Source organism: Simochromis diagramma, unplaced genomic scaffold (assembly GCF_900408965.1).
Source record: "Simochromis diagramma unplaced genomic scaffold, fSimDia1.1 OVJJ01000205.1, whole genome shotgun sequence".
Classification (NCBI taxonomy): Eukaryota; Metazoa; Chordata; class Actinopteri; order Cichliformes; family Cichlidae; genus Simochromis; species Simochromis diagramma.
Genome location: NW_024386782.1, coordinates 7,147,881 through 7,290,907, shown reverse-complemented (window position 1 = coordinate 7,290,907; position 143,027 = coordinate 7,147,881). Strand labels below are relative to the sequence as shown.

The 143,027-nt window shown below is 39.8% G+C and overlaps 10 protein-coding genes and 1 pseudogene across 19 annotated transcripts in view; 6 read left to right on the top strand and 5 right to left on the bottom strand.

The window, feature by feature from the left end:
• The window catches only part of wnt9a (wingless-type MMTV integration site family, member 9A), a 20,677-nt gene extending 15,297 nt beyond the window's left edge, over positions 1-5,380 (top strand). The window contains exon 4 of the mRNA XM_040019767.1: positions 1,274-5,380. Within this exon, the coding sequence (XP_039875701.1) occupies positions 1,274-1,780 (507 nt within the window). The 3' untranslated portion in view covers positions 1,781-5,380. The remainder of the gene's footprint in view (positions 1-1,273) is intronic.
• Positions 5,381-69,514: 64,134 nt separating this feature from the next.
• On the bottom strand, positions 69,515-76,350 carry snap47 (synaptosome associated protein 47). Of its 4 annotated transcripts, none has more exons than XM_040019670.1 (5): positions 76,239-76,350; positions 74,980-75,505; positions 74,347-74,855; positions 73,918-74,042; positions 69,515-71,068 (listed from the first exon to the last, which is right to left on the bottom strand). In XM_040019670.1, exons 2-5 carry the CDS (start codon positions 75,474-75,476, stop codon positions 70,922-70,924), a joined length of 1,278 nt encoding a protein of 425 aa, XP_039875604.1. In that variant the 5' UTR covers positions 75,477-75,505; positions 76,239-76,350; the 3' UTR covers positions 69,515-70,921. The 4 variants fall into 4 exon arrangements, with proteins under 4 accessions (XP_039875604.1, XP_039875596.1, XP_039875587.1 ...); XM_040019662.1 differs by lacking the exon at positions 76,239-76,350 and adding an exon at positions 75,837-75,951; XM_040019653.1 differs by lacking the exon at positions 76,239-76,350 and adding an exon at positions 75,638-75,874.
• On the top strand, positions 76,324-79,634 carry jmjd4 (jumonji domain containing 4). The gene is made up of 6 exons (XM_040019641.1): positions 76,324-76,605; positions 76,690-76,855; positions 76,941-77,066; positions 77,153-77,420; positions 78,861-79,007; positions 79,096-79,634. The coding sequence occupies exons 1-6, from the start codon at positions 76,353-76,355 to the stop codon at positions 79,429-79,431; spliced, it is 1,296 nt and encodes a 431-aa protein (XP_039875575.1). The 5' UTR covers positions 76,324-76,352; the 3' UTR covers positions 79,432-79,634.
• On the bottom strand, positions 79,424-83,444 carry iba57 (iron-sulfur cluster assembly factor IBA57). The gene is made up of 3 exons (XM_040019724.1): positions 82,905-83,444; positions 81,604-81,953; positions 79,424-80,326 (listed from the first exon to the last, which is right to left on the bottom strand). Exons 1-3 carry the CDS (start codon positions 83,264-83,266, stop codon positions 79,935-79,937), a joined length of 1,104 nt encoding a protein of 367 aa, XP_039875658.1. The 5' UTR covers positions 83,267-83,444; the 3' UTR covers positions 79,424-79,934.
• A 790-nt stretch (positions 83,445-84,234) lies between these two features.
• Positions 84,235-98,145, bottom strand: gjc2 (gap junction protein gamma 2). Of its 3 annotated transcripts, XM_040019703.1 has the most exons (3): positions 97,768-98,144; positions 89,029-89,158; positions 84,235-86,907 (listed from the first exon to the last, which is right to left on the bottom strand). In XM_040019703.1, exon 3 carries the CDS (start codon positions 86,876-86,878, stop codon positions 85,622-85,624), a length of 1,257 nt encoding a protein of 418 aa, XP_039875637.1. In that variant the 5' UTR covers positions 86,879-86,907; positions 89,029-89,158; positions 97,768-98,144; the 3' UTR covers positions 84,235-85,621. The 3 variants fall into 3 exon arrangements, with proteins under 3 accessions (XP_039875637.1, XP_039875645.1, XP_039875626.1); XM_040019711.1 differs by lacking the exon at positions 89,029-89,158 and having other exon boundaries at positions 97,768-98,145; XM_040019692.1 differs by lacking the exon at positions 97,768-98,144 and having other exon boundaries at positions 89,029-89,431.
• Positions 98,146-100,919: 2,774 nt separating this feature from the next.
• Positions 100,920-104,129, top strand: LOC120726200 (7-alpha-hydroxycholest-4-en-3-one 12-alpha-hydroxylase-like). Its single transcript, XM_040019611.1, has one exon. The coding sequence runs from the start codon at positions 101,176-101,178 to the stop codon at positions 102,739-102,741; it is 1,566 nt and encodes a 521-aa protein (XP_039875545.1). The 5' UTR covers positions 100,920-101,175; the 3' UTR covers positions 102,742-104,129.
• Positions 104,130-106,705: 2,576 nt separating this feature from the next.
• Positions 106,706-109,278, bottom strand: LOC120726208 (5-beta-cholestane-3-alpha,7-alpha-diol 12-alpha-hydroxylase-like). Its single transcript, XM_040019622.1, has 2 exons — positions 108,919-109,278; positions 106,706-108,809 (listed from the first exon to the last, which is right to left on the bottom strand). The coding sequence occupies exon 2, from the start codon at positions 108,704-108,706 to the stop codon at positions 107,141-107,143; it is 1,566 nt and encodes a 521-aa protein (XP_039875556.1). The 5' UTR covers positions 108,707-108,809; positions 108,919-109,278; the 3' UTR covers positions 106,706-107,140.
• A 1,446-nt stretch (positions 109,279-110,724) lies between these two features.
• Positions 110,725-115,214, top strand: LOC120726289 (annotated as a pseudogene).
• Positions 110,743-129,139, top strand: higd1a (HIG1 hypoxia inducible domain family, member 1A). 2 transcript variants are annotated; one of them, XM_040019741.1, is made up of 4 exons: positions 110,743-110,838; positions 127,342-127,416; positions 127,558-127,692; positions 127,824-129,139. In XM_040019741.1, the coding sequence occupies exons 2-4, from the start codon at positions 127,347-127,349 to the stop codon at positions 127,898-127,900; spliced, it is 282 nt and encodes a 93-aa protein (XP_039875675.1). In that variant the 5' UTR covers positions 110,743-110,838; positions 127,342-127,346; the 3' UTR covers positions 127,901-129,139. The 2 variants fall into 2 exon arrangements, with proteins under 2 accessions (XP_039875675.1, XP_039875666.1); XM_040019732.1 differs by lacking the exon at positions 110,743-110,838 and adding an exon at positions 126,783-126,896.
• Positions 115,817-117,644, bottom strand: LOC120726217 (5-beta-cholestane-3-alpha,7-alpha-diol 12-alpha-hydroxylase-like). The gene has a single exon (XM_040019633.1). The coding sequence runs from the start codon at positions 117,391-117,393 to the stop codon at positions 115,828-115,830; it is 1,566 nt and encodes a 521-aa protein (XP_039875567.1). The 5' UTR covers positions 117,394-117,644; the 3' UTR covers positions 115,817-115,827.
• A 3,128-nt stretch (positions 129,140-132,267) lies between the features above and the next one.
• On the top strand, positions 132,268-140,361 carry ccdc13 (coiled-coil domain containing 13). Of its 4 annotated transcripts, none has more exons than XR_005694290.1 (14): positions 132,268-132,749; positions 132,985-133,177; positions 134,253-134,401; positions 134,507-134,649; positions 134,738-134,821; positions 134,916-135,032; positions 135,146-135,250; positions 135,410-135,580; positions 136,510-136,686; positions 136,978-137,184; positions 137,297-137,406; positions 137,909-137,971; positions 138,391-138,483; positions 139,077-140,361. XR_005694290.1 is itself a non-coding variant. In XM_040019585.1 (14 exons), the coding sequence occupies exons 2-13, from the start codon at positions 132,990-132,992 to the stop codon at positions 139,156-139,158; spliced, it is 1,596 nt and encodes a 531-aa protein (XP_039875519.1). In that variant the 5' UTR covers positions 132,270-132,749; positions 132,985-132,989; the 3' UTR covers positions 139,159-139,178; positions 139,341-140,361. The 4 variants fall into 4 exon arrangements, 3 of the variants coding, with proteins under 3 accessions (XP_039875519.1, XP_039875510.1, XP_039875527.1); XM_040019585.1 differs by lacking the exon at positions 138,391-138,483 and having other exon boundaries at positions 132,270-132,749; positions 139,077-139,178; positions 139,341-140,361; XM_040019576.1 differs by lacking the exon at positions 138,391-138,483 and having other exon boundaries at positions 132,271-132,749.
• Positions 140,362-143,027: the final 2,666 nt, after the last annotated feature.

The window sequence follows — 143,027 nt, the reverse complement described above, 5'->3', positions numbered from 1 at the left end:
CTAATATGTCAAGCCAAAGCAAACTAATGGTCTGGAATATATTTCTTTTACTGTGCTTTGTGCCTGTTGTGGCCTTTTTCATTTTGGTTTCAAAATGAATTATAGCTAAAGCACACTTCCCAAATATTAACAGATATAAAACTCTCCCCCAAACGAATGCGAGCTCTTCCTTTTCAACTTGGCTCTCCTAAATCCAGTCTCCTTGGAGATTTTATTTGTGATAAAAGATTTACAACATTGTTTTGGCTCTTTCTTTGTTTTTTTCTTTTCGTAATTTGCACATGTAGCGAGGTGTATCGCATTCGCTCAGGATGAATTCCCACGCCGAAGACAAAATTGGAATGTGCGAGCCTCTGCATCCCCCCGACATTTTAAAGGCTGACCTATCAATTTTTCTTGACCTGCTGGTGTGATGAATATGCACTTCCTGCTCCCCGATCTCTCTCACAGTCTGAGAAAAGATTTGTAAATTGTTTCCAAACCCTGTATAAGACAATATGTTATTGTCATTGATTCTCGCGGACACACTCTGCTTTACACATTGTGGTGGATGCAGAAATGAACTCTGGCTGACTGCTAGGGGGTCAAGTGATATTAAAGTAACGTGTTGTGGTCTCTTTAGCTGATAATTCCTCTGTTTCACTTGCAATTATGTGCGATTTTGTGTAAGACAAAAAACGGTTTCTTCGATATTCTTTCTCTTCCCAAACGTTTGCGTGACTTTGCTCTGGGTTATGCCAAAATTACCGCACTATAGCGCTGAGTTGATCAACTCTGGGCTTAAAAAACACATTTTAGTAAAGTACCCAGTATAGGAGGAGGTATGAAGGGTTCCCATAGTTGACTGAATGGATTGTTTTGTGGCTTCTTCTTACCCATAACCTCCCCTCACTTATCATAATAACCACAACTGTTTAATCAAAATTTCATCTGTGGTTATTATAACAAAATCAATCCTCCCACAAACTATAATTCACTTTTTCTTTTATACAAGAAGCCTCAGATGCCATTGTTCTCCTTTAGTTCACAAGCAACAAGTGAAGTTTTTCCCCTTTAATTATGATATGAAAGAGAGCAATGAATGTAAAATATATGTCTATAACCTTCCCAAGCCGCCGTACTCCACCCAGTTCATCTAGTTGTGAGAATACTTTAATGAATTGGCTCTTTAAAGTTCTGTTTGCTAAACAAAAGCTTGTTAAATTGCATACCTTTCATTGTGTGCCTTCACTGGTTCTCAGTGGCTAACAGTATTGCTCTGTCTCTGGTCCAGGTAATCAAGGCTGGAGTGGAGACCACTTGCAAATGCCATGGCGTCTCTGGCTCCTGCACCGTCCAGACCTGTTGGAGGCAGCTCCAGCCCTTCCATGAGATCGGCAAGCAGCTGAAGCAGCGTTACGAGACCTCCGTCAAGGTCGGCAGCTCCACCAACGAGGCCACCGGGGAGGGAGAGATCTCCACGGGCCGCAACCAGCAGCAGCAACAGCAGCAGCAACAACAACAGCCCCTGCCCGGCCTGAACGATCAAATCCCCCGCACTATGGACTTGCTCCACATCGAGGACTCACCCAGTTTCTGTAGACCCACCAAATATTCACCGGGCACCGCAGCCCGCAAATGCTACAAGGACAAAAACTGTGATGCTATCTGTTGCGGGCGAGGCCACAACACTCAAAGCAGGGAGGTGACCAGGCCTTGCCAATGCCAGGTGCGCTGGTGCTGCTACGTTGAATGCAAGCAGTGCACACAGAGAGAGGAGGTCTACACCTGCAAGGGGTAAACGGGGCACCGTTCAGCCCTTTCAGTCAGAGGAAGGTGGTTGTGTTGAAGAGGAGCATTTTTTTTTCTCATGCAGAGTTTTGCTTTCGGTGTCGGAGCAGCGTTCTGCAAGCAAAAAAGGAGCGAGCCAAGAAGCAATAAGCACTTTGAGGGATTTCTGTGGGTTGGGTTTCAGAGGTCCTGCAGAATAAAAACTTTCTCAGACAACTGGGTCAACATCTCAAGCTCTTTATCACAGCGTTACCTTGAAGAGAGACGCTTTCACTTTCCTTTAAGAAAAACAAAAATCTTTGTCATCAATTCACAAGAAAACCGATTAACGCCCAGTTAATGAGGATACAACACAAGGACAGTTACACCAACAGACTGATTTCTGGGGCTTTGCCCAAAGAGGAATGGTGTGTGTGTGTGTGTGTGTTTGTCAATTTTTACGTGTGTACAGTATTTGTAAGCATGTGAACATGAGGTAGATAGCGAGGGGGGGAGCGGAAAAATTAAGTGACGACTTTTTATGGCGATTCAAAACCATATACGGAAACTGAAAAAAAAAGGAAAAAGACAGGGTGTAAGAATTACTCTACACGCACATATTTACACTCACACACATTGTGTGTTTGCATATATATGTACATAAGTTCAGTTATATTGTAATGATATTATATAAGCCACTTATCTAACTATGTTAAAACAAACCACTAACCACACAAATGTTTTGTTGTTTGTGTGCTCTTGCTCAGTTTTCTTTTTGATTCATGTTGACAAGGCCCTTTGGAAAGCAGCACGTTTGTGTCTGACATCTTTCTGTGGATAATTTATAGATCCTTTGGGACTACTCCTTCATGAGGAGGAACAAAAATATCTTTAATTTTTTTTGTAATATTGTAATATGAAGCTGTTAGTACATACATTAACAGAAGATAACTAAACCAGTCAGTTTAGGCTATTCTCGGCCAGTGTTCAGGGAATAACTTAAACCACTATATGTGTTTGACTAAACCAGAAAGAACATCCGAATCCAAGGTGGAGATGACAGCGGCCTTGTTATTACAGTCAAAAGCATAGCAACAGGTGATCTCTCGATCAGCAGAAGGCCCACGTGAGACTCGGATCAAAAAGTGTAGAGCTTTGTGAAGCTTAAATCTACTTTGAAGTTCTAAAGAAAACTGTGGAGAACTGGAGGAATTTAACTCCCTGCCATTTCGTATTCTTCCTTCCTCTTCTGCTTCCACAAATTTGATTGAGCCATATGAAATACATTGACACGCAGTGTGTACAGTGGAAGTTCAAACAGTATGGGGCGACTGACTTTTTGTTCAAGTGAAGATGAAAGCATAAGCCTCTTAGCTAATATAAAGATCTATTATAAAACTAATATTTGTGTAATTGTTCCGCAAATTTATGTCTACGTTTTACTAATCGGCTGTCTTCTTTCGGAAGTCAGTGAAGTTGTTTTTATAAGTTAACTTTACCTTTTCATCTTGTTGCTGAGCACCTTTTGACACAGTTAACACAACGCAGCATGCTGACCCCACCATACAAGAGTGACGGTTTGACACTGCAGGAAGTACTGCGTGGTATGAAATAATAAACTTCAGTCTGGTTTTTCCTTAGCCTATCATAAAGAAACAGAGGAAACTGCTACTTTTAACAAAATTAGCTCATCAGCACCTCTAAACTCACTGTTTGGCCTCCTATATCTTGTTTGTTTAATCCAGGAAGTTAAACCACGCCTCGTCTTTGTTACGCTTTTTTGTACATATTAAACAGACAGGATGTAACTTGTTAATCAGTGAACCTTAAAGGTACTGAAAGGTGGCTTTTGATACCTTAGGGCACATTTCAGTCTCGCTGTGTCCAAGTTTGCGGCGTTTATGCAAAGCTAACTAGCTGACTGATAACTTTAGTTTCTCTTCTCGTGACCTAGAAGAACATGCAAATTGTTTCCATTACAGTTTTATGAGAAATGCCTCTGTGCACACAAACAATGCAGACAAAATTTTGTCATATTCTCAGCACTTAGTGCTTAGAAACATTATATTTTATCAAATACAGGACCTTGTAGGCCATATTTTAGATTGGTGTGAATTAACTACTGAGTGAGGGACCCAGCTTTGTATTATAGCACCATTCACGCACTGAAGCCCAAAAGCCCTTTAAAGTATTTAAAGATCTGTATTTATGGATACAGTGCAGTGCAGAATCTTTTCTTCTTCTTGTTTTTTATTAAAAAATGTAAATAGCAAAGGTTTCTTCTCCTGTGGTATAGAGACAAAAGTGAGGCACATGTTCAACTCTCACAAGCATCTGAAACACAAATTGAAATTAAATAAATGAGTGAAGCATTTGCTGAAATGGCATACAGCTGCTGAAACGAGATGGTTACGGATTTCAATCATCAATGCTGCACAGTGCATTTTTAAAAAGGAGTTTCACAGTGATTTAAATCAAAGCTCCCTCTGATAAGAAGAGAACCGTGCATGGCTTATTTGTCTAAAGGAGATGAATTCCAAGCATTTTGATATGAGATGGCATGCCAAATAAAGACTGGTCAAAACATATACATAGAACTTTGCACGCTACATGGAAACCATAATAGCTATGCAGAGACGCAAAGCACAAATGCCTGCTCGCCACAGCTTCTGGTGTGTGTTTGCGCCACACACTCCGCCTCGGCCCAAACACGGTGATGTTCTCTACTATTGAACGGATTCAAAACAGACACGACAGGAAATGCAAACAGATTGCATTTTTGTTTGTTTATAGATTGTACATAGGCGTAGAAATTTATTCCAGAAAAGAGGAGCACGATGCAGCAGTCCGCTGGGTTTTTAGATGTCACAGTCATCCACGCTCTCAAATCCAAAACTCTGCACTGTTTAGTCATCAGTGGATCATGTACAAAATTCTATGTTGTAGAGAAAAGAAAGATAAATTATTTTTTAAATATATTATGAGCATGTGTTTAGTGTAAATAACTTCAAAGTCTAAATTGATTTTATATCCTGTATTTTTTACTCTGTTTTCTTTTTGGGTGTTTGTTCCTTTTGGGGTGGAGGCTTCGAGAAGCAGTGTATACTATCAACATATTTCATTTTATATCTCAAGATTGTTATCTAAGCACTAACAAATCCTAACAAAATTCAAATCAGCTCACTTTTAGTTGGTTTAATTCACTCGCGGTAATGCAGTTTCTGAAAGCATGCAAAGAAAATCACCGTTATCAAGAATATTTTATAGAACTTAATCTTGTATAATCAGCGGTTTTGTGAAAGGACTGATGATACGTATGGACTTGTTCACCTTTGGGTCACTTTACATGTACATGTACTTTTTGTTAGGATTTGTGCTGTGCTTGTAAAACAAAGATAAAATACACCAGCTATGTATTGTCCTTTGTGATAATATTACACCAACAAAGCTTTGTCCATGTTCACTTATTCATGTCTTATGGGAACTCTAAATTATTTTCCTCTACCTCATGTGTATAGCTTGTAGGTTTAAACAGATCACAAATGACTGGTAAGAATGTATTTAAGTTATTTAACATCTTTGTATAACAAAGGCGGAAAAAATCTGAAATAATAAATGGATTTTTAAATTATTTAATATGTACTTGCATTATTTGGTAGCATTGAAGTTTAATTAGTATATCATGCCTTGAATTTAAAGTTCTTCCATTACTGATGACACATATTTGCTGGATTCAGCCTCTGAAAATATGAAATTAATATGTTCATTCCCGGCTCCTTTCTTAGGTACACCTGTTCAACTGCTCATGAATGCAAATATGTAACCAGCCAATCACATGGCAGCAGCTCAATGCATTTAGGCATGTAACAAGTCAAGACAATGTGCTGAAGTTGAAACAAGGTGACATGGTGCCAGACCGGCTGGTCTGACTATTTCATAAACTGCTGATTAACTGGTATTTACCCACACAACCATCTCTAGGGTTTACAGAGAATGGCCCAAAATAGGCCTGGGTTCAAATCCATCATCTAGCAGTAGAGTTTGCACGTTCTCCCCTTGTCTGCGTGGGTTCTCTTCAGGTACCCCACTTCCTCCTGCAGTTCAAAGACATGCAGTTAGTGGGGTTAAGTTAATTGGTTATTCTAAATTGCCTACATGGTTGTCTGTCTCTCTGCGTTGGCTGTCCAGGGTGTACCCCACCTCTTGACTTATGGTAGCCGGGTCAGGCGACCTTGATAAGGATAAGCGGAAGCGAATGGATGGATGGATAATTCAAAATAGAGAAAACTTCTGGTAGTTGATCATGATCAGCAGTCCTCCAGAGGTCAAAGGAGAATGGCAGTAGAAAGCCAGTACTAACCCAAATAACCACTTATTACAGAACAGCATCTGTGAATGCATGTCAAAACATGTCGAACTTTGAAGCCTGTCTACAGCAGCAGAAGACCACACTGGGTGCTACTCTTGTAAGCTAGGGACAGGAAACTTAAGCTACAATTTGCACACAATCACCAACATTTAACAATAGAAGATTGAAAAAACATTGCTTGTTCTGATAAGCCTCAATTCCTTCTATGCCATTTAGATGGTAGTGTTAAGATATGGCATAAATAAAATGAACACATGGATCTATCCTGCCTTCTGTCTCCTTTCAGGCTGCTGATGGTGGTGTAATGGTATGGTGTATATTTTACACACACATTTAATATGGATCAAAATCTCTGCGCAATGTTTCTAGTACCTCACTGATGTTATGATGCAAAGAATTAAGGCAGTTCTCAATGCCTAGGAAGGTGAGTGCAATTTTTAATTTTAAATGTTCAGTTACATTTGAGTGGGTGGCTTTTCTTGGGCATTAAATTGTAGCAATTTCAATAAAGATTTCTTTAAATGAATGGTATTGGCTTAAATTTCCAAAAATGGAGAAAAAAGAGAAAAAAGAAATAAAGATTCAATAAATTGTTTGCTTTTTTTTGGTATAATTATTATCTGTGAGTAGTCAAAATCAAGCCGGTATTGAGAGCTTTTCCTCTGTTCTACAACAGCAAATAACATGTGAGACCCAGAAGGTCTCCATCTGGGAACTGTTGGGAAAATAAAATCCCTGAGACCAACCTTTTAAATAAGAAAAGTGATTTTGCTACGTAATAAGACGTCACGGTTGAGGTTAGGTGTTTTGGGGAATCTGATACAAACCTTGCTGGATCGTCACTGTTTCATGCTGTATCCCCCCGCTCCCACATTGCTATGACAATTTATATTGATTTAGTGTAAACTGATTATAAAAGCCTCTGACATATTACACTGTATATTACCGTAACACTGATGTTTTTACATCAACTCCAAACAATGTAACCATTAAAACTATTGAATGCAAGACATAAACATTTCTGTTTTGGATTTACCGTGTTCGGACATTTGCTATGAGCTGGGGAATCACCGTGTCGAACTCATATTATTTCAACAGGCTCTATCCCCCGAGCAGAGTGGAGATTTCAGAGTTTTCTCTTTCAACAATCTTTCAAATATGTGGAGGCCTCATCATGTAAGTCTTAAAGCTCAATTAATCCAAGAGGAAAGTGGTTCTGTGATCTTAGGCTAATAGAAGCTTCACATACAGTAGTGAAAACAAAACACAATTACGAGAGTATCTGCTCTAACACCTAAAACATCAGCGCAAAAGCCTTTGACATGTCTGACATGTGTACCTAAATTAGCTGTGTGGGAGCAGTACCTTCTTGGTGTTAGCAATTTGTCCCCTGGGTCCTAGCTGCTTTGCTTTGAGAAACTAGGAAGCTTTAATGTGCCCCGCTTGCTGGACTCCTCCAAACTTCCTGCCCTGTACCAGCCTCTAATATGAACTGCAACTCTGCGGTCTGCTGTAATAAAAAAAACGTTTTGACAGCTGTTAGCATGAAGGAAGAGGGTGCAACTAAAGCACAAGGTGGAAAAAAAGTAGAAAAGAGCGTCATTCTCCACCTCCTCCTGACAACCTACCATTCCCTCTGTCATCCTCCTAGCCTGCTCTGGTTGTGGCTGTCAAGCAGAAAGGCAGAGACTATTTTTGAACTGCTGAAAGTGGCAGATGAGTTGTTTTTCCAGCATCACCTCTCTGCACACGGTGCATTTATGCTGCCTTGAAGGGGCTTAACTAAAAGGTGTTGATTGTGGAGTGGTTTTAATGGATAAAGGAATAGGATAAATAAATACGAATGTCACAAATAAGTGATGTGTGATAATGCAAATTTTGGTATCGATCCAATACCAAATAAGTACAGGGCCAGTATTGCCAATAATCTATAAGGGCAACTTTTATAAGGGAGAGAACACTTCTCATCATCAGTTTGCAAATTCTACTTTCCACTTTCCATTTTACTTTCCACAATAATTAGTTAATGCAACAAAAAACACCTTTCAGCTCTTTATGTATTTTAAAACTGGGTTTTTAGAGACCTTAAATATAAATACGCCTGCCTCTAAAGTACTTTGGGTCAACCTCTGTTGTTTAAATGTGATATAGGCTATAATTAAAAACCACAAAAGGTTTCAGACATTTTTTATAGTGGATGTTTGAGGTATATTTTCTAATCCCTCCCCCCCTTAAAACAAATTCAGTGGGCTACATACTGAACTTCAGGATAGAAACAAAGTAACAATCCTATAGTGATGTATCAATCCAATACCAATAAGAGCGTTGACATCAATACTGTTGAGATTTGGACGTAAATAGTGACCCTTAGTCACAATATTAAGAGCCCGTTCTCCACAAAGTTGTATCCATATGCAACTAATTTGCAACACCAAGTACATTAATTTTTTTTTATTTTAAATTTTTTTTAATAGTTAATTTTAAGTTGACGTTAAAAATATTATTAAAGTGTTTGACCCTTAGACAAGGGTCAACTGCATTGGCTACAAAGTCATACTCTGAACAGTTTCATTGTACTTTAAAAGGTAAAGGCACTCGAAATCAGTGCATAAAGGAATATGAGATTTACTATAATTAGTTAATCTTCAAGCATTAGCTTTATAAACATCAAAACATTGCTTTAACATATGTGCTGAGCACTGTGAAAACACCTTAGCTCATAGCTCCGGTCTGAGCAACTCACAGATTTCTGTTTTTTTTTTTTTTTTAGTAAGTTGGGAAAAAGCGAGTTCCTCTCTGGAAAGTGTGATAGGGGTCTAAAGAGTATGTGCCTCTTGCCTTCTTCCTGCACCCTGCCCAATAGCATACCCTGTTTATAGCTGTTTTTGATTGTTGTTAAGTACCTGTCAGAGCTCCTTCTTGTTCCTCATGCTGGAAAAACATGTGAGCTCAGAATCTCTCAAAACATGTTTTTTTTTTAAAAAAAGCACCATAATATGGAAAAATACTCAGTACAATGTGTACTGAACATCTTGTGGTGTAGATCTGTTGTTTGTACAAGGATGATTTTAGTTGAATTGCTTGAAGAATTTCAGTTGAGACAAGTGAAAATGTTTAGAGAGGCTGTGTCCTTAAGCAAGGCAGCTTACATAAAGATTAACACTCCATATAAAATGAACCAAGTCTGATAAAAGATTTCAACTCACCCTTTACAATCAGCAGTACATTTAACAAACCTGTGCAACCACAGGTAAATTTTCTTCACTGGAAGCTGAGGTCAGTCATACAAAAGGTTTAAAAAAAAACCCACAGATCTGAGCTCTACAGTAAAAACTGTAGCCAAATTAGTTTTAAAATCAATCTAAACTATGAGGTTGTCAAGTCATGAAACTGTGGATTTGCTACCCGAGTAAGGGATGAGTTCTTGCCTGAAGTGGAGGAATTCAAATCCTGCACGAGAGTGCAGCACTGCTCTGTTGTGGTGAAGACGTGACCTTGAAGGTGAAGCTTTTATTTTACCCATGGATTTATGTTCCTACCTTCACCTGTGGCCGTAAGCTGCAGACACTGAAAGAGTAGGACTGTGGATACAAGCTGCAGAAATTAGTTTTCTCTGAGGGGTGTCTGGCCTAAACCTTGGAGACAGGGTGAGGATTTGGGATTAGGTATTCGGGAGGAACCAAAAGTAGTGCTCCTGCCTTTCCGCATCCAGGAGCCAGGTGAGATAGTTTGGGTATCTGGCTGTGAAGCTTCATTGTATGGTTTTTAGGGCAGGACCAACCGGAATAGACCCCGGACAGACATATCTCTCTGCTGGCCTGGGACCACCTCAGTATCCCCTCCGGAAGCAGCTGTGACTCAGATTCAGATAAACATAAAAAAAAAAACCCACTGAAAATGAACCGGCTGCACAAATGACTAAGCACCATCATGACCGCTGACATGTAATATATCTTTAATATGTCTTGTGATACTATTTGCTGTAAAAACTATCAGTGTTGTTTTTTTCACTGGAATGAATCACTCTGTACTGGAGGTCCCCATGCTTTTTTTTTTTCAAACCTGTGAGTAGGGGGAAAGCTCATAGACCATGACTGAGGCCTCTCCACAAACTGCGATGGATAATGATGATAACTGGCTCGGGAGGTTTTCAACACTTGCTCACAATCATAAAAATGTCAGCTTCACATGACTAAGCTCATTTGTCAAAAAACACTCCTTCTGTTATAACATGCTCCACTCCTACCTCTGCACAAATGAAGAATTTAATATGGCACATAAATTGTAAATAATAAAAAAAAAGAAAAAAAGAAAAAGTGAGCAGACCTGAGTTGACATTCACCTTCTGGAAAAAAGAGAATACTAAACAAACAAATAGTTCTATAAATAATAATGGAGCATATGTTTCTTACATTGGCAAACATACTTGAAGACCAGGGAAAGCCCCAGAGACCCCATAGCAGGGTTTCTAGGGGGATGGGATAAACATAGATTTGTTGAGATGCCTGTTTTTTTTTTGGGTTTTTTTTGGGGGGGGGGGGGGTTGGACATCTTTCCTGCTTGCAGTTGCACCAGGAGAATTGTATTGCTAGCCAGGAGAGGTGCAGGGTTAGAAACATTTTATTCTTGAGGAAATTCCTCCTATTACTCCATTATTCATCATAATCTCGGAGGAGATGGATGGGCTAACTGCTCTAACAGAGACTGTTTTCAGGAAAACAGTTCATCAAAGTAGATATCCTAGACAGGACAGTGTTCTGATGTATTACCAGTAGGATGTATGCGATGGATATATACTCCTCAGTCCATCAATTCACCTAGACAGTAAGTACTTTGGAGATCAGTGAATGGATATTCAATACCATAACTACATAACATTAAATGTCAGAATAGAACAGTCATTTACAATTGTGAAGGAGAAATTTCCTTTAACCAGGTCACCACCTGTTTTGTGCATCAGGGATGTATGAAATATTAACAACTGGGACAAATTCTGTTTAGTTTTTCCCCAAAAAATGTTGATGTTATATAAGCACATAAGGGAAAGTTGTACAACTGCAATTTGAAGAAGACCTGGAAGTTTCTATCAGCAGCTGCCCTGACCTTCGAAACACTCATTTGTGCATGTGTGTGTGGGGCGATGTTAGGGAAATTAGGTGTAGTTGCGGTGACTATGTGTGTGTTGGTGGATGGAGGGTTAAAATGGCAGGCCGATGAAAGCGTGGGGGTTTACAGAGATGGGCCATGAAGCTGCTGTCCAGCTCATGCTTCAATTGTGCAGTAAAGATTCCCCAGCTGTCCTAAGGATTAGCCTGTGCGCTTATGTGATTAGGATACATGGCACCGTGGCTAGACCAGGCGCCTCTGACCCGGAGAATGCAGAATGAGATGAGATGGGAGGAAAAAGGATGGACGGGTGATGCTGTGGAGGCCAAAAACATCCAACGTAAAACATGGGTTTGTTGCTACCTTTAGGTATTAAAGGCTTAGATATTGCACCATTGCAACACAACATGAACATGTGCTAAATTACCAGAAGGGTTGAGTGATGATGATAAAAACAAAGGTTTCCTGATAACCCAGTGCATAATGCTGATCCTGGATAACTGCAAAGTCAGCGGTTGGATTCTGATGACTTACATTGCATGCTGCCCCCATCTTTCTTCATTTTACTTGCTTACCTCCAAAACACAATCAGGCCTCCATCTTTTGGGTCATATGTACCTGTCGTCTTAAATAACCAGTAATAATAGTATTCCTGAAATGAGTTATGGAAAGGTTTCCACTTCAAAAGACAGAAAACAACCAACCCAGGAGGCATAGTGGTGATGGCAAAACAAACATGACTTAAGGTTTTAGCACTCAGTGTTTGCTTTCATTTTCAGTCTCATTCTTCCAGAAGTCTCTTCCTGTTAAAAGAGAGTTCTTGATTCCCACTGTTGCCAGGTGCTACCTCATAGGGGATCGACTGATTGTTGGGGGTTTCTCTGTGATATTGTAGGGCTTAAAGGATTTAAAGCACCTTGAGGTGACTGTTGTTGCGAATCGGTGCTTTATAAATAAGATTTAATTGAAGTGAACAGGCTGGTTGTACAGTTGAGATTGTATGTGTTATTTTTTTTCATTTAGAACAGCACTTCACACTTAATAGAACAAATATGACAATTTAACAAGGAAGCAGGACTTTATTTACTCATCTTGATGTTTCATTCACTTTGTGCTATAGAGTGTTGGCTTAATAATAATAATAATAATGGATTGGATTTATATAGCGCTTTTCAAGGCACCCAAAGCGCTTTACAATACCACTATTCATTCACTCTCACATTCATACACTGGTGGAGGCAAGCTACAGTTGTAGCCACAGCTGCCCTGGGGCAGACTGACAGAAGCGAGGCTGCCATATCGCGCCATCGGCCCCTCTGGCCAACACCAGTAGGCAAGTAGGGTAAAGTGTCTTGCCCAGGGACACAACGACCAGGACAGAGAGCCCAGGGATCGAACCGGCGACCTTCCGGTTACAGATGCGATTCCCAACCCCCTGAGCCACGATCACCCTATAATTGGCATCATTATCCACAGCTGCTGAATGGATTGAAACTTAATGTTTAGCTTTAGCTTTCTAGGATGTTTTTTTCTTATCAGGGATGGATTACAAAGTACGAGCGAGCTTCAGTTTCCTATTTATTTTTCTAGCTTCGTGCATCGTGCAGGGCTAGGGGCCAGGACTCTTCAAGATCATTTACAAGACCACTTTAATAAAGCAGACTAATTATGCTCATTAGTATTATATGGAGATGTTCTGTAATGAAAATTGCTATTGTATACTTTGAAATCATATTACTTCATTACAAAGTTAAAGAAAGAACTGTCAGAATCAGAGAATTAAGAACCATACAGTCACCTTGCTATAATGGATTGGACCCCCTTTTGGCTGCTGAACTGCCTTAATTCTTTAAGGCACAGATTCAACAAGGTGTTGGAAACATCCCTCAGAGATTTTGTTCCATAATTACATGATATCGGCACACAGTTGCTACTGATTTGTCAGCTGCACATCCATGATAAGACTCTCCTGTTCCACCACATCCTATTGGATTGAAATCAGATGACTGTGGAGGTCATGTGTAGGGATGGGTATCGTTTAGGTTTTATCCGATACTGGTGCCAAACCGGTACTTTTGAAACGGTACCGATGCTTAAACGGTGCTCGAACCGGTGCTTAAAGAATGAAGAACACAAACTTTGTCCAAAAACCTCTCATGTTTAGCTCTTTTTTGTAAAAAGATAACAATGTTAGCCTTTTCTGCAGCTATAGGGCATATATGGTATCACTCTTGGCTGGATGAAGTGCTTAAACAATGGAAAAAAACTCAAACTTTGTCCAAAAACCTGTTTAACTGTTTTCCACTTTTTCTTGGTCATTTTAGCCTTTTTGGCCAGGGTGAAGGGAGTATCTGCCAACAAACAAGAAGACAGCCGCATGTAACTGGTGTTGTTGATGGTGTTTGCTAGTTCACCTTACATGCATTAATTTAATAACGTGGTTAGCCTACTCAACGTAAATTACACTCGAACAACATTAAGCTACTCACGCAGAACGGCTGCTGCTGCCATCATCATCCGTCATCATTTCTGCTACACTGGCAGGGCTAGGGGCCAGGACTCTTCAGGTTCTTGGGGGATGTTGCTAACTCCGGGTCGATAACAGGCACCACACCCGCAGTAGATGTGCCGGTGTGAGGTCTCGCAGCAAGCTATCAAATACATTGCATTTCTTGGCTTTTAACAAAACGCTATACGTCGCCAGGTTCGTCGTCAGATTCAAGGTTTTACCTCCTTTGCACAGTATCACCTTAAAGCACTTGTTGCAGGCTGCTGAGTTTGCATCTTTTGCTGTGAAGTACAGCCAGACTTCTGACCGCTTCGCCTTGGGCATTTTTAATCTGTAGCTCTGCTCTAAAAGAACATACCTACCTGGGCCCGCCTACTATCCTTGCAAAGGTAAAATGATTGGCTAGAATCCAAAGTGTATGACATCTCAGGAAAAAAAAGCACCGAAAAAGCACCGAAATGTGCGCTGCTTTTTGGTCTGGTTACTACCGTTTATGTCAGAACAGGTGCCATAATGGTTTTGCGTGTGCTATAATTGCTTATTTATTAAAAAGCCTAACCAACCGCATGTATTCTGTGTCATTAGAGTAGGTCTTGGAGTATTTGCCTATGGGAAACACTGATGCAGACACAGGAAGACTCAGTGCTTCTCCTTTTGCATCATCTTACTAAAATGTGTTCCTGTTGGCTTCAGAGACCTCAGTATGACAGACATGTGGAATGACAAACAGTGTGACAGCATGGTGTATGTGAGTGGCTCTCCAGCCCAGAGTCCTACACAGCTGCACATTGCCCGCTTGACTGTACCAGACGCTGTGGCACGGGTTCAACAGTAACGCTGACCTCATGGGTCACAACCAGCGTAGCCTGCTAACAGGAGGCGGTGAAGCCGCTGCTATTGGATACAAATTAAGACAGAGTAGCACAAATAGGGTAAAAGCGCGAGGCATATGGAAAGGCCGATCATTCATTCAGTCATCGCCTCAACTGTTATGCCACAAACGACAAATTTGGTGTGGGAATATGAGCTAAGGAGATAGTAATCCCGTCTATAAATGCAAGATAGTTTGCTTTAGTTGGATTCCCACCCTTGCTGTTTTTGTGACAAGCATTTGCCAACTAAATTGAATCCCAAAGGATAGTGGGGTTTCGTTTAAGAGAGAGGCACTTGAGGATCTGTCACCACAATCTCAACAAGTGTGGTTGGCTGCTTCAATAGGAGCCTCTCATAAGGACAGAAGAAAGGAAAGACCACATTGGTGACGGGGGCGGGTCTTCATTTTGTGTGAATTTGGTCATTTGTTGGCTGAGGTCAGCTCCTTAAGATTAGTATTGGTGGTGCTGAAGGTGCGTGCATGTGTGTGTGTGTGTGTGTGTGTGTGTGTGTGTGTGTGTGTGTGTGTGTGTGTGTGTGATGAGGTTGGACTAAACTGTTAATCCACTGATTTAGCTGGAGTTAACATGCTGGCCGGGGTCCAACAGAGACTTAAGTCACAATTGGAGCGGGGCAGATATATTGAGAGGAGATGGTGGGAAAGTTGAAATACTGCTTTTCTTTGACAAAAAGAGGGAATTTGAAGAGGAAATTGAAGCAACAGTCTGCGGTAGGTTTCTTAAAAAGTCATTTACTATTTTTCTACACTAAACTTTGTAATTTGCTTTTAGTAATATTTTGATATTTCACAACAGAAATACAAAACAGCCAGCCCCATTTGGAAGTATATGTACATTTTTTAGGCAGACTTATTGAAAAGACAAATTGCAAAAACTTCACAATCAACGCCAAAAATCTTACACAAATGTTTTGCTTTATATCGCACTGACAGGCCAGTATTTCGTTGGCAATGCAAACATGAGACACATTGTCATCATGCATGAAAATAGTGATGAATAATTTCATTTTAAAGATAATGGAACAAGGGCTGCATTGTCAAATATATTGACCTGTAGAAAGATTCAGAGATTCTTGGAACATGTTAAAACAGGACAGTCAAAGCACAACCATTCAGGACAAAGAAACATTCCTGGTGTCAGTGATACTTGTGTTTTTTTTCACGTGTGTGTTTTCAATTATCTTAGCAGTCTTGTTGAGAGAGACAAGCAAGATTACCATGGAAAAAAAACACCCATCATACTAGACAGCTATTTCTGGAGCTGCTGTAGCTTCTCAGGAATGGTCCTCCACCTTGACTTATTGAATTATGGAGAAGCTGTCGACAGGTTGAGCAACTGTCTCCTTCTCTCTGTGTTTCCTTGCATACACTTTATTCAACACTGTGCTGCAGCTGTCAGTGTGTGCTCCATTACTTGGCTGCAGCTAGCAAGGGTAGAAGGTTGCACCTTGCAGTCTCAAATCACATTGACCCCAAGTCTTTATCGTTCACCCCTTTCCTCCTGACCAGCTGAATGACACAAGAAACATGCCCACGTATCTTTTTGTAATTTGGCACCTATGATATAATTCCAACACCAACATTTAATGCAGAAAGTAGCAGACTCTTTATGTAGGTAGTGGTTAGAAATATTTGTATGAATCTTGTTGGACGGCAGACCCGGGAACCAGTGGTGGATACTCATTTTAAAGTTTTAAACAATGTAGGAAATGTGCAAGAAATCCATGTAAGCAGAAGCCTCGGGCTGCTTTAAATCTTTTGACTAAGGGAGATCTCATGCACTTTCATTTGTGGGTCAGACCCCCACATGGATATCCACCTGCTGACACGAATAACAGATCGATTTAAAAAAGGTTTTTTCTGGTTGGCCAAAGACAAAAGTTTAATTTACTCCAGCCAGTTGATTTTTTTTTTCCAGACTGTTGTGTGACAAAAGCAAAGTTGTTTGTTTGCTCAAGCCATGTAACATGAACCTGAGGAGTTTGTCTAAATTACTGTTGAAAGATGAGGTCTTCGTCTTTAAAATTACATCAACGAAATATATTGTATTAAATTACACATTACTATGTTTTGAGTGAATGCAGTGGACAGTTTTACAGTGCAGCTAAAACGCAGTCTATCAAATCTTAGAAGATCTGATCTTATGGGTAAAAGCAGTTATAAGGAATAGTGCAGGAAAATATAGAGTACTGTGCAAAAGTCTTGCACCACCACTTATTACTTTATGTTTTGCTTCCAAGGAGCCAGGCTTTGTTGTAAGCAGTCTTGAGCAATAGTTCCCCAGGCATTTGGAAGGTCTTTGGACATTGGCTGTTACACTCATTTTTAGTCATGTTCTTTAAACTGACTATTTTCAAAGGAATTTCTTTTTGCTTTCTTTTTGCTTGTTAAACCACTTAACGCTGACCCATGAGTCATTCAAGCATAAAAAAGGCACCTAACTCAACACTGCAAAATCTCCAGTGTTAAATTGACACCAGAAAGTGTCTATGTGTGTCCACTCTTTTGAGTGTGAAATTAACTCTTTTGAGTGTGAAATTAACACTTTGACAGTGTTATATTTCCAACAGTAACCTAGTCAGTGTTAAAGATCAACAATGACTAACACTGAGCAGTGCTGATTTTCTATCACTGGAAAATAACTAAAAATGCTAGTAATGTTTCAGTGTTAGAAAAACAACACTGCTAATGTTAGTCATTGTTAATCTTTAACACTGACTAGGTTACTGTTAGAAATATAACACTGTCAAAAGTGTTAATTTCACACTCAAAAGAGTGGATACATATAGACACTTTCTAGTGTCAATTTAACACTGGAGATTTTGCAGTGAAGGGATGAACCAGCATTGTTTCTACACATAACTGACATCTTAGCAAAAAACTGTGAATTTTAAATTGTATCTTTAGCAGTGTTGGTCAAGTTACTTGAAAAAAGTAATTAATAACTAATTACTGATTACTAATTTTCAAAACTAATTAGTTACTTAGTTGCTTTTTAAAAACATAATACGCAACCTGAATAGGTAATAAAGCAATAGACCTTTCAGCCCAATTCTATTTTTTTTCATAATCCATCATATAAAATGTAATCAAGTGAAAAAGTCTCTTTTTTAAAATTGTTTTATGAGTTTTAATCTTTTAACTTTATGCACATTGCGTCAAGCAAAAATTGAATTATATGCAAGAGTCTTTGATTTGAAGAGATTTGTTTAACATTTAAACCTATTTTCTGCATATTCTGGCATATACAATTTAATATTTTTTTGTGTTTATACTCACTCAAATAGATGCAAGTAAAACAGCAGAAAATAGTAATCCCTTACATTACTTGTTACTTGAAAAAAGTAATCGGACTACAGTAACACGTTACTTGTAACTGCCCATGTCTGATCTTTAGTCAATTTGTTCTTGCACCAGCAAGCAGATTTTGAAAGAGCTATTAGCCAGAAATTTAACATTTCTCAACATGGTGTGCAGTGTGTGCTTAAAATATCTGTGGAAAGTGAAGGACAAAAGAGAAAGTAGTAACCTGGAAAACTGTCTGCAGGAGATGAACAGTTCTTTACAAAAAAAAGGGGGAAAGACCTCACACAGGACCTGAGAGGTATTTGTGACCTTTTAGTTGGTCCGTCTCCTGTTTGAGAAAATCTCATCAGAAATGATCTCAGTGGAAGGGCGGCTATCAAGAAGTCACTTTTAAAGAAGGGAAACCGGGAGAAAAGCCAGAGGAATGCCAAATTATGCAAGAACAGGACTTAAAATCAGTGCCATGATGAATAAATGTGTATTCACCCAAATGGTTTGGCAAGCAGTTGCTGGCAGTTGCTGTGTAATTGGTTGCAAAGAGATACACAGTGGTGTACCAAAACTTTCTGTGATTGCTTTGGTTGCTGGCAAATTGCTAGCTGGTGCCCAAACTTTGGTTCAAAGTTTCAGAGAACTTTCAATGTTCTCTGTTTCTCATTTGTGTTATATTTTTACAAGTTTCCCTACTGGTCAGTGGTAAGTTAGCAAGTCAGACAAGTCAGTGTCTACCATGCAAACTATGGGCGACTGTGGCAATATGCGAGCACAATATACAATCACAAGGAGGTTTTGGGTACAGAGCATTCTTTGCAACTGATTTCACTCAGCAACAGCCAGCAATTGCTCACAGGCCCATGTGATCAGGGTCTTATGTTTACATACATGGAGGAGGAAAATGCATGAGAACTCTACAACTTTTGAGATGTGCAGATGTAAGTTTTTCTTTCATTTTTACTGCCTCAAAAAACAACTGCTGCTAACACAACAATGACTCTTTGCAAGCATCTGCTAATACAGCATACTAACACCAAGCTAAGAGTGAAGAACCCGTAATAATTTTAAAGCTGAGTGTATGCAGACCCAAGCAAAGCAGCCAGAGTCTGATTCCAGGTAACAAAAACAGCAATCAGGCTGTTTCTATAGTAGAATCACTTTAGTGATTACTGTGACACACTCTTTGGACTGTTTTTTGCCAGCTTTGTGTTACTGCTTACACACTAAATTAAAGAGGCTGTTCGTCCTTTCCCTCTGTAGAACTGTACCCTAAGATATTCTTTAAATGGCAGCACATCGAAGGCTATGTAAAAAAAATGCAAAAGTAACGTAATGAGAAGTGCAACACATTTATTTCTCATGGGAGTGAAAAGTAACTTAGATAGTTTAATTAATTGCTTTTGTGAGTAATGATCCCAACTCTGGTTTTGCTGTCAGTGCCGCAGATGTTCATGCCAGTCACTCTTATTTTCTGTGCGGCGTTAGAGAGCCAACATTACACTATGCCAAGAACAAGCAAGTCTATATGTTGAGCTTTATCACTTTCTGTTAATCCCCTTGTACTGAACAACTATTATATTTACATTTATTTCATAGGAAAAAAGCAAACCATTTATTTTTTATTCATAATAATATAATTTTTAGAAAAATAGCACTGATACTGTCCTTTTGTATGTCAAGCCAATGTGGTCAAGCCAGTTTTCCCCATTAAAGGCACACATTTCCAAATGATAATTATAAGAGACCATTTCAGCTTTTGCTTGTTCTGTGGCCTCTTCTGGTCAGCTCGGTCAGGCTCACAGCTCATGTGATATTTCACCTCTCTTGTACTGGTTGTTTGTTTTGGGCCTGCTTTCCTACATAATGATGCAATGTAACCGGGTGAGTTTTTATTAATTTGACCAAATTCTTCTGTGTAGATCTGCATTCACCCTTTTGCTTTCATCATTAGTGATATCATCTATTTGTTATTTCCTCGAGCTGCCACACACACCCAAGCTATAGCAAGGTCGCCACTGTGTTTGACAGACTGGGTGGCACTTTGGGTAATGAGCTGTTCATTGCTTTTTCTCCACAGCTTCCTCTTTGTGTAATTTTAATAAAATGTGATTTTTAGTTTCATCAGCTCATAAAACATTTTTTCATTTTCTTTTTATTCTGGTTTTGAGACTTACCACAGGTATGCATCTTTTGAGGTACCATCGAACTCCCCAAAAAATATTTCTGCCTTATATTTGCCTTATTGATTATTTATTTGAATAAATAAACATTTTATTTGATACATTTCAGATGCGCTTTACTCGTCATGTTTGTGAGTCCAAGGAATCTTTTTTTTTTTGAGTGCATGACGTATTGATCTTGGAATTGACAAGAAGCCATGGACGCCTACATTATAAAGAGCGATCTTCACTTGCAAGTCATTTGATGGTTATACACTCCACTGCAACTCGTCATTTTTTAGCCTCGTGGTGGAAATAAAATGCAATGGTTTAATTGGCTGTTGTCTTATTCACTTGTACGATGACCTCTTTAAACTTTTCCTACTGACAACTCCACCTTACTCTAAAGGGCAACTTTCATGTCTCAGTCAGCTCTGAGACACATGAGCTCTGTTGTGCATGAGCCAAGGCTACGTCCAAGGCTATATTTCCCACAAAATTCTTTCAATAGTGGCACAAACCTTCTCAAATGAAAGCTGAGACTTGGAACTTTAATATAGTCGGATCAATTAGTATTCTGCTAGTTTAGTTCAGTGTGCATGTGTATATTTGTGTATTAGTGCATTCTCTCAGACGTTACAACTGCGATTCAGGGAAGTCCAGGGAAGTGAAACGGAGTCAGACATTTTTTTTTAAAAAGCTATTAAACTTTTCGCTGATGCTGCAAGCTTCGGGCACTCCACTTGTTCATGTGGCCAAAAAATACAATTAATTATAAAGCAGGTGTATTTTCTGTAAAGTGACCTATGACATTTGGGTAAAATGCTCATACAAGTCGCATAGAGTAATGTGTTGATTCCTGTAAAAGTGCACAGCTGTTCACTTGAGATCTTGCTGAGCTTTACGTTCTTCAGCAGTGTGCTGTTCTAAGTTTGTTTTCTTCCTTTTTTTTTATCTAACTCTGTATCCCCGCAGAGTTTTTATGCCTTTAAAACAAGAAGTTAAATATATTATATATTATATGTACATATGTGTGTGTGTGTAATCATATATATTATATATATATAGATCAGCTTTATAAAAGTAAACTTCACTTGCTTGGAACCGCTAATATGAATTATATGAGCAAAACCTGAATACCTGCTGAGTTTAGTGATATTTAAAAACTGGAGGTCATTAAAATATGAGTATGCAGTTCAGATTGTGATTGCTTTTAATTTGTAGCTCTCGGTTTTGCCTACAGGGAATAATGACATCACTGTGTGGATGGTGAAGAAGGTGGCTGGCGAGGACCAGACCCATGGATCGCTTCCAGAAACACTGTAACCTTCCAGTGAATCTGGATGGAGGTGTTCGGTTTCATTCAAACTGACGATCCTGCTGCCAAAAAGGCAAATTCACGTGAAGCGGATCTGCCACCTTCCTGGCTTTTCCCCTCAGAGCCCCGAACCACACGCTCTGTGATGAGTATCAGTTGGTTAAGCTGAGCATGCGGCCCTTTAATGAGCAGCGTGGTCCTGAGGGGCAGGTGGGAAAGGTGTGGCAATCAAATGCTGTCTTGTTAACTGGAAATATCCGGCAGTGGAGACCATTACAGATTAATGTGCAGCAGGTGTCTAGACTAGCAGGGAGAAGTCTACTCGATGAGTAATTGACAATGCAGGTGCATCTTGGGCCACTGCCAGCATGTGTGGCTGCTGTAATGTTTTTTAGCTGCATGACATCTCTGTTTAAGGGCTTGAGCTATTACATAAAATGCCTCTGAGCTATGATAAAAACACGGTGCCTGAGAAATGCCGGATTTGCTGTAAAACATCCCTCAACTCTTACGGGCTTTTGTTTCTTTTACATTGACAGCTATTAATGTAATTTCATATGTTCAGTTTTTGGCTTGTTTTACTGATATAAAATGACTTGGCAACCTTTCTGGAATAAAACCCTCCTGACTTTGTCCACTTAATCGTAAAAACCTGGTGGGTTTGGCTTCCTTTGTTGACTCAGAGATGCCTGAGGCCAAGAAATACAATCAAATGGTCTTGAAAAAGCCAGTCATGGTGGGCAATGCAGACAGGATAATGTAACTTGATATTTGGTGATATTGGGATAATGGTTTGATGTTACTCGCTGATACTAATGGTCTTACTGTTGTGGTAGTGTAACCTTACAAGGGGCAGGGTGGGGCTCATGTGTATGAGTAAATACTAGAAAAATACTTTTTGCAGCATGAATGCTTCTGCTTTACATTTAAAGTCCCACTGCTAACTTCTAACTGAGCATTTTTACCGCTTTCATAAATCCAAGCGCTATTATTGAACGCAAAAGTCCAATTTTCACTTTCTTACTGTAAGAGGGATGTATTTACAGTACACGGGGCTGAAAACGAATCTGTTTGGTTTTTTAAAGCAACTTTTCAATAGATCAACAAGTGAGCAATATCTGATCTGTGTTAAATTTACTGTTGCCGTAACAGCAATGCCAGTTTTATTCCCTGATCTGTGTGGCTGCTCCTGGCTCGAGGCCCTCGCTGGCTATCAGTCTCCGGGGCTAAGAGGATAATGTGTTAGCTGATATCTTAGCTCAGTGTGGTGCTGAAATGGGAAAAGGGGGAGTGTGGAGGCAGTAATGATGGACCACTTTGGTTTCTCCTGAGAACAAGGAATTCAGACCCAATCTCAGAGGGTCAGTTTATGCGCAGAACCCAGTGCGTTGGTTTCCTGAACAACAACTGTGTTTATTTCATATCTATGCAAATTTACTATTCAGGTGCAACAGAGCGTTACAAGAATTTTTCTTTTCTTTTACCATCATATCAAGAGATAAAAGTGCTTTTAAATTATGTTGGAAATTTAAAGCTATGTTTATTTGTGCAATCAGATAAAAAAAAAATGTAACCGAAACCATGTTTTTATGACTTAGATAAGCCACGAAACGTGACTTCAGCAAAGTGGCTGCATGGTGAAACAAGTGCAGAGGCCGTGCCAAGCGAGGGTCCTCTTTCTCTCCTCACACTGAGCCTCTCCAGTCATGGATCACAGCGCTGGAGAAGCAGCTAATAGGTCTCTCTAGCTGGGTCTGTGCTAAATACTCCCTCCACTAAAATTATTCCTCTGAGAATCAATGGGCCCATTCTTTTGTGAGCTGTAGTTTGCTTGATGGTCCCAACCTCAATGTGAAACATTAGACAGCAATGGGGAAAACATAAAACATAATACTTGTGTGACCAGCTTGTCATTGGCTGTGTTAAGAATTTTGCCCAAGATAGTAGGTTCAGTGAGGGAGAGAGCAGCGAGGCTAATAGGCTCTCCGCAGATCAAATCACAGCACTGATGCACAGAAAAGGAGGGGCTTTTGATGGGTATCACTGTAAATATTTTGGCTGCCTTTTTTTGCAGGAAGACAAACATGCAATATTTGATTGCAAAGTGATGCTGGGCTGGCTACCTGCTTGCTGGTCCGGCCTTTTGATGCAGATTTCCGTGCTTTAGACGCAAAAGTATCGAATCTAGCTTTTACCTTGAATGCCATGACCAGGCCAAAGTTTTAATTACCCTGGGAAATTTATTTTAATATCTACTGTACTTGATGTCAGGTTCTTGGTATAAAACACACCCTTTTGGGTAATTTTATAAGTTTGCCTTGTGGTCAAAGCAAGCACCTTGAGACCAGGGGTTAAAGATGAACCACAGTCTTCTTGTCTGCATCCTCGTTTTTGATCGAGCTCCACAAAAATGTCTAAAATCTAAGAAAGGGGCAGACGATTCAGTGGAAAAACAAACATCTCTATTTCAGCTCTTTATAATGCTGATCATGTTTTCTCTTGAAGGCCTTTTTAATCTTCCAGTAATTGTTCTTTCAGTCAACCGCAAGGATCACTGCTCTTCACCCAGAGAGCCTGGCCTAGCCCTGGACCGCAACATCTCCGCTGTCTCACCACAATAACCTGGTATTGGATACTTACCCACCCAGAACTCGCAACTGCCAGCATTTCTAGGGTCTTTGCTTCCCAAATCTATGATCACAAATCTGCTCTGACTTTCCCATTCGATGAAGGAAGCCTTTCTTTCTATTCAGAGGCTCGAAAAACACCAGATCAAATTCTACGCAAATGTCGTCAATCATTAAGTCTCACAACATCGAGTAATTTCTTCTTAAATAAGTAGAAATGCGTTATGACATAACTGGAAAATCTGCATTCACATTATCTCAGGAGAATGTAAAACTCGCGCGGAGTGGCACAGAACAAATTAAGCTGATTTATACTCAAGTGTTCACAGCAGACCAGCAGAGTAAAGTACCAAAATCAGCTTAATGTGACTAAGCCTAAATATTTATAAAATCAGTTGTAATGGGCTACTCCCCTGGCAGTACCATCCTCTCCTGAGTTACTGTGGAAAGTTGTGACTTTTGGCATCAAATGTGATCAGAGTGTACCCTCAAAAAAAGAAAAGAAAAGGTAGCTTTTAATGAAAAATATCAAATTAGTGATCCTAAAAGACCCCAAATACTTGCCATGGGCTTGGTTATAATTATAATATAAAGTTTGGATTCACCTCGTGTTCATGTTCCCCAGCCCATGCCAGACTTCTGCTCCGTTTGTCTATTTGGTTACTATTACTGAGCCTTTGTTTGTAATTCAATGGAAGCTGATATGTGTTGTAAGAGGAGCCTGTTGCTACAAGAGTCTCTGCAAAGGTCAAACATGGTGGTTTGTTTTTCTAGGTTCCCTTTGGGATTCAGAGTGAATAACTTTAAGACTTTTTACCTGTCGCCAATAAGGAGCAACAGCACCCCTGCCAGTCGGTCGTTTAGAAACAAACGTCTTTATGGGCCAGCAAGACTGAGTTAAGACAAGAGCTATAATTTTAAATGAAAAACACAGGAAGCTTAAAGAAGATGAATTTCCATTCTTCCTTAAGCTCACTGTGACAAACATCTCTGACTGTTTCAACAAATATTTTATCTTTAAACGTCACTTTGCCTTAATTTATTTATTTAAATGTTTTATTCTATATATTAACGTCCTGATTTTGGCAATTTTAAGAAGAGTGCAGGCTGCTAAGTTTAAATGAAATCAAACAAAAGTGTTATAGATTTCTCAAAGAGCAAAAAGGAGTTTTCTTGCACCAGATAACTGAACATTTGTCATTTGGTCCATTATATTCTGTAAGTGTTGCTGCATATGAGCTGCCCAAGGCAAGAGCACTCTGACCCTAACTAAGTTGGCTTCATGCTTCAAGAAACATCACCAAATGGAAACTTGATCTACATGGTGTGCTGGCACGGGCCCAAGAATGCATGCCTTTTCCTTATTTTGCTCGGCATTTAGATAAGCACGTGGTACCTGGGATATAACTTATTCGCCAGTCACGTCAGGCTGGAGCGTGGCGAGAAATACATGTGGAATGTTAAGTGCGGTGTATCAGAAAACATCAAAGAAGGCACAGAGCCCTGAGGAGCCTGTAAAATTAATGATCCAGACTGACTTCTGCGCAAAACAAAGAGAGGAGAGAAAAGACTACTGTATGTGGAAAGGTTGCAGTTCAAGTTCCTTTGTGTTTTATGGTCTGCTGAACCAAAATATTTCACCTATTTAAAAACGGGCAGGCTCTACATCCTGGATGTGGCAACAGCTTGGGAAGAGTCTGGGCAAGTTCCAAATAATAGAAAAGGCTTTGATTTTTTATTGGCTTACAAAGATAATAATTAAAGTGCATATTGCAAATCCATTTACTAGAATCATGCTCTTTTCCCTGCTTTTAACCCCATACACCTCTAAAGGTAGGTCAAAACATGTCCCTATTATTTTGAAACATTTCATAGTCTTTTGTTTTATAATATCAATCCATTAATTTGCTAATTTGCTAATCTAAAAAGTTGAGGAGGGTCTGGATTGGGGTATGTCCTGGAGAGGTTCGGATCAACGTGACTGATTTTGAGTGACTACACAGAGAAAACCGGTTCAGGTTCATTCAACTCCACACACATGGGTCACAAGCCCGGGGAAGTGACAGCACCAACTACTGTGACAGTGTGCTACCTGTGAAATTATTTCTGTTGCTAAAAACGAAGCTACATGAATTTGGAAAAACATCAAAATCCACCCAGCTGGCCAGATCTCTCTGATGGTGCCAGAGCAGTGAGTGCTTATGTCCGTGGCAGCAATCTCTGCCCACCAAGCAAGAGAGAAAAGCCAGAAAAGCTGCTTCCTAGGGGAGCTGTAGCGCCACTGGCGCCTGTATGAGAGTGATATAAATCCCAGCTGCTTTGAAAATAATTAGCGCAGGGATCAAGACCAGTAGAGCAGTCTCCCCGGCCTGGCGCTGAAGAGGAGACAGGTGCCACCAGTGGCCTAAGCCACTGGAGCTGGACCCTTGTTGTACAGAGCAGGTCCAGGCAGGGAGAAAGAATGCCAGACTCAATTAAACGAAAGAAAGAGCCTCACTGGTCAGGCAACTCTCTTTCCCCCTTTTGTGCTTCTGCATTACACATTTTGGGCCTGTGGTGGTGGTGGTGGTTGGGCTTCTGGGTGTGGGATTTGTATTGGTCCAAGGGGAGAGAAGAAGAACTGGATTTAAGAGGTGGGATTTTTGTATCCACCCTTATGACCCGACCATTGAAATGATCTCTGATCTGATGAAAGTTTTGCTTGTATTTGGCTAATATCTACAGACAAGTGCGATCCAAATAAGTCCAATACAAATAGATGGCGAGAAGATTAGACAAATGGAAAACTTTATATGCATTAGTGAGGTAGGTGACAATGAAACAAAGACCACACCAGTAAGTAATAAATATATGTTTCCTAACAAGGTTACAAAGGCAGAAGCTAAAAATAAAGGCCTCGTTTTGGGCAAAAGAGTGTGTTAGATCATCTAACACCGTCCACACCCCCCCCCCCTTGTTTAGAAATCATGAGGGGCTGCTTCCTTTTCAAAATAGACAATCCAAACACATACCCAGTTCATGCAGCTGTTGGGAAGGTGAGTAAAGGCATGAATTTGGCTACTAATTTTAACTACTGCAGCCATATTGTATACATAAATCCAGTGGAAATATTTAATGTAACTTTGAGTAAAAAACTAAAATAAGATCAACTAATAGCACATTTAATCAGTTATGCTACAGACATGAATGAAAATTACTTGAATGCTGTACTGACACGATACTTTTTAGAAGTCAAGGGCAGGATGGTGTTAAATACAGAGTGCTAGTTGCATAATAACACTTTTATATCACTACTGACTTAATAAATAAGTCATGACACTCGTGAATTCAAATTTTCCTACAGCTGAGATGTTTTGAAGGAGTCAGCACCTCAAAAGTAAGCTTACATGACCACGTCTTCACATTTGGTTCAGTCTTGTAACAGAGCTTTCCATGGAAACTCCTTTGGCCCCACTGCTTAGCAGTATCCTGAGAGACTGTCAATCACTCTCCACACAAACGGTCATTTTCCACTTTCAAGAATTGTGGGGAATCCTGGCCGTGGGCACCCACAGCACCGGAAGGAAAAACAGGATAAGAGATTGTTCCCACAACTAACTAAAGGCTCCCAGGTTGGAACTGGGGATCCCCTTCCCGGTCTGACTTGTGGTGTTCAGTGTTGGAAAACCTGACAATTGAGACGTTCCCACGTCATATTTCCTATTGTCTTTTACACAAGGGTCAGGAATGGTCTTTCCGTCCCATGTGGAGTGCTGTGGTTAGAAAGGATAACAGAGGGAGCAAGGAGACAGTTGTCCTTGAACTGGAGGAGTCCGGTCCAAACCCAGATTTTGGCAAATATCCACCCTGACACTTTATCACACTTTAGAATGACAGTATCATCTGCACTGACCTCCCGTGAAGAGAGCCAAGAACTAAAACAAATGTCGGAGACTAATTTTTGAATTTGTTGAACATTTGCTATTTATACTGGATAGGTAAAATTGTGACCGAATGCAATAAAATGTAACATTCCTAGGGGAAGAACTGGCATAATGTTATTGAAATTTAACAATTACTTATACTGACTTGCTTTAAACAGTCTAACATAGTGTCATTTCACCGAGTGGCATAAAGTTTTATCGCTCAGATATCTTGCATGTGTAACAAGACCTCCGCAGGCTTTATTTAGCCTGTTGAGGTGACATCAGTCACAGGGACGTGAAAGGCATTTCTCTGGCCCATGCCAACAGCCTCATACCTTTGCTGTTGTCGTGGTTGACTTTTACCTCCATTCACGCCTGTGTAGCTGACTCTAGGTAGCGCGATACATCTGTGTCATGATGGAAAAACTCGATTGATGAGGTTTGCATAAAACATTCTTTACCTCATGCACCAATATTTAGTCAGTGACTTCAGAACGATGACCACACGGTCAGGTCTGGGTCAAAGTCTATTATAACCCAGAAAAAAGGCTCTCACGCTCTCTTGCTAAGTGTCAAGTAAAATTATGACTAGCCTGGTTTATGCCAGAACAGCTCAGTTACAGATTGGCAGCACCTGGCATATCATTGTTTCGTGCATGTGCCAAACACACTTCTCTCATTAGTTGTTGAGGGACAGTAGTACATTTTGTTTATTGAAATAATGAGCTGGGATTTATTATTTCCTGTTGTAGAGGAAATGTGGACACTTATTAAAACACCTCACACTCTGGACACTTGTACGACAAAAAGAAGCCGGAAAAAAGCAATAAAGAGGGGAACCCAGAGAAGAATGGGGAAAGTAAGTGTGCCAGTCTTTTAGGAAGTTTAATCTGGAGGCAACACCCTGCATTGGTCAAAGGCTTTACCTAGGGTCATGAAGCAGACTTGATGACGTGCTCAGGTACTCCTCATGCTCAGCTGAAGCAGCAAGGCTTCCCTTTTCTTCCATGAGGCTCAGCCATAGCAAACGCAGTAAAACCGGGCAGATTTCATGAGCTGAGACTCAGAGATGACTAAGGGAGACAGATGTGCGTGCTTACAAAAGAAAATACAGGTATTGATTTTATTTTAAATGAATGCCAGTGTCCACATTTGTTTCCCTGTCTGCTGCTCTCAGCTCAAGAACAGTCATGGGAACATTTGAGCTTTAAACAAATAATTAACACCAAGGGAAAAAAATTGGATACATTTTTAGCAGACATCCCATTTCCAGTTTAAAAAATACTTCGGTGAAAGTTGCTCAGTGATTGTTTGCCCAATTGGTCTGTGACCACAATTTGTCAGGACAAATCATATGACTGAGATACTTCCTTTCAAAATAGTGTTTAAGGAACCACTGAAATGGGAAAATCAGCCCTTATTTTCAAATTAAAGGGCAAGCACAGTTACAGTCCACATTACAGAGATTCTTGATCAGTTTTAAACTTTCAAGTCGTTTTTATATCATCGCAACCGCAGATGTTTAATTTTTTTGGTTGTTTGAAGTACTCCAGGCTTAGCATAATGATTGAACATTGTATTTACTGGAAATGTTCCACACTTTTATAATGTGGGATATCTGCAGTAGCAGCCTTTTCACTGGCTTTCCATAGGAAAGAGGATGGCCGTTAACTTTGTGTGTGTACTGACATCAGCCACTGACCAAGGCTGTCAAATAGACATCAAAACATGCACTTAGGCATACTGCACACTCCCTTTTCCCACATCCCATCCCAGCGCCCTTTATGTTGTCCACACAATGGAAATCCAAGCACACAAGAAAGATTTTTTCCATGCAAATGTGAAATCCATACAGGAAAAAGAAAAATATGCAGTTGGAGATCCACCATGTGCCCAAAGAAAACAACACTCTGTAAAGTGCTTGTGCAGCCAGCCAGACAACCTCGTGCCTTTCAATTATGCAGCCAGCAGTATATCAACTTGACAAATACTGAAGGATGTGACCTCCTGATCCAGGCTGAACCCAACCTTACCTCAAAATCCTGGACAGGCAGGGCTGACGAACAACGCCGAAATGCTTCAAAAAGGAAAAGGGTAAATCATCAAAGCCACACGCAGTAGCTCCAAACAAAGAGCTTGTTTGCAAATTCTGATTTTTAACTTTAGTCAAAATGTGATGCAACAGCTGCTTGAGTGAATGAGTTGTCGGGAAGACCATCTGTAATTAAATTCAATCACAGGGTGGGCCAGTGTTTGGATTAGCTCCACTTGTATCAGTTTGTAGATAGTACGGACTTGTGTAGAATCTGCTGTCTTCAATTAATTTTGAAAACTCGATCATCTGATAATTTGCAGATGACACATAATCGTGTCATCATGGCACAGGGTCATTTTTTCAAAATTTTATGTCATCTGCCTTATTAAATCTTCTTGATGTTTTTCTTTTAACGTTTTAGGTAAACACATTTGGCAGTAGATAGCATCAGCAGTCCCCCGTGGGATGGGGACAGGCTGTGGGAAAGTATATAAAAGCACTCAAATGATGATCACCCTTCAGATGGGACTCTAATTGTCGCTGTCTGAACACCTCCTCCCAGTCTTAGAGACACTGTCGTCTGAAATTCGCTGACGCTGTTAATAATCGTCTGCTGATGTGCGCAGCAGTGCCTCAGCTCCAGACATTCGCTGCAGTTGGTAGGCTGACAAACCTGATTAGGGTGTCGGAGTGCTCCAAGTTCCTTGGTTGATGCAGTAACTACATGTTTCTCAGACAAAGTACTGTAGATGCAGACAGATAAATGCAGCTATGACGAACAAGTCAGAATGAAAAAGATAACTAAAGATTAGCTTGAAGATTTACTGTCACAAGAAAGTACACCCTCTGTTAACTGTAAGTCAGGATATAAAAAAAACGATCCAGTCCTTACCAGGTCTGAAAACTAGCTAAATACAGCTTGAGATGAAAAACAGTACATGACTGTCACACTGTGGCATTATTAAGAAACAGTGTATAAATTGCACGATCTGATATCGTCGTGTTGGTGTTGTTCCCAGATCATCATGAAAATGTTGTTCCAGGATCAACATAGCAAGTGACCAATCAGAATGTTGTGACATCATACTTTTGTGACTTCGGGAAAAACCGCCGTAAAACAAAAAAACTGTACTTAAGCTGCAAGAAACCACCTCTGTCCGCCGATCAGCGGACCCTAACCCTAACCCTTTAATAAACGGTAAGCAGAACTGATATTGTCCTTACAACAGTGGAATTTCATAAATGCACGAATGGCTTGGTGCGCAAAAGAATAACGTCACAACAATGTGATTGGTCACTTGCAATGTTGAACCTGGAACAACATTTTCATGATGATCTGGGAACAACACCAACACGACGATATCAGATCATCCGTATAAATTAGGTACACCATTCAGTATCATTAGGTAGCTTATAGAACCACTTTTATCATTTAACCTAATTTTAACTCAAAGTCTCTGACATTAAATTCTGGCCTACTCTTTTTTTTTTACAACGTTGCGTCAGTTCATGGATGGATGGATGGATCAGTTCATTTTTTAAGGTTCAACAACAGTATTTCTGTCAGACTGAGGTCTGGACATTAAGTGGGCCATTGCAGCACCTTGATTTTTTTTTTTTGCAAACCTGCAAATCTGCTTTATAGATGTGCTCACTCTGGCTAATGATCAATTAATCAAGTGCATGTGATTATCAACATCTGACTTCTACTTAACCTCCTCTTAATTCATATGGAAGCAGTAGAGGCACACTTAGTTTCTCATACATTGCCTCTGTATTTTAACTTCACTTTTTAAAAAAATACATAATGAATGTGTAAAATGTCATGTTTTGTATGTCATCTAAGTTCACATTTAGGTAATTTTTTAAGAATAGCTAAGCACCAGATGATTTTTATTATGTCCTAACATGCAAAACCTTAGACTTTAAAGAGACTGTACTTTGTCATTACTCTATATTGACCTTTATGAAGTTTAATATTAAATTGTTTACCTGTTTCTTCTCAAAATGTGAAACACTATCAGACATGGATTGTTCTCCCCAAAAATCAAAATATTAAATTATAAATCAAAATAAAAGTTGTATTTTAGGACCATATCAATCAGTTGCATATTATCTTATCTGGCTTAAAATTATGCACAATTCACAGACTCTTGTAATGAAGTGATATTCAGATAAAATGATTTTTGTGAATTTTAAATGAATAAATGAACAACGAACGGATTGGATACCTTTTATCCGTCCTTCAGCCTACTGAACTATCAAAATCCACGTATTATTCCTTTAACACCCAACAGCACTGTCTCTTTAAAAGTCCAGGCCCAACACAGCTGTTAAAACGTACTGCTTTGAGCAAAATCAGCATGCCAACATGCTCATGATTACAAAGTTCACATGGTGATGTTTGCCATCTTATTCCCGACATGGTAACGTGCCATCGTTTGCAGATTAACCCTTCAGACAAACTACAGCAGACTTTGATCAATGGTTCAAATTCATTTTGACTTGAGGCAACAGAAATTCAGTCCATGAGCAAAACACACGCATCAGTTCCCCTGTTGTCTATTTACTGCATCCAAGGGTTTGCAGATGTGGTTCATCACTGCACACAGAAGAATATAGAAAAAAGAAATCAACATGCAGGATTGGTAACATATTGTTCGGGGATCCATCCAAATCCCTCGAGAATGCTGAGAAAATTTTGGGAAAGGTAAGATTTTTAGAAAAGTGTAGGTGATCACAGGTCTTCCCTATACACTTGATTGGCACTGTCAGACATTTGGAACAACCTATTAGCACAGCTCAACCCTTTGAACATTTAAATATGTTACGCATGCTAAGCACGTGAAGCATAAAATTAGCACAGAGACCCAGGAGAAAGTCTCTCTCATTTTGTTTTAGAAAACTGGAATCTCCAGAATGCAAATCACACCAGACTCTTTTTCCCTGTGAAATAAACACATCAGAGTGGATCAAAACAGTTTAGCTTGAGTCAGTGTTAAATCAGTCTCACATTTTGGCACTCGTGTGCTCATGTACAATCAGGCAGATGGAGTAAGACATTTTGCACCTGCTGATGAAAATTGTACAGCATGTTTCATGAAGTTTAATAAGGCAAAACCACATATACAACATGTAGAGTCAGCAGGTCAGCATGTACTCAACCAGTCATATCAAAAGAGCAACTAGTGCTGCCATGTTTAGGTCCCTTAGAAGAGCTGTAAAGAAGAGAATAAGGGCCACTAAAAAAAGTATTTTTGGGCCATTACTTTTTGTGTTTGTCAGAGATCTGAATTCATTAATGTTAGGATTCTGAGTTTAAATCAGAAATGTGAGATCTTAACTCAGGGTTTGGACTTTTTCTCAGATTTCTGTTATATGTGCTTTTATTTATTTATTTATTTATTTATTTATCTCAGAATTTTAATTTTTTTTATCATTCTGAGAAAAAAAAGGCCCAAATCCTCTTCCATAGAGGTGAGCTGCCGCACATACTTATATGAAAGCGTCTATGAAAATGTGCCTGTAACTACATTATAAATGTGGCCTCTGATTCTGCCAGTACTGAGTGTCTGAGTGAAGCCATGAAAACAAGTAACATAAAAGTTTAAATTAATCCAAGTCTGCTGACATTCATTAAAATTCTCTCTTTAAAAGAATTAGTTCTTATAGAAAGAATAAGAATCATGAAAATATATATTTTTTTATCCTTTATGCCACACACAGGCCACACACGGGATATTTATAGTATAATATACATGTCCCAGTAAATATAGTGGATGTGAAATGTACCAGAATAATCCAGGGGAGGAAAATGAGCCACTTTCTCTACCAACAAACTGGAGAGATTTAGGAACGTGGCCTCAGACTTGGCACAAATATGGAAGAGAGTCACGAAGTTGAATGTGGGCAATAAACAACAAGTCACGCAAATGTACAATTCACATGCAACACAGTTGGTGATTCACTTAACCGTCTGGCTGAAATCTTATTCCGTTTGGCTTCGGTTACATATGCCATCATTTCTTATTACAGCAGAGAAGAGACAAACAACTGAAGCCGAATACAGGTTATCAATATAATACTCACAAATTACACCATGCAGGGAGAATCCAAGCAAACCACTTTCACTGCCAACTTAATTTGAGACAATGGAAACCTTTTGGTCTCCCCTCCCTTTTGAGCAGTCAGAACACTGCTCCCTCCTTACGTCAGCTCCGCTCCCCTATTAAAACAATATACGAAAGACTTTGTGAAATGCTACTAATGACTAAAGGAATTAATACTGAGCTGTGGCCATGTCTCAAAGGGTTATGCAGACTTCCCACACTATGAGAGACTGATACAGTGGGCCTCCATGACCACCAGCGTCGTCGGGACAAAAACGTTGACATCAGGACCTACATGTTTCCTCTTAATTGGATGCCTTTCATCACACAGTTACCAGCTTGCTTCTGCCAATGAGCTGGGAAGGGAAGGGCTTGAGAGAGATAACACAATTACATACGGTGGATGAAGGCAAGTGAAGTCAAACATGCTAGGGCAGCAAACGAGATACGCAGGCAGAGAGCCAGTCTCAAATCACTCTTTTCCTAAACACATTACGGCTTCTCCTCAGTGCCAACGTAATTTATCAAATGAAAATTATAAATATTTGTAGGCCGAGAAGACTTTTGATTCTGACTAATGTCATTTAGTTATAACGAGCAAATGAAAAGAGCTCTTGTTCTGCAGGAACGTGCATTAGAGATTTGTTTGATTTGCAGAAAAAATCATTTGTGGAGCATATTGTGTAATTTGTAAGAAGACGTATTTTAGAATAAGGAATGCCGGGCAATTCATAAACCTCTATACAACATGGTCCCCACTGGACAGGTGTTTTTACTCATTTTCGTTGATTGGAGCTGTGCTGAACACTGTGTGTGGCATCTGTGTGTGTGTGAGTGTGTGTCTTGAGGGGGGCAAGTTGTTAATTTCTTTGTCTGTCAGCACGATTATCCCAAACATACCAGGCTGAATTTCATGAAACTTGCTGGAGGGGTGATGCATGAGCAAAGGAAAATCCATTTATATTTTGATGCAGATCCTGGTCCCTAAAAATTGTGACATTGGCCTTGGCGGAGGGCTGTGCTCGCCAAGTGCACTTATAATTGCATCTGTTATGTTCGAATTGTGCTTCCCTGGGATAGACGTAAATGTCTCTGTGGAATTTATGCAGCAATGGATGGGAAAAAGCTCACAAAAAATCCCACATGCACACCTCCCAATTTTTTCCGGCAGGCCTGCATGTTGAGCAAGATTTTTAATTCAAGTCCTGTCACAACGCAGGCTTAAAAATAAATATGAAAACGAACATAAACATGTTGTAGCAGATGCTTTGCACACTTCGCACTAAATGCTTTAGTTGACTGTTTGTTCTTATGGGAAATTTGTCCATCGTCTGATCAAAGTTCAAATTGGAACTTTCTGAACTCAGAAAAGAACAGCCAGACATTACACAGCCTTAGAAAAGAACAGTATTGCCTGTATTAAATTACATTACTCAGTTATTTAGGGCCTTAGTCACTAGTTGGTTAGAGACTGGTTGGCGACCTCCAGGCAACCTCTAGTTGCTAGGGAAAAAATGTGCATATCTCCACCATCTGGCGAGTGGCTGTCAGAGGTTGCAAATTGAGGGTGCTGCACCGAAACTCCTTCAGTGCAAACTATAGTTGCCCAATAGTTTGCGCCGAAGGCCCAAACCTCTGTGCAGGCTCGGGTTACTCAATGCAAATTGGAAAAAGAAGAACATTCACGATCAAAGTAAAAGTTGTGCTTTACCACTGCCGGCAACACACTTCCAAAAGTGTAACTTTTACTTGGAATGTGAACTCTCTCCGCTCTAGCATTATTGATTGTACAGAGGAAGCGCAGCTGAAACAGAGGTAAGGTTTCAGGCACAAATTCGTTTACTTCCAAAGTCTTAAAACATAGAGAAAATCTGAAGCACATCTAGCAGTACTTTTTCAACTTGTAACATTCATTGGGTTTAGCACTCAAGCAATAATTTGGTTCTTTGTACTACATGTTGCTGCTGAATTACCAAAAACAAAAGAAAAAGCAGACCACAGGCTTCATTGAGAAATAAGGTGGAACACAGGGAAGGACATCTGAGTATTAGCCTGTGATATATTCTGGCCCCTCATACCAGAAGATTCATGTTGTGTTTATGATGGAGTTAGCAGGTTTCGATTCAAAGAAGCAACCTGAAACAAAGGAATACGGAGACTGACCTGACCTGGCTTTGCAGTGTGAAATCCCTCCCAGGTCACATGTGTTTCTGTTCATCCCCTTCACCTTGAGGTTTCAGAAGACGGCACAGATAGCACGCCATGGTGCACCAGACCTGCTAGAGGCCACCTTGCCAGTCCAGATGCGGTCTTTCATCTTTTTTTAGAAGCACAGTTCAGTAATGATTTCTGCACTGACATTCCTGCGTATGATCACAGCATGCTGTTGCTCGAGGACAGAATAGGCATGCGGACTATTATTCTAAATCTGGAGTATATTTCATGGAAATATTCTTTGCTTTTCAAAGTCTTTCACGCTATTGTTGACAGCTTCTCCACAGCAAGACACGTGACTTCTGGAGCTTCTTGATCTGCCTGCCATTTCAGACATGGATCTTGCAAAATGCTCATTGTCAGATTTATCACACTGGTGGAGTTGTGAAACATTCTGGATAAAACTCATAGGCTCATAGTTGACAGTAGACAGTCCACCACCCCATCGAGATCAAATGAGTGCCATTACGAACTGAATCGCCGCAAGTTTTTCTTGATAAGAGCAGCACTGTGAGGCTCTCCAGACCAGCTCAGCTGTCGCTGCACAGATAAATGGCTTCCTCTTTTGAAAGGTCCCACTCCTCATTTGGATAAGAAACATAATCAGCAAAACACTTTCAAAAATGATATCCTAATTAATGTTCACTTAAACTTTGAAGCAAGGCATTCTTGTTTGCACCCGAGTCAGTCTGGACATAATCCATGCGCTGATGACTCTGAAAAGCTGAAGCTTCATTGTTCATTAACAAAGGGATTTAATAATTCATTAGAGAGTGGAACTGTTATTTTGGCTTTGACAGAAATGACATAAAACAGAGCTTCTGCGATGAAAATGAAAAAAGAAAAAAAAAGTCTTTTATCTTCTCAAATGTTTCATGTCAGAAACACAAAGGAACATCACAGCTGCAGACTCACATTTTTTGAATAAAACAATCCTTTTTAGTTTAAATTTACATAACTTTAAGCCTCATAACAGACGGAGCATAACAGCAAGACATAATTTAGAGTGAAAACAGAACTTAATGACTATCAAAAGCAGATGGCAGTGAAATGTCTAAGAAGATGTCCAAATATAGACTCCTTCTACTCTTTCACTTAAAATAAATATTCATGGATAATGTACTATTTTTCTTTTAAATGCCTCATCACTTTACAAAACCATTTTTGTACCTTCTGTCTGATAATTCAGCAAGAATGAAGCAGAAGCGTCTCCCGTTAAAATCAGAAACTGCACTTTCCACTATCGCCCTATTGGGTCGGTTTCAGGGTTTCAATGTCCGAAACCTCTGGCTGGTGTAAAATTGAAAACACCTAACATGAGGTTCCCCGCTGTTTCCAATTACCCTCTACAGTTATCCAGAAGGACTGAAATACAGTACAGCATGTGGTTGTATTTAAACATGTGCTCTACTTGTCTGACTAGTTGTAAACACTTTGTCAGTGTGGAAAAAAATGTAGTACGTTTTGTATCTTAATAATTCAAATATAATAAAAATTGTCTAAAAAGTCTTGAGAGGTAAACAGTTATATGACAGTTCTCTTTAAACTATAAAGGTATTTTCAGTTTGGAAGAGAAAAAACATTTTTAGGCAAACTGGACTGCATTTTTTCAATAAAGTTCATGAAACTTTTGTACTTTGTCCAAGTTCACATGGGCATCTGTAGTGTAACCTCTGAAGGTTTCTTACGAGAAGACCTATAAGCTGTTCATTTTGAAAGAAAGCACCGTGTAAGATATACATTACTTCTTAATCACTTCCACTCTGACTGCAGTGACAGTGAGGTTTGCAAAACTAACACAAATAATTCAACATGTTATAAGATGATTCGATTGTTGCTGTCATAATTTCCTGCTTGCAAAATATATTGTGTGTGAACTTTCATGTGAATAAGTAAAACCAACCTAAAGTGACTCTGACTGTGGACTAATTTGTGTTTTATCAAATGCTGAAGAGCTCAAGGTGCTTATACACTGATATTTATGTACTAGTTTTCTACTCAAACATATACACGCACACACATTTGTTTAGTGCTTTTATTTATTTCTAAAATAACTCTCTAACATTGATACACACACTCACGCTCAAGTGGATACTTCAAGGGCCATTCAGATTTCATTTCAGTATTTCAGTATCCAAGGTCACTTCATCATACAGACGAGAGAAGCTGGGAGCTTACTCACTGATTTTCCTATTAGTGGACAACCTGTGCTACAGCCTGGGCCACAACTGCCCTCAGTTACTCCAGTTCATGCTGTCCCTCTGAAATGTCATGGTTTGCTTTGTTTGAGTCTGTCACATGTAGTAGCTGGAACGGGTATGCATATGAGAGAAAGGCAGGTAAAGGTAGTCTTTGACTTCACATCACAGGCCTCTACAGATTTTAGTTTATTTTAGGGGCGGCTGTGGCTCAGTAGGATGGAGGGTTGTCTATTACACACAAGGTCAGCGGTACAATCCCTGACTCCTCTGGTCTGCATGTTGAAGTATCCTTGGGCAAGATACTAAACCCGGAGTTGCGCTTGGAGCATTGGTGTGTGAATGTGTGGGGGAATGATGCTTGTGGTAAGAAAGTGCTTTAAGTATGTATGTATTTAATATTGAAAGTAAGTGTCCCTTCATCTCAGCAACAACAACACTACTCTGTGGAACTTGGATTGTTTTGGATGTGGAGAGTCGAATGTTTGCACGAGGATGTTAAATAATCAAAATTAATAAACTACATATTTATTTACTTCAGAACAAAACAATGGACAATAATAGAGTATCCACAGAAACTAGATAAAATAAATTTGAAAATTACAAAAAAAAGAGAAGAATTTGGTGATAAAGTCCTTGCCCACTGCAAGTGGCACATGTGATCTTCACTGAATTAAAAAAGCAGGACTGTGTTACCTTTTATGGCTATAATAAATAAATAAGAATTATTCTGAATTCTGAAAGCCACAATAAAAAACATAAAGACAAATGAGCGCAACAGGGTCCTCTTTAAAATGTATTGTGAGAAGAACTTCTTTTCTAAATGAGAAAAAGGCCTGTTTCCGCTGTCCTCTTTTAAATTTTGCTTTTGATCTGTATTGACGCTGTTGCACAGCATATCAGCCAGTCATAACAGGCTTTTGGAAAAGGGTGTAGACTTAACAGTAACAGATTAAATTTATGGACACAATGGTTTAAAACTGAGCCCACCCCTGACTGTCAAAACTAAATGAAACTTGAGCTCAGAAGAAAGGCTTGTAGAGTTCACAGAGTAACTGTGTCAGGAATGAACTTTGTTGGGTTGTTCGTTTTAAACGGAAAAAAAAGACATTCAATTTTTTCCCATGTGTGTAACATCTTTCATTAATGCTGAAATACTTTACCAGTTGGAATGTTTTTGAGATTTTTCCCTATTATGAAAATGCCAACAAAAAACAGCTCTGGATTCACTGCTTGTTGTCACTTCAAAGTGCTTGTAAATCTAAACTTTGAGAGAGTCACCTGCTGATGTACTTTGTTATCTGTTAGCTACAAGTCACTAGATTAACCTTTGGCATAGCTTCTCATGTGAATTTAATGACAATGAAGGTATTGTCTTTTTTTAAGTAGCTCTGTCATGATCACATTGTTGTGTTTCTTGTATGAATTGGACCAAAGAGTGATCACGCAGCCTGTGCTGTTTTCTCAGCTGTTCAGTCGAGTGTCCGCGGTCATTGTTGCGTCCTCGGCCTCCAGTCTCTGCATTGTTAGACAGGAAGATAAATGCGACTGCTATGGGCAGCATCATTATTAATGAAAAGTGACATCATCGCGTGGTCTGCTTAACGGCAATCAGGCCTCTTTCTCTGCAACGCTCAATGCAATCCAGATGTCCGTTTGATTAAAGTCTTAAACAAGATTGGAGAGGGTGAGAAAGAGGAGGCATAGCACAGGTCAACCCCTAGATTTTAAAACAAAGGGTTTTATAAATTTCTCCTAAAACAAAAACACGTGGATGGAAATAAATCCCTCCAACATTTCTCCCGCTTCTTAAATGACGGTCGTCACCTGGTTTCAAGCAAAAGCACTTGTTCATCTGCATGGAAATTCTTGCCTAATTGAATCCACAACTTACTGTGAGACATTGCATATTTCCTATTCTAATAGTTGTGGGAAAGTTTTTTTGTGTGTGTGTGTGTGTGTGTGTGAGGGGGGGGGGGGGGGGGGGGGGGGTGCTAATCCACCCCTGGAAGCTAATTGGATAGTGGACAGTCACTATTTGTTGCAATCAGTGTTTAAGCAGCACTAACAGTGTGGCTCTAGGGATGGCAATGTTGGTCTGTTGGTCTTTGGTTCCAGCCTATCGATAATTTGCCAAAAAATTGATGGTCCCCAGTGGATGATGCTGACAAACTTTTTTGGTCTCTGGACTTTTTCTCCAGCACTACCAGTGGACTGCAGCTAATCAAATGCACTTGCAGTAATATCAACTTTCTTGGTAGGATTTATATAACATTCAGATGCTCATCATTCCCAGACAATGAAGTTTCCTTGTGCCACGCCATGAGCACGTCAGTTCAAAACATTACTCTGTAGAGTTTTGCTTTCAAAGTCATAAAAAAGAACATTTTCACAGGATTCTATGGCATCCTCTAAAAAACTAAGTATGCTGTTTCCATAGGACTTAAGTGTAAATAGCAGCCAGAATTAAATTCACCTCATTAGTGTGAGTACCTCTATATAAGTAGATGTTTTTTGCTCTAAAACGAACATGGCAGCACAACTTGAGTATACAAAGTTGTATCTGAACACATGACTTCTGGAATAATTTCTTTTGGACCGATGAGACCAAAGTGGGGATGTTTGGTCAAATGCACAACATCATGCCTGACAAAAACCAAACACAGCACATCAGCACAAACACCTCATACCAACTGGCAAGGACAGTGGTGTTATGGGCTTGTTCAAAGCCACACAACCAGGGCACCTTACAGTCATTGAGTTGACTTTGAGCTCCTCTGTGTACCAAATTATTTTAGAGTCACATGTGAAGCCATTTCTCTGACAGCTAAAACTTTGATGAAATTGGGTCATGCAATGAGACAATGATCCCACATCACTGCAGTAGATCTACAACAGAATGGCTGAAAAAGAAAAGGTCAAGGTGTTACAACGGCCCAGTCAAAGTCCTAACCTCAACCTGACCAAAGAGAGTCGTGCATAAATAAAAGTCCACAAATGAACTACAGCAGGACTTCATGAAGGTCAAAAGTGTCTTTTTAATATAACTGTATCTTTTTCATTGAAGTAAATCCTGAAGGCATATTGTAGAGGCTGTAGACGAATGATATCCTCGACATTTAGACTGGTTAAAACTCATATTATGCAATTCTACCTTCCACTTTAAATTGCTAGAAAACTGTAATGCAGCTAACAAGTCAAAACCGATTGTATCTGTTGGTATTTTCTGACTACACCAATTTGAGAGTAGTAAAGGAACATAATTTTGATATAATCCACTTTGTCTTAAATAGTATTTCAACATGTTGTCTAAATCAGGAGTTAATGATGCCTTGAAAGCCTCAAAATGACAGATCCAGTCATCTGGGGGGCAAGAGACTGTCTAGCAAAGAGAGATTTAGGTAAACAAAACCAAAAAAACCCTCAAATAAAAACACACCTGTCACAGCCCAGAATGAATTAAGTCTACCTCGATTTTTCCCTTCTTTCCAACCACCATTTGACCTATGATGGCCACAAGAAGACGCGGGTGGTTTGGACTGACTGCAACCTGAACTGCCACATAAAATGACTCACCTGACGCTGGCTGGGCGTGACCATCATCAGCTCACATTTTCCTCCAGCAGTTCTTTTTGCCAGCAAAGCCGAAGTTGAAACTGAAGCACAAACCCACCCAGCGCTTTTCGGCCCACTTGTTTTCTTTAGTGTATATGTTGCTGATGCAGAATGGATAGAAGGATGAAAAATGAGAATCAGTGAGTCACTTTATTTGCTTTTTTTCGTCTAATGGCAGGCACGATGTTTATCATGTTACTATGGTTGCTCTGAGGGTATCCCAAGTTCTGTGATGTGCTGTTTTCCACCATGTTTCCATGTATAGGGGTCATTCAAAAGTCTAAATATCCCCAAGACATGTATTTATGTTTTATTTTGACTGCAGGTAGCAGACAAACATGCAGTCCCTTGGAAACTCCCGTTTCTGCGGCCAAATAATATACAGGGGTAGTTGTCGCTCACTGTCAGGACTGCAATGATGCTATCTGTTGGTGTAAACTTGACAGGTACTACACATTTTGGCTACAGATCCTGTGAGGGTGGAGGGCCACAAGGGACCTTAAGGCAGTTATGCAAGGAAAGGTGTTTAAGCAGGAGGTAAAAGATGACATCAAGGAAAAACAACAACTGAATGCAGACTGTGTGAGGACTGTTTGTCCATCAACTTATTTGGGTGTTTGTTTCACCAATGAATGTTGTTTATTGCTTTGGATGTTGGAAGTGGAAGCATTTTTTAAGACAATTACACCCACCACGTAAAAAATAATCTGTGAAAACATCATACCATTTTAAAAGTTGGTCTGCAGTTTTTAATCAGACATTAAATTTTGAATTTTGCCATTTATGGAAACTTAGATTAATTAAAAAGCAGAAAACTACCAGGGCTTTTATCCATTTTTTTTTTTTACACATTTCTTTTTACAGTGTACTACCTCTAGTTAGTATCTTTCTGAAGGTTTTATACAGCAGCAGCAGCAGCAACAGCATAATTACAACAAATACTTCTTTTTGACTAATACAATTCGAAATGAACTCATACTGAAGTATGAACTCACAGTACTTCTGTTAAATATTTGCAGTATGTCAACACTAGGATTGCTTAAACAGTAACTAATTTGACAACCTTACGGTACTCTGGTGGCCTGGGGTTAAGGCACACACCATGAACCACAACATCCTGTACAAGGCTTTTGTGGCATGTCTTTCCCCATGACTCTTTCCCATCATTTCCTGCGATCTGTCTAATGTACAATAGAAGCATAAAATAAATAGCCTGAAAATTGCCATGTACTTTGCCATGCAATAGGAAATAATATTAGATAATAATATCATCCTGACCCATGGATAGATGTTATAGCCGAAGCCTCTAATCAAGTAAAACTTACATATTTTTAAAGTGAAAATGATTGTAAATTTAGCATGATAAATATTTGAAGAGCAACACTGGTTTTCAAAAGACAAAACATAACTATGTCATTCAAAGCTGCAAAACACAACAAATATCTTTATCTCTGTTTAGACATCTTAAACTTATCTTATCAGGAGGGACTTCTGCTTTCCAAACACAGCCTCAATCTCTTTCCTCTCTAGTCCAAAGAGACATGCAAAGCAGCTCTCTAGTCTCAGGATGTCTGTACCCTGTTTGAAGTTTATCTAACTACCATATGTATTTGTTTTCCCCAGCAGAGTAAATGATGATTCTCTCTGTCCGCTTATCATCCAACGCTCCCATCTCCACCCACCCAAGTGCATGTTATTTATTATGAAATGACACCTCACTGTCCGGAGAGCCTCGCTGCAGTGGGCATGATTCACGGAGACACAGGATGAGACACAGGAAGACCATTAAAAAACCTATCAACATCATGATGCAGTCGGTGTACTAAGAGTAGGAAAAGAGGAAGCCAGCGAGAAGTCTTGAGTTCTTGTACTTTATTGATAGTCCAGATAATGGCGATATAATCCAACATTTATCCCTGACTCGACATGATTTTATTTTTAGTCATCTAAATCTTGTTTGACATCTCGGAATCTGCTCAGAGTCAGATTATACCACTGCGATCTAGGTTTAATTTTGAAACCTTATTGCCTGGAGGTAACTGTTGTTGTGATGTAGCTCTATATAAATAAACTGAATTGAATTGGTAACACTCTACTAACACGTAAAATGTCATTTATTTAAATGAAACAGTCATTTAAATAAATGATTTACATTTATTTACATCATTTATTTAAAATTTTGGCTTTAGTAACTCATCCAGTCAATGGGTTTTGGACTCTGATAGGGCCAATAGCATTCATAGTCTTTGTACACCAGCTTTGGCAAGATGATGAGTGAGTGTGATTGCTGTACGGGTCTCTTGTGGTGAAGAGAGAGCTGAGAGTGAAGCTGTTGGTTTCCTGGGTAATCCACATTACTGGCCTCTGTTACTGATGTGCGCTTTGGATATTGACTAAACTAATGAGACTGCAACTGCAGGAGATGGAAATGAACATCTCCACCTGTGCATATGAAGATAGGATGAAGAGCTCAGTCATTCAGTTCAGCTCCACATAAAAGGGAGGCAGCTGAGATGATTCAGGCATCTGACTGATGCTTCTTGGGCACCTCCTGGTGAGCTGTTTCTGGCATGTCGCAGCAGGAGGATGCCTCAAGGGCAGATGAATGAATGGTGATTTAGAAATGACTGGGTGTACACGTAGAAGAGTTGGAGGAGGTGGCTAGGAAAAGCAAGGTTTGGGCATCTCTGTTTAGACTGCTGCCCCCACCCACCCAGACCGGGGATGAATGGATGGATGGATAAGAAGGTATAGCCATGGCTATATGTGGAACAATCTTAAATATTACATGCAATGAAAATTTTTGGTTTAATTATAGACATACGTACAACAATTAATTGGTAAGCTTTGAAAGATAGATTCCCCTTCATGTACCTCACGATGGATTGGTCCACTGCCTACCATTCCCTAACTCCTCTACTTTGCAAACTATAAACAAAGAATGTGTGAGACACTGTTATTTACTTCTACTACTCAGTAAAATTAAACACATTTAACACAGATTATATCTTACTGGCTCCATTACCTCACTACTAAACTTTGTTCTGCAATGTGACTATGATAGGACTACTGGGCAGCTATAATTTCTGATGCATGTTTATGGAGGTCTGTGGACCATAAAATTATTATAATGATTTCATGTAATATTTCTGAAAAACTTTAATGAAAACAGCTATTAATGAAAATCGAAGGGAATGATATGCAGATATTAATTGAATTTTTGGAATTTTATTTTTAGCTTTGGCATGCTGGCTTCAATCTGGTTTAATGTTAAACATGAGCTAACTTTCTCCTTTTTCATATCTATCAAACAGACTTTGTACTGATACTAATCATCTCGCCTAACTCGTGGGATCTGAATCTCAATTTGAATAAAACAATTTTCCAAAGTGTCAAACAATTTCTTTAACAGCTTGTGTTCTGTGAAGGAAAAAATGACTTTCTGAGTAAAAGGCTGCAAATATTAACAGGAATCTGGTCTGTTTGAGTGCATTTAAAGACACGAATGATATATGTGGCATTACTAAAGCTATTGCAGACACACATGAACGGCCTTGGCAAATACATTGAAAATATACCGACAGTCGTAGATGTCTGAGCTCAAATGGCATGCATCAGTCTGAGCTGAAAAACATCCAGCATGCAATGTTTATGAAACTAAATCCTTAAGAGCCCAGAAATTTCAGCTCAGTGATAAATTTCCTTTTTGGATTTTTTCAGTCTTCAAATGCACTTAGATACACATTCAAGCTCCTTTGAAGACTGAAGGTGGACATATGGCTTTCCCTTTCCTCCCTTCAATTTACTGATACATACCAGGTGTTATACTTTGCAAGCTGAACTTCCCAAGATAAAGGTTTCTTTCCTAGTGGAAAAAAAACAAACTTATTGATGTGCTACTAATATTTATTGTATTATACTGTGGCAGAAATGAATTTGAGTTTCTTTGTCTGAGAGGCAAAGGATGCAAAGGACTTTGTTACGTCTCATGTGGTCCTCAGATGTTACTGTTATTACCACCGTGCTCAGGCAATTTATTATGGTGCCGTTTGTGGCCACAAAGAGACAAAAAGAAGCATGAATTTCCTGCATCCTGCAGAGGACAAAAGCTGCTATGAACTAAATGGAAAAAAAACAAACTCAAACAGCTTTTTGGAGGGAATTTTGGAAGGGCATCAATAATAAACAGACAAGAAGGAATGAGTGGCTTTGCATTATGCATAAAGGTCTCTTTTTTGTATATTCAGGTATACGGCTGTTTTACTGAACAATTTCAATAAGCTATTACTTTTTATATATATCAAATATGTATACTTAAGTTTGTTTACAAAAACTGATAATGTGATGTGCGATGAAGGTCATGTTTACACGATCAGACATGTAAGGCCTTGTATCGGCAAACACCAGCCCACTTTCACTCACCCCCAGAAATCCGTAATAACAAAGCTGAGTCCTCATCAGGCACAGATGAAGTCAATTAATACTTTGTTATGCTTTACTGAACACAAATGATTGTTTAGTCTGACTATAAAAACAACCTACTTACAACACACTTTTCCATCAGCGCAAGTAACAGAAAAAAAACACACTGGTTTATTTCGTGGAAACAAAGTACAAAAACACAAATTTAAACAGTTATACAAGTTGTATAAATAACTGAATGGCACAGACTAAAAAACACAAACACGAATGTGTTTGAGTACCTTCCGAGTCACCACACTGCTGCATTACTGACTGAAAATTTGAAAGTTGAGACACTGGGATGATAAGTGATTCTCTACCAGGTGTGCAAATCTGCACCATAAGCTCACTAAGTTTCTCTCAGCCCACTTGAGTGTAAATCCTCCGGAAAATTTCTGAGAGGAGACTTATAGTGAAATGAAAAGTCCTGTCCTGTCAGGAGGGACTGTAAGAACAATCCAGGTTTATGTTAACATTCCTGTCAAGTCTGTGTCACTCTTTTTTCATAATCACATTTAAAGTTTTAATCAGATTAATCATGTACAATACAAGCTTACCCCATGTGTGGTCTCCTACCCTACACCCCACCCCAACCCAAATCCTATTATCACCCATTTTGATTACAGGATAATACCTGTGGGATATTATATCATTATTGTTGCTAATATTATTAATATACAAGCGACTGTTGTTAGAGTCGCATGTTTTCCCTTTTAGAATACCTTTTCAGTAGTGAAAAAGCGGACATGTAGTGTTACTGTATGGTCGGTGTGTTATCATAGGGCGAAAGATGCTACCACTGAATCCTATTACTCAAAAGCTTTTGGCAGTTAAATGTCAACAAACCAAGTTGGAAGGCTTATATTGGATATACAGCAGCTGTTCCTTCTATTTTAATATCATGTGAAGAGTGCATTAAGTAGTTTTTGATTTAGCTGCTAAATGTAGAGAGCATTACATTCATTTGTAAACTCTGCTGCTGTAAAATTTTCCCTGTTAAGCCGTAACGCGCTTGGCTCGTGTTATTTTTATCTACAGTGTTCACAGTGCTGAATCAAACTCTTTCTAATTAGAGGGAAGTGAGGGCATCGAGAGGCAGGGAGGTCTGAGGAAACCCAGCCACCGAAGGTGTGAAAGATGAGGACAGATGTTGTGCTGTCTCTGATGGTGAGGTCACTTTGATGGCTTTGACCTCATACACACGAGTCAGTAGGACTCTTGCAGCCAACAGGTCATAAATATATGCCTGGGATCGAGAGGCAGACATTACCAACATAGCGCTGCATGACCTAATGATCTGGCAGGCTATAGATGGCGTAGTGTGTTGTTTTGGTGTGCCTATACTACCATTCATTCACAATGCAACATAGATTTACTGCCCTGGTGTAATAGAAGGTACAAGTGATTTTTTTAAAGGATGAATTTCAGCTTATTTTTTCTCCACTTGGAGCAGTTTTCATTTTCTGTGCTTGCTATAGATATCATGCCAAGTAGGATGTCCTCGACCTTGTACTTGTGTGATAGCAAAGGTAATTACAAATTGGCTAATAGAGCACTCATTATAGCCTCATTATAAAAATTAGTGCTGGTCTAAACATGACCCGTGTTTGATAAGGTACAAAGGGTCCTGATACAAAAAACAGTGATGCGTTGCCCACTGTTGGCAGGAATTCATAGTAACAGCACGGTCACCATTATACCACACATCCATCACCTAGCAATGTTAGGTTTTGGGGAGGTTTGCTTAGTATGAGCTTTGTTTTCTGCAGATTACAAGATTGTTTGGGGACCACAAATATGATGACATTCATAACTGTTCCCAAGCTCTTCCCTGTTGTTTTGCAAAATGACTGTATCACTGATCACATCCCCGTACAGATCAGGCAATTCCAGTTGCGAAGCCGCATGGAGGATTTATTAGAACCAGATGGGCTGTGCTCCCTTACAAGCTCAGCCGAGTCGAAAAACACTGGGCTGGCTTCTCCCAGGCCTGCTTTGGGGGAACGGAGAGCGACTGGTCCACCCATTTCCTTTCCTTGCCCTTCCCAGGCATGTCAGAGAGGAGCCAAGCCAAAAACATCAAACCTGCAGTGGCTTTTGGACAGGCTAGTACTCGAACAGTGTGGTAATTACGGATGGCAAGAGGGAAGGTGTGCGGTAGAGAGGAAGGGGGGGTGCCAGCCGGAATCATCCCATGCCAAAAGCTTTAAAAGTGCCACAAATGAACGAAAAAGAAAACAAACAAACAGATCACTAAAAAGCTCTGGCACTTTTTTTCCCCCTCTGACATTCTCTTGACACTGACAGCATAACCAGCTAAGGTTGGGTTTCTTTATACTCACTGATCATTTACAGTGACACAACATAAAGCCCATTGGGTCACTGAGGTTATGAGGATATAAGGGAGAGTGAAGAATCATGGTCAACACAAACAGATTCACTGTCTTGTATATAATATCGATGGAGCTTGTGCCCTTCCTTGAATATATATATCAGCTATCTCCTACCTACTCTTTGAAGGCCCTCAGTTATTACCAGCAATTTACACTTCTCTCTACAACTGATTCAATTCTGTTAAGCCACCTGTTCTTCATTGGTCGGACATACTTCTGGTACCCCTCCACATCGCATAGCTAAGGCAACCACTTTGCTCCCATGGACTAAACTTGGCTGGCAGAAGTACAGTTAACAGAGGTTTTTAAAAGGCTTCTCTTGCACTGTGCAGGAATTTAGAAATTGTACTTATTTTGGTAAAGCCACAGAACATGCTCACCTATCCATTACCAAAAATGGTAGGGCTCTGCACAGGCCTCTTGTTAACAGACTGCTATTTGCAATTTTGATTTAAGACTTTGGTCCAACTTGCCTTGAAATCAAGTCTCAAGTAAAATTTCAGGCATGTGCATGGACTTAAGTTTAACAAAAAAAAAAAGTTATGTTTCCAAACACAAGAATATTTGTATGTTGTAACAAATTTTTGCACCTTTCTAAATATAAGTTGAGATAAATGCATATCCAAAATCCCAATTGCATTCTGTGTTTGCATGAATCTGTGTCAGAACAGAATTTGTCTTAACAGTTGTACTTTAAATACAGAGCACATTCACACATTTGGGCAGTTATTGAAAGCATGAACATAAAAATGTTGAGTTACATTACAAGGATTTGGACTCAGCAGTGGGATATCAAGGCTCAGTTTTCCCATTCTCCCACCAGTTCCTTTTTGACATGTCTACATGAATCACGAACAATATTAGGTGTTGCAGAAGATGAATCTGCAGAATGATTCATTTGCTCCGATTTTGGGTGCAAAGCATCGGCAAACTTTATTTGCTCATTAAGGGCCTTGCTTATGATCCTTCACAGGGACCAGAAACGATTCAAACATATTTCCAAACAGGTGGAGAAACTTATGAGCATGGGTGGATTTCCTGAGGAGAAGCATAAAACAGAGGAGAAAACTGGAAAAGTTGCACAGCCCTATTAGGAGGATCTGGCGTTTTCTCTTGTTTGTAGTAAAGCAGTGGAATAATATAACATTACACAACTTTGTTTTGGGTGGCCTTCCATATCCCCCCAAGAAAATATAAACAGACGCTGTCCAGGGAATGCCCAAACATAATTCATTGCTTGAGGAGAAGATTTTCCTTACAGCTGCCATATTTTGCCATGACAAGTACATGTCTCAGAAGGATCATGTTAGAGAAACATGGCCAGAAGTAAAGTTGATTTACTCCATGAGCTGCTCAAAATGAGAGGGCCTTTTGTTGCTAAACATTGATTGAGGAAACAGGTAAGTATCAAGGCCAAACCCCAAAACCAAGGACAGGGGCATGTCTGCAGTGCAGCAGTAATGATGGACAACTTGAGAAAGCAAGGAAGAGGCTGATGTTAAAAATGACTAAAGACCTTGGAAGAACAAAACCGTTTATTATTTATCTCCCAAAGGTTTTGGTTTAGTATCAGTTTGCTTAGATTCATGTTTCTACTGAGACCTGTCGAGTCTGCAAGGCTCAGATGAGATCAGACGTGCAAGATTTACATGCTATTAAAACACACACGGGTGTACTACATTGCATTTCCCGGGAACAGCCAGAAGCCTAATAGGCAGTAAAACTGAACTATTAGGAGGGTATTTGCCTGTGATATGCCACTCAGTGAGAAGAACATCAGTCAGCCACTGGAAAGGACAAGCAAATAAATATTTATAAAAGTGTCAGGGCATTCAAAGGTTGCATGACTTACAAACGCCCCATTTATGGGCTCAGTTAATCATAGCTAGTAAATGAATAGTAGGAATCAATAGAAATTATAGGAAATATTCAGTATTTAATATTCAGAATAGGAAAATGATGAAACAAGTTGCGGTTTTGCAAGGGGCAGCTCTGTCGTCAGCATGAGGCAAGCAGCTGTCAGGTTTTCCTGGCTCATTCCTCCATTATTTGTATAGCGCTTCTGTGATTTGACAGTTTTTGCACATTAAAGTTGCTCTTTTTGAACGATCTATAAATTATGTATAATACAGAAAGAAAACAATAAGCAACAAGCAGGAATTTGGGCATTTAAATTCACTGATCTCAACAGAAGGAAGGAAAACAATTGCTCAAACTGAAAGCAGCAAGAATCAGTCGGCAGGTTTAACCCATGACAAAATTAAGAAGAAGTCACTTTGGAGCATTGGGTTTTGTTTAAAAGAGTGAGACCAATCACGCGCTTGTCATGGATGCAAAAAATAAACTCTAAATTGCAACCTCTCATTATAATAAACTAGCTCGAAGTCTATAGAGTTCTTTCCCATAGGGGTTTGGACACTAATGACTTGGCATTTCAAATAACTAAGCACATTTGCTGGTTTATTCTTGACAGTGTGATTAATGTAGGTAATGTGCACGTCAAAACTAGCATATTTTTCTATTTGAATGTGCTGTTGTACAGGTGTAAATATTTGCAAAAGACAAATAAACAGATTTCAACCTGCTGATGGATACTAAAGCGTCTCTCTTTATCCTGAAGGCTGATGCGAGCCCTCGTGTCAAAGCAGCAGCCAGACCCTTGATGTGGTCAGTCATTTCCTCTGAGCTAGCCTTGCAACAGCATATGGGTTTGCAGGAGTGTGGGAAAAAAGCGGTGTGAAAGAGAAGAGAGGAAGTGTGTATTTATCTCTGTTGGTGGGGCATGATTTTAGACTTTGATCTGACCAGCTCCTGGACTGCCTTGTAGGCAACAGGAGCCTGATGGTCACTGTGTCAGCCATGAGTGGTCGGGCACAATGTTTGGGCACCAGCTATTTAGACGAGACAGTCCCCACATCTGGTGGAATAGCAGCAGGTGGAGTCAAGATTTGTTGACTGTTGCTACACTGTAAATGATTGACAGGGCATGGCATAACTTTTATGTAAGAAGATTATTATTATGTTGTTCAGTGTCATGACAACTTCCCTTTATGCCCAAACCAAGTTTTATTTATTATTGATCATTCAACAGCAATCAAAGGATTTAAACAGCCTTAATGGCAAGACAGACTCTGTTCAGCACTAATGAATCGTGAAGTGAGTTTCATGGTGGAAGATTTACAGTAAAGGATATGATATCATGGGGTTTGGTCTCTTTTGTAGCTATCCATCTTCAATCCATCTCCAAATCTTAGTCACTGAGCAAACAACCCTTTATTTGCTCTTCTCATTCTGCTAGGAGTGGCTGATTAAATGATCCATTTTCCATTGTCTGGAAAATTGTATATTTAATTAACGCACAGGCTGCATGTCAACACTTCCCCCAGTGTACGGAGTGAGATAATACAGTTGCGTTTGCGTGTCATTGTGTCTTGAATCTGTAGACAACCCACACTTAAGTCTGCATTCAGAGTGCTTTTTACAAAATGGGGGTCCTTTGCCAGGAAAACCGTTTTCCCAGAATTTAGTTGCATCTCATGTTTGGTCATCCTCTCCTAATGCACGTATATCTACACTCAGGATTTCCACCTGCGGGTACACCCAGACCATCTCCAACTCCTTCTGTGCTCACATGGAGGAAGTTGGTCAGCAAGAGTGCAAGCGGCATATGGTAGTAAATGGTGGCCTGAGAGAAGATTAGCTGCTTCTGTGTATATCTGGTGCTGACAGTTCACACAGACCCCTTTTTTCCACTGCCCCTGGGCGTATCAACACACTATTTCCCTTCTCATAGGGCTATATCTCCTGGCCTCAGAGCTGACAGAAGACATTTTACATAGAAGGAGTGGGCATAGAAAGGACATGAGAGGACATGGAATATCAGAACAAAATCTAAATGTACTCAGAAACACATGCATTATATAAATGAATATTTATAATAAAACATGGCAGAAAGACAGTGCTTGTTTTGTGCTTGAGTTGTAATGACAGTGAGCAACAAGCAGTATTCAAACTTAATACAAACACATTAACAACGATGCTAAAAATATCACACATGAAGAAGAAGATAGGCTGGTAGAGGTATCTGCTGCAGCAAATAGCACTGGCTTTGGCATATCAGTTTGAGTAATAGTGTGAAGTGTTTGCATATAACAGGAATCCTGCTCACCAGCATGAACATGACTGAAATTCACTATAGTCAGCTGAGCCACATAGCTGTGAACGAGCCACTGATAGCAACAATGAAACAGCAGATGCAAATGCAAATGCAGTAAGATGATGTAAACATATTCATCCCTTTGCTCTCTTATCAGTGAAAATATTAGTAGGCTGCACATAAGAAAACTTTTAAATTGATGCCCCCCTGGGGTAAGATATATAAAAGGCCTATCATCATCTTCTCTGCTTCCTTAGTGATATGACGTGTAGACATTGGACTGATCATCACAACTGTATCCATGAAACCAGGCAACACCTTGTCGTGACCAAGTTGCAACCTTTAGTTAACAGTCAAGAAGTAGTGTCACAACCTGCAATTCCATTAATGGCCACTTGAATCTGGCTCACAAAGTAAGTCATAATGAGCCCAAATAGTGCTGCGAGTCCTAAAACCCAGAAATCTGTTACTATTTTTATCATTGCCATTTTGGGTCAACATCTGGGATAAGATCAGCTGCCCCTCCCTGAGTCTGGCTGTGCCGGAGGTTTCTTCCTGTTACCAGGGAGTTTTTCCTTCCCACTGTTGCCAAGTGCTTGCTCATAGAGGGTCAACTTAATGCTGGGGTTTTCCCTAGTCTTATTGTAGGGTCTGAATAAACACATAAGAAAAGTCTTTACAGATATGCAACAGTGCCAATTCTATGGAACTGTGTGTCTTTTTTGCTGCTGCTGATACTGTCTGCTAGACTTCACCTCTGCTAATTTCACTAACAACTGGACCTATATGTTTGTTGAGTAGGTGTGTTTTGGTGCATTTATTATGAATTTATTTGAAAAAAATGACTTGCTGTGGATTACAGAACATTTTACAGACCTTCCAAGAAGTTGTTCTACAGTTTTAGTGAGTGATATCTAGCATTTTATTACTTTTTAACTGCTATTTAGCAGGTATCTGTGATTAACTTTTGACTCAGTTCATTGATAGTTAACTGATAACAAGGCACCATTTCTGGCTTAGGGTTTTAAAAAAAACCCTAACAAGAGAGAGGACGAAATGCCAACAGTGAGGGGTTCAAAATGCAGAAACCAATGTCACGGTGACTAGGTCCATCTTTTATATCCAAGTCTATGGCCAGCTCATAAGTCAAAACATAAAATGGAAACTGACACTAAAGTATATGAAAGCAATGGTTTTATCTCAGTTAAATTACATGAAGTTCAAATCTGGGATAATGTGTCAATGCGTTTCAGCTAGCTGAAAGTTTTGAGCCCCCCCTGAAGCTACTACACGCATGCCTTTACTCACACCTCCTCAGGTCTGGACAACACAGGTCTTGGTGAAGTGTTGCTGCATGTTTTGCCAAAAAAGGTTGAGTAACAAGGGAGATGGGAGCTTCATGAAATCCAATAGACTGCTTTAAGTGATATCGCTTGAGGCAAAGACTTTTTAGCTAGCTAAACTATAAAGCTGACAGAACTGAGCCATATTATCTTGGTGGTAAATAGTGTTTGAACTTCTTGAAAAGGAGAAAAATGTGCAAAATAAAAAAGGCCTTTGTGGCTTTAAATTTGATCCATTTTTTTCAGTACTGTGATTATATTACTGTTTTTCATATCAGATAAGGGGAAAGCTTACATGTAGCCGTGAAGGTGGTGGAATCCACTGAATCTGATCTTTGGCAAAGTTGCCTGACATGTATTTACTGTGGTTATTCAAGGTCAAAATCACCCAAGCATCCGGTTTCTATATTTGAATATGTCCTAAAAAACACATCCGATGTCTTCACCCCTGACTGACTCCTCAGTGTGTACTTCAGGCACCCATTAGAGCACCCATCTGCCTCATTATTTTTATTAATGATGTTCCTTCCTTCCCTGTCACATCAAAGGTTTTAACTTGTGGTTCTAGCGATACTGGTGGTCATTAGGAAAGCTCAAAGTGTGGGATCCCATCTGGAGTGTCTCACACCAAACGCTGTCAGGCCAGCAAAGCTGCTCCAGCAAACTTTCAGCAGTTGTCTCAACCAGGTCCCATGTTGTGGACTACGGGGCTAAGAGAGACAGAAAGTCTGTGGATTGTAATTCTTCACGCAGATGGCTCACTGAGTGCACCAGAAAAAGTAGTCATATTATTTGGAAAAGTCTTTAAGGGGAAAATTAATGAATATTCAGCATGGATGTAGTGGACAGGAGCTGGCGAATAAAAAATTTATTACAATGAAATAAGGTTCTCATATCAACAGAAAAATAATTCCCAAAGTATGAAAAAAATGTACATCTCCTTCCAGCTTTTAATTATTTATCCATATCAAATTGCCAATCATTACGAAAAAATCCAATTGTTACTGATTAGCATAAATAAATGAGAAGTAAATATTAGCACTTGGAGCCTTGACAGTTATGCAGGCCTAAAAAAAACTTTCCATTTGTAGTCACGCACAGTAATGTCATCACTTAAAGGGAATTTAACCCTCCCGAGTATTAACAATGCCAGAAAGTTTCGCAGAGCAGGTTCAAGCACCTGACGTCACAAGCTGTGGTGGGAGTAGGGTCTTTCATATAGGCTGGCAAGGGTGTGGTTCTCTGAGCCCAGAGACCATTAAACTGTCACCACTCTATTTCTGTAGTGGGACTACAGAAGGGGTTCTCTCGTCCCCTGCAGCACTGGTAATGATGAGATTTGAGGCTGGGCAGCCACTTCGCCATGTGTGCAATTTAAACTCAAGATTGTATTTGCAGCTACTGTTGAGCTGTGGCAAGTGCGTGCATGCAAGGTGTTACGGGCACACTTTGCTTGCATGTTTCTTTTGCAGATGCATGTTCAACACTTTAAGAAAGTTGAATTATAGTTGTTCAAAAAGGGGCAATTAAAACAGATTGAATGTAATTGCCAGGTACTGTATGTGAGTATATCCACAGGCATCTCTGTTACACACTCTGCTAATCGGTGGCTATAGCAACCAATGTTTTTGTGTTAATCACTGTCAACTTACAGTTTACAATTTACTCAAATCAAGGGTTGCATTGCAAAGAGCAGTTTTGCTCGTTATACCTTCTTATTTTAAGACTGGGATGTTGTTCGTGAAGCCTTTAATTTTCTTACAGGAATGGAAATGTAACTTTAATTACACAAAAGGACACATATTGAAGCTATGACTTCATAAAAAAGAAACCTTGACTGAATGAAGAAAAGCACGAAACTGTAACCACTGAGAATATTTTACACCAATGGCAGTATAGTCTTCAATACAGGAACTTTTAATCATTTTGCTCCTCTAAGATGTTGAATTGGTTGCTTAAACATAAGCCCTGACCTTAAACACATGGCCTTTACCCTGTTAGTCCTTTGTCTGCTACATCAGCAAAATAGCACAAAGATACTGTAGCACCCCCTTGTGTTGTGACACAGCTAAAGGTTAAAAGGTCTAAAACAGTGGGGGGTTTTAACGTTATCAAATGTAATGTTCAAAATTAAACTAAATTACATTACTGCATTATCACTGCTGATAGGGGCAGGGAGGACATTAAACATTGTAACTCAAAGACTGAAAGAGACCACAAACATAATATGTAACCTCACGACTTGGTTATACTTTTTCAGCACATTTCGCTCTGGAGAATTTCACAAGCACTCAGTGACGAAGCTGGGCGGTATGAGGGCATCCCCTTGGCCTTTATGGCTTACGCACAGAGAAGAGTAGAATGGCTTGTGTTGGCTAATCCTCTAGCCAAACACAGCCAGACACTGAGTTGTTCTGGCATAATTAGAACCTGCTGTAGATGTCTGAAGTATTACCTCATTGCAAAGAACATGGCTTCCCCAGCTAACAGCCCCAGCTGGCTGGATCTGGATTCTGTTCCACTACTGATCAATGGGGAGCTCCCTACAATAACAGTTACCACTGGTGCTGTATATTGACCAAATCGAACAAGAGGAGAGGTATGGTGGGCAAGATTCGCTTCTCCGTCAAGCTCTTTGCTGAGGGGAGGCCAGTTTTCTATGTATGAAACTGGCTTTCATGCAGTTATAAGGGTCTTACCCCAAAGGTCATGCAGTACAAATGTTTCTTCACCACAGATATGGACTCTATCCAGAGCTGGGACTGGGCACTCCTCGTTTTTGATGGATGTTTTTCTAGTATCCCAGTGTTGTAAATGTGCTTACACTTTTATACTCACCAGGGGAGACTGTAAAGTGCAGAGTAAAGTCGGACTTTGCAGTGAAACAGTATTTTCTTCCATAACAGCTGATAAATGTTTGATGTATTAATAAAGGAATATTACAGAACTTATATCACATAAGACTATGTTCTGTTATCAATACACAAACACAATACTATTTATGGGTGCTTCCCAAGCTGCACACAGCTCTGCAGAGTCTCAGTCAAGCACTTTGGCTGAATTGTTCCTGTGTATTTTCACTGCAAATAGCAATACAAATACCAATCACATAGGCTGCTAGGGATTGATTTTGTACAAGTTACAAATGGGTGATAGACATATGCATGCCTGCAAGAGATTTATCTTCATTTCTTTCCCCAGTTTCATAATGATTTCACTGCTAGTCTGTCTGAAGCACATTTTAATAATTTTCATATCTCAGAGGAAATGTGTAATTACTGCCTGATATTTTCTCAGGGATATGAGTGTTTTTAATATTCGAGACGTGGTGTCATTGACATCAGGCACATATTTGTGGATGTGCTTTGCTGGTTGTGAGTCATGTCATGACTCGTCTGTGTGCGTTCCATAACCCCTGGTCCCGACAGAAAACCACATCACAAAGAAAATGGTGGTAATTGTTTTAGTGACGGGAAGAAAAATCACATTTGTCAGGAATTCTGAAGTGTGCAAGTCATATTAATCACCAGATATAGCCAGATATAGCCTAATGCATTGGTGGTGATGTCAGCTCAGGTCAGCTGCAGAAGGCATGGGTCCGATTTCTCAAATCTATCACTAAATGATTTATATCAGAGGTATATAAGTATGCCTTTGTGGGAAAAATTCAGGATTTGGCAGTGATTGTACACAACTAATGGGAGAATGAATAAATTTACATGCATCAGTTGGATGGAACATTAAGAGGACTCCCTTGGTGTTTTCTCCAAGCGGCAACTTCTAGGACTGAAAAATTAAGTCAATGGAAAAAGTCTTCACAGGCCCACGTTAAAATGCCAATTTGGCCTGAAACTAACATGGTATAAAGACTAGCTTACCAATTCATAATAAATATATGCATTTGTTTTTGTTTCTTTCTTTTCTTTAACAACTGAAATTTTTAAGATTTAGCAAGTCACAGGTGCTGCTAGACCTCACTAGCACTAGTCTCCATTGTGTTTTGCCATTGTAAACTCTTTTTAGTGTGGTTATTTGACAAATATTATGAGTTGCTGTGTGGTAGAGCAAATCCAAAGCATCTTTCCTGCTGTTTTGGTAAGTCTTATTCTAGTATTTCTTTATTTTGTTGGATGATATCTTTGTATAGATGCAACTAGCTAACCAAGCTTGCTAGTGTTAGTGGAATTGCTAAGGTAACCATTAGCACTAGCACTGTAACACCAACACTGTATCACAACACAGATATCTGCTAAGTTATTAGTTAGTGCTTAACCATCTTATCGTCTTCTTTCTATCTATCTATCTATCTATCTATCTATCTATCTATCTATCTAACAGTAAGCCTTCAAAATGGAGTGGGGCACAGAAACCAGTGGGCAACTTTATTGTGGCTATATCCATCTATACTGTCTGTGAATTTCTGTGGTATATTAAAATGTTTGAGTTGAACACTTAATGGTCACTTGGTTTAAAAATACATTACTCAAGTACATAGTTCAGACTGTAAATCCATTGGTGCACAAAAGCTCATGTGTAGCAATGAATTTAGCTTTATTTTAAAATGAACATGGTCCTTTACTATCGAAAACCCCTTGACAGAGGATGTCCATTTTGATTTATGGAGAGGAAATAGCTGCTTCCTCCTTGCGGGTGGGCCTGTAAAACGTCCCACCTCATTCTGGTATGGTGGCCTTGTGTAAGCAGCAGCATAAGCCCAAATCACAAGAGGTCACAGTCTCCAGGAGTGAGTCGCAAGCCTCGGATTACAGCTTAGTCACTGTAGAGAAAAATTCCCAGATGTAGCTTCACTTTGACAGGCGAAACAGAGCGAAGATACTTGATCAGCGGAAAGGAAGGGCTGTCCTTTGCATATGTTTAAAGGCCATAATGGAGTGAATCCCTCAATGATTGAGAAGGAAACAGAAAAGTCTGATTGAAGCAAGATAGTCTAAAATCATAGCATGCGTAGAAGTTACTTTAAATGATTTGGAAGACAAAAAGCTCTGGTATTCTGGTATTCTTTATAAAGGAGTAATGAGTGAAATGTCATATGAAGGTAATAATAAAACCAGACATGGTCTCATAGCTGAGTGCTCATTTACTGCTTCTCTGGTTCTCAATACCTTTTTCAGTAGACTATAAAAGTGCAGAATGAATTCACATAATCGATGGTGGTTACTACCTCCCCAAAGACTTCAAGGAGAATGTATCAAGCACAGGTGTGCACATGTAAAAACCATAACAAAATCACAGTATGTGACTTTATAAAATGATAACTTTATTTGACACCTGGAAAAAAAATTTAATATCACTGCTCAGTGGGCATATAAAACTAAAACAATCATCCTAGGAGGTTAATAGGGGTCTATAACCATGAATATTATTGCAAAGCAGTCCAAAACAGTTCAGATCTCATGAGTGCCTAAAACAAAGCAACTAATTTTCTTTTACATGGTCAGGTCTGGTTTGCTGCTTACGCAAAGCTGTGACATCTATGCTTGGTTGATTTCAGCATCACCTCAGCGAGATGTTCTCATGCCGTCATTGAAAAATATGTTTCTGTAGGACTGGAGACTGTTATGTCTCTAGCTGCTTCATAACACTGCAACTGAGCTAACAACCACAAAATTGACTTTCTCAGAGGTCCGTCATATCTCTCCGGAAAACAAATTGTGAGGACCAAACTAATAAACTCAAGCTCTTAAACACAGTGAAACGTTAGAACGCTATAAATCAAGTTAAGGATCTTGACAACAATGGGTGTGAACAAGTAAGGGACCAAGCAAAACTCTGGTCTGTCACTCATTGGAGTTTAAGAATGAATTAAAGTGCATTAAATGCAGTGTATCGTCTGTAATGCTTGCTATATAAAACTGAATGTAAGTTTCTGCTCATAAATATGGGAGTATATTGCTTTTAATACTTTTTTTAAAAAACAACAACAAAAAAACAATTAAACGATAATGATTGTGTGCTCACGGTAATTCTACGAGGCATTTTCCATTACTATACCAAAGGTTGTTCATTTTTCAATGGCCACAATCACTACAGAGCTGGATGAACTCCACTGTAAGAAAAAGCAAGCAAAGCATTTGGAATGATCTACCTTTAAAATTATAATTTAATTTGTTATTTGGTACTCAGCTAAATCCACCCTAAAGTCACAAAGGTAAATGCTTAATGAGGTAAGGAGAAGAAGCCAGATCTTAGTGCTTGATACCCATTAAAACTGTAATTGCTGGTGTGATGTCATTATTAAGCATGTCATTAATATTTAAATGAAGATGAGCATTTAAAAAAACGAATGCAGAAAACTGGGGAATCCTGTGTCTAAATACATTATCTTTCCCCTGTATATGTCAGCCAGTTGTTTTATGAAAAGGGAAAGACTCATTATACGTCTTCCTGTTTACACATGAAAGCAATTTTTAATGATTTACCCCTCTAATTTGGAGATTGAAGCTTACCACTAATGACAGAACACAGTTACATACGGATCTCACTGTAGTCCTGAAAACCACAGAGGATGGTGGAAAGTGACTCATTTTGTTACATATATAGACATAGTGATTCCACCTCTCTTTCACCAGAATGGAAGGAATGTCTTGATAGACCCATCCCACACACGCATCCATACAGAGTGAAAAACAGCCACAAAAGAAGGCCCTAAAATGATTCTGCAGACACTCTTATTACACTGTTATTAAATAATAATATCATACAACTACAATACCTTTAAACGTGTGAGTTCAAGCCTAAAAAAATCATTTTAGGATTTGCATAATGGCAAACCAGCAGACACCTAAACAATGCAGACAGAAAGAACATACCATAAAGGAAACATAATGTTGCTCACCAACAAATGCTGCTCAGTAATTGCATTTTCAGATGCAGAAAGTGGCGTGATAAAGTAAAGCAGTGACCCTCATAGTTATAACAGAAAGTTGGCAAGAATTGTTGAAGCTGTTAGAACACAGACAGGAAACTCTGGCTTCCAACTTGAGGTGGACTGACAGCAAATATGAAAAATGGTAGATGAACAAAGTGTATCAGTGCTGACAGCAGTAGTAGGGAATAAGGCACAAACAGGATTTCCTTCACAAAGCCACCCTGAAGCAACAATACTGGAATGCTAGATGGTAGTAGCAGCTAATATTGAATGCCTTTTTCTTAAGGGTATGTTGAGTATACGTAGCAAAGCAAGTCCTGAAATACTCAAGACCCAGTGTTTCAGAGATAAAGAATACATCAAAGAGCAAAGTAGATGATTGTACCATCATTGTCATTTTTGTCATCTTGGAACATTTAATGTCTGCTGGTATTAAATATTTTTAAATTCATTTGCAATTCAAGTATCTTGTGGTAAATTAATGGTTAAATAGTTGGTCCGTGGTTGTGATAAATGACAAATTATGCTGCGCCATGAGCCTGAAAAACTCACAACCAATTTGTTCCAGACAATCCTGCACATCAGCCTCAGTCTGGAATTGTTTTTTTGGATAAAGCCGGGCTCTTTCTCAGAAGAAAAGAACGCAAATATTCAATGCTTCTGACTTTCAAAACATTGGTCTACCACAGGTGCAAGTTTTCCATACCAATTAGCAAGTGCTCCACCCACAAATTTTCCATCAAAATAAACTGGGAACACATAAAAATTGCACATTAAAATGGGAGTGATTGTCTTTGATATTCAATGCTTTAATTGAAACCAGGCAGCTAAATTACAGAGCTCTGTTTTGACGGCTTCATGGTTTCCATCAGTAAAAGGGGATTCCTGAATGATATCCTGAGGAACACTAGATTTCCTTTTAGAGGAAAACCAAACAGGGTAGCACGTCATTGTTTTGCACTGGCTCCATGGTCAACTGGCATTATAGTTTTTCTTAACCTGTAATGGACACTGGGTCAAAGGTTCATAATGTTTCTGTCTGCCAGTCACACATGTTGTGCATAGGTTTAGTATCCACTTCACATATGGCATGGCTGGGTAAACATCTGTTAATCTTTGTTTCAGCTTCTCAATAGTTCACCAGACTATGGTCTCGCTGTGTGTACTCAATCTTCTCCAATTACATAGTTGCTGGCTGCTCCCTTGAGGTTACGTGGACAAAACGTTTGGGTATTGCGGAAGGAGTTTCCACAAAATAGGTGTTGTCCAAAAATTCCTTGCACTTATGGAAATAAACCCACAAAAAGAGGACACGTTATAGAGACTGAGAAAAGTAGAGAGAAGAAACTTGAAATTTGGTTGAATCAACTCGAGTTTGTTTTTTTGTTTTTTTCATTGGTAGCTTTTCTTTTGCAAATTCTGATGAAATCAAATAATTTATGAGGAAACCTCTTTCAGCAGACATTCAAGTAAAAACATACAGAAAATCAAATCTGTCTCTTAGTAGTTGAAGGACATGTGCACACAACAGAAGTTTCACTTCATTTCTAAATTAAACGCATTCTTAAACCAAAATGATTGCAATTATTCTTTCCATTGTGGTTGCGTTGACTTCATAAATCACAAGTCCTGGATGGTATTAGCCTGGCAGCTTCCTTTTGGAATTTTCAAAAGAAAATGTCACAATTATTCCAGTCTCAACTCGATGGTCCCCACCCTCATTACAGACCCAGTCTATTGTACTGGCACGGTTTAGTCAAACATCCTTCAAGCTTTGAGTTGATGTAAAGCTATCTGCGTTCACAAACTGTAGCATATGGACAGTAACTTCACAGGCCCCTCTGACAAGGCTGTTTTTACCATGTTGGCAGGAAGCCAGACCAGGCTGTCAGCCCTGGCTCCTTTTCCCAAGTTCCACCCAGACGCTGCATGCGCCGTCATCCTGCTGAAATGTAAACCCCAGATTCAGCTGTGTTTGTTATGGTTGCGCCGGCCCTTGGTGAACACACAACGCTGTCACAACGTACCTATAACAGCAGGGCAATATTTCAACAACAATCTATTTGGTCAGCTGCAATTACATCACTAGGTGGTCAAACGCATAAGTTAGCTGGAATGATAATTAGGATTATTACATGGGCACTCTTAGAGAGGGTCAAACACCAAGTTTTTATTTTCTAACACACCTCGACATTTAACGCAGCGCTTTAAGTCAAATGCTTTTAAGTATGTATTCACAGGGGCTCAACTTGACCCCAGTGGACTGTGTTCACAAGAGCACCATCATCATTGTTTTTGCTATTTAAAAGCATGTCTCCTGTACCCCATTGGTGCTTTTAATCATCCGACTATAGCATAAACAGTAGTTTAGCCTGAACACTAGTGTTGCTCTTGAGATCATTGGCCTGCTGCACTAATGGCTATTTACTTTGCAGAGAAAATGAGTAACCAACAAAGTCTATTTTTATCCCGAAATGACCCCCGAGTCAGACCCACTGAGGTGACGGGTGACACATCCGTAACTTTAATCAAACCATCGGGCCTGCAGGCTGCACGCTAGTGCAACAACCTTTGTGTGATTAATTTTCTTTTCCTCTTTCTGTCCTCTTATCGGTTCATGGGACCCAGAGTCACCATAGCATAGCAAATGCCAAGAGAAACTAATGTTGAAATATAAATCCATAGTATGTCTGCAACTAGCTGGGGGTCTGTGCAGTGTGGCATCAGTCGGGTGGGTAATTTATCGTGGGAGCTAAGTGTTTCCATTTGCAGTAAGAGCCACTAAAAACAGCCTCGCTGAAGATTTCTGGGGGGCCTGCTTGTAAAAGTTCTGATGCGGTATGAGCTGGCTTATGGCCTGACAACCTGTTTGGGGAGCTGTATAGATGGACTTTTAATGAATACATAATCCAGTCATCACAAAAAGGAGCCCTCAAACTTGCCAAAGCTGCAGGTCTGGATTGTTGTGTTCTCATACACCTTAAGCAGAAAAATGAAATGTATCTACAGATTTGGTTTTTCCAAAGAAAATAAACAAGACCTGCAATGAAATTTTTATTGCTACTACTACTACTACTATAAGTATTACTATTGCTATTATTACTGCTGTTACTAGGGCTATTATCATTTTTATGAAAAAAGCGTGGAAAAAATGTACTGACTTTAAAAATAAAACCATTTCTATGATGATATACTGTATAATAACAGAGTGTAACGTAAACATTTAAATGCATTCCATATACCTGGTGGACACTCCCCCAACACACACTCTTTCCAACACAACACCAACCAAATAAATTATGGTAAATTAATTTTTTTTATTCAATGAAAATTTCATGTTGTGATTGACTGGTAACGAGACCAGGACCAGGTTCTCCTCTTAGGCTCCAGCACCCCCTGCGACTCTGAAGCTGCTAAGAAAATGGATGGATCAATGGATGGAAAACTGACCATCAGCAACCCACTCCTGCCATCTACTGATTCCCATGAGTACACATTAAGGATCATTTTGCTAGAACAATATTTTCGTTTTTCACCATATTATCAGACCCTCTATTCGTGCGTGAATGAGAGAATGCAATCCTACATGAGCACAGGAATCATGATAGATAAGAATATGATCTGACGTGCAACTTCTGAGTAATGGCACACAGTGCTTTTAAACACTTTACATTTAATATAGCCCCCCCCCCCCCCCCCCCCCAAATTTGTGTTCTGTACAAAATACCGTCTAAAAAGTGCTGCAATATCTAATATCAAATTCTTGTTTACATTTTCATCTTATTCAGTTATAGTTCAGTAAGTAAGAAGAGCTTATTTATGAAGCAGTTTTCAAAGTCAAGCACTCACAATGAACTGTACAGAAAAAAAGAGTAAAATAAATAAGAAAATGATGCACCACACTAGCAAAATCAAGTTGAAAACTGTTGAAAACTGTTTCAGTCAATCAGTACATACATTTGTAGTCTGTTAGCTGCACATTGCACTCGATATAAACTGAGCCATTCTCAGGACTTGCGTGTATATCACTATAAGTAATATTATGCAAGTTATATAACATTCATATACAAGAAATGCAAACACCTTGGCAGATTTCAGGTAGATTGTAATGTGGGGTTTCTCTTGGAGTTCATTTGAGGCTGATACTACTGTATACAACCACAACCATGTTTAGTTTGGCCGGCTAGCTGTTAACTCTGTCTTGCAGAAATGGGAAAGGTTGGTGAAACAAAAGCCAGAAAACCAAAGTACCAAGGAAAGCATAATGATGTGCAATGGCATATGATATCATCATGCAGCTCAGCATTTGGGAAAGTACCGCATTACCAAAGCACATTTATGATTGTACTAAACTGAAAGAAAGAACATTTCCAAAGAGCAGCTTCATAAACATTGTGTATTTCTATTTTTAAAAATAAAACTCAAATTCAAATCTACAGGTTACCTCATCCCTGCAAAAAATGTTTGTATCTGACCTAAGCAAAAGAGGCAAGGTTATCAAACTGACACGCACAAACAAGAAGAGGATGTTTGGTGTCATCTCATTTTCTGTTTGAGACTACATACACACCGCCTAGTTGGACTCAAGCACCTTCCCTACAGGAATGTTTTCTCCCAGTTCTAACATTAACCAACAGGCCTTATTTCCTGAAACCAGAAACTCCCTCAGCAAAAGGAAACCCAGCAACACCTGCACTAGAAACAGGCTGTCCAGAACGTGAGTCAAAAATCAGGCCATTAGACTCAGACATGGTCTAATAGTGCAGTGGAAGTGAAATTTCTCTAATATTTTATTTATGTATAGTAGATCTGCTCCTCGTCAACAATTACTCATGAAAATAGATGTGTAATACTAAAACACATTTATATAAAAACACATTAATTTCAAACTATAATTGCTGCATCATTTACACATTGCCAAGCAACACAAAGAAAAGTGCTTCAACTTTAACATAAATATAAAACACTGAAGAGCTGGATGTTTTTTTCTGGGATGATGAATACACCCTTTTCTCTTGCAGTCACATGACTCCATATTTTGGAGTGCAGTGCAACCGACTTGTGCCCTTTGTAGCCCACAAACTTTGGCTGTTTTTTCTTCTTCCCTGCAGCAGTTGATTGATTGGCCATCAGTGCAGACACGCTCCTTGAATGAGAGCGCTCACCACAGAACTATCAAGTAAACAGACTTGGAAGTCAAGGCCAGCAAAATCTCTTGTGTCTTCATACCATCCATTGGGAAAGTAAAGCCGGATCTCATGTATCTGTGGTCAGACAAGACCGCCACCACTTCCTCGTATTGCAAGGTTGCTTGAAAACCACGCCAGTGTGTGTTCTATTTCCCCTAACCTTTTTTAAGGATTGGAATTCACATAACCATGTGGTATGCTTCTGGAGTTTGGGACTTTCAAAACTCTGTTTATCACAGAAATCAACCAAAAAATGACCCACAGTAAAAACATTCTCACTTGTGCAGAAGAAAGCATAACATCTCACTGAGGCCTTCCTTTTTTTGTTTAGTTTTGAGTGTCACATCTTGCCTGGTGGGCTCTGTTTAATAGAAGTGATAAGTTCATGCTAACCGGGACCAAACTGTTGAATGAGGCTGCCAGTCTTTCAAACCTCTTTATGAAAGACTTCTTCCTGATTCATAATTAATTACTCAGACACTTGCCAAATCAAATGTGGTCTCCTGTTGACATGAAGTAGTCCCCCCTTCTGGTAAAAGCAGTCCAGCTGGGGCGGTCAAACCAATGCCAACAGCCCCGGTGCCAACAGGATGTTATAATATTAGAGGGAATAAAGTGAGCGACTTCCTCACAACAGCATGCACAGCGACCGATACCATAATGAGCTGTTTTCAAGTCTTCTGTTACAGTTTGTCACATGTGAGCTGACTGTGAGGGGCGTTTCCCAATTACTTTCTGTTAAGACCTAAAGCCTGGTTAAAACTCATTTCACTGGCCCATTTCACAAGTCCCCACAAATAGTAATCCTATTTTTTCATCTAAAAAAGTCAGTCGTATCTCTTTCTTTAATGGTCATTTTCTCTCTAGACGCTATATAGGGGAACACTTTTTAGAAGAGATGCAAATTGTGATGAATATAGTTCATGTGTATCATGGAGCAAAACACCCTGAAAAACTACATTTTCAGACGTTTGCCATTTCCCATCATCAGTAGGCTCCAATGTGACATTTTAGCTAGAAAGAATGACATATACGTTGGTAAATTAGATATGATTAATGCGTTGGTGAAGTGATGTTTTTATAGCAGATTTAACATTACTTTGTTTGTCATTTATTTTTTATCACTGTTTTTCTATGGGAAAGAAAATCAGATTTTTTTAGCAGTTACAAAAAAATGGTGATTTCATTAGAGTATTTTTTTTTCTATAAATAGCAACAGCTGAGTGAGCATGTTATGGTCACAAAGCAAGATGAGAGATAAAGAAGTATTCACAAGCTCCAAAAAACACAATGGTTAGCGGATACAGTGTTGAGTAATAGTGTTGAATCATCCATCATTTCTTTACATTTTCCATGCAAGATTTTCTTAAGCAATAGTTCTCCAGGTTTTCTGAAGGTATTTCAATATTTTTCTTTGGACATTGGCTGCTTTTTCACTCATTTGTACTTAAAATTGTCCCCTTTTTTGTTTGTTATAGCACTTAATACTGACCTATGAATGATTCAAGCATAAAAAGCAGGGTTTTTATAGTTGTGTTTGCATATAACAGAAAACTTATTTATGAATCATTTCTAAAGTGTATATTTAGACTGTTTATAACTTGCAGCCTATTGAATAAACATTCCCTTAGTTCATTTGTTGTTGCTGAAATTTTTTTAATATCTTGCATGGTGTGCAGGGTATCCTTAAAAAATCTGAGGAAACTGGACAAGTGGAGTTAAAAAGAAGAAGTGACAAGACTAAAACCCATCTACAGTAGATGAACAGTATCTGAAAGTTAGGTCTTTAAGAAATAGCAAAAAATACGGGGGAGAGGTACAACAGCGCGTGTCTACAGCCATTTGTTAAACACGGTGGAGGTTCTGCCATGGTTTGGGACATTTTAACCAGTGGTGTTGTAGATCTTGTCAGAATTGATGGAATTGTGAAGGCAGGAAAGTACCATCATCAACCATGCTATGCCATCTGGAAAAATCTGATGGGCAACAGTTTAAAATTTTCAGCACAACAATGATCTCATACACTGCCAATGCAGTAAGAGATGTGGAGTTGTTGTTTAAAGACACACTACCACAGCTGCGACACCCTGTGAAGTAGTGAACGTGTACTTCAGAATGGGAATGATTTCTCTTTTTGTGCATAAACACAATGTGGTGATTAGTTTAAGAATGTTGAAATGATGGTGCAGAAAGCTCCATCTGGTCAGATGGAAAAACAGACAAATGTGGGAGAGTGGATTTGCACAAAAGGAAATGGCTTTTAATGGACAGATGCAAGGTTATCAATGGCTACATCCTAATGCAATTAAGAGGATGTATGTTGTATCACAAGACAACTGATCAGTTTTATTCTCAAAATGATCAACAATATATATATATATATATATATATATATATATATATATTTAAACATGGCCCTAATACTCCCCAGAGCTTGGACATCAACATCATTGAAGCAGTGTGAGATCGTCTTGAGAGTGAATGGAACAAAAGGCAGCCAGTCTTCAGTTCCTATTTCCCTAAAAAAAAAAAAAAGGGTAACCCAAGACATTTGCACAGCACTATAGCTAATGCTGTCACCCCGAGTTCAACTAACAAGCATGTTGGTGGTTGTGTGGTGGAGAAAAATGATAAAAATGAAACCAGACTCGTTAAACAGTGAACGGAATAATATACAGTACTACAGTACACATCTTAGTCTGGACAGTATACATTACACTTAGTTCAAGGGGGTGTTATTTGAGGTAATGAGTGTAACAAGAACATGCTGTAACAAGCTGCTTGTCAAAGTAATGTCACCCTGCACTGCTGACAAAAGTACTGAGGGTGAACCAAAACAAAAGACTCAAAGACGCTAAGAGGCCTGCAAAGGGAGACTGCAGTGTGTGATCGTATCATTGAAGCACACACCTTTGACAAGCACAATGACACAGATTATGGCAACTGTAAGCAGCAGTTTCAAAAGAGAACAAACAAACTACTTGTTTAACTTCAGTTTTATTTACATTATATGCTTTCCAGACCTTGAATGGTGAAAGGAATTCATTCATTGCTTATAATGGTAGTATAGTGCAGACGGTCTTCCCTTGTATTTAGAATGAGCGGTTTAGTTTCATTCGTTGTCACGGTAATTATCACAGGAAAAAGTAAACATTGATAAGATTTTTAAACTAGACATATATTTAAATTAACCTAGTGTCTAATTACACATTCACAGCGACAACAGACTGTTATAACATTACAGAATTACATTGTATGTATCATTTACAGATAATACAGGCTTAGAGGAGAATAGAGGTATATACAGTAGATGTGGATCGGTAGTGTTTTCTGTTTAAAGGTCCAAGAACTTGTTGCAAATTTACATTTTTTAGCAATATATTGATATTGATGGAAGATTTTCCCTCGATGTTATGCAAAGCAGCATTATTGGGACATGCAACACTAAAAGGGATACGTGATACACAGAACCTGAGAAAGACAGAGACGGTTATAAAAGGAAATAATGGCAGTCGATTATCAAAGAGAGACCCAACATGCAGCTTGTTTTAAATGAGTTACTGCAGAATGAATGTACAATATATTCTCTTTTCATTTCGGGATGTCTTGTTCTGTACTGCAGATGTGGAGGGTGTATACTGCTGCCTGTCTACCCTGAAATCATCTGCTTATTTTTCACCTGCCAACTTCACAGGGAGCGCACGACGTGCACTTGAGATTCCTGCCAGCTCCCACTCAGGTGACACGACTGATCAGTATGAATCACTGGGGCATTAAAATCGATGGGCTCCATCATTGGGTTCCCACTGGTAATATTTTAAATTGGGGTTAACTGGCTACATTTTTTTTCTGTCATGTGCCGATTAGGCTTATATACTAACACCTATTTGCCAGTATTCAGAGGACATCTGCCTTTCAAAATGTTGTGCAGCTGAGAGAATTAAAGCCAAACGCAAAGGCCACAGCTGAAAAATATGCATTCACAGGGAGAGCATTTACTCGTGCTATGGCCAATTAAATGTTTTGACCATTTCCAATGGAGAAGGGCAAATTTAAAATTGATAAGATGCAATTGAGCAAAAAGTTCAAGTTTTCTCATGTAGAAATGTGCACGGCCACATGTTATCTACTTTCTCTAAAACAAACAATTGTGTTCTTTTTAATACCAAAGTGAAAACTTTAAAGATGTCTTGTTTTAAGTGGCCATTGCTGTACTTCCCAAGAATTGGTGGCCATCAAATGCAACTAAATTAATTTTGAGACTACACACAAGTCCTTGTTGATGTGCGTTTTTCATGGTTCTCAAACTGCATGTGAACAGTAAGAAGGTGTACGGTGTTTTTCTCAGGACACTGAGCCTATGTGCATCTCCTTAAGCGTCAGGACTACAGGAGTCTTTTCATGCGACAGGTGTGCTTCTCTATGTGCATGGTGGCCCGGTCTGTGGAGCTCGTCAGGACATCCAGGGCTTCATCCTGGCGTTCCAGCTCAGTTTCAGCCTCCAAGGCAAGGTTCTTTAGCTGCATGAGCATCTGCACGCACACCCACACACCACAGCACAATAAAAAGACACAACGTTTTGTGTTAATAAGAAGTAAGGCACATTAAAACAACACCACAGTGGTGGACCAGGGTGAACCACATATGGAGAGACATAGACATTGGTCCTTTCTAACGCTTAAACCATCTGATTTAAGCGTTAGAAAGGCTTGCTGTTAATTGTGCGCTGATCAGAAAGGAACAATGGAATTCACCACAATAATAGCTGTTATTCATTTTGCAGATGAAACTTGATGATACACAGAGGGGGAAGTCTTGGCTTGATTCTTGGGATCGGTGATATCATACTGGGTTTTTTCCCTTACTTTCAGTGACTTTAAGGGATATCACAACTACATGACCATGATCCAGCCACTACATATGCTGTAGTTGATGGAACAGTTTTAATATATTGTGATGTGCCAAGCAAAGCCTAATAAACACTCACCTCAAACCCTACCACTGTGGTTACTTAACTGGTAGTGTTTTATGCTACATGATCTGCCTCACACACACACACACACACACACGCGCACACACGCACACACACACACGCACACACATGCACACGCACACACTCCACTGACATTATGTCATTATGTTCTCTGGCTGGTTTATGTGGACATTTCAGCTGAGCACAAAAACAGCTCGAGTTAGCAGTTTGAAAAACAGATAATATGTCAATACACACCAAGGAACAACGATATTCATTCACTCAGGTCTGTGACTTTACAATTTAAACTGAGAGGACATGACTGAATCACACCTTGCAGTTAACATTCACAAGAGCTTCGGTGTGTCATAGAAAAACAGTAAAAATGAACACTTCTTGCCGCTGTTTATATAATGGCTAGGGGACTTAAGTCATGTAGAAACCCTTCAAATCAAACATTTAGGCTAGAGCTAAAAGAAAAAATATATTAGCAAAAAAAAGTCTGAGTGTCTTGTGTATTCGGTGCGGTAACTTTGGGACTGTGCATTAGCAGCACACTCAATTTCATATTCTTACAGCATATTTTTAGCAAGTGGGAATTTCCAACCACAAACAATAATAAAACATACAAATGCTGACACCAAAAAGACTATTTGGCACGGCACTTAGGGCAGGACATGAAACTGAGTACAAGTTATCAGTACCGGTTGGCCCACAGTGATTCTAATCTTGACATGGATTACAGTAAGAGCAGGGTGTGTACAAAAGCATAGCATTAAGGCAAAACTGGCACGCTTTGAAATGTAACCCATTATCAGCCGCAGATAACATGGCATTTAAAGCACAATAGGCTAGCCAGTGATTGGCGTGGTGCTATTATTGCTATGGTGTGCTTGTTTCTTTTTTATATTATTATCCATCCATCAATCTTCTTCTGCTTATCATGAAGAAGGTTGGAGGCAGAGGAGGGGGCTGGAGCCTATCTGTCATGGGGTGAGAGGTCAGGTTGGCAGTTTACTGCAGAGCGAGACAACCGTTCACGCTCATATTCACCTCTACGTACATTTAAGAATCACCGATTGACTGAACATGCAGAGCAGTGGTTAGCACTGTTGCCTCACAGTAAGAAATTCCTGGGTTTCATTCCACTGGCTCGCTGGGGCCTTTCTGTGTGGAGGTTGCAGGTTTTCCCTGTGTATATTAGTTCTTGCCAGGAATGTTGTTAGGTCCTCAGAGATATTATTTTATATACTACTATAAGGCTGCAAGCAAATCTTAAATGGACTGGTTCTTATATAGTGTTGCTTTACTCTACTGGAGCACTCAAAGCGCTTCATTCACCCATTCAAACACATTCATATAAGCACTTTTTTCTATCCCTCTATCTATAAAACTCACACTCCAATAAATGCATCTGAGAGCAACTTAGGGTCTTGCCCAAAGATACTTTGGCAAAGTGACCAAACAGCCAACCTTTAGATTAGTAGATGACCTACTCTACCTCCTGAGCTACAGCATGAAGCTATTTGTTAACCCCAACACAGTATTTGTCTATGGTGTCACTGCTGCTGTTGACAAGACATTTGTATGTTGTTGCTTCAGTTTTTGATTTGAGGAGTTGAGGGCGGTAATGATGTTATGAAAAACTTTGAGTTAATATGTTTATGTGTTAATATGTAATGCAAAGCCTTCTTTGTCTGCTACATATTTCAATACTGGCACATTTGCACCATTATTAACTGTATTTGCTTAGTTTCTTCTCACTTGTAAATGTTAATATAGTTTTTTTCCTTTACATATAGTAGAGCCTTGTAGACTGAAGTCACTCATTAACTTTGATCATTTAAACATTATATGATAAAACAAAGAGCAACTTTCTGAAAGTTTTACATGAAAAATCCTAGTCTAAGCAACCTGTAATAGTGATTCACACACACACACACATTATAAAAAATAAAAAAATAAAACTTGCCCAAATCACGGGTCTGAATTTGCGTCACTGTGTAGGTCTTGCCACCACAGACCGTGTCTGTAACAGCATTCAGCGCTGTGAGGTTCTGAATGGAAAGACATTGTAGGTTCTGACCAAATAACTAACCGTGTTTCTTTTCCTCTCTTAAAACCAGGATGGACATTGGTTTGTGGTCTCACCAAATAACATTTTAAACATACAGGATGAAAAATAAAAAAAAATCATTATGGTGAATTGTGGTTTGGACTGGAAACATCAAAATATGTGTTGCTGAGACTCTGGGATTATTTACAATAGCAGCTACCCCTATTTGAATCAATCTGTTCCCGGAGCACACACGGCTTTTCATTTGTGTTACTTGTCTTGTGAATACAAATATGAAACATTTTAAGGCCACGGTAGTGTAGTCATAAATTTGGGAGTCCAGCTTTTCTCACCTGTTTGAGTTCCTGGGCCTCAGCCTGACTGACAGATGGCTGGAAGACATGCACCTGCAACTGGGACAGCTCTCCAGCGGGGACCTCCAGTGGGAGCTCTGTCTCTTGGCACGTCTGCAGTAAACCTGACTCCATGGGTGGAGATGGTGAAAAAGTGCAGAGTACATATGTTGTTTATGAGGAAACCAGACAGTAAACTCAGAGTACAGCAACTGAGGCAATCAGGGTGAAGTGACTCATCAAAATACATTTCTGTCAAGGAGACACCAATAACCATGATGAAATGTTTTTACATGTGGCTGCACACTTATAAATACACAGAGGTGGAAACGCAGACCTTTACTGCCACTTAGTGGTCAAATCTATACTAGGCATGGAAACCACTGTGGAATAAGAGTGTCTTTATTTATTTTTTGATGTGTTCCTTACCTTCAGTCCAGCTTTTCCCTTCTGTGTCACGTGGCGATGAAACTGGAGTTGTCTTAAAATCTGTGTATTCGCTTGTGAACTCTATCTTCTTTTTGTACTGCATCTCTAACACGGACAAAGCCTCTGGCATCTTGGCGGACAGGAGCCTGTAACATATGTCTGGCTTCCCGATGAAACGCTGCCTGACGGTAATCTCATAGGGGCTGTGCACCCTGATTTCATCAATTTCATTTCGCTCAAATCTGTGAAGGAGCTGGCAGTTTGTGTTTCGCACCTCCAGCGAGGACACTAGCACCGACAAACATCCTGGCTTCAAGTCCGATTCTCCACCTTTGGACAGCACTGCTGGGATGCTTGTGATTAACTTATTTCTGCTAGAGCCCCTGGCTGCTGAAGAAGAAGCAGCAGCTGCAGCTCTCGCAGCATCATCGGCCTTTGCATCCTGCTGGGTCTTCCAGGGGAGTTTACCAAAAGGCCACCAGGAAGGAGACTCCAGTTCTGACAGAAGTCTGTAATACAGAGGCAGGAGGAACTGATGTTAGTCATAAATTAGGCCTTGTTATAGTTAGCCAAGCAATATAAAAAAAGACATGTGCAAAACTTCAATAACTAAAAATATCTTAAGATAGTTACTTGTCAGCCACGCCCAAGTCAGAGTCAATCTTCTCCAGGCCCTGCATCATATTGTCAAACTGCTCTCCCTGATGGCCAAGGACTCTGCCAGTGTCCTCCAATCTTTTCTGGGCCCCTGCCACCAGGCTGATCAGCTCTCTTCCCTTCGAAGGCTGAGCCTCAGCCCGCTGGGCTTCTGAGCTGGGAGAGAGAAGCCGCTCTCTCCAGAAATGCTCTAACACATTATAAACCACCACCCTGTTGGGCTTAAGGGAACCAAACCAATGTTTCACGTTGCCTTCTTCAAGTACTGTGAGAGTGCTGAAGATGAAACTAGATGACTCCATCTTGATCTCCACGATCCTCGAGAGACGGAAGCTGGCAAGACTCTCCTTGCTCTGGTTGGAGACGAAGCACACCGTGGTTCTGGTGAGAGAGAGGGTTCCGTTTTCCCACCGTTTCTCACTGTTGATGTAATAGGAGCCTGGCCAGCTGTGGATGGGAACGTCCCGGCTCATTGTGATGGAAGGAGATAAGACAGATTCACCTGTCAGGGGGACAAATAGGTATCAGTTTAACAACACAACAACATACAAACAGGTACTGCTGCAGGTTAAGATGAAATTACATCAGAAGCACTTTGTACTGAGTGATCTACGAGTCGTGATGAAGAACATACTTTCTTTTGAGTGTAATCCAGACAGCAAGATGAGCTCAGTCGAGGCGTTCACACTGGCAGCTTCAGCTCTCTAGCCAGCTGACCGCATTACGCGTGCGTCATTATAATGTTATAACCCTTTTAACGTGTTTTATATCCTCTCGGTGCAATTAAACCCACACCACATTAATCGTCAACACCGGGCTGGGCATTACGTTACCTCGTAGTCCTCTCAGTAACTCGGCTGTTTGTTGCGGAAGTGACGTCACGCTCGAGCACGGCCGTATTTACCGTCCGACTTGGGGAAAAAAAAACTTGCTGTCAAAAAAAAGAAGCACTATTGCGAAAATGTCTGGCGAAAAATAATGACAGCGGCGGCGGTTTCGGCGCTTTCCAAGCGATACGAAAAACATAACGTTAATATAAATGTATTAAATATATATATGTATGTGTCGTGACAAAATATAAATAGCAACGGTTTTATATGTGCGTCGTTCAGGAGTCCCAACATGCGCTAATGTGTAGCGGCTTGTCATAGTGGAAAATTGCGTTTTTCTTAGCTTAGTATCTTTTTCTAGCTTAACCAGATTTTCAAATGTGGCAGAAACGTGAGAATACGTACGCGGTGTAATGGCGAGTTAATCTTCCAGTTAGCTTTTCCCCTCACAGTTCCCCCGCTGTCCAAACCCTGACAGCTGAGCTTGCTAAATAGCTAGCCGAGGGCTTGTTTACCATCATGGACAGGGAGGCGTACCGTAACTGCAGCAGCCTGGTCAAAATACCAAGGCAGTCATATGAACAGTTTTGGTCTTCGCATTTTGTAGATTACATTGACAAGGAGCTTAGCTATTCCAAGTTTTTCAAGAAATATCTGCTCCCCAATCACCCTTGTATGTTTTCAAGGAGATTCACAGAGGAGTGGAAGTGTAGGAAACAGTGGGTGACTGAGGATGGGAAACCTAATTTCCAGAAATTGCTGCAAGAGTTTGGTAAAACAAACATGCATTACTGTGTAAATGTCTGCAAAGATAATCTGTAATAATTCTTAATAACTGTTACTGTTTCAATCACAGATGAGACTCCAGTCCCTGTTGCAAACTGCAATGCGAAGGAGTATAATGCCAACCCCAAACAAGTCATGCCTTTTAAAGAATTTATACACTACTGGAGGGAATACATCTTGAATGGACACTCATCACCCAAAGGATGCCTCTATCTTAAAGACTGGCACATGTCAAGGTATCACAGTAATATTAATCCAAAGAAAAATGTTGACACCATTGTATGAAAAATGTGTAACTATCCTTTGTAAATTTCTCCACAGGGACTTTCCAGAACATAATGTTTACACCACACCAGTGTTATTTACTTCTGACTGGCTCAATGAATACTGGGACACCCTCGAAGTGGATGACTACCGATTTGTCTACATGGGACCTAAAGGGTCATGGTATGAAAACATTATTTCAAAAAAACAAAACATAAGCTTATATAAAATGTTTCATGATCTGACCCAGTGCACTTCCTTGTTACCAGGACACCATTCCACTCTGATGTGTTCCGTTCATACAGTTGGTCTGCAAACATCTGTGGCAGGAAGAAGTGGCTCCTGTATCCTCCAGGTCAGGAGGAGTTTTTACGAGACACTCACGGCAACCTCCCTTATGATGTTACGTCAGCTGAACTTCGAGACAGAGGCCTTTTTCCACACGCTGAAGAAGCCTGCCAACCTCTTGAAATCATTCAGGAGGCAGGAGAAATCATTTTTGTGCCTAGTGGTTGGCATCATCAAGTTTATAACCTGGTAAGAGCTGTAGAGGGATATCTACTGGTGATCTAGAGGAAAATGGTTTGCCAAGTATTATAAAAGACAAGTTGCATTTCTTACTATGAGAAGTGTTCTGTTAGACTGAATGTAAACACCAGCCACAATGTTAGGTACACGTGTTCAGCTGCTCGTTAACACAATTATCTAACTCAGTGCATTAAGGCATGTAGACATGGTCAAAATGACCTGCTGAAGTTCATATTGAGTATCAGAATTAGGGAAAAAGGCCATTTAAGTGGCTTTGAATGTGATTGTTTGTGCCATACCGGCTGGTCTTAGTATTTTAGAAACTTTTCCCAGCTTACAGAGAATGCTCTGAAAAACAGAAAATATCCAGTGAGCGACAGTTCTCGATGAGGTAGCAGCAATTCAATTAACCACTCGTTAGAAACAAGTTTTGCAAGAATAGCACTTCTGAACTTAAAACATGTCAGACAGGGCTACAGCAACAGAACACCATGCCTGACCACTCCTTTGAGCTAAGAACCCTCAAAGCGGCCCGTATGCGCAAAAGAAAACGTCACACACAACGCGCTCTGTTCAGACCCAGACCAAACAGTATTGTTTGACTGATGGCCCTTAATATAAAGACTTGTTTCAGACTTTACGTTTCCCAATTTTGCTTTAAGTTATGAAGTTATTTTGTTATTTGCATATGGCTTAATAATTATCCTTATTGCTGTTTTAGAGAGGAGCGGTGCTTCAAAGGATAGTTGCAGATTGCTGTCAGAATCTGCAGATTATACAGTACAAATAAAATGTTCACGTTTCTCCAACGTTGTCTTCCCAACAATTTCACTGGATGGCCAGGAAGCGTTCTCTGGCGCTGACAATTGGCGTCTGTCTTGTGTCAATGACGTAAAAGACGGATTTAATGCGACATGACCATTCAAACAGCAGTCGCTTTCTAAAACATCAGATATGTATTGGATTCAGTACCACATACGAAAATATTGGATTTGTGCTGTTCACACTGTCATACCATGATCGGATATGGGTCGCCAAGGGTCAAAAAAGTCAGATTTGATGCGCTTCCGCGTGCAGTGTGAACATAGCCTAATAGTCTTCAGTTCTAGTCGGAAAAACAAAGATGCCTACAAATCTAATGGACTGGATTACTTACTACTTACTAGATGACAAGAGCCCTAATAATGTTTTTTCAAATTAGGTTTTAAACAAAATTCATGTTTTGTTTAACATTACACACATGTACAGACACACTCGTGTTTCAATACAGCAGCTCTGGTTTATCTCCTCCAGTCAACATATCTTTCATAAATTTAAACCTTGTGTATATTTTTTGGTAGAAATATGGCTTTTTGCTGGAAATGATGACATCACAGTTACTCTAAGTTGTATAACACTGCGTTTTATTTATCACCAGTTTGACATATTAAAACATTCTGTTTCATACAGGAGGACACCATCTCTATTAATCATAACTGGCTAAATGGCTGCAACATTGACATCATGTGGCAGTTTCTTCAGACTGAACTGTCATCTGTTCAAAAAGAGATAAATGAGTGGAGAAACACGATGGACTCGTGGCATCAGCACTGCCAGGTACAATGCATGGAACTTTTCAGTCATGTCATTTAAATGTGCTTCTGCTCTGATCATAATAGCAATTGCTTGGTGCGTTTCATTTTAGGTAATTATGAAGGCTTGCTCCGGTATCAATTATGGAGAATTTGCCTCATTTTTGAAAATCATTGCCAACAACAGAATGGCTTTCCTTAACACTTGCTCCTCTGGGGATTCCTCCGATTACTCACGTCATCTCTCAGAGATTCTCACCACGTTGGGACCTTACCACGCGGCCTTTGACCTACAAAGAGTAGCTCATATAATCGAATGCCTCCTGTGCAATGAAGACTTTAAGCGACTCGATCACTCAACATTGACTCTGCAGCCAGAAACAATGTTACAGCAAATTCGTGACACCATACAGTCCACAAGAGGGCAGCATCTCCTTTATCAGGAGTAATGTGTTCGGCCTCTCACCATTGTTATCGACTGGAAATAGCTTGAATGAAAAGTGCCCGTTTGCAAAAGTGCAAAAAAAAAAAAAAAATAAAGCTACATCTGTTACTGCATCTTTGGGTTGAGTTGAACTGGAATCTCAAATATTGTTTGTGAATGTCTTGCATTTGTTTTTGCACTGACAGATTAAACACATTAAAAAATATCTGAGTTTTCTCTATTAAATATTTATTGAATAATCACCAACACTATTTGTGTCCAGTATGAACAGAGCTGTGATAAATCTATGATAGTGCATAGTTCAGTGGTAAATAATACTTAAGCAAAAAATCAAAAACACACAAACCTGGGCTTTATTGCAAAAAAAAAAAAAATACCCAAACATGGACCAGTGCCACACAGCTGTTAAGCAATGACAGTGTAACATACTGTACTTGAGGGTTATGTCCATGAGAAGTCTGTCAGATGTGATGCATGTCATTTTTAGGGAGCTTTAAAACATTCCCTTCAGTTACATTTCGCATCTTCAGGCCACCAGTCTGGCATGGAGGCTTCGAGTGTCACTGTAGTGTCGTCAGAAGATCTGAGCGTCAACACCTCTTTGGCGTGCGCCATGCGGATCAGACTTAGGCCCAGTTCTCCTGTCCCTGCTCTGTGCTTCCCAGCTGGCTTGCCTGACTGGGTTAACAGTGTCGTTCCTTCCTCGAGGTGTTCCACTGGAGATGACAAGCGTACTGGCATCAGGCGTTTTCGAATCACACCAGTGTGATGAGTCCTGGCTGTGAGTTCCTGGCCAATGTAACAGCCCTTGCTAAAGCTGATACCCTGCATGTAGACAAGATTGGACTCTAGTGGTAATGCAACCCCAGGAGGAAGGTCTTTGACTCCCTCAGGTAGACCTAGACAACAAAAACAGCAAAGGACACAAACATGCGTCATAAAATAAGAGTACTTTTTCAGACAAATAAATGCTTCTCAGAACCACCCCCTCCTCCTTTTGTCTGTGCTTGTCTGTCTCTTTGTTAGCAGTCTAGCATCCACAGCTTTCAAGATATCATGTTTAAATTTTGTGTGATGGTAGAGTCCAATGCCATCTCGAGCCGATTTTAACTTTGGTGAGAATACAGTAAAGGTCACACCAAAACTAAAAATCAGCAAAAACTTCATATTACCCACAATTTTTTATAGATCATTGTCAAACTTCGCAACAATATTCCAGGTCTTGGGGGACACTGAGGTTGGCTAAGCATTTGACCTCGACCTTCATTTCTCATAGCCCAAGGTCAAAGTTGACCTAGAAAAGAAATTGGAAATAAAAAAAAACCCATAGAGTATAAAATATCATATGAAAGTGCATGGAGAGAGCTGCACGATACTTTTTTTCAATACAACATCCTATGACCTCACAACAAAATCACACACTGCATGAATTTATCTTCGTCTCAGGATCTAGCTAGCGGGTTTTTTTTTCCTGGAGCCTATCCCAGCTACGGTAGGGCGAGAGGCAATAACTAAGTAAGTAAAATGTCTTTATATAGCGCTTCTTAAAACAGGAAGTTTTTTCAAAGTGCTTCACATGGGAACAAAAGCATATCAAACAAAACAATAAAAATGGTATAAAAAAAGGTATAAAAGCATATCAATCGATACAATAAACACTATAAATAGGGTATAATAGCATATCCAATAAAACAGTTTGCTACACGTGGCAGGTCTGTCGCAAGCCTAACACAGAGAGACACAACTATTAACACTCATGGGCAATTTAGAATGGCCAATTAAACTAAACCCACTAACTGCATGTCTTTGGACTGTGGGAGGAAGCTGGAGTACCCAGAGAGAACCCAGGCAAACACGGGGAGAACAAAACTCCACACAGAAAGGCCCTGGCCAGGTGGTGGAATTGAACTCAGGACGTTCTTGCTGTGAGGCCAATCACCATGCCACCGTGCTGCCCATACGGGTAAATCTTATTTTTGTCCTTATCTGGCTAAAGATAATAGAGCATATTGTATTAAAAGCAACCTGTCCTCCCACTGTTATAAAAACACCCCCCCCCCCCAAAAAAAAAAAAAAAAAAAAATTCAGAGTTTTAGTAAAGCCCTTGCCCTTCGGAATAAGTTGCTCTCTCTCTCCGGGTGTTCTTGTTTGTCTTTGTTCAAAGCTGGTGTCATACCTATGGCATAGCGATGTCTGTGATAGTCTTCAGTGTCTCCTTTCTGACAGGATGCAATGACTTTGAGAGGATCAACATCACTCTGTAGCACAAATCTCCAGCCCATTTGCTGAGTTCTGGGATCAGCCTCCCATGCCAGAGCTTTATCAGGCGAAGAAAGCTCAGGCTTACTGAACTCTTGACCTGGCTTGTTTTGCTGGGACAGCACAGCCCACACAGAGAGCTCTGAACAAGGGCTAATGTTGACTTTTCTGCGGAGGTTGTATACTTTCAAGTGTTTCAAGATGGAGTCCTTAATTGTGTTGTCACACTCCAGGAAAACACCGTATCCTCCTTCTGTTTCTTTTAATCTGAAAGCAAATATAACTGGATGAGTGACTCAGAAGAATGCAAAACAACATGAAAGCAAACACACGCAGATGTTTTCACTTATTTTGGTTGGGTGACCTTTGGTGGAACTTTGATGGAGCATCTGTGGTCACCCACTGTGTCTTACAGATAGGAGGGCTAATAATTCTCTCCTTATGAGAATGTAATTTTTAACAGGATTTGCTGTAACATCAAATACTGTCAAACAGAGCAAGGAGTTTTTAAAACACAGCTTCACAAAGTACTACAAAGACTAGTAAAAATGCTGTTTAGATATCAAGATGAGTTATGAGTAGTGAGAACTGCAACAACTGCAACTATTCAAAACTGGGGATATTTACCACCAGGTGTACAAGAATATCATCTTAAATAGTTTAAGGTATAGAAAACGTGGTTCACCCAACAATGTACATCAAAACTAAAAGAACATTGATCATGTGTCAGTCACTAAAAATTTGAGATGCTAATATTGCAAAATGTCTTTTTGCAGTTTATTAGAGAAGTTATATTCTATAATTTAGATGTACTCAAGTACAGCATACATGACAAACGCTTTTTAATATAGAATTTTAAAAATGGTTTCTACTTCAACAATCAACATTTTGCTTTTTAAAGTTTTATTAATATTATTTTTAGAAACAGTAAAAATAGGCAAGTGATAAAGAAGAGCTGTTGTTGTTCCTGTGCTGAATTTTACAGCTTATTAAATTAAGGGTTTTTCAGCCTGAGCTCGTTTTCTGTCATACATTTGGTTTTTTCCGGGGTTTAAAAAAAAATAGAAGGAAAAAAGAAAATAAGCTTATGTCGGCCAGTGTGACGCCTCGGGAAAAAACGCCTTTACGTAAGTAGCCTGTAAGCAGACATACCCTCTTGATAACGCGTTTACTGAATGCACTTTAAGCGTTTGAACAGTGCTCTAAGTTTGCTCTTACCTGTACAATATGATGTCATATAGTGTCCTTCCTTGTACGTTTAGCATGTGTGCGTATAAAGCTCTGTGTTCAGGCTCATCCAGCACCGCCATGTCATTGGTTATAATACCCTGGAGAAACGCGCTCGTGTCTTGTCCCTGAATTTTCAGCAGGCTCCTGTGCGGAAGGTAATAGCACACAAATTGCCCCGGGGAGTGTTTAGGATTACCCGTGTCCTGGCTGTACCTCCTGACACGGATCCCAGCTGGAGCTAACACACTTGAGAGAAGGGTTACACACAAACCTCCGGGTTTTTTCCTGGCGTAAACACCGAGCCCGGAGGCGGACGCCAGCACTCCCCGAGCAAAGCACAAAACCCCCATGATGTACAGTGGCACGGGAGTGTACTGAGTCGTAAAAAGACTGCCTACTCCACTAAAAACGACAGTGGACAGCTAAATACCAAGAATATCACAGCGTACTCTGCACAAACAGCTCCATTTTGAAATCCCACAATGCATTGCTCGATAGCACGTGTGTGTCAGTGAGCGGTATTTGTTCCCGTCGTCTTCTCGTGAGGTATGGGACGCTTATTGATAGAATAAAAGCTCTCCTACTATCCCTTTATAAATAGTTATCAGATTGTAAAACATAAAAACGACACACAGAACAGCAAAGCAGCAAAAATCAAAGTTATTAAAGTTGCTTGTTTGCGAATTTTTTGCATATTCCTCAGTAATGATATCATTTTCAAATTTTGCGTGATAGGTAGACAACAAGAACAGCTCGAGATGATTTAATTTTGTCGAACGTCTCACCAAATGTAAAAATAATCTGTAAAAACTTTGTATTACACACATTTTTTATTACAATCTTCAAACTTCACAATATACTAGGCCTTGAGGAACATGAGTACCTAGGTTGGCTAAACATATGACAGATAGCATATGAAAGGGCATGGAGAGAGCTGTACAACCCTCTGTAGAATGACACCATAACAGGCTGATACCAGTTTGTAATAAAAACATCAAAGGCCTTGGCCTTCAGGGGGAGTAACGCTCTGTGAATGTTCTTGTTTTAATACTATCGTGGTGCTGTGAATCTGTAAGTCAGCGGAGTAGCCAGCTCCCACATTGTGATGTTGATCTTTCATTAGCTGTGATTTTATAAGACAACAGATTAAATGTTTGAAATAATTAAATGTAGGGCAACTAATATTATTTGGGCAAATGGAATGAGAGATGGTCTGAAAATTTCCTATATGTACCTTAATAGATGCATATGCACAGCCTGTAGAGCTTAAGGTTTGGCATTGATTACATAAAAAGGAGAAATAGCCTTTATTTTATTTGAATGCAGTTTGCCCAGATTCATATGAGCACAAATAGAAATTAAACTATGTCAGTAAGTAAGTGAATTTACTTAAGTAAGAATATCTAAAAGCTAAACAAACAAACAAAAAAGGTATCTCTTCAGCTTAGGTTTAAAAGGGTTCAGAGCCGATGCTTGTCTGAGGTCACTTGGGAGAAATTCCAAAGTCCTGGTGCAATGACAGCAAAAGTATGACCCCATTTTAAGATAAGGCTCAACCAGCAGATGGTCAGAAGAGATTGAGAAGTACCTGCAGTAACATCCTAACTTTCTTCAATGCTCTAATTTTTAGTCAGACTTCAATAAAAAAAACAACTTTAAAGCGTTTGCACTTTTAGAAACACTTTCTTTATTAGCACAGTGAGACAAAAGCAGAGTGCTGCTGTAAAGACAGAAATCTGAGGTTTCAAACAAGTTTATCTTTGTTTCATAAATAAAATACTTGAACAGTCTTTTAAGGTTTGAGGCACTTTGTTGTATGAAAACAGCGAAGGCAGGATTAACCATTATTATGAAAGCAATTATAGAAACAGAAAAAAAGGTAATAATCTCATTTAACATGCCAAGACTTAGGAGCTTATTGAATAGCTAAGGACAGGATTTGTACTATAGCCTATGTCTATGCTGTATGTTCCCAGCTGCAAAGCATGCATCATCTGCTTCAGATTGCATAAAATCAGTATTTAGTCTATTTTCTATTTACTTACCTCTTTCTGTTCAAATGTGACACTGCAAGGCTTTGGGACACATTGATTGGCGATGACACTAAAAAGATTTAAAGCTTTCAGTGTCAAACAGTTACATGTATATAATTTTACATTTAATTTTCTTGAGGGGACACTCATCCATACTACATCCAGAAATACTTCTAATTTTAAACATGCATCTTTCTAATAATAATAACATTCATCATTCTTCAGAATGAGCCATTGTGCATGTGTACAGTGTCTTAGACTGCATTTTCAGGTTTAGATCCACTTGTGTCCTTTCAAAGTAAAGTTTCTTCAAATCAGTCATGGTAATTCGCTTGAAGCAGTCTGTTTATGCTTTGACATTTTAATTGGAAGTAGATGAATAAACTGAGCAAGCATTTGTTAGCCTATAACCAAAATCTATTGCAAGCACAATATGACACGCTACAGTAACAAAGAAGATTTATGATACTGGAGTTAATAATTCCTTCGTGTTTATTTTCTATTCCCCCCAAATTGTCTTCCTACTTTGTACTTCTTTAAAATAGTGAGACTGAAATTTCACTTGTTATCGTCCAAAGTTGTATCTCACACAAACACATACTCCACCTGGGTCACTTTGAAATTCTGGGGACTTGATAGTTTTCACTGTTATCTACTAAAGGAAATTTATCACTAGATCCAGACAGAAGTCTTCCCATTTTTTACAATGGATGCAGCCTTCTCTGTGGCTGACTTGGGTCTTGCTCCTTGTTTCTCTTGGACTGTATTAACTCGATTCTGCTCAGCCATAGTGCCTCCCGACACAGGACTACTGGTTCTGGAGGTTTGTTGGTTGTTTTTGGTTTGGTAGGTTTGAAAAGCCATATCAAGCTGCTCTTGTGCAACCCGTAGATGCCGGTGCAGACTTGCAAGATCAGAGGGGATATTCTCATCTGGGCTGGTGCACTGCTGCTCCTGGGCCACATTGGCCATATTCTGCTCATGTGTGATGAGGCTGTTGGGGATCCTGCTAGGCTTTTCTGTCTTCATCACAAGATTGTACCCTGGAGGGGACGCTGGGATGTTACGGGAGAATGGGTAGCCGTATGACATCCGCTGGCCACGGTTCCTCTTCATGCGAAGAGTATCCCGAAAAGTGCCAATCCCCAAGTGAAGCATCTCACAGACATTTAGCACGAGACAAAGACAGCTTACCACATACATAATTAGGAGGAAGATTGTTTTTTCTGTGGGCCTGGAGATGAAACAGTCCACTCTGTGAGGGCAGGGCACCCTGTTGCATACATACGAAGGATTAACTCGAAAACCATAAAGGAGGTACTGTCCAGCAAGGAAAGCAATTTCAAAAATAGCTCTTGACATGAGTTGGAGGACATAGATTCTCATCAGGCCTTCTTGCATTATTTTTCTGCGGCCATCGTATTTTGGTGGGTCTTTGCTAGTACTGCTTACTGGTTCAGGTTTGGCTTCCTGCACTTCCAGTGTATCCTCATAGATCATTGGCTCCGCATCATCATCTTCCTCCTCCTCTAAGACTTCCTGCAGATGGTGGCTCTCTCTCCATCTCAAGTGAGGAGGTGGCTTTTTGCGAAGTCTTTGTTGCTTCCTGCGCTCCTCCTCTGAACTTCGGGCAATCTTGTGGATGGCATAACCCATGTACATGACAGAGGGAGTGGAGATCATGATGATCTGGAAGACCCAGAAGCGAACATGCGAGAGGGGAGCGAATGCGTCATAGCATACGTTGTCACAGCCTGGTTGCTTGGTGTTGCAGGTGAACTTGGTCTGCTCGTCCGAGTAGATGGACTCACCTCCGACTGCTGTGAGCACAATGCGAAAGATGATGAGCACAGTCAGCCACACTTTCCCCACAAAGGTGGAGTGGTTGTGGATCTCTTCCAGGAGGCGAGTGAGAAAGCTCCAGCTCATGTTGCTCTAAGAAGCTTTTCAACTAGAATCTGTTAAAAAGAAAATAAGATAAGTAATAATTAAATGTAAGTAAGGAACTATTCAAGAGATGTTTTGGACTGATGATGTGAACATTTTACATTTTAGCAAACTGTCATTTAGAACTGTAATGAACTCGAGTCTTTGACTAATCAACCCATTGTATTCATTGTGTGGTGTTCTCTAACTAAAATGGTTTTAAGTGACAATTAAATTAATTTTTTTTTACTCTGTATAAAGATACAATTACCAAAAATATACAAAAATATTATTTAAAAAAACCCGCAGCTTTTTAGATCCCAGGAAGACGATGACAAAAAAACAAACCCAGAAGTAATTTACAGTCCCTGAACAGCAAAGCATCTGAGTTTCCTTAAACTTAAGACCAAATTATAGTCTTAAAATATTTTCTGTTAGTGAAGTTTTTGCTGAAAAGTGTGGTGTCATTTTTCAAGAGAAAGGCAATTATTGCAAATTAATTTTAATTTTATGATAAAGGTGTTTCACTGATTTTGTTGCTATCTCAGACTTAAACAGTCACTTTGCAAGCATACTTGCCGAAACATACAGTATGGACCTATGACCAGCTCACGTGGCTACTTCTTTTTGTAAAGGCTATTTCTCTTTTCAAGTGATTGCACAGCCACAAATAAACAAAGGCTTGTGTTGATGCATAGGGTAAAGTCATTAGGACACCCTGGAATAGTTTTTGACATGGTTGAAATAGTACAAAATAGCTCAGGGAAGATTAAAAGACAAAAAGAAAGCATTCCATCAGCCAAACAAACAAACGCGCCATCAATCATTTGATTAGACAGAAAAAAACCGATTGCTACAAGAAAAGAACTCGAGCCAGTTCGGAAACCAAAGAGCGCCTCTTCAGAAACATACTGCAAGCTTTGTTATAAAACTCCACGCCAATGATCCTACACAGAAATGAGATCTCACAGTGTCATACTCTTCTCATAGCCTGCATCACAACTGACTCAGTGTGGCAACTGTAATGGAGGGAAACAGCGTAGTACTTCTGTCCCTTCATTCATGGTTCACGGTGATCTCATGAATGCAACACTGCATTCCCTGGCGTGTGATGTGCCATCTCTGCTGCCATCTGAGAGAACAGGAGAGGCTTGTTGCTCTGCCACGAGGCCTCCCCTGCAGATCCAGCACTGCTGACGCTGGGGAGGGTTACGGCGTCATGGAGGCAGATGGCACCTATGGTGGGCAGTTCACTTCTGCCCCAGGATGGCATGACAGAAGGGCTGTTTCATGTAGGATGCAATGAATTTGCTGTGTAGCTTAACATCAACCTTATTCGTATAACAACTCCTATACATTTACACTCGCTGCTGATGTGTTTTGAAAACCGTTTTAGAAAATTTAATATAAGTTTTGTGCAGTTTTGTTTGTTTTGCAGAGCTGCAGCAATTTCAGCCCAACGTGCCCCTTGAGCTTTAAATGTCTGTGGAACCTGACAGATTTTCTCAGGATATTTTTTAGGATTAATATAAATTGGCCTACAGTAGTGGTAGAGTAACTATTCTTATTAATTACATGTAAAAATTAAGGTTGGATATTTAATTTAATTTAATTGAATTTAATGCTGTAATATTTTTCCAAATCATTAAAAAGAGGAAGAGCTGCCATGTTTTTTGTCAAATGTCCCAGAATCTGTTTATTGTGTAAATAACAGGGAGGTATTTAGTGAAGCAGTTAGAGGTAGTTATATAGGACATTACACAAAATATTTAAAATGTGTGGTTTATGCATCTTGACAATAATGTTTTACATAAAACCATATTATGAATGGGAACTCTGGCTAAATTAGAGTAGTATCGTAAAATATTTTTAGTGACGAGCTTCCTCTCGGATTGGGACATATTTTTTGCACTGTACAATATAAAACAACTGCTACACATTTTTCCATTTAGTTGCTTTGCATATGTCAGAGTGTTTGATATTTGAAAGACTGCTGCAGTAGCGTCAAAATGTCTTTCAGCAAGGTTTTTTTTTTCTGAAACACGTCCACGCAAACACATCCATGCTGCCACGATGCAAGACTGTAGTTGAAAAAATACTAAAATATCTAGTTGGTTTAGACTAGAGAAGAAAGTCGGCTAGAAACAACTCACCTGGAAAAGTTGCACATGTTTCCCCCATCCTGAAGGTCTCCTTTGCCCTTTCTAGATATCCCCTCCACAGTCTGATCCATGGAATACCACTTCCATCCTACTGTCCTGGCCTTCTCGGTCTTACTGATCACTTCCAGAATCACAAAAAAAATAAGAAAAATGACTAAACCTGTTGAACTGGAATTTCTTTTCATCCCGTTTTTCACTCTGTTAAGAAGTGAAGTCTCGCCGCTGTGAATGCCTCACATTCTAGCCTGTGTCTGGTTTCTATTACACCAGCCTCCTGCCCAAGAAGGAAGTATAAAAAAAACAGAGAGGCAGAGAAGAAAAAATCCTCCTCTGGCAACTGACCCTCATCCAAGGGTTCAGACTTGAGGATATGGTACTGCAGATTGAAACGAACACCCAGCTGAGGGAGGACGTTAATCTCAACACAGTCAACCTCCCCCCAGCGCTCGTGTGCAACATTTGTAACACAGATGATGGAAGTATCGCTCTCTCTCTCTTTCTCTACTTTTTCTCACTTTGTCATTGTCTTTATCGCGTTCTGTTTCCGACAACATACTGTAAGCACCTCAGCTTCTAGCACCTTTATATTTTAATGACTGATAAACACTTTTAGTTCTCTCAAAAGATCATTTAAGACATCACTACATTTTCCTCTATCCCACTCTTTCTGTCACATACAAGCATATCAACAAAAAATAAATGCAGACAGGCAACCTCTCTATTATCAATTACATAACAGTTTACAGTGGGTGACGGTCATGAAAAAACAACTTTGGGGAGGCCAGTAAGTGTAAGGACAGCAGTGTCACTGAGATATAAGCCACCTTGTCTCAATACAGATCCGCTAGAATGTAACCAGCAGGTATGCTCAGTTATATCAAGTGTCATAATATTTAGATCTTCTGTCCAGGCAGATGGCCAGATAGAAGCAGTGGACAGGTCGCAGTCTTTGCTGCGGCTACACGTCTTTTCCCAACTTGGTGTTTATACTTAAAGCTTTCACCTTGGTCTGTGAAGTGCAGCGGCATACATTGTTACTAAAGAGACGTAATGGCCTTTATTTTATCATGATAAAAAGACTTGTGCTATATGAACAGAAATCTCACACACATACACGTGCATTACATTAATTGCTTCAGAAATGAAACACCAAAATACAGATGATGAAGTGATTCGTGGAAGATTAGAAGTAGGAATTCTTCCATCAAGTTTTGGAAGAGATTTAAACTCGACTACTTTTAATAGAAGACAGATAAACTGGTTAGTGTCTGGCTTGCATTAATGAAATGTGCCTGGTCATTGTCACGTTGGCCATATTATTATAAAGTTACTTTCACCAGATCCCCAATAACTCTTTAATTATGATCTGTGTACAGCTATAAAGCAGAGAATAACGTTCAACAACATCAGCAAGTCCACCATCAATCAAATCACAGTTTCAACTCAGAAATGATGCAAAATTCTTGATCTCCAGTGTCTTTAAACATTGTTGCAATATTATGAGCGCAGGAAGCCAACAAAAATAAATGCCCAGATTAAAACAATAGCAGTAAAAAAGAAGTCTGCATTAAAATCTCATTCTTTTTGAGTCATTTGTGGTCTTAATAAATCTTTGAGTGCTAGCCATCTGGGCCTGTAGGAGCCTTCCTCCAGAGGCCTCGCCTTCAAGGCTCGCCTCTCCATTTGACTGAGGAGATGCGGTGTAGCAAGCACCACTGGTGCAGCAGTGAGGAAAAGAAGATAGGGGATGCTTCTGGAATGGCTTGAGCATTTGGCGTTTGGACATGTGCTTTCCCTAAGGGACCATTAAGCACGTGTTTTTAAGTTGTAACGCACTGCTCTCCCTCTAAAGTCCTTCCATCATCCAGAAGACGCAGATGGTCCAGTGAAGATAGCTAAGAAGTGAACATTTGTGTGACTTGAAATTGAAGTCAGTTAGAGTTTATGTTCCTCAACAGTTGTATAAATTGCTCACTGTTGATGTGAACTGCATTTATCACTCTGGTATCATAACATTCTGAGCGAAGGAAGCACTCAGAATATTAGAAGAGATTAATATGCAGATGTATTCAGTCAAGATATTAGAACCATTATCTACTAAAACACCTTATGTAATCAAAAATATATGCCTGAGTATTGCCTTTTTCATTTTATTTATAAATAACTGTTTGCAGGATTACTGGTTTTACAGCAGAAGATAAAGAAAAAATTGACATGATATGAAAATTGATAGTGGCAGTGACAAACAATAAAAACTCAGCTTTAAAGAGCGTGCATTTAAATGCATGAGATGCACAAAGTTACTGAATAAAAACAACCCATAGAGTCAACCCATTGGCTGTTTAGCTTTGAATACACAGTCATTGTGTCCTTGGACAAGTCAGACTGTTCTAGCTTTGGGAAACTGAAGTTCATGTTGATAAGTATTGATTGGACTGCCCTGAGCCAGGAAAATATTACAGTATTCCCCTGTAAGACATTGTTTGACTTTGCTGTTGTTACAAGGACTGGCCACATCTAACAGCCAAAAGAGGGTGTTTAATATTCATTAAGGTTATATTTATTGTTATATGTTAAACAGATCACTTAAAATAAAGAGAAAGACACTGGAATGTCTCATGAATTTACCAGATTAAAAAAAAAGGTTTTAAAAATACACTGAATTGAATACTCACTATATAAACCATTTCATAACCATTTTCATAGCCCGTGGTTCATGTATACTGTATACTTATACTTCATGCATCAGTATTCCAACCAAATAAATGTAAGTTTTGAGTCGCAGACGGTTACGTTTTAAGAGGTCACTGCAAGCTTTTAAGTTTTGTGGCATAGTGACTGCTGAATGATGCAGCATGGAGGAGCGAACATCTCAACAACTGTCCTTGGACGCCGCTGATGACATCACAACAGGTTTATCCGCATGTATTTACTGAACAAAGTTGATGCGAGTAGACTGGGGGCTGTGAAGGTCTGTGTTTATGTAACAGATCGAGCTCCACCATGTGACTTGGATGTGTCCCACCCTCTGGGAGAAAAGAGTGACACAAGACACCCGAGCAAAAACATGCAACTTGGCTCTTGGACTCCTCCTCTCTGATCCTCTTCTACCACTATCATTAAACTACTCTTACCAGGCTGTGAAGGGCTGTCCCACAGGCAGCCTGAGAGTGGTGGCAGTCCCATCGCATTTGTTCATTTTTCTCCCAGTTTCTCAGCTGAGCATCTCCTACCCCCGGGGTGAGTGCGTCCCGTGCCAGTTTCACTAAGGCTGGACTCCACTGAAGCGACTGCATGAAAAGCCTTGAGGAGGATGCCAACAACTTCCCTCAGACAGGGCTCTGCGTCCCCCACACATGAGCAAAGCAACTCATATTGAGTGTGCATTACATTACGCTGACAAAGGAAGTGAAAGTTCATATTTGTTTAGTTTCAATATTAAAGTGTTGACTTGGTTATTATTTTTGAATGTGTTAAATGAACAGAGAAAATAAAACATTAAGAGTCCAACATGCAGGTAAAAGCTCTCGTCTTCATGCACGTCCATATTCACTTAAAGATAAATATGACAAATAGCATGCAACACTGCAGCAAATCTGGCAGTCACAGGGATTTTAAAGAGCTCTATTACTAACAGAGATAATATATCCACACTCCCATTGATCTATAGGGGGAAGATTAAAATATTATTATTATGTAAACTTCAGAGCTATATCAGGCCAGCCTTCATTGCCAGTTAAAAATTAACTCATTAGTAGTTGTCTCATTAGGTAGTTTACAATATTGAACTATTCTCACCTGTAGAACTGACTGTATGGCTGTGGTGAATGTGACACAGATGAATTATGCAATGTTTTTAGTTAAATCTTCTCAGATATGTCATTTGATTTGAGTTTAAATAAAAATATTTGCATGGAACCAGTTGTCTAGTTAAATTTGAAAGTGAGTAACACATCTTAACACAGAGTAATCTTTATTAACCAAAAGAGCTATAGAGCCCTATAGAAGAAAACAAAGCAGCTGAAAAGATGCTGAAAAGTTTGGAAAGCAGAAGAAAATTTGCCGTCTTAAACAAGAAAAGAAATGAAATCGTAGGTTATCCAGTTCACAATCCCTCACAGTTCACAGGTTAGTATCCATAAAATGACCTTGACCTTGACCTTTATCTCAGGCACAGTTTGGATGAAAACACACTGGGTGATTACTGAGTGCAGGTTTCACAAAAATCTGGCCAGTGCCCTGGGAGGAGCAGAGATTCTTGTGAAATATGACCTTGAACTTAACCTTGATTTGTGTAACAACTGATTAGGTGATCATGTGTGTTTATTCTGACCGATACTGTTGAGGAAGTATTGACAGATACCTCCTCCATGGGCATGAGCTCATAGGTCTGTTTGTAAGCTATAACCTAATACAGAGTTTCAGTGTTAAATTCTGAAAGATAACCGAATTTTAGAGAAATTTTAAAAGTTTTCAAAATGTTATAAAAAAATGGTAGCAACATAAAAGCTTTGACTAATATTGTAAAATTCAATGTATAAACATAACGGCATTCACTGTGTAACTTGACCACCGTTATTCATATGATGACTTTCTGATTAGGTTTTCCATCAGAGCAATACAATCCAACTCACAACCAGCCATCAAAAAGAAAGAATTGAAACAACAGTGCTTTGCTTGCAGAGCTGTGAGGCCTTGATCTTTGACGTTATCTTGTCTTAAATGTCTATGTCAGGGAATGAGCTGGGGCAAGCTCAAAGGAGCAGCAGACCTAGTCAGGGTTCATTTGCACTATCAGGGGTATGTTAAGGCAGCTCCTTCCTTCTTCTGGGCATCTTAGTGCCGTTGCCTTTCTCTAACTGAGTGAACTCCAGACACTGATAGCAACGCTGCAGGACATCCTCAGATAACAGCAAGATACTTTTAAAAAAAACACTTTAATCTTCTAACGTTGTAAATTAATACAATCAGGACAGATCATAACTCAACCTATGATTACATTGTATAGTACTATAGTACTTAACAGATATAACAATTAAAGTCTTAATCTTGTGATAAGAAAAGTTAATCTACTCCGGAGAATATTAACCTTCAAGGTCACTGTGATTGTTACCAAGTAAATATGCAACTATTCATGCAGCTATTCATTATACCACTGAATGCATGTTAAGTGTACAGTAGTATTAATATTTTTTTAGATTTGAACAACTACATGTGTTAAATCTTGTTCATTTTATCCTTCTGGCATTGCCATTATTAGCCACTAGATGGCAAGCATGTACTCATTTAAAACACACCAAGTTTGACTCCTGCTGAACTCTTAACAGACATTTAAAAGGTGTTTGACTGTTGCACAACCTAAGGCAAACAGGTGACTGACCTATTTAGGCTTTGATTAGGTGGAATACTAGCAGCCCTGTTTCTCTAAGAACTTTGAAAGCGTGTGCAAACAATAAAAATAACCTGTTCCAGAGTTAACGACTAAATCTTTTACAGAGGGCTCTAGAAGAATATTTTAAGGCATTTAATGCATCAGATTATATACCAAGGAGTGCAGAACAGTTGAAATTGATGTTATTATTTTCTATCACAGTCTATTTTAACATGGCACAAAAACTTCAGACGGAAATCCCTGCAGAGACTGCAATCAACATTTAGATTTAGAGTAGAGCAAGTGAGGTTGTTAGGCATGACTGCGTGCTTTTTCAGGCTTTCACACATTGCTTTCCTGAGAAACTCCCCACATTTCTGCACTATTGTTTTTTTCTTGTTGTTCAGTTTTTCTGTTTAAGAAAAGTAGGAACTGCAATATAGCACAAAATATTGAAGTAACAGTACTGTGAAAAGGTTTTGAGTCATGTCTCATTTCTCTTTGGCTCTCCGAGGATTCGGACACATCTTTCACCCTCTCCCTCCCTTATCTTCCCTGCTGCTGCTTCTATGTCTTCGTCTAGTCTCGTCTAACTCTAACCCTCAAATAGTTTCTCAGTCTTTGTTGTCTAATACCTAAAGAATTGTGGATTTGATCAACTGGTCCCATAACAAAATTCACACCCTCCTGGGTTTGGGAGTGCCCGATTGTCCTGCGGGGACGGTTGCTGCTGGATACTCGATGGTCGGTTGCGTCGTGTGTCTGGCGACACTCTTGGTGGAGGACATTGAATGACATCTACCAATTCGGAACCACGATAACAGAGTTCTGGCTGATTGGAGCTGGCTCGGACTTGGCTTGTCTAAGAACAAGAAGCGGCTACAGCTGTTCAAAATCCCATAAAGCTGGCCGACATGATAGACGATAGGCAAGGCTGTGAGTAAGACTGTGTTAATGAACACAATATGGATAAGATCTTGGAGAAGAAGAACAGGAATTAAGGGAATTGAGAGAATTGGTGACCACACACACACACACACGCACGAAACATGTACAGTGATACTGATACTATCACCAACCCTCCCCCGAATCTAACGCCTCCTCCCATGCTTACCTCCCAAGGACAGCGTATCAGCTGGAGGCGCGATTGAAGATTGCAGCGGTCCCAGATCCAGCTGTACACACTGGAATATTCTCCCATGTTGCTTGTCTGTGTTTTATTTTGTTACGGTGTGTTGATATCTGTGCATTCCTAGATTATCCTTTTGTGTTACACATTTCAATGTTTTTTTTTCTCATGACCTGTCTCTCCAATGTGATGTGTGTGTATTGTATGTACGGTTGGTAAGGTCTGTCATCTCGATTGTGGGCAACTGCAGTTGACAAATAAAGGCTATCTCATCTCTCTCATCATCTTCATATTTTACTTCTAAGGAGCCAAACTTTCTGGGGTCATTAAAGCCATGTAACACTCACCAATGAAGCCTTCAAGCATAAAAAAATACCTGAAGCAGGGATGAACGGTGTTGTGTCTACACATAAACAGAAAATGTAAAGAGACTCCGTTTTAAATTGTATCTTTAGGCACTTTGTTATTAGTAGCCTCTTGCAAAACACATATTTTTATCCCATTTCTTTTGTTGAATATATCAAATATGAAAAAAGATAAGGTAATTCACCTGGTATAAAATAGTATTTTTCCATCAACAAGTGATTCCCAATGTGCAAACTTGTCACATCTCAGTACTTTTCATAGTGTGTTCCTAAAAATCAGAGGAAATTGGATGTATGGAGGACAAAAGAACAAGTGGCAGGCCTAGAAAACTACAGCAGATGAAGAGTATCTGAAAGTAATGTCTTTAAAAGCTCTGACACAGGACCTGAGAGATGCATCTAGCCCTGCAGTCGGTCCATCAGTTGTTCACTGACACCTCAAAAAGAAATGATCTTGGTGGAAGTGAGACCATTTCAGTATTGAAAATCAGTGTAAAGAAGAGGCCAGCAGAGAAGTACAACAGCAGTGTCTACAGTCATTGGTAAAATATAGTTCAGTCTTTGGTTCCATTTCAGCCAAAGTAAATATATTGCACCTTGAAGCGTGGTAACAGTGACATAGCGTGAATAAACGGTAGTGTATCAATTTCTTAACCACAGTATGATGTTACTTTGCCTTTTGACGACAAAAGGCATAACGGTATCTCACTGGCGTCACTATCACCGTAAAAGAGGCTACAGTGCATAATTTTTCCAAGACTATTATAGCACAACAGCAACAGTATCATCCTGAAGAACGGTAACTTACCATAACACGGTGTCACGGTATGACGCTGGCAACAGTGACGCAAATATGTTACCGTAAAGTGGAGACAAAACTACGGTGGTGTTGGGGATCTTGTAAAAAAAAAAAATGATGGAATTATGAGCCCAAAAAGATACCGTCAGATTTTGATCCACCATGTATGCAAGCATTTAACTGACAACAGCTTTATTTTTCAGCATCACAATGATCTCAAACACTACCAATCCAGTAAAGCATACGAGGACAGAAAAACACACAATGGAAAACTATCAGTCATGGACTGACCTCCCCAAAACATTATCAGTATTATTATTTAAGAAGTGTACAATCATCTTGCCAGAGGATAGAACAAAAAACAGCCAACACCCAAAGAAGAGCTTTTAAAATTCTTCAAGAAAACTGGAGAACTATCATGAAGGTTACCGCCCAATAGAAGCTTGAAGCCCTTCTCCTCACATACAAGATTTTGAATTATCAGGCCCCAACTTATCACCTGATCCTTCACAATAGGTGAAGGAACTAATTTTCTACAACGTCTTTTAACTTGAGAAGGCCAGCGGATGTTTTTTCTCTTGGTAATAATGTTACCTTGTTAATCTGATAACATTCACTCAATTGACTAATACTCAGAACAAAGGGACACAATGAACTCAGCAAAGACGTAAGAAGGAGAACTTGTTGTGCACAAGTTGAGAAGGTCACTTGAAGCATTTTCTAAAAAAAAACTGCAGAATCCCAGATCATCAGTTCAAACAATTATGCATAACTGCAAGTTATTCAGATGTGTCACCACTTTGCCAAAGTCTGGTTATCAGTAGTTATTATTCATCTTTGGCTCTCTTCCACAGCGTTTCTTTTTCCCCCCTCCTATTTAATGAAGCCAAAAAAGCTATAAAGTACAAAAAAGAAAAAAAGAATTGACTTATTCTGAGGGGATCAATGGGAGGCACTCACTGATTTCCCGTCCACCGACGCATAAATTAATTTTTAAGCTTTAAAACTAATGTTCAGCATAATCCACAGCACTACAGTCAAAGGACAATAAAAGACTTGCACCTACCTGTCCATGTGGGTAAAGAAGAAAGTGTGTTTAGAATTTATAGTAACGCACACTGGGCAGGCATCCAGAAGCATCCTTTCATTGCTAAAGCTCAGAAGAAGGATGAGCAAGACAATAGGGTCCTTTTTATCCAAAACCCCTCACCACCAAGTACAGGCAGGACACTCAGGAAAGCAGCATCCTGCCAAAGGCCCCATTGTTCCCGGCTCATGTGTCTCTATTGCCATGACCACCGACAGTTTATTTTGTTTCCAGGAACAGGCCTATTTAACTTACTGAGAGATTTATCAGTTAACATTAAACCTAAGAAATATTTGTAGGTGCATGAGTCAGATTACTTCCCCAAATTATAAACTGTTATCTGCTGGTTAAAACAGCAGATAACCAGTGTTAGTCAAGTTACTTCAAAAAAGTAATCAGTAACTAATTCGTGATTACTTCCCCCCAAAAGTAATCCTGTTACTTTAGTAAGTAATTAGTTACTTAGTTTCTTAGTTACTTTTTAAAAACATGATTTAGAACCTGAATAGGTAATAAAGCGATAGATCCTTCAGCCCGATTCTACTTTTTCTGCATAATCCTTCATATAAAATGTAATCAAATGAAAAAGTCTCTTTTTAAAACTTGTTTTATTAGTTTTAATATTTTAACTTTATGCATCAAGCAAAAATTAAATTATGTGCAACATTCTCTGACTGGAAGAAATTTGTTTAACATTTAAACCTATTTTCTGCACATTCCAGCACATAAAATAAAATAGTTTTTTTGTGTTTACACTCACTCTTTCAAATAGAAGTAAGTAAAACACAGCAGAAAATAAATAACATCAAAGACTCAGCGGTCCTGTTGCTCTATTTTTTATCTGTTGAGCAGGAGTTGAGTAAGGAGTGGGGCAGGCGGATGTTTGCCCTGGTGCAGGTGTGTCGCAGCCTTTATGTCAGTGGAAGAATCCACGAGTTTCTCTGTGAATTTCACATTCCCGTGGTGCTTGCTTGGAAGTTTAGGGGTTTTTTTTCGCTGTAAAAAGAAGTTATCTTCCCACGCACGATGGACGCTAATGTTTTTGTCACTTTTTACGGAATTAAACTCAAAGTAAGGTCAGTACTTCCACGCTTTAAACGCTGCACGCTCATACTCTCTCCGCACTCGATATATTATCCATTGTTGATCTGCACACAGCTGTTGTCACGAACGTCGCACTCGCTTACGTCATTGACATGAGACACTCTCGCAAAAAAATCACGGTTTTAGTAATGCAGTATCGCAGCGTGCTTACGGGAAAGTAACGGTAATCGAATTACCTTTTTTGCAATAGTAATCCCTTACTTTACTCATTACTTGAAAAAAGTAATCGGATTATCTCTGCAGATAACACTTATCACTTTGTGTTGTTTTAAGCTGAAGAAATTGTGATTAAGTATGTAAATGTCCTGAGCTTTAATAACAATAATACTTTGAAATATATATGTGCCTCATGTTAATTCCTCCTCAGTAGCTTTTCTTTTTGTCTTTTTTTCTGTCAGAAAGGTTAAACAAGAACTAAAACCTGGTGGCAGCTACTTACCTATTTCCCAACTAGCTGCCAGATCGGGTGGATTTAGATGTGCAATTCTCCCATTTATCTAGGCTTGGGACCAGCACTAGAAGTACATTAACCCTGAGGTTGGGTAAGAACTACCAAGCCACAGTTCATACAAATTAATGCAGATGTGAAACACAGGCAAAGGAATAATCGAATTATTGACTGGTGTGTGTGCCTGATTTTAATCTCAGAATTCTGAAAAGAAAAAAGGCATGGCCCGAATGAGCTGATATTTTATATTTTTATTTAGCTATCCTAAACTCTTCTGCAAAAAAAATAAGGCCATTTGGCAGGCCTAGTGTCAAAAACTGTTTTTTTCATGGTTGGCTGTGTGGCAGGCAGGAAAAAGGACCCAAAATGCAGGACTCTCAGAGACAGGACTTAAACTGAAAACGCAGCTTTATTGCTGGAAAAACTCCTCAAAATAAGACTCACAAGAACAGAACAAAAACTCTGAACAGAGGTGCTGGAATACTGGACCACGACAAACATACAGCATGGAGAAAGTACAACACGACAGAGAGTACAGGAAAACACAGGGCTTATATACACAGGGAAGTAATCAGGGAATGAAAAACAGGAGAGAGACACAGCTGGGAGAAATTAGGTTAACAAGACAAGGGAGAAGTAAAACTGAACACACTGACATGAGACATGAACTTTCAAAGTAAAACAGGAAACCAGAAACAATTCACAAAGATGCGGACTGAGAAACATGGACTTTACACAGAGGGACACACGAGCAGAGAAGACTAAGCACAGAACTAAACCTATACTAAACATGAGGGCAAGAGAACAAAGCTTAAATCAGAATAATTATAATAAATGTCAAGAGATTTATTCTAAAAGACACTTCTTCAGCTGAGAGTCTAAGAGTGAAGATACACACACGCTGCAGATTTTTCTTGCAAGGGTGGTCGCAGAGCGCTCACACGAACACGAGAGTGGGGGCCCTGTGATCAGCGCTCTGTTCTTGCACTTGTCTTTATTTAGACACAAGAAAAATAAAAACATTTGTTCAGTGGAATGTTGATACGTGAGCATGTGCGTATGTGATTGTGTGTGTGTGTGTGTGTGTGTGTGTGTGTGTGTGTGTGTGTGTGCGTGTGCGCGAGGTCAGAACTGGGGAAGATTCAGATAGAAAAATCAGAATATGTTTTATAAAGGACAATCAGTTCTACGCAAGGAAAAGGTCATCATGCAGTATTCTATCACATGTAAACTTATATCACTAAAAGCTTATACTGGCTACTCAGTACAATTTTCCATTGACAATAATCAACACAGGATAGCTAAAGAATCAGAACATAAATATAATGAACATAATCTAGAAAAACACCAAAATAAAAGAAACCGAAAAAGCTGGGTCAAAATTACCCAGAACCGTGACAGTTTTCTTCTTAGTTATAATTTACTTGAACACTGACTGACTGTTCCTAAACAATTCTGGTAAAAAAATAAACCAGAATCACGCATCTAGTGTCAACAGCATGCAATGCCATTGACCCCTCAAAACTTTATTTTTCTTACTTATGATTAACTAGAGTGATATTTGTTGCCAGTGTGCACTCATTGCTCCACAATCTCTTCATACCTGCTGTCATAGAGCTGTTAACATAAACAAAATATCACTGCAGGCTACAGTATGTTCTTTTGGATTTCGAAAGAGGGGAATCTCTAGGACAATTGGAAAATCGTGTCCTCAATTGATACTTAAGTACATTATTTTTTTTTTTAGTAAACAATTCCAAACAAATTCGCAGAAACCTATCCTGGGGGAGGAGCAAAGGTCTGCTCATTATAGCAGGCCTGAAACTTTCCTTCAGATGAATCTGTGCTGGTTAACTGAATCAGTCATGGAGCTGCTGCTGCCGATACTTCTTGGCTTTCTTGCTTGTCTGGTCGGAGGGCTGTACCTTCTCGGAGTGTTCAGACAGCGGCGACCAGGAGAACCCCCCCTCGATAAAGGGCTCATTCCTTGGTTGGGTCATGTCTTAGAGTTTCGCAGGAACACCTTGAAGTTCCTAGAGAGAATGGAGAAGAAGCACGGTGATATATTTACAGTACAGCTGGGAGGGTTTTATATTACATTTGTCCAGGACCCTTTTTCATTTGGGGGGTTCATTAAGGAGAGTCGGGACAAACTGGACGCTCGAAAGGTTGCTCTGCATCTGGCGCACAGAGTGTTTGGATATAAAGCTGTTGAAGGGTGGCACGGTATTCTCCGCATTACCAGCAACAAGCACCTGAAGGGGGAAAGTCTGCAAGAACTGACCCAGTCTTTTATGAGTAATTTGCAGAACATGATGTTGCACAACATTGGATCAGCTGCAGAGGACAGGACCTGGAAAGAAGATGGACTGTTCAGGTACAGCTACAATGTTGTTTTCAGAGCTGGATATTTGGCCTTGTTTGGCAATGTGCCACCCAAGTCAGAACAAAGTGAGGAGAAAGCCAAAGAGAAAGATAGAGCTGAATCAGAAGCTTTGTTTCAGGAGTTTCGTAAATATGACCAGCTCTTCCCCAGACTGGCGTATGGGGTCCTCCCACCGATGGAAAAGTTGGCTGCAGAGAGGTTGAAGGCATACTTCTGGGATGTTCTGTCAATACTGAAAATTAAAACCAAGGATAATATCAGTGGCTGGGTGTGGGACATACAGCAGGGTAAAGAGGAGATGGGCATCGATATGTCAATGATAAACAGATACATGTTTGTGCTTCTTTGGGCCTCTCAGAGCAACACAGGACCTTCTTCATTCTGGCTGCTGCTCTTCCTCATGAAACACCCAGAAGCCATGAAAGCAGTGAAGGAAGAGGTGGATAAAGTTCTGAAAGAATCTGGACAGGAGGTCCGGCCTGGTGGTCCTATGGTCTACCTGACCCGTGAAATGCTGTTGAAAACACCGATCCTGGACAGTGCTGTCGAAGAGAACCTCCGACTCACTGCTGCACCCCTCCTCACCAGGGCAGTGATAAAGGACATGACCTTCAAGATGGCTGATGGGCGAGAATATTTACTTCGCAAGGGTGACAGAATTGCAATCTTTCCTTTCAGTTCTGTCCACCATGACCCAGAGATCCATCCTGAGCCGCACTCATTCAAATATGACCGCTTCCTGAATCCAGACGGGACCAAGAAAACTGATTTTTACAAAGCAGGAAAGAAGGTAAAATATTACACCATGCCCTGGGGATCTGGGGTCTCCATGTGCCCTGGCCGTTTCTTTGCCACCAATGAGCTGAAACAGTTTGTTTTCCTCATGTTGGTCTATTTTGAACTTGAGCTGATGAATCCTGATGAGAAGATTCCTGAAACTGACCTCAGTCGATACGGATTTGGAACGATGCAACCTGTCAGAGATGTCCAGTTCAGATACAGACTCAGATATTAAGCCAATCAGATAAAAACAAAAGTCTTATCTTTAAACACCTTTTTTTGTATAATTCTTTGGATGATACATGGAGACTTATAAAATGAAGCATGGGAACACATGTATTGCAGATTTTCTGTTACATTTTCCATATCCATATTAAGTAGAATTTTTCTGAAAATCAGTGCCAGCCGTCCATCTCCTTCTATTTATCCAGTCCAGGATTGCAGTGGAATTGGAGCCTTTTCCAGCTGTTATAGGGCAAGAGGCTGGATACACAATGGAGAGAAAACAGATTTGTTTTTTTGTTGTTAAAATTTCAGATTTTTGAATTTTTTTTTGATTCTGCTTCTGCACACTTTGTTATTCTGTGAACAAGTCTTTAATTGGAATAAGTCTACATGTGTATTGCATTTGTACTGGTCTCATTACATATGTATATCTGTTCATCTAGTCTGGTTTGTTGAGGTTAGCAAAGAGTTTCATATGGAGTTCTCTTGTTTTCTTTGATTTGATTTGTTATATTTGTTATTTCTAGGGCTTTGTATCTTCTTCAGTTTTACCCATTGCCATGCAGAACTGCACACATCTGCAAACCACATGGTCTGTTTTGTCATTTGCATTATCTATAACTGAACTGACTCCTCCCAGGTGCCAGCTTCTTTATTTTGATAGTGCAGCAGTCAAAAGTATATAGAAAAGAGGGGAGTGATAACAGGGAAAGACACACAGCAAAGGGCCAACATTGAGCTGTATAGAATATGGTCACCTGCTCAGCCAGTGGGGTTTAATCTCGGAATTCAAAACAATAAAGTCATGACCCAAACCTTTTTTATCTCTTGTGCAGAAAATTACCCGAGTCGAACTTGTTTTCTTAATAGAATGAACTAGAACAACAGCTGATGTCAATGTCCAACCCACTTGTCCTCATTTTTCTGATACCTGCCGTCTGAGTTGTATGTTTTGAGAGAGGGGAGACAACCCCCCCCACCCCCACCCCCACCCCCCACCCCTCAAATTGCATACATATGCAATTACAAGGAGAGCATCACAAAACAAGTTAAAAAGGGTCACATATAACCAGGCTGAACAACAACAACCCAAATTCATCAAGAATCTAATATGGAATCGCGTCATACTGTATCACTGTCATCAGGTGGGGTCAATGCAAAGCAAACATAGCCTATGTTTCACCTGATGGGGTAAAATGTTGCTGTCGATCTGTGACTGTAGACATTAAAAAGTCCATAGGAAAGATGGTAGCTGATTAAACAAGTGCACACACGCATGCACATACAGTGACATTTTATACCTTCTCCAGAACACTGTATATACTATGGCCAAAAGTTTTGATCATGATGCTGATCCAGAATTCTTCCCTTTTTATATAAAAATAAAGTAATAAGAATTTAAAAAAAGCAATAAATATAAAATAATGTATTTATGATGATTCAATTTGTACAATATTTAAACCGTAGAGATACAATAATTTTTCTGCTGAAGAATCATCATTTTGTTCTATTTGAAATATAAATCTAATATAATCTGTATTTTCTTTAAAATACTGTGTGTGTGTGTGTGTGTGTGTGTGTGTGTGTGTGTGTGTGTGTGTGTGTGTTTGAATATCGTAATTATAATAAGAGCTACAAACCTCTGACACCCTTACCCAGTTAGCTAGCGGCTAATGACTACCACTACTTCTGTAGTTAATAAAAGGACAGGTAATGTTTTGTTGCTCTGTCGCTCAGTGCACATACAACAATGCTCATTTGTTTCAATTCATCAGTTGCCACAAGAGAACTTAACCACGTGTACATAACAAACGAATACTCCTGTGGGCTGTAGACTATAGTCAGTGTTGGGAAGGTTACTTTTAAAATGTATTACACGACAGATTATAGAATACATGCCCCAAAATGTATTCTATAATGTATTCTGAATACTTTGGATTACTTAATATATTATCATGCTGTTTACAACTACGTGAATGTACTATTGCTGTGATTTATTACTGTCACTGAAGGTCCGCGGCTCCGAACGTAGTAAAGGGACCTCTGGCTAATATGGTGGGTTCTGTGTCGGGCTCGTAGCCGAAAATTAGCTTTACTTTGTTGTCTGGGTCAACTTTGCTTGCGAGAGACAGTGAGAGGCTTTGAAAGGCTGCTCCAACAGAACTTATTGTTTTTGGAGGAAAACACGAACACGGTGTACAGTCGAGTCTTAATAGCTTACTTACAACTGGGCTCCTCAGGCACTCTTCTTGGCTGCAGTGGTTATTATTATATTTACATGCTTCCAGCTCCCGTTTTTGCTTGATGACAGCTTTTACTTTTACTTTTTCTCCCTCCCTCGCTCACAGACACATAACGTGTATGGCAGTCCATTCTCCCTGCAGCACGGACTACACTGCCTATGATGCTACATTCTTTAGAGCTATACCTGTAGCATTCTGCCTGTTAGCTTAGCACAACAACAACAAAAAGGCGCTCTCTCACCCAGGAAACACGCAGAGAGAGAGCGTTACCCTGTAACCATGGCAACCGTAACGCTGCCGCCTGGAACAACAGAACATAGCTGTCGAACAAAACCCAAACAGTCCTGACCCGCGACAATATGAAACAGGGAAGTACCGCCGTGTAATCCATTTATTTCAACAAAGTAACTGTATTCTAAATATCACCTTTTTAAACGGTAACTGTAACGGAATACAGTTATTCATATTTTGTATTTACACACACATTAAAAAAAAGGCTCAAGAAAAGGGCACCCATCAGGAAAGGGGCAGATGCTCAAGCCCCTGCCGGCCCCTCTGCACATGTCTGGTAGATAGTCGAGACAGTCTGCTGAAGTTCAAAAATGATTGACTGGCTTTGCATGTTTTTACATATTTGATAAAGATTTCATTTCACTTTCTTTTGCAGTGATGAATCTGTGTTATTAAAAATGTCTTAACTGTTTTCATTAGTGGTGAGATTGAACTTTCCTGATGAGAGCACCAAAGGGATCGAGAAAACACGTGAAAGCTAAAAATCGATATGGTGCAACATCGGGTCAAGGTCACGGAGTTCAGGGGGAATTGCACTGTCGGAGTGTTTTTGTTGGTTTTGCTAAATGAACTTTACAAAAGATGGTTCACAGCATCAGTCATAGACCAAAGAACACTAAAGGCAAAGGCAAACAAAAACATGTCTGGCTTACTCCAATTAGACACAGAAACTGTCATGTTTTGGCCTAAAAGAGCAGCACTGAGCTGAACCACAGAAGACAAACTCCTTGTTATTTTTTCTCCCCACGCTGTCCTAGAGATTATCTATGTGTGCGTGTTTTATGGTTGTAAAAAAAATCTGACCCTGATTTGCATTTGAAATCAGACTTGCCTTGTGTGAATGACCTTGAAATAATTTCTGTTCATGATTAATTTGTGTTTGAATGTCAAAATCCTTCTTATTATAACCTTCTAAGTTATTAATCAGGCAAATGCATTTATTCTTACTATTCATCTGCAACTTCAACAAAATTCACAAAAGCATTTTTGTAACTGAGATTTCATCACTAAAGTGGTGAGCCAGCCATTCTGTGAATGGAATTTTTTAACCTGTAAAGCATGAACAATAAAATAACTGCCAAAAGTTTCTAATTTTATTTTTATTTTTAAACTGGAGTATGTATTTAAACTCCTGACATTCATTTTAAAATAAATTAAATATAAAATCGTGTATATTAGTTTTCATTTGTATCATTCTTCTAAGATTCTGTGTTTTTGTACAATTTATTGTTTATTTTAAAAGCATTGGGAATGTGGGAATCTGCTGCCATCTATTGGATTTTGTTGTAGGGAACAAGTAAAAGAATCTATGTCACTGAGTTGACTGAAGTCAGCCTATAACTTTGTTTTGGTTTGTTTTGGTTTTTTGAGTTTTAAAAGAGGCTCACATAAAACTCCAAAATCTGACATTTAGAAAAAAATTTATTTTGGAAAAAACAAAAAGCAAAAACTTGTAATGTACATAGAAAATTGAACTAAAAATTGAAACTGACTACGATATACATGAATCGTCTCAATTTCTAAGTGCACATGTCACATCAATTACAGAAAAAAAGAGAACATTCACAATAATAATTAATAACCAATAATCATAATTGTTGTTATCTTAAACAATGCCCATCAATATCATTTCTAACTGGATTTAATCGGATTGCTGATCTGCAAATTACTTAAAGAAGAAGAGTTATGATCAGAATGTGTTCAATATACATATACATGTCTAGAATATCAGTGCATTTGCATATTGAATTGTTACAGTTGACCAACACGTCAAAAACTTTAGATTTAAATCTGCTTCCATAGTTTGGAAGTGCTCATCAAACCATCTTGATCCAAAGAAAAAGAAAATCACAGTTTTATTTTCATCTGACTGTCTTAATATCTGAGTCTGAATCTGAACTGGACATCTCTGACAGGTTGCATCGTTCCAAAACCGTATCGACTGAGGTCAATTTCAGGTATCTTCACATCCGGATTCATCAGCTCAAGTTCAAAATAGACCAACATGAGGAAAACAAACTGTTTCAGCTCATTGGTGGCAAAGAAACGGCCAGGGCACATGGAGACCCCAGATCCCCAGGGCATGGTGTAATATTTTACCTTCTTTCCTGCTTTGTAAAAATCAGTTTTCTTGGTCCCGTCTGGATTCAGGAAGCGGTCATATTTGAATGAGTGCGGCTCAGGATGGATCTCTGGGTCATGGTGGACAGAACTGAAAGGAAAGATTGAAATTCTGTCACCCTTGCGAAGTAAATATTCTCGCCCATCAGCCATCTTGAAGGTCATGTCCTTTATCACTGCCCTGGTGAGGAGGGGTGCAGCAGTGAGTCGGAGGGTCTCTTCAACAGCACTGTCCAGGATCGGTGTTTTCAACAGCATTTCACGGGTCAGGTTGACCATAGGACCACCAGGCCGGACCTCCTGTCCAGATTCTTTCAGAACTTTATCCACCTCTTCCTTCACTGCTTTCATGGCTTCTGGGTGTTTCATGAGGAAGAGCAGCAGCCAGAATGAAGAAGGCCCTGTGTTTCCCTGAGAGGCCCAAAGAAGCACAAACATGTATCTGTTTATCATTGACATATCGATGCCCATCTCCTCTTTACCCTGCTGTATGTCCCACACCCAGCCACTGATATTGTCCTTGGTTTTCATTTTCAGTATTGACAGAACATCCCAGAAGTATGCCTTCAACCTCTCTGCAGCCAACTTTTCCATCGGTGGGAGGACCCCATACGCCAGTCTGGGGAAGAGCTGGTCATATTTACGAAACTCCTGAAACAAAGCTTCTGATTCAGCTCTGTCTTTCTCTTTGGCTTTCTCCTCACTTTGTTCTGACTTGGGTGGCACATTGCCAAACAAGGCCAAATATCCAGCTCTGAAAACAACATTGTAGCTGTACCTGAACAGTCCATCTTCTTTCCAGGTCCTGTCCTCTGCAGCTGATCCAATGTTGTGCAACATCATGTTCTGCAAATTACTCATAAAAGACTGGGTCAGTTCTTGCAGACCTTCCCCCTTCAGATGCTTGTTGCTGGAATTGTGGAGAACAATGTGCTCCCCTTCAACAGCTTTGTATCCAAACACTCTGTGCACCAGATGCACTGCAAACTTTTGAAAGTCCAGTTTGTCCCGACTCTCCTTAATGAACCCCCCAAATGAAAAAGGGTCCTGGACAAATGTAATATAAAACCCTCCCAGCTGTACTGTAAATATATCACCGTGCTTCTTCTTCATTCTCTCTAGGAACTTCAAGGTGTTCCTGCGAAACTCTAAGACATGACCCAACCAAGGAATGAGCCCTTTATCGAGGGGGGGTTCTCCTGGTCGCCGCTGTCTGAACACTCCGAGAAGGTACAGCCCTCCGACCAGACAAGCAAGAAAGCCAAGAAGTATCGGCAGCAGCAGCTCCATGACTGATTCAGTTAACCAGCACAGATTCATCTGAAGGAAAGTTTCAGGCCTGCTATAATGAGCAGACCTTTGCTCCTCCCCTCTGACAAGCCCAACCGGTTTCAGCTTTCCTGGAACTGATAACTAAATGGTCCTGGAAAAAAAGCAAAGGTCTCCTGAATACAAGCAATAATTCACATTGTGTTCAATCAACAATGTACTTTCGCGGAAGAATAATTTTCATCTTAATTGCTTATAATTACCGTTATGCAATCCGATAATATTCAAACATCCTTAAAATCAAGATCAACAACCCGTAAATGGTCTTTGAAGTCAGTGCCAAATTTCTCTGGAACTGAGTTCTTCAATCAGTTAACATCTGGCATGCAGCAGAATTCCACTCTCATCAGTTTATTCCCCGACGAAAGATCGGCCGTATCGAGGCCAGCTGATTTTCATTACAGACTGAATGTTTCATAGCACCAAACAAAAAAAGAAAAGAAAAACTGCAGATTTCTCAAGGCAAGCAAAACATGCCAATACTCAGAAACTGTTTTGTCCAAAAGGGAAACTATTGAGCTGAAACATGTAGGAAGGACGCGTTTTACAGACTTTCCTGGAGATTATACATGTTCTAGTTTTATGGTTGCGATAACTAGAAAGAAAAAAAAAAAAAAAAAAAAGCTGACTTCGGCCTGCATTTGAAAGCTCGCATGCATTGTGGGACTGACCCTGAAACCCATTACCGATCATAAATGATTAGAGATTTGTCTTTGAACGTTAAACTCTATTAATTTAATTGCACGCTGATCTACTGAATTCAGTGGGAATGTGGCTCCATCTAGTGGACTTTTGTTTTAATGGCGAACAACAAAAAGAATCAGCATAATTGAGTGCTTGACTGTTTTTCAGCTTTTATTTTATTTTTTAAAAGAAAACAGCACAGGTGTTAATCTAAACATCAACACAAGTGACAATGTGGCTTAGAAGCAGGGTATGCTGCTATATCAACTGTATAATGTAGCATATATGAACTGTATGTGAACTACATTAATTGTCTGCCATTAAACACAACTGTGCACATTTCTGTGTTACACTGTTTAACCGAAATAAATTTTATTAAAATAATCAAAAGAATATTGATTATTTGCTTCCTTCCTACTTCCCCGCTGGTCTTATGTTCTGGACTGTCTCATCGTTGCAGGGCCTGAAGCTTGGGTTTTGTCTGCTCTATGGATCAGTGTGAGTTGCTCTCTGAGTATTCTGGCTAAACTCACCTCTGGGTAATCTGGTGATCTGTCCACTGTCTGAGTTTGCTCATGCTCCTCAGTACTGTCATGTGCTGTAACTTTTTATAGCTACATATTACACCCTACGACTGGGTATGAAAAAGCTTCTTTTTCCTGTTATTGCCAAATAACTGTTAGAACAGCTTTCCAGTCTGAGTGTACTCTGTAGTTTCTTTAAACTGATATAGTTGTTATTGTTTTGCAGCCAACCACTTCCTTCCTTACCCTATTTTTTTTTCCTATTGACTTATTGTTTTGGTTTAAACTGTAGCATACTTACCCTGTATTTCAATGTACTTAGCATTGTGCAAAAAGAAACTTTATGTACGAAGGTGTGCAAGTGTATGAGATTGTTCAAATTAGTTCTTGAAATTCTTTAACACTTCTTTTGGATTATAATAAAATATCTCCAGGATTAAATTGTCTGGCCCACTTATGTCCCACACCATGTAAAATGAGTTAGACATCCCTGACCTACAGCAATGACAGTATAGTAAACTGAAACAAAACCAGAGCACATTAACACATACAGAGAGTGCTCCAGCATATCCTTTGTAGACACACATTACTCTAGGTCACACTGGGTCGTGTTCCACATGTTGTGAAAATGCTAACAGGACCTCATCCACTTTCTCCACCTTCTTGAGCTTGTAGGTCCAAGGCTTTTGAAGATGTTGCCTGTATTTACTACATTCTCTTGGAACGTGAACACAGTACAGCGGTTGCTGACGTCAGGCATGCATACGAGGGAACTGTTATGTAGCACGCAGAATGTATCACGTAGATGCCGGCTTATTACTTCCTCCATAACTACAGGCTGCTGCTCGGAGGAGACGTAGATCTCCGCGGATAATTCTTTCACTGGTGCTTCCAGCTAACGACACCTTAAAGCAGGTAAGAGGGAGTTGTTGCTTTTCAGGGCCGTGCAGAGAGGTTTAAAGGGGCGGGTGCTTAAAGCTAAAAAGGGGCACATTGAGCCAGGCTGAATAACAACAACACACATTCATCAAGAATCTAATTTGGGCAACAAGGCAAAGCAAACGTAGCCGATGTTTTACCTGATGGGTACAATGTTGCTGTTGAGGGGTTGCTGTGGATAGTGCTGGAGGGCAGGGCTGTGTTGATCTGAGACTGTAGACATTAAAAAGTCCATAGGAGAGATGGTAGCTGATTAAACAAGTGTCATGAGATAATAACTAAATGCAAAGATTGGTGACAGCGCTTAGGCTCTGCCTGTGAATCACTCTTTGCTTCTCTTCTTCCTTCCATCCCATCTTTTCATATATCACTCTCCACTTGCTGTCTTTCTGAGAACAAGGCACAACTTGCTATTGCAATAAACTATAATTTAATTATCCACACCTAACAACTCCAGCACTTAATCTATAATAAAATGATGAGAGAAAAATGTTATAGCACTGCCTTTAGTAGCCTCACACAGCTCCTACTGTTTCCTCCTCATGTCCTTACCAGGCATGTCTGGACAATGTTATATCATGAGTAATAATTTAAAATAATCCATATACATAAAACACACACATGCACGCGCACACAGTGACATTTTAGACCTTCTTCAGAATACTGTATATACTATGGGCATCATGGTGCTGATCCAGAATCCTTACATTATTATTTATTACTAGAGCTACAATAATAAAGCAAAGAGGAGGGGGAAGTAATAAATATGAAATAATGTCATTATGATGATTCCATTTGTTTCACTATCCACTCTGTGCAGGGGCAAAGCTTATTACATGTTTAAACTGTAGAGATACAATCATTTTACTGCTGTAAAATCCAAATTTTGTCTTATTTAAAATATAAATCTAATATAATCTGCTTCTTAATGTATGTTCTTTAAAATACAGCGTGTGTTTTTAATATATTATAATTATAATAATTATTATGTGGACATGCATATTAGATCGTTTTTAGTGAAATATAATCCCTCCAGAAAGGCAGGAAAAGCCCGGAAACTTACTTTAAAACTAAATATGTTCCCTAAAACGGTGACAGAGCTACAGACCCATGACAGCCTTACACAGGTAGCCAGCAGCTATGACCAGCACTACTTGTGCAATTAATAAAAGGACAGGTAATGTTTGTCACGCTGTTGCAAACACAGCACGCTCGTTTGTTTCAGTTCGTCAGTTGCAACAAGACAGCTTACCAACGTGTACGTAATAAGCTAATACTCCTGTGTGCTACACACTACAGTGTGCGCTGTACACCTACTTACTGGTTTTGTCGCATCAGTCTGTGTCTCTGAGTTAACTTGTGTTTCTCCTACAGCTCCGGACCGCAAAAAATGCGCGTGCTCTTTGTGAGCTCGTTCCCGGCTCGTAACCAGCGCGTTCTGCCGTCAAGGGCGACCATTGGTTAAATGTGATCATGTGACTGATGCAAGCCAGATCCTTTTATTTAGCAAAACTGTGATTAATAGTTAAATATTATTGTTGAGGGGCACAGACAGGACTCCGCACGCACGCACACACACATTAAAATAATAATAATAATAATTTTTTTTTTAAAAAGTTGCCTCAACAAAAGGGCACTTTGGGAACCCATCAGGAAAGGGGCGGGTGCTCAAGCCCCTCTAGCCCCCCCCCCCTGCACTGTGCCTGTTGCTTTTCCACATTTTTCTCCTGCACCACACGGAAAGGCCTCGCAGCTGAATAAAAATTCTTCCCTTTCAAAATATATAATATTTAAATATAATACTACTTAAAAGTATCGCGTCATATCAGGCACAGTTGTTTAATGTTAGGTCTGTGAAAGATAGGTCTAGTCCGTGCCCTTCATCTGTCACCGCTGAAGTTTTCATGTCCTGTTACTAGCGACTCTCGGACCTCTTTCGTGGGAACGACTTTTAAAGCCTGATTTTGGAGATTTTTTTTGTGTGTGAGGCACAGCCTGATACTTCCTGGCATGTTTCTCTATGCGTTTTATTGGTTTCTATCAGCACTGAATTAGCTTGCATGCTGTACTGCTACACGGCCAACAAACGTTTGAACTCAGTCGACCTCGTTCTTGTTTCAGGCGAGATGTCTTTTTATGAGGAGAGTGAGTCCAAATTCTGGCGAAAGGCAAAGGAGAATCCATTTGTCCCAGTCGGTGAGTACATATTATGACAAGGACAAATAAAATATGTGCTCACTACCTATTCGGAACCATGATAACAGGGTTCTTGCTGATCGGAGCTGGCTTGGCCCTGACCTATCGGAGAAATAAGAGAGCGGAACCAGCTGTTCAAACCCCCCCCCAAGGCTGACCGCTGGAATTGAAGCGACGGGACGAGGCGCGACCTCTCACACCGAACGCAGCATGGTTAACACCTTGGAGACGCTTACAGCTGCCGTGAAGACTCAAACTAACACCATTGAGCGTATGATGGGATACATCAGAGAGGGGCCTGCTCACAATGACACCCTTGAGCGAAAGTTGGATCACATCGCAGAACGGCTCACTGCAGTTGTGGGGTCTCAAAATCAAAAGAATGACAACACCACAGAACAGAAGTTTGATACCATCATGGGGAGGCTCGCGGCTCTCCAACGGGAGATCGAGAGACCAGTGTCAGAGTGCTAAATTCGGAGCTGCTCGCATAAAGGAGAAATCAACAATATTCAACATATGGACACCACGGCGCCAGCTGCTCAGGCCCAAGGCTGGAGCCCACCAAAACAACTCCCTGATAACGACTGTGTGATGACTATTCTTCCCATCCCATGCAAGGCCACCTGGGTTGGCTGGCAGACTGTTTACTTAGCCTGATAGGGCGAAGGACACTGTCTCAGCTGGACTCTGGACACGCACACACATACACTTACACTGATAAGCACGCACTCATCCCCCTCCCTTTCCAAACGCCTTCGATGCTTGTTTCCTGCGGGGGAAGACGGCGGGTCTGCGTGCCGCGCTGAAATGGTAGCGCTGTGTAGGACGACTGCTGTGTTCCTTCGGATTACCCCCCACCCCCCTATCCACCACTGTGGCTAGTCACGTGCTCTAATGTTGTGACGTGGACATTAATGTGCTCTCTGTGCAGAGGAGTTTTTTTGTTTCCTGTTCTCATGCTGTCCTCCCATAGGTGCCCAGCGTGAGAAGAGGTCTCTTTTTTCCTCTTGTACTTTTCCCATTGTTGTGTAATTTTTCAGTGTTTTCTCTGCAACGCTGCCGATCTCCGACTGTATTCCCATGTGATGTCTTTGTTGTGTGTGTAAATCGGGGGGTCCTATTCCTCTGCGGGGCAACCTGCATATGGCCAATAAAGCATTCATTCAATTCAATTCAATTCAATTCAAAAGTTTAAGTTTTGGGGTTTATTGAGTGAGTTTTCAGAGGATTAGGGGGGTATGTTGCTGTCTTATTTTTGTTTTAGTGACTTTTGCTTTTTGCAGGGATGGCTGGATTTGTTGCTATTGTTGGCTACAGGCTGATGAAAATGAAAAGTCGTGGAGATACAAAAATGTCGGTGCCCCTGATTCACATGCGTGTAGCTGCCAAGGCTTTGTGGTGGGAGCAATGACTGTTGGTGAGTCATCTTTCAGTTCTTACTGCCAAACTGCAACCAGTTCTTTATTTGTGATTTGTGGTTTGAAACTGAAATCATAATACTATAAACACGGGTCATTTTACATGCTTCTTTTGTTTTGTTGTTGTTTTCAGGTGTCCTGTTCTCCATGTACAGAGATTACTTTGCACAGCCTATTGAACAAGAACAGAAAGCAACCCAACCCAAGTGAACATGGCCTCTTGGACTCATATTTTACAGTATGTCCCTTAGTATTGCCTCGTATTAAGGTGTGCACAAGATTTGTTTCACAGATGTCCTGACGAGAAGAAAATCTATATAGCCATTATGTTGAAACTGTGTGGAGAAAAAGGCTTTAATTCTGTAGCTTTTATGCAGTTTCATTGTAATGGTGAAGTTCTTTTATTTATTTTTTCACTTCAATTTAGCACTGGCTTCCGTGGAACAGCTATACACTGTGTAGCAGCCTTGTGTTTAAATAGTTGCCCTGTGAAGTTATTCTCTAAGCTAAGTTGTACACAAGTACAGGATGTCATTTGAGAGTTGTTGTTTTTTTAAGTGTTAAAGAAAAAAGGTTTTTTTGTGTATGGATTTTGGTACCTTGATGTGTTTTGACTGTTAAATGTTGTCTTTGTGCCATTATATTGTTATTGATCACCCATCTTCTGGGTTGTGTAGTACACCTACAGCAGCTAAAACCCTTACAGTTAACAGGAAAGGCTCAAAACACTGTAAAGTAATGAACTCAGCAGCATGAAAGAACAGACTCTACAGTGATCATAAAATTCTCCCCAAGTTTGAACCACAATATAACATTGCAGCTTTTTGTTGTTAGGGTCTTTTTTTAAGCTTCTCACTGATGACACACATTCTAACAGGTAATCTTCTAACCTTTTCCAATTCTACCAAATAAAACTTCTTTTCTTTGCTCAGTCATATGCTGTTTCTATTCACTTTCTTATCAGGAAATGGCTGCCAACATTTTAAGCTGGAAAAATGCTTTTTCACTGTGACTTTGGAACCAGTGTGTAAACAGGCATTTCAATAATAATTAATAACCAATAATCATAATTGTTGTTATCTTAAAAAATTCCCATCAATACCATTTCTAATGTGTTTAATCTGATTGCTGATCTGCAAATTACATATGAAGAGTTATGATCAGAATGTGTTCAATATACATATACATGTCTAGATTATCAGTGCAATTGCATATGGAATCGTTACAGTTGACCACCATGTCAAAAACTTTAGATTTAAATCTGCTTCCATAGTTTCTATAATGTGCTCATCAAACCATCTTGATCCAAAGAAAAAGAAAATCACAGTTTCATTTTCATCTGACTGTCTTAATATCTGAGTCTGAATCTGAACTGGACATCTCTGACAGGTTGCATCGTTCCAAATCCGTATCGACTGAGGTCAATTTCAGGTATTTTTGCATCCGGATTCTTCAGCTCAAACTCAAAATAGACCAACATGAGGAAAACAAACTGTTTCAGCTCATTGGTGGCAAAGAAACGGCCAGGGCACATGGAGACCCCAGATCCCCAGGGCATGGTGTAATATTTTACCTTCTTTCCTGCTTTGTAAAAATCAGTTTTCTTGGTCCCGTCTGGATTCAGGAAGCGGTCATATTTGAATGAGTGCGGCTCAGGATGGATCTCTGGGTCATGGTGGACAGAACTGAAAGGAAAGATTGCAATTCTGTCACCCTTGCGAAGTAAATATTCTCGCCCATCAGCCATCTTGAAGGTCATGTCCTTTATCACTGCCCTGGTGAGGAGGGGTGCAGCAGTGAGTCGGAGGGTCTCTTCAACAGCACTGTCCAGGATCGGTGTTTTCAACAGCATTTCACGGGTCAGGTTGACCATAGGACCACCAGGCCGGACCTCCTGTCCAGATTCTTTCAGAACTTTATCCACCTCTTCCTTCACTGCTTTCATGGCTTCTGGGTGTTTCATGAGGAAGAGCAGCAGCCAGAATGAAGAAGGCCCTGTGTTTCCCTGAGAGGCCCAAAGAAGCACAAACATGTATCTGTTTATCATTGACATATCGATGCCCGTCTCCTCTTTACCCTGCTGTATGTCCCACACCCAGCCACTGATATTGTCCTTGGTTTTAATTTTCAGTATTGACAGAACATCCCAGAAGTATGCCTTCAACCTCTCTGCAGCCAACTTTTCCATCGGTGGGAGGACCCCATACGCCAGTCTGGGGAAGAGCTGGTCATATTTACGAAACTCTTGAAACAAAGCTTCTGATTCAGCTCTATCTTTCTCTTTGGCTTTCTCCTCACTTTGTTCTGACTTGGGTGGCACATTGCCAAACAAGGCCAAATATCCAGCTCTGAAAACAACATTGTAGCTGTACCTGAACAGTCCATCTTCTTTCCAGGTCCTGTCCTCTGCAGCTGATCCAATGTTGTGCAACATCATGTTCTGCAAATTACTCATAAAAGATTGGGTCAGTTCTTGCAGACCTTCCCCCTTCAGATGCTTGTTGCTGGAATTGTGGAGAACAATGTGCTCCCCTTCAACAGCTTTGTATCCAAACACTCTGTGCACCAGATGCACTGCAAACTTTTGAAAGTCCAGTTTGTCCCGACTCTCCTTAATGAACCCCCCAAATGAAAAAGGGTCCTGGACAAATGTAATATAAAACCCTCCCAGCTGTACTGTAAATATATCACCGTGCTTCTTCTTCATTCTCTCTAGGAACTTCAAGGTGTTCCTGCGAAACTCTAAGACATGACCCAACCAAGGAATGAGCCCTTTATCGAGGGGGGGTTCTCCTGGTCGCCGCTGTCTGAACACTCCGAGAAGGTACAGCCCTCCGACCAGACAAGCAAGAAAGCCAAGAAGTATCGGCAGCAGCAGCTCCATGACTGATTCAGTTAACCAGCACAGATTCATCTGAAGGAAAGTTTCAGGTCTGCTATAATGAGCAGACCTTTGCTCCTCCCCTCTGACAAGCCCAACCGGTTTCAGCTTTCCTGGAACTGATAACTAAATGGTCCTGGAAAAAAAGCAAAGGTCTCCTGAATACAAGCAACAATTCACATTGTGTTCAATCAACAATGTACTTTCGCGGAAGAATAATTTTCATCTTAATTGCTTATAATTACAGTTATGCAATCCGATAATATTCAAACATCCTTAAAATCAAGATCAACAACCCGTAAATGGTCTTTGAAGTCAGTGCCAAATTTCTCTGGAACTGAGTTCTTCAATCAGTTTTAAATCAATTCCATTCTCATCCGTTTATTCCCCGACGAAAGACCAGCGAGGCCAGCTGATTTTCATTACAGACTGAATGTTTCATAGCACCAAACAAAGAAAGAAAAGAAAAACTGCAGATTTCTCAAGGCAAGCAAAACATGCCAATACTCAGAAACTGTTTTGTCCAAAAAGGAAACTATTGAGCTGAAACATGTAGGAAGGACGCTGTGAGATTATTCTGTTATCATATGTTATCTTATATCTGTAGTTAAAGTAGTTGAATTATGTTAACTGCTGTAGGTCATATAATATCCTTTAGTCTAGATCGTGTGCTGTGTATGTAGCTTATTTTCCATTATATTTTTGGGTTAAAAGAATGTGACCATTTTTGGATTTGTTAGACAGGTGTGCATTACCCTGTACCCTTGATCTGCTGTGAATGTGTTACACTGTTTCTTGACATTTCATACTGCTGAATCATGAAGAGAATGTTGTGTGCAGAGGACCTTGTGCCGATAATAGAACAGACAGACCACATTCCATACCCCCACCTTTACAGAGAGCAGAAAGACAGGAAGCCGAGGTCATAACTTAGGCGCCGTAACAGAGAAAGAATGTGAATGTTTAGGCTTTTACGACTAGGTGGGGGCCACTAGAGGCTATAAGAAGCTGAGTAACCCGTCACCATTTTGAGATTTGCTGTGACCCTCTTCATGCATGTCTCCCCATCATGATGGCTTATGCTCATAAGTGTTGAATTGTATGGAAATAAAAGAATTGTTGATTGAGCATTTATACACCGAGTATTGTCCTTCCTTAAGCCCAAAGATTAAAAGAATTGGGAGATTTCAACAACGCGTTTTACAGATTTTCCTGGAGATTATACATGTTCTAGTTTTATGGTTGCGATAACTAGAAAGAAAAAAGAAAAAAAGCTGACTTCGGCCTGCATTTGAAAGCTCGCATGCATTGTGTGACTGACCCTGAAACCCATTACCGATCATAAATGATTAGAGATTTGTCTTTGAACGTTAAACTCTATTAATTTAATTGCACGCTGATCTACTGAATTCAGTGGGAATGTTGCGCCATCTAGTGGACTTTTGTTTTAATGGCGAACAACAAAAAGAATCAGCATAATTGAGTGCTTGACTGTTTTTCAGCTTTTATTTTATTTTATTTTATTTTTTAAAAGAAAACAGCACAGGTGTTAATCTAAACATCAACACAAGTGACAATGTGGCTTAGAAGCAGGGTATGCTGCTATATCAACTGTATAATGTAGCATTAATGAACTGTATGTGAACTACATTAATTGTCTGCCATTAAACACAACTGTGCACATTTCTGTGTTACACTGTTTAACCGAAATAAATTTTATTAAAATAATCAAAAGAATAGAATATTATAGGGATGCTTAGCCTAATATGTGCAAATTTATGTGTACTTTGATAGTTTGTATATCACAAAGATATAAAAGTGATATAAGTGAATGATATCAGTTTCCCAGAGGTGCAGATAGTTACAGGTTAAATCTCAGCCACCGTCCCCAAATGGCTGAGGATAGCCTTAACAACACAAAACCTTTAAGTCTGGCAACCATCTGTTTTTTAAGGTCAATATAGAATCCTGATAGCTCAGCAGGGCAGTTTCTCAATACCAGATGAAAATCGGTTGAATGTATGTAAATTCCAATTCTTACATATGGTGAATTTTGGATGGAAATTTTAAATTCATTCATTAATCCTGGGGATGGCCATTGATAAAGCCCTTTTCAGAAGAAATTCCCAATTCGCTAAACTCTCAAAATTTGCAAAAAAAAAGAAAGGAAAAGAAAGAATTAATACTGAGCTTCCCTTGCAGTTTTCCACTTCATTATTAGGAAATATCGATTTTCAGCTGAGACACCCTGATGAATGCATATTTGGTGCTCTGATATGTGTGTAAAAAAGCACTCATGTGATATTGGTTGCAAAGGAGGAATAGTTGATATACTGGCCACAGGAAGTTAAATATGGGGCTGCCGAGCAGAAAGAAAAGAAATAGACCACAGAGAGATTCATGGATGTAGTGATAAAGGACATGGAGAGGGTTGGTGTGACAGAAGAGGGTAAGATCAAGGCAGATGATCCACGGTGGCCAACCCCAAAGGGATCACTAAAAGAAAAAGAAGAAGAAGAGAATTCTAAAAGTAGTTGGAGGTTTGTACCTTTGGGATTTCAAATCCATAAATAGGTCTTCCTCTGCACTATGCCATGAACTTAGTTTTGCCTAGCTTGTTTCCTACTTCCCTGCTGCTCTTATGTTCTGGACTGTCTCATCTTTGCAGGGCCGGAAGCTTGGGTTTTGTCTGCTCTATGGATCAGATATGTAGCCTCCGTGCTGCTCACCAGGCTACCCATTTCTAACCACTGGGAGGATTTCTTGATGTCACCCACTTCAGCTATTGAGTCTCACAGAGGTGGAGATATTCATTTGTTACAGGATCTGATAAGAAACCCTTAAGTTAAATTTTGCACAGGGTCCCCTTGTGGTTAAGAACGGCCTTAGCAACATGAGAAATTTAGTTCTGGCATTTGTCTCATTTATTAGAGCTATATAAACAATTATGTCACCCACTTCCACTACGTCCCAGTGATATATCCCAGAGACTTGGTTTTCCACTATATTTTTTATTCCTTCCCATCATCATCTGTCATCCCTCTGATGAACTCCTTATTTCATCCCCCATTGTGGATCCCACCCTTGCTAAACCTTACCCTATCTCTTTTTTATTGCAACAATGTATAGTCTTAGGGTGCTGTACTTTGCATTATGTCTTCATATCTGTTTTATCTATGTCCTCCTGTGGCTGGTAGGCCATATATGTAAGGCTGACTAAGCTCACTTCAGGAGATGTTTGTATCTAGCCGACGTCCTCAGTATCTCCATCGTGATTTTCACTGATTTGTGGTCTAGGAACTTGTAGCCATCTACTGTAGGAAGGCTTTCTGACAATCACCAGAGTTACTATATCTTTAGGACATCCTGATATCCTTGCAGTAGATCCTGGTGAGGTCGATTTGTGATTTGATGTCTTGTTTCCTCTTTGTGTAAAGCTTGGTGTCTGCTTCTAAATCTGTATCTGTATCGAGTCTTTGCAATGAGCTGGATCACGGGGTTCAGGTCTGTGCTAAACAGCATCAGTGACTTGTCCTGGTCACTGATAAGAGTTATAGTATAATAGTATATTAGTCATTAGTTCTTAAAATAAATCTTTTTTGAAATCATGAGAATCTTATGGGTTGTATAGCACAAAGGACTTCAGAAGGTATTAGACTAAAGCTCTAAAAGGAAATGGGAATAAATATGAACCATGTTTATTTAATTGTGCTGTCATAAGGTTGTCTGGAAGGCCGATTGCTGCTCTCCCCTTTTGTATCTCTACTTTAATCTCCTGTGTACACTCTGTTCTGGCATATAATTGGTGGTAACTGGACCATAATTGCATGAAGGAAATACCACAGGCTCATTAAGACTTGAAAGATTCTTTTGATGTTCATTCTCAAGAAAGCTGAACACAGCGCAGAAGCTTTTGGAGAGGCACGGCCAACTACTATTGTTAAGAAACAAACAATTTATTCCTCTGCTTCAGATAACGGGCTTGTTTGGGGTGTAATTTACAAAAAGTAAAGTGCAGTGAAATCTTTTACATCAGGAATATAGGCAACTATTTTTTGATACAACAACAAACCAATCATAGTATATAAATTGAGTTGATTCATCATAATAAGTAATTTTCTAATCAAATACTGTGATTTATTCTGGCACAGTGAAGCCTCCACAGTTCTCGTTCTCAGTGTATTGTTATTAGATGGAGAGGTTGGGTTCACAGAGTTCTTTTTCTTTCCTTTTTTTTGTTCCAGCAGCATCATGGAACAGCATATGCAGCACGTTGCACGTGACTTGAGGCCACAGTTACGTCATCCCCGAGATTAACACGAGAAGCAAAAGGATTCCCTTACACCTACTTCCGCGACCGGTTAAATAGAGATTAGTTCACACCATACAGCTCTCTCGCTTCGTTAAAACTGCAACCCAATAACCCACATTAAAAAACAACAGGCAGAGAGCTATTTTGCATCATGTGTCCCCATTTTTACTTTTTATTCAAAGGCGTTTTACCGATCTCACGTTGCATTTAGGACACCTCGGAAACAAAACGTTTCCTTACAGCAATTCAGTGAATTAGTGTCAGGCGTGGCTCTTTTGTAGCCCCACCTCCTCACATGACCAGGAGAACAAATCGAGTGGGAGGGGTCATCATGATGCGCAGATGTCTATCATTGGCTATCCGATTGTTAAGTGATGACGTGACGAATCCTACTTCTGGGCCTAAAGTAGTCTGCGTTTAATATGACTTTTGTGTTGTTAACATGTTTAATGTTATGTATTTTCTTCTATTTAATCTCAAAAAGCTCCTAAAACAGTCAGTGATCACTGTTGACCTCCCTCGGCTTTTATTACCGCTAATCATTTATTTAAGCTCAGTTTTTAAAACCTTACGATACAGCCCAGCCCATGTAGCATATATGAATGACTAACCTCGTATTGTGGATGGATTATCTCAGTTGTTCTCCTGGCTGAAGTTTGGTCCTTTTACAGCATCCTGCCATGCGATTACATTTGTTCCTGACCACCGAGAACACTCACGTTAACTTTTATCGAGTGGAAAATTTTTTTGCTTGTTTATATTATGCTAACATAGCTGTGTCGCTAGCAGTCACGTAGCACATCATTATATACCAGCTAGCCAAACTTCAGTAACCCTACAAATGTCACTGCTGTTTAGTTTTCTGTCTTAATTTATGTTGGAAGTGATAGCAGAGCTGTACGTTTTCATTTGTTTCCAAAACCCCGCAGTCAGGACATGCTATATTGTATTTAGATAGAAGCTAGCGAGCTAATAGGGGTGCAACGATACACAAAATTCACGGTTCGGTTCGGTTCGATACTTTGGTGTCACGGTTCGATATTTTTTCGATACAAAATAAAATGTTCATGCCTTTTTAATTTGTCATTTATTAAAATTATAAATATATATTTTAACTCAAAAGTACAGTTTTTAAATTTAACCCTAACCCTTGTGCCCGTTTTTTATTTTGACAGCGAATGCGCACCTGCGGACCACTTATGTGCAGCCCTGGTTATTTAGCTCATCATATTGCAGCCACAGAAATTATTTTGTCCATGAAACCATAAAGCTGCACTTTCTTTTTGCCTTATAGTCTGATTTGTCATAACTTCTCCGTTTTGTGGTAAGCTTTTCTTTGGCTGTCACTTCTTCACCCTGACCTGTCTTATTTGGCTCAGCAGAACTAAAATATAAATCCTGCTGCTTTTACACACGCACTCACATAAGCTCAGCGATTCTCTGCGCGATCAACCTCTCACATGTTTAAGCTTGCTGCGGGAGATTTCACTTGTCATGTTTGCATAGTAAGCTAACGATTAATAAGACGATGTCAGAGGAATTGGTGCACAAATTATCATCACTCACAGATCAGTGCTGTCGCTCTCTATACACAGTTCGCACGATTGCAAAGTGAAAGCAAAAAAACAAGCGCAAATTCAAACGTGATTTCAATATGTCACATATTGACAGTGGCTCACCGATGCCAATGACATAATTACCCAGCTACATTTCTGAAAGAATGCAAAAGCATTGACATATATTTTTCCTTCCTACAATAGCCCGACGGGCAGGGAAGAGATAGATTTTGGTAGCCCGACTGAAAAAATCGCTAGCCCCAGGACGTCGGGCTAGCGATTTTGCGAGCCCTGTATCTGATTGAGGAATCACTCATCTTTGGAAAAGAGAGTTTATTACAGAGAAATGTCTCTTTCCAAAATAAAAGCTATACTATCCGCTTCTTCTGGGCTATATTCTCAGCAGCATAAGGAGAATCATGTGCTAACAGCTGTCTAAATGACTCGGCTAAAGTTAGTAGCATGCTTGTTGTTTTTGTCTTTGCACTAGGATGATGTCGGCGTAAATGTGCAGTCATATTCGTTGTGTTCCCACTAGTGCTTTCAGGTTAATCTCGTTGAAATGACCTTAACGCCACAACACGGCAAATCTCCGTTAACGAGCTACCGCCGATCGCCCCGTGCATGGGGCTAGACGGCCAACACGTTAACGAGCTAACTGCGCTAACACACTAGTTCCCACCCATGTAATTGAGCATTGCATGGCACATCCAACATACTGTTTTACTTTAGTCCATGACTCGCTTACCTTCAGGGTCATACGTCACATGAAAACCAAAATAATTCCAAATGCCAGATCTGAATGAGGGTGGGGGAGGTCCATGTTGCAAGGAGAGCTTAACTTCTGTCTTGCTAGCTTGCCCTGCACTCTTCCTTCTGACGATGCTGTCTGTGTTGAGCGCTCAGTGGATCTGCGCTCGACAGTGCAGCCTAGGCGGAGTAGTCGAACGCAGATTCACTGAGCGCTCAACACAGACAGCATCGTCAGAAGGAAAGTTGATAAAATAAATTACAAATGTTGTATTGTTCGATACATATGCGTACCGAACCGAAAGCACCGTATCGAACGGTTCAATATCGATACGAATATCGTTGCACCCCTACGAGCTAACTATCTGCTAACTTCTAACTCCGTTAAATGTCATAAATTCCATTTTCATGGATGCCTGGATGTTAAACTCAATTGTTACACCTGGTAGAGCAGAACGCTGATCATTTTATTAAAGATGAAAGACTTTAGACAGTTTTTCAACTCTCAGTAATGCCATAGTGATCGTTTGATATATGGACCTGCAGCGGAGTTTAGGTCCAGACACGGCTAGTGACGTCAGACTGAACAACCGGATTGAATTTACTACTCTATGTAATGTTTATACATCTCTCTCTCTCTCTCTCTCTCTTTTTAAACTTTTAGTTCTTGCCGTTCTGTTAGCCGAGCCACCAGAGTGCACCAGCTGTCCTTGTCTTTATACAGTCATGGAGCCTCTGATTCAGAATTCATTTAAGCATTTTCTTTGTAATCTCATCAAGATTTTCGATCTTTTACATTACTAACATCCCCCCCCCCAACAAAAAAACAAAAAAACAACAACATCAAAATATTTAATTATTATTATTATTATTTAAATTATAATAATAATAACAAAATAATAAATAATTTATTTTAAAAAAATTAAAAAGTGATAAAGGGTGGCATGGTGGTTCACAGCAGGTTCACTTCTGTGTGGCGCTTACATGTTCTTCCAGTATCGAATGACTTATCATTTCAGTTTAAACTGTAACATACTTACCCTGTATTTCAGTGTACTTAGCATTGTCCAAAAAGAAACTTGATGTACGAAGGTGTGCAAGTGTATGAGATTGTTCAAAAAGGTTCTTGAAATTCTTTAACACTTCTTTTGCCTTATAATAAAATATCTCCAGGATTAAAGGGTCTGGCCCACTTATGTCCCACACCATGTAAAATGAGTTTGACATCCCTCAAACACAGAGGAGCTCCCTGACTCGTCCGCCAGATTTCTGTTTGCTGATTTCTGATCAGTGTTCAACACTCTGCAGCCTCATATCCTGGCCACTAAACTTTCCTCCTGATTTCACCTGGATGATCAGCTAATCCTGTGGATATTGGACTTTTTGACCAACAGGGCTCAGAAAGTTCGGGTCAACAACTCTCTTTCCGGTCTCCGTTCCACCTCCACTGGCTCCCCCCAGGGCTGTGTGCTCTCCCCCCTGCTCTTCATCCTCTACACCAATGACTGCAGATCCACACAGCCCAACTTTCACCTGGTGAAATATGCTGATGACAAGGTTCTCCTGTCACTGCTGTCAGGCCCCTCACAACACCATGGGCCCACTCTTCAGGAGTTTGTAGTGGTGTGACAGCTCCAAACTTGAACTGAATGTGAGCAAAACCAAAGAGATGGTGGTGACCTTCTCCAGTAGGCAGAGGGAGCTGGCTGCTTCAGTCCCCACCACCATCCATGGGAAGCCAGTGGAGGTAGTTGAGGAGTACAAATACCTGGGAACCATCTTTGACAACCTCCTGATATTCTCTGCCAACATAGAAGAGATTTTCAGAAGGTGCCACCAATGGCTATACCTCCTTGGGAAACTCAACTCCTTTGGAGTCAGCACACCCATCATGATGACTTTTTACTATGCCTTCCTGGAAAGCATTATGGCCTTCTCCATCACCTGCTGGATCCACTCCCTCAGCCTTCAGAACAAGAACAGACTGCAGCACACTGCATCAGTGTGCTCTAAAATCATTGGCCTGCCTGTCAGAACTCTGGTACAGGTTTTCAGCCAACAGGTCCTTAGACTGGCAGCCAAAATCATCAATGACCCCTCTCACATTCTTCACCCCGCATTTCAATGGCTCCCCTCTGGGCGACGCCTCCGCTGCATTTCCTGCAGGAGAGGAGGAGAGCAACCTTTGTCCACAAAGCCACCCTGCTTTTTAACTCCAGCCAATAAGACCATTTTCCACACCCATAAACATAAACTACTCTACACTCTTTTTATACTGCCGACACTTTACTCACTTACAGTTATTTATTCAGCTTTCAGTCACTTTAATTTTAATTCTGTGTCATTTTAAAACTGTATATATACTGTATATTCTGTGTATTTATTATCTCACTACTATTGCCTGTTTATGACCTGTCCTTATCTTCAACGTCATGCTGCTCTATTGTGTCTTAATTGCCCCTTGGGGATAAATAGTCTTTCTGATTCTGATCCCTGACCTACAGCAATGACAGTATAGTAAACTGAAACAAAACCAGAGCACATTAACACATACAGAGAGTGCTCCAGCATATCCTTTGTAGACACACATTACTCTAGGTCACACTGGGTCGTGTTCCACATGTTGTGAAAATGCTAACAAGACCTCATCCACTTTCTCCGCCTTCTTGAGCTTGTAGGGCCAAGGCTTTTGAAGATGTTGCCTGTATTTACTACATTCTCTTGGAACGTGAACACAGCACAGCGGTTGCTGACGTCAGGCATGCGTACGAGGGAACTGTTATGTAGCACGCAGAATGTGTCACGTAGATGCCGGCTTATTACTTCCTCCATAACTACAGGCTGCTGCTCGGAGGAGACGTAGATCTCCGCGGATAATTCTTTCACTGGTGCTTCCAGTTAACGATACCTTAAAGCAGGTAAGGGGGAGCCCTCTTTAGTTCGGTGGAAGTGTCTTTACGTGCTTTTTAAAGTGTAGCTCATCTTAACTCTAGAGTTGTTGCTTTTCCACATTTTTCTCCCGCACCACACGGAAAGGCCTCGCAGCTGAATAAAAATTCTTCCCTTTCAAAATATATAATATTTAAATATAATACTACTTAAAAGTATCGCGTCATATCAGGCACAGTTGTTTAATGTTAGGTCTGTGAAAGATAGGTCTAGCTCTCGGACCTCTTTCGTGGGAACGACTTTTAAAGCCTGATTTTGGAGATTTTTTTTTTTTGTGTGAGGCACAGCCTGATACTTCCTGACATGTTTCTCTATGCGTTTTATTGGTTTCTATCAGCACTGAATTAGCTTGCATGCTTTACTGCTACACGGCCAACAAACGTTTGAACTCAGTCGACCTCGTTCTTGTTTCAGGCGAGATGTCTTCTTATGAGGAGAGTGAGTCCAAATTCTGGCGAAAGGCAAAGGAGAATCCATTTGTCCCAGTCGGTGAGTACATATTATGACAAGGACAAATAAAATATGTGCTCACAAAAGTTTAAGTTTTGGGGTTTATTGAGTGAGTTTTCAGAGGATTAGGGGGGTATGTTGCTGTCTTATTTTTGTTTTAGTGACTTTTGCTTTTTGCAGGGATGGCTGGATTTGTTGCTATTGTTGGCTACAGGCTGATGAAAATGAAAAGTCGTGGAGATACAAAAATGTCGGTGCACCTGATTCACATGCGTGTAGCTGCCCAAGGCTTTGTGGTGGGAGCAATGACTGTTGGTGGGTCATCTTTCAGTTCTTACTGCCAAACTGCAACCACTTCTTTATTTTTGATTTGTGGTTTGAACCTGAAAGCATAATACTATAAACACGGGTCATTTTACATTATTTATTTTTTGTTTTGTTTTCAGGTGTCCTGTTCTCCATGTACAGAGATTACTTTGCAAAGCCTATTGAACAAGAACAGAAAGCAACCCAACCCAAGTGAACATGGCCTCTTGGACTCATATTTTATGTCCCTTAGTATTGCCTCATATTAAGGTGTGCACAAGATTTGTTTCACAGATGTCCTGACTTTTATATGCACATGTCTGCTGTAAATAGCTGAAACTATTTGATGACACTGTGCATAGTAGGAGTTGTATTGATCCCATCAGATTTTTCTTGGTGTTATTATCCCTGATAGTTTGGGGGGCATTACTGAAAGTTCATCTGCTCTTGCTGTGAGTGAAATATCTACAAAATAACAAAATGAAAATGTATAAACTTTGCTGAACATGTGTGTTACTAAGTTGGGCCTGGATTAAAAATTAACCACCAAATGCTACATATTTATTTTTGTCTCGTATCAGCTAACCATCCCTGTTCATTTCCTGTACTAATACTGGGATGTTTGCCAGATTACAATTGATTGCACCTGAGCTCATATATTTCTAAATGAGCATCCCAGTGCATTTTGGGTATTTAAAGCCGTTCACAGCACTTGGCTGTCAGATAGAGCAGAGCCCTAAAGTAAAAAATAATGATAGTGATAAAATAGCTCAACACCACCAGTATCAGTTATCTTATCCTATAGAAAAAATCTATATAGCCATTATGTTGAAACTGTGTGGAGAAAAAGGCTTTAATTCTGTAGCTTTTATGCAGTTTCATTGTAATGGTGAAATTTTTATTTATTTTTTCACTTCAATTTAGCACTGGCTTCCGTGGAACAGCTATACACTGTGTAGCAGCCTTGTGTTTAAATAGTTGCCCTGTGAAGTTATTCTCTAAGCTAAGTTGTACACAAGTACAGGATGTCATTTGAGAGTTGTTGTTTTTTAAGTGTTACAGAAAAAAGTTTTTTTTTTTTTTTTTTTTTTTTTTTGTGTATGGATTTTGGTACCTTGATGTGTTTTGACTGTTAAATGTTGTCTTTGTGCCATTATATTGTTATTGATCACCCATTTTCTGGGTTGTGTAGTACACCTACAGCAGCTAAAACACTTACAGTTAACAGGAAAGGCTCAAAACACTGTAAAGTAATGAACTCAACAGCATGAAAGGACAGACTCTACAGTGATCATAAAATTCTCCCCAAGTTTGAACCACAATATAACATTGCAGCTTTTTGTTGTTAGGGTCTTTTTTTTTTTTTAAGCTTCTCACTGACGACACAGTTTCTAACAGGTAATCTTCTAACCCTTTCTAATTCTACCAAATAAAGCTTCTGTGATTTGCTCAGTCATTTGCTGTTTCTATTCACTTTCTTATCAGGGAATGCCTGGCATCATTTTAAGCTGGGAAAAATGCTTTGTCACTGTGACTTTGGAAAGTGTGTAAACAGGCATTTCCTTGATATTCTACCTGACACGTGCCATGTATCATGTTACATCCTGTACCGAAAAGAGCACACCTATCAATGGCATGCGTAAACATGCACAGATCCTGCTGTTATCTTCATTTAGTTATCTTGTACAAAATTATGCAAAAACAGCATCAGTAAGAAAGGTGGTAGAGTAGAGTGGTGACCTCAAACAGACTCCACATCTGAATGTATGTGAAGTGACACATAGTTAGGGTCCCGTGGCACGGGTGACTGCATAAGGTCCAGGGGCCCAAATCAGCCTGGCTCCAATCTGGACAAAGCTATCCAGTGGGATACTAGAAAATGCCAAGGAGTGCATATATTTTGAACTACAGAAGTTTTAATGCTTTGCCTATTCTTACAGATAAACACCACCTAGTGTGATCTGTAACATACCAAAGTACAATAAAATTTTTTGTGAGTTCATAAAAAGTTTATATAATAAATTTATAATTACAACAAAGTCTGAGCAATAATCTACCAGAACCTTTTCTGTAACATTACATGTCTATAATGTAGTTTACTGGTCCAGCCCACTCCACATCAAAGTGGGCTGTATGCAGCCCACGATGTAAAATGAGTTTGACGTCCCTGCCATTTGGGAATCCATGCCAAATGATCTCTACTAAAAACATGGACTGGATGTAAATACTGGAAATCTTCCAAATGGAAAAAACTAAATAAACATGTTCTTGTGTGTTACCTGTTTCAAATTGCAAAGTCACATCACATTTACCTCTTACAGTTCAACAAAAACTGCTTTGTATAGCAGCTCAGTTCATATATTCACGCAGGATGTTGCCTAATGATGGCCTAAAGCAGTGGTCCACAGAGGCCCACTGGTGTTTGAGGAATGTCCGAATGGGGGAGGTGGGTGGGTTTGTGCAAGCTACAGGTCTTCATTATAATTATTAATTGACAAAATCAGTTCTGTGTATGCAACAAAAATGAAATGCATTATGAAATGCTGATGATCCAAAGGTAATTTTGCACACTGGATGAAACTTTTCACTGGGTGTCCAATTCGATTGGTGATTGGTGATTGGTAGTTCCCTGCTCTCTTGGTGGGCAAGCTGCTGTTAGGGAACAAAAACAGACCAAGAACACTCTCAGTCATGGATTGGCCTCTCCAAGAGGGCGGTGCTCAACACTAATGAAGCAATGCAAGAAAACGGAGCAAAAGCCAGCCAACATTCACAAGGGTTGTGAAGAAGAAGCCTGGAGACCTTTTCCCAAAGACTACTTAAAGAAATGACAAGAAAGCTTGCCTAAAAGAGTCATTTAGGGATGTTTGCTACATTCACATTGTTTGCACCTGAGCCCATTTATTATTAAATGGGCATCCCAGTACATTTGGAACATTTGAGGAAGCTTTTCACAACATTTAGCTTTGTAGAATGAGTAGAGCTCTAAAATAACTGGCACTAGTGGCCTAATATTAACCCGAAGGAGACATTTATAAAGCCATTACAGTAAACTGAAACTGGAAAAGAATTTGAGATGTAATTCTGTAGCCTTTATGTAATTTAATTATAATGAACTCTCTTTTTCATTTTTTTCAATGATTTTAATTTTGTTATTTGTGCTACTTTGATATTATATATATACTTTGTAGTAGCCACCAAAATGTTGTTTAACCTGTTTTGTGCTTTAATTGATGCCTTGTTAAGCTATTCCGAATATGTCATTTCTGGTCTTGAAGTCAGAGTCTTTCAACTCTGTTAACTGATACACTAATATATTATTTGTATTCATTTTTCCTCTAAACGGGGAATTAACTGCATCATTTTGAGGTGTGAAAATGCTTTGTCACTGTGACTATGGGGCTGCTGTGAAAATAGGCATTTCCAAGATATCGTATAAAGTCTACGTGACATCTGCCGAGTATCATCTTACATCCAGTACTGACAGTGTTGGGAAGGTTACTTTTAAAATGTATTCCACTACAGATTAGAGAATAAATGCCCCAAAATGTATTTTGTAACGTATTCCGTTACGTTACTCAATGAGAGAAACGTATTCTGAATACTTTGGATTACTTAATATATTATCATGCTTCTTTACAACTACATGAATGTACTATTGCTGTGTGATTTACTACTATTACTGAAGGTTACTCTCCATACCAATACCAACTAGATTTTTTAATCTTAATATAAAATGAGTAACAGTATGGTGGACATTAGGTAAGGCTGCGCTTTTGTGTACAAACCCCCCCCCAATACTGTGTTGTATAGTCTGACTGCTGTCAGGATGAAGGACATATGATAGCGCTCAGTCCTACATTGTAGCTTTAACAGTCTACTGCTGAAGGAGCTGCTCAGGGACAGATGGTGAGAGTTGTTGTCCATAATGGACATTAGCTTGGCTAACATCCTCCTCTGATCCACCTCCTCTATTGAGTCAAAGTGTCATAAAAGGTCCTTGTAATGTTCTGCACCTCTCAAAAGGCTTCAGCTGACCAGCAGATGAAGACAACTTTGGCCGTTCTTGTACACAGGATAAGAGTTATTACCACTCCAGTTTACTGTTAAGATTTGTACGTATCTATCACTTCCAAAACTATCCAACCCGTGGATGTTACAGTTACAGGCCTACATTATCACTGCAATATACAGCTAAGCAAAAAGTTATGCCTTTTTGCTTAGCTGTATAGCAACATGAAACAACAGCAAGGATAGGAAGGGGCCTGCCAAATCAAATATGTGGAGCTAACTGCTGTGCTGACCTCTTGTGACTAAAGGAGTAACTCAAAGTAGCTTTGATCTGATCGCATGCTTAAACACCATAGAAGAGTACCTCTGGCTGTGATTAAAACCACATTTACAAAAGATCGTAATTAAAATGAGTTAAAAACACTATACTGGGATGTATGGTGACATAACATGAAACAAATTGAGCCTATCCAAGCTGTCTGAGGGCAAGAGCTGGGGTACACCCTGGACAGATCTAATGTGAAATATATTAAACTAAATAACTAAATTAAAATTTCCAATTACATTTTTTTGTAGTGGTGAACAATTTACAATCCACCGGAGGGAGCTGCAGTACAAGTAGCCTCCTTATTTTCCACTACACTGGAAAATAAAAACAAAAGAGCAAAAGAGGAACAAAAACAATGGAAGTTTCGCAAAACCTAGGCTATACTGAACGAATACTAGCACAGTGCCCAATAAGTTTAAGAAGCACTGCAGATGCAGAAGGTGCTTTTATCTGTCAGTGCAGTTAAAAAAAAATGAAGTAAATACATTTGTGCCATAGAAAGTCAGACTTTGAATTAAAGGTGACATATCCGGGGCACCATTAAAAAAAATATGTTTTAGCCTTTATAAGCGTCCCCTGGTCTCTATGACTACCTTTCTGCTCCCGCGAGATGTTGTTTTAAGCTGAGCTGAGTCCCCGGATGGCAGTTGCTATGGATACAGGAGTTGTCTTCACCTGTGGTGAAGTTTAAAACCAATTTGTTTACACGGACCCGACTAATTAACAGGTGAGATATTTTCTCTTCAGCTTAATCCCTCTTAAAGGGAACTTTTCGCTTAGGCTCAGAAAATAGTCTTTCGGTACGTACGTACGGTTTACGTACTGTAAACGTCGACTACAGACATCGTATTAAGGGCATTCTCTCTGTGTCAGATAAGAAGCACAACACGACATAATAGTTTAAGCCTCAGCATTGATTCGATTATAATATCAACCTTTAACTTTCCAATGCCATAAATCAGAGATCATGGAGTCTAAGGATCAGCTGAACGAACTGCGGCTTCAGTTTCAAGCACTGCAAAAACAGCAGGAAAAAAGGAAACAGGAGAGGAAAAAGGAAACACAACCAGACAAGCTCAATGACAGTGGCGCTCAGGATGATTTGGATCTGTCTAACCAAGGTGTTCAGGCAAGCTGTGATGCTCCCCAAAACAGGTGAGACTTAAATTAAATGTTTTTCAAGGTATTTTCCATAAATGTTGCTACATAAACCGCTATGAAGGAATATATTATTCAAGACTGGAAATCTTTGTCATCTGCATGCAGTCATGTGAAAAACTAAGTGGCTTGCAGCAATAACTTCGAGTAATCATTTTCTGTATGATGAATTTTGGCTCACTCTTCCATACAACAGTGCTTTTATTCTTTGAGGTTTGCAGGGTATGTCCCATGGCCTGATAAGTCAGGCTGAGGTCTGAACATTGACTTGAATTGCAACACATTCTTTTGTTGTTGTTCAGTCAGATTTGCTGCTGTGGTTGAGATCATTGTCCTGTCATTGCATGACCATATTTCAACCAAGTTTTAGTTTTCAGACAGATGTTCTCACATTTGACTCTAGAATACGTTGGTACTGTATACAGAGAAGCAGTGACTGCAAAGTGCCCAGGTCCTGTGGCTGCAAAACAAGTCCAAATCACCACAATGTCTGACAGTTGGTATGAGGCGTTTTTGTGCTGATATGCTGTGTTTGGTTTTTACCAAACATGTTGCTGTGCATTATGGTCAAACACATCCACTTTGGTGGATATTGTTCCAGAAGTTTTGTGGTTTGTTGAGATTCAACTCTGCAATGCCATGCCATGTTCTTTTTAGAGAGAAAAGGCTTTCTCTTGGCCTTTCCAAACAAGCCATACTTGTTCAGTCTTTTTCTAATTGTATTGTCATGAACTTCAACATTTAACATGCCAAGTGAGGCCTGTAGATTCTGAGCGTTGCTAAGTCTGTCCTTGGGATGAATTTGCTGGGACACCCACTTTTTGGAAGATTGTGGCATCTGAATGGTCCGGACCAGTAAACTGCCAAAATTTCTGCTTTTCATAGCGCTCACACTTTCTGATGATCAGTTAATTGCACATGGCTGCCACTAACCCATTTAAGGTAACCACTAAAGGTGGACTCAATTTTTCACAGGACTGCACAGAATCCCACGAAAACTGTCATTTTCACATGGTTGTAAATAACCATTCTGTCATGTTACATTCATCCTTGTTCATTTTGTCTTCCATAGGCTGTTGCACATTCAGAATAAGGCCCTCCTTGACCAATTGAGAGAGCTAAAGGATGAAAATGGTCGGCTCTTCAAACTTCTGAGCGAGAAGGATTTTGAAATTAAGCACCTGAAGAGGAAAAGAGACGAAGAAAGACTGGCTTTAGCAGGTATAATGTAAATTGTTTTACTTTTTTTTTTTTTTTTTTTTTTTTGCATTGAGATGTTACAGACATGTGACAGCTTCTTCCTGCTTCATCAACTCATCTGTTTAGGTACTTCAGGCTTGGCAGGAGCTGTAGCTGCCACCAAGATTGTTGAGCTATCCAAGAAGAATAGAGAACTAACTGCTGAAATTGAGCAAGAGAAGATTAAATGTAAGCAAAACGGCAACAGAATCAAAGAGCTTGAGAGAGAGGTAAAGTTTTGCTTTATGTGTATCATTTGAAATAATTTGATGCATGAAAATTTGTCCTTCTCAGAAAAACTGTTGTGACTTTCTGTAGCTGCAGGCCATGCTGGTACATGGTGTACCTGGGCAAAAAGTAGATTCAAAGTCACCAGTTAAGATCTCATCTGAAGAATGTGAGGTAAGGAATAATAACAAAAGGAACATTTTGCTGTAGGGTCCTAGCTAAAATAATGGCATCACTGAAAGGATCATTTATGACTTGTTTCTGAAAGCAGGAAAGTGCACTGGTTAAATCTCTGCAAGAAAAATTAGCAACTACCCAACTGAAGGTGACTGAGTACCGCAACCAGGTGCAGTCTGCCAAGCAGGAGTTGAAAATGGCACAGAAGGTAGGAGACTTACTTTATTTTCTGTCTTATATGCAATCACTCAAGAAGAATATTTTATATCTGAATGATTTTTCACAAGTGACTTATAGATTCTAAAATATGAACTACTTCAGGTTCTGATTAGTGAGATTGGAGAGGAGGTCAACCTTCAGCAATTACTAAGCTGCCCTGGGAGCTTTAGAGGTCGAGCACAGCAGATACTGGCTCTGCAGACAAGGGTAGGTTCAAAATTGAAGTTTAACTTGATTTTACATAAATGTATTTTAAAGTTAGAACATTATAACCAATGAAGTGCTTTTCAAAATAGTGAGTTCACAGGAAAGAATAAAAAAAAAACCCTGAAACTGAACTGATGATGAACAAAACTTGAACAACAGGTACGAGAGCTTGAGCAGCAGCTGAACAAATCAACACAACAAAGGCAGTCAAGTGTTCTGAGTGGAGAGGAAGAGTTTCTGGGCATGGGTGTTCTTCAGAAAACTCCCCCTCAGGAAAGAAATGTCAACTACATCCGCACTATAGAGAAAGAGAAGAGGGTAGCCCTTGAGGTATGTATAGCCACAACCACAGAGGCCTGCAGACCAACCATCAGTTGCTTGGCGAAAGTGTGTGTGTGTGTGTGTGGGGGGGGGGTTCTTTTTTTTTTTTTTTACCAATGCCAGCCACTTATTAAATGAAAATTTGAATTTCAGAGATCTATCAAAAGTTCTTATTTCAAACGGACTATGAGAAATGGGTCCATGCATTCATATCAAGCAGGTTAAACTGTATTGCTGTAAGAGAGTCCTTACACATATGCTGCAAGTTCAGCATTTTATTAGCACTCAAGGAGCGAAGTCACAACAGTGGTTCCAAGTTCAATGCAGAATTACATTTAAAACCCTTCTATTAGTTCATAAAGCTCTCAATGGCTTGGCACCCCCAGTACATCTCTGACTTGCGCAGCCTCTTTAACCCAATTAGACCTCTCAGGTCAGCAGGTGCAGATCTTTTGGCTATTCCCAAAATTAGATTTAAGTGTGCTCAGGTGCTTCAGTTACTGTGGTCCTGTTGTTTGGAACAAGCATCCCACTGACTTGAGGTCAGACAGACTCAAACCATGTTATCCTCACAGGCTTACAGTTAATAAGTGTGTGTGTGTGTGTGTGTGTGTGTGTGTGTGTGTGTGTGTGTGTGTGTGTGTGTGTTTTGACTTGTATTTTAATGACTCTGTGTTTTTAATCACCTTGAGCCAGTGCAAACCTAGATACGTTTTTCTGATTTCATTTCTTATGTTAAGAAAACAGACTTTACATGTAATCAAAAAAAGAAACTGCCATTTAGTGCCTGCTGGAAGTCACGTGCATGTTGGATTGTGAGAGGGTTGTTGACTGGTCTCTCTGTCTGTTTAACTGGGACTTAGGCAATGATTTTATATGAACATAGACATTACATTGTTAATGTGCTAAGGCCCTTCTCTCCTTCCACAACTGTGCAGAGGCTCTCAGTGGATTATGAGGCGCTCTTGAAAGAACACAAAGATGTGAAGCAAAAGCTGGAAGCCTCTAAAGCCAGGAGCAAAACTCTATCTGCTGAAGTCAAAATTCTGAAGCATCAAATATCAACCCTGATGGAGAAGGGGAAACACGATGATGAGTTCGTGGCTGCTTTGATGGTAAGAAATTAGACTGGAGACAAATATCTGGTTAGAGTCGTATAGATTCTACCTTTTTAATAAATGTATATATTAATAAGAAAGTAGGTATTGTAAGACTTTATATAAGGTATCTCATGCATGATTACACTATTAATAGTTTTGTTAAATACCATGGCAGTTAGTACCAATTTCACTTGACATTTATGAGTTGAAGTCAACATACTGCAAAGTAGAGGATATCCTGTGATGTGTCCATGCTTTACTACTACTGTTCCTATAAAGTTTGTATATCTTTTCTACCTCTGGCAGAAGCAGCAGGCCCAGATGCAGATGGTATTAAAACAACTCAGCCAAAAGCAAAACGTACAGAGCAAGGTGATGCAGCAGAGTGTAGGACAACAGCTGAGCAACATACCTTCAGAGCACAGTGCTATCATCCAGAGATTTAAGGAGATACTTGCTGAGAAAGATGCCATTATCAAAAAACTACAGAAAAAACAGCAATTCTCTGATAAGGTAATCAAGAAATAATTACCAGGGTTTTTTTTTGTTTTTGTTTTTTTATTTTTGTGCATTCTCCGAGATTCAGCATGCGATGTCTGACCAGCAATTAAACGTGTGTTTATAGGTGTTGAAGAACGATGATGTGCACAGACAGCCCAGCATCAGGATAACAAACTGTACTTCTGCTGTTTCCCCAGAAGAGGGAGACATTACCAAAAGAATTCCATCTTCAGGGTACTTGTGCTGGTTTAATATCTGATAATCATTAAAATATGCTTATTGTTAGTTTAGCTTAGTGGGTCCCAATCTGTGGGATATGGATCCATTGCACGTGGTGAGAAATAAAATATTTAAGCAAAAAATTACTTAAGTAAGATTAAGCTGGGAACCTTTTTTTTTTTTTTTTTTTTTTTTTTTAGGTTTGAGAAAGAATTATGACGTGTTGAGTAAGAACTGTTTTAGCTTCATACAACTTTGAGGAACCCTGATTTACTTCTTCAGGACAGATAATTTTTGTTCATCTCGTCTTCTGTTTTGCACTTGAAACCAGCCTCTGAGGCTAAGTGTCACACATAGCACTGATATCTCTCGTCTTGTCTAGAAACATAAGGCTAAATAATTACCTAAGGTTAACGTTGGGGTGCACTGTTATTGGCGTATTGATGACTGTGATGTTAAACACTTCTGTATTCCTGTGGGATTTCTGTTTACCGCCTTCAAATGTTTTGTTTTTCAGTTCAATTTCTAAATTTGGTCACAAACTGGTGCTGCCAGCTGTGGGAAGTGGCATAGAATTCACGTAAGTTTAATGTGTACCATGTCTGCTCTGTACTGACATGGGCATCACTATGAAATTAGTAAACAAAATTCCTGACTGTGACATGATAACCCAAGTCCTCTTTGTGGAGAAGAACTAACAAGCTTGAGAGGTCTGTAGAATATACTGCAGATGTTCTTTTGTAGTTGTTGTTTTTTTCTTTTCTTTTTCTTTTCAGTCTATCGCTCACAGTGTAATTCTGTCAGTGGGACAGGGTTGTGAAATGCACATCTTTGTGTGAAAGTATAGATCGAAAAATACCACTTCACCTGAAGGCTTAAAACAGTTTTGATTGATTCCTCCAAAATACCCAAACAAACAAAAAATAGATAAAAACATCGAGCAAGCAGCACAGGTCATGAAATGTCTCCAAAAGCGAGATAGTTTTCATTTTCTTACAGAGGATCCAGATTGCTGTAGCTAACAGCTCTCCAGCTTGATCTGGAACGGCATCTTTATGCCACTGCTGCTGGCTCTCTTACTCATCGAAGATGGTGATGAAGGAGTGCTTTATTGGTGGAAAAAAGGCCACTTGAGTCGATACCCATGCGGTGGTTGTTGGTTGTTTGGTTTTGTTTTTTTTTTTTGCCAAATGAAGTGGTCGGATGATTCACGCAAATGTTCTTTCTTCACATTTCAAGTTTGCACTTTTGCGTACTGCACAAAGCTAAAGTAGCCACTTTTATTTTCTTGTCAGTGTAAAAATTAAATGCTATAATGCTGCACAACTAAAATGTTAAATCAGTTTGTATATTTCCATCCCAAGATTACAAACACAGGGAGGCTATTTCTGTTGGTGTTTGTTCATTTTATTTATGCAGTGCACACCACAGTAATGACTGTGGTGTGCACTGCACTAATGAGAGCACTAATGAGAGCGTGGTGGTTTATTTTACAGTTTTCAATTTAACGTCAGAAATTTAATGGTGCAAAAATGAAACTTTTATATAAAATTACACATATTTATCAAGCTAATAGCTTGTCTGGGTAAGTATAATCTATATTTGTCACTCCAAAGCTGTGTCTATTAAGAAGAATTCTGTTGCATTAACTCTAATGCAATCCAACATTTGTCTGACTCTTCTAGAGAGAAAGTGATGAGCCACACATGTTTGGAGGCACAAGCACCAAGAGGAGCACCACAGGCCAGTGATCCTGGAGGAGTTTGAGAGGCCAAAATTAGATTAAAGTAAACACTGTGCATGCAGCATGGCTAGGACTGATATGCCAAGGCTCAGTGACAGCATGATGTGACAATATCAGGATTTTTTTCTTCTTCTCTTTTTTTTTTTTTTTTTTTTTTTTTCTTTTTCAATTTCCCCCTTATCTTTCTTGCTCGTGGCTATCACAGCTCTGTCGGCAGGAGCAGAGTCCCTGAGCACCATGGAGTCTCTGAGCAACAGGAACTGTCCACAGACAAACCTGAACAGACTGTCCAACAGTCCAGCATTTGTAAACACTTTATTTCTTTGACAACACTGCCTTAAACTGGTTCTGGTTCAGGAGTTTTCTTTCTCCAACCATAAGAGTTAACCAGACGACAGAAATAATGATGTGCGGCGGTAGACACGCTGCAGACAGCAGTCTGCCCGTCACATCGAGGTTGCACGGAGATGTTCATGTTGTTCTTGTATGTTGTCTCTTGGCTGGTCATTCAGCTGGAGGAAACGCGGGCGCTGAGGGCATCCCTAAAGAGCACTCTCCACCATGACCTGCAGCTTTCAGTGACGTGATGAGACAAGTCAGGCATGTTTTCCTGGAGGCTCTGTGACAGCACAGACAAGACACTAACCAGGGGAACTGGCTGGTCCCTGCTCAGCCTCACTTCCAGCTGAGCCCTACCTTCTCCTGTCACATGTGACAAAACAGCAGCCTGCAGGAGAAAGGGGAAAAAAAAAAAAAAAAACTCTCCTCTTCAGCCACGCAAACATTATATGCATCTCTGACTTTCTCTCCATTTGAGTCCCCGAAAGACAGTTTGCGACGTAAGGTCGGGTGACCTCGGTTTAACGACTTAAGTACCTTGAGTAAAATAGCTTTCAACTTAACCCTGATGGCATCAGACAAGTGTCCCGGGTGATTGCAGGAGCGGTCGGTGCTGATAAGACGTCTCCCCGTGGTTTCACATCTCGTCTGCTCGCTGTTTTATAAATGTCACTGTCACATTTTATTAAATATATGTTTGTCTTTCCTCGGCTGGTAACCTTAAATGCATTACAGGTATCGAGACCAATGCTGTCTGTTTTCAAAGTAAATATTTTCTGTAAACCAAAGAAACATCCAAATTAATCAGTGAAAAGGAACCGAACCCTCAACAAATATTTTCAATACATTGTTTACCTTCATGGCGATGACTTTGGTTGATTTTTTTTCTTTCTTTTTTTAAGGTGTTTTTTGGCTCCATACAGTTGTAAATAAATGTGCGACAGGCCAGGCTAAATAGTAATCACCACAGTTAAGTTCCCAAATCGTTTCAATATTCCTATTAAATATTAACACTAATCATTTCTGACTTGAAACCAGTTTTGTGGGAATAGCGGTTGAAAATAACTGCAAACTCAAGCTGCACAAACTCCCACTGTAGTCCTCTATACATTCCCCAGAGCAGGTCACACATGTACAGTATATGGCTCTTAATCCAAAGGTTGTCTGGATATGCCCAGTGGGAGTGGCTCTTACATTCATACTAACATCCGAGTTATTTTCTTCCGATGTAGCCAAAAGGGTTTCAGCAGAACATCCCCCCCCTTTCCTCCCTCTCCACATCACGCTTAATTTAAAACCATGGCTGAGTTAGTGTGCTGCTTCAAATACCGCACTATGTCTTCCAGGACCCTGTGGGAGATTGGCAGGTCCCCATTGGACTGAGCGAGAAAGTGCCACAAGACAAAAATATCAGAGTTTGGACATGATGAAGAAAGCCTTTATGCTCAGAGTAACAAAAAACAGCTTGTGTTTGAATACCTCCTGGATGGAAGGTGAGGCGCTCTTTAATGCAACAGAGTGAGACGTGTCACCGTAAGAGCAAGATGAGAGACGAGCAGATGAAGATTGCCAGATACGTATCAAGTGAGGAAATGTGCGTCAGAAAGGGTGTTGATGGAGCAAATGCTTGTCACGGTCCCTAACTGCGTCTGATTGCCAGGAAAGCGTTCAACTTCATATGGTTTTTTTGGGGGGTCATTTTCAAACTTTGCCACAAAACTGTACTTTATATGAAGCCAGCGTTTGAGCATTTTCGCAAACCTGTAATCGTATATAATTTTAACGCAGTGCATGACTGCAAGAGGGACATCATTTCCATCCTTTTTCAGTGAGCTTTTCTTTTTCAGACATGTTATACTGAAGTTTCAGTTGACCTAATATCAGGGATTAATGTGACTGCTCATGTTGACTTCAGTTATTTAAGAGTGTCATCACTTTCAAATAAATTACACCTTGCCAGACAATTTTATTATTGTTTTATGTAGCTGTATTACGCAGAAAGGTGTAGATTTATTCCAAAATGCCCAATAACCCACCAAACCAAACACAAACTTATGTAAACACAGCATACGTAAACAGCCTCACCTATTTGTCATTCCAAGTTTGAATGACTCCTTTCTCCATCCTTCTCCTCAGAGGTATTCCCTCGTTCTGGACCAATGCTTCCTGCAGACCATTGACTGCATCCAGAAACTAAAGTAAATAGTGCAGCTGTGAACGCAGAGGTTAAAGTTAGCCATCAGTATATGAGGGATCTGTGAACTTTGCTCAGGCCAGAAAACGGTTTGGACCTCTATGCGTCCATTCATCTCCCAGTCCCTCTCATTTACATGTAATGGAAAGAAAATAAACAGCAGGGTCCTAATGTGCTCATTTACAGTAAGTAGAATTAAAGTAATGAGTTTTTATCTTTTCCAGGTCGCGGTGAGGGAAAGGGTAAAGATCAAAGTGTACGGGGTGAGTTAACGACACTGAAATTGATTTTAAAAATCAGGTGCGGAGGTGTTCACTAAAGCCTCGTGAAGCTCGTGAGCAGATCACCTCAGCATGATACTCATTTGTGCCTCTTGCACCCATATTTAAAACTTTTTGAGTCATTTTTTGTTCATTTTCAAACTCCTTCCTTTGCTTACACTTCGTTTATGTACAGTGCAGTGAGTCAATACTGTGTGAGCCCTGTAGTAATTTCAGTTTGCTCAGATATGTTTAAATACAAGTAGCATCACTAGATGGCAGTGTGGTCAGTTAAGTACAGTACTTGATGGCGACTCCTATGTTTTGATCTGAAGCCAAAAATGAAATTAAATGGATCCTGCAGGATTTATGTGACACTAACAGCAAATATGTGCATTATCAGTTCATACAGCAGAGTTTAATTGCCATTATTGTGACACAGTTGTCATTTAATCATTGATTTTTCCAGCTTTTGGAGTTGATAAAAAGAATGAACCCAGTTATAATACAGAATTATTAATACTGGAGACTAAACCAGCTGTGATGTTTTGGTTGAGATACTTGAGAGGACAACACAGTGATTCTGGATCAGGGGGACTGCTTACAAAAATGCTGTCTTATGAAAAACTGTAGCTCCTCACAATCTGTGCTCAAAGTGCTCTGTCATTGAAGGCTGCGTTCCCCCCCTCCCCATTCGCTTTAGTAACCCAGTGTTGTTCTCGACTCATGGCTCTTCCACATCTAATCCTCCCGGCAATTTTCTCACTCTAAATTGAATTTTCTCACCATGTTGTATCAAACTTGGTAATAATCAATTTCTTCTGGAACCACTCCACCTTATATCCGATGATGGTCATGGGAAATAAAAAAGGATAAAAAAACTTCTTTGTTTTTATTCAGTATTATTTTCCCAACTGCTTTTGAACACGCTTGTTTCGTCATATGTATGCATCACCACTGGTGCAGATATCCTTTATGTTCCTGCAAGCAGACTTTCCGCCTGACTGCAGCTGCGTGGCAGGACGTCCTTTAACAAGCAAAAATTGTTTAATAAGTCCCTTAGCGAATGCTTCCATGTTAGAGTTGACATTTTGCTCAC

What these genes read in the sequence shown, in the direction of transcription:
- LOC120726208 (XM_040019622.1), bottom strand. Translation starts at nt 108,706, where the DNA reads ATGAATCTGTGCTGGTTAACTGAATCAGTCATGGAGCTGCTGCTGCCG.
- gjc2 (XM_040019711.1), bottom strand. Translation starts at nt 86,878, where the DNA reads ATGAGCTGGAGCTTTCTCACTCGCCTCCTGGAAGAGATCCACAACCAC.
- jmjd4 (XM_040019641.1), top strand. Translation starts at nt 76,353, where the DNA reads ATGGACAGGGAGGCGTACCGTAACTGCAGCAGCCTGGTCAAAATACCA. An exon ending in AAAGACTGGCACATGTCAAG is followed by an intron (nt 76,856 to 76,940) that starts GTATCACAGTAA and finishes ATTTCTCCACAG; the next exon opens with GGACTTTCCAGAACATAATG. An exon ending in ATCATCAAGTTTATAACCTG is followed by an intron (nt 77,421 to 78,860) that starts GTAAGAGCTGTA and finishes TGTTTCATACAG; the next exon opens with GAGGACACCATCTCTATTAA.
- higd1a (XM_040019741.1), top strand. Translation starts at nt 127,347, where the DNA reads ATGTCTTCTTATGAGGAGAGTGAGTCCAAATTCTGGCGAAAGGCAAAG. An exon ending in GAATCCATTTGTCCCAGTCG is followed by an intron (nt 127,417 to 127,557) that starts GTGAGTACATAT and finishes TGCTTTTTGCAG; the next exon opens with GGATGGCTGGATTTGTTGCT. An exon ending in GGTGGGAGCAATGACTGTTG is followed by an intron (nt 127,693 to 127,823) that starts GTGGGTCATCTT and finishes TTTTGTTTTCAG; the next exon opens with GTGTCCTGTTCTCCATGTAC.
- LOC120726217 (XM_040019633.1), bottom strand. Translation starts at nt 117,393, where the DNA reads ATGAATCTGTGCTGGTTAACTGAATCAGTCATGGAGCTGCTGCTGCCG.
- LOC120726200 (XM_040019611.1), top strand. Translation starts at nt 101,176, where the DNA reads ATGAATCTGTGCTGGTTAACTGAATCAGTCATGGAGCTGCTGCTGCCG.
- ccdc13 (XM_040019585.1), top strand. Translation starts at nt 132,990, where the DNA reads ATGGAGTCTAAGGATCAGCTGAACGAACTGCGGCTTCAGTTTCAAGCA. An exon ending in TGTGATGCTCCCCAAAACAG is followed by an intron (nt 133,178 to 134,252) that starts GTGAGACTTAAA and finishes TGTCTTCCATAG; the next exon opens with GCTGTTGCACATTCAGAATA. An exon ending in AGTTGAAAATGGCACAGAAG is followed by an intron (nt 135,033 to 135,145) that starts GTAGGAGACTTA and finishes GAACTACTTCAG; the next exon opens with GTTCTGATTAGTGAGATTGG.
- snap47 (XM_040019670.1), bottom strand. Translation starts at nt 75,476, where the DNA reads ATGAGCCGGGACGTTCCCATCCACAGCTGGCCAGGCTCCTATTACATC. An exon ending in GACTTGGGCGTGGCTGACAA is followed by an intron (nt 74,856 to 74,979) that starts GTAACTATCTTA and finishes TCTGTATTACAG; the next exon opens with ACTTCTGTCAGAACTGGAGT. An exon ending in AGGGAAAAGCTGGACTGAAG is followed by an intron (nt 74,043 to 74,346) that starts GTAAGGAACACA and finishes CCATGGAGTCAG; the next exon opens with GTTTACTGCAGACGTGCCAA.
- iba57 (XM_040019724.1), bottom strand. Translation starts at nt 83,266, where the DNA reads ATGGGGGTTTTGTGCTTTGCTCGGGGAGTGCTGGCGTCCGCCTCCGGG. An exon ending in TATGACATCATATTGTACAG is followed by an intron (nt 81,954 to 82,904) that starts GTAAGAGCAAAC and finishes ATTTGCTTTCAG; the next exon opens with ATTAAAAGAAACAGAAGGAG. An exon ending in CAGACATCGCTATGCCATAG is followed by an intron (nt 80,327 to 81,603) that starts GTATGACACCAG and finishes TTTGTTGTCTAG; the next exon opens with GTCTACCTGAGGGAGTCAAA.